This window comes from Ornithodoros turicata, chromosome 1 (assembly GCF_037126465.1).
Source record: "Ornithodoros turicata isolate Travis chromosome 1, ASM3712646v1, whole genome shotgun sequence".
In the NCBI taxonomy this organism is placed as follows: domain Eukaryota; kingdom Metazoa; phylum Arthropoda; class Arachnida; order Ixodida; family Argasidae; genus Ornithodoros; species Ornithodoros turicata.
In genome coordinates, this window is record NC_088201.1 from 64,869,425 (window position 1) to 64,991,320 (window position 121,896).

At 46.3% G+C, this 121,896-nt stretch overlaps 1 long non-coding RNA gene across 1 annotated transcript; it reads right to left on the bottom strand.

Annotated features, from left to right (window-relative positions):
- Positions 1-11,292: 11,292 nt before the first annotated feature.
- On the bottom strand, positions 11,293-114,699 carry LOC135399829 (uncharacterized). Its single transcript, XR_010424424.1, has 3 exons — positions 114,625-114,699; positions 97,728-97,783; positions 11,293-11,930 (listed from the first exon to the last, which is right to left on the bottom strand). It is a non-coding gene; the product is annotated as an uncharacterized LOC135399829 (long non-coding RNA).
- Positions 114,700-121,896: the final 7,197 nt, after the last annotated feature.

Consider the following 121,896-nt stretch of genomic DNA (forward strand, 5'->3'; position numbering starts at 1 on the left):
GTAAGGCCCAATGGCTCTATATCCCCCCCCCCTAACCATGACTGTCAATCGCTACAGATCAGTTCAGCCGACAAGTTAACTAACGGTAATTATCCATTGGGTCCTTGGGTCCAATGTGCCGAAGAACACTGGTTATAGGATGACTGGGAAAAAATGCGAATCCGTGGTCGTCGAAAATATAAGATTACTGAAAAGTGCAGCTTTCATAACGGATTGTATATCTGAATACGTAGAAATTGAAAAGTAGCTGCACACCTATAGGATTTGACAACGGGAGTCTCACAAATTTTACATTCATGAAAGAACTGCTAAGCAGTAGGAAATTCGAAACAAGGAAGGTATCTGATAATCGGATTCTTAGGTGACATGGTCCGCCTACCTCCGCTGTTCTCTGCACATGTCTCAAGGTCTCTTTTTGTGACGTGAAAATGTGAGGAACGCACCCCGTGCACCCGCCCTCCACGAGAAGTATGTATTATCCTATAACACCGAAATGAAGCGCGAAGGATGTCGGTTTCCTGCCGAATCCAAACTTCTTTCTTCGAGGGAGAGGGCGATCGAACGCTGGATTAATGAAAAAAAAAAAAATCGCATTTGCTTTTACCGTTTTGTGCGACCCTACTGTCACCGAGAAAATTTTTGAGTCGTCCGTTTCCTCGAAGGATGCATCGTGCATTGTTCCCCAAAGCGCTGCACGTCAACCGTAACGATGTTATCATTATTATCACCACAGGCACTTGCTATATCGTCATCATACGAACCTCATTTTTTACAAACTGAACACCCGGCAACAAACGTCAGATTCTCACACTCAGGCGCTTGCGCGTTGCCTGCAGGGTCTATGGGTATACCGGTTGTACGATGCCGATAAACAACCGTGGCACACTTTCGTTTCAGCGTGTCTATTCTTCCTGTGGCCAGTGGCGTCACGCATCTTTCCTCAGCAACACACGGAAAGCTTTAGCGGGTGGCTCCAATAATCCGATCCCCAAAGAGGTCGGTCGGACAGAGGTCCGTGAGCCAGCGTGAAAGCTCATTTCCAAGCACATCATCCACCTATATTTTCCGAGTGAACCACGTATACCTCGCGGACATGAGCGTGTTTCCACGGCGAAGGACGAAAAGAGCTCGGCAAACCGGTCGTCGGCCGGATGATGGCACGAGCCATAAATCAGGATTGCGAATTCACCGGAGGGTCCGTCCGAAATTGCTCCGGCCTGGACCGCCATTAGAGGGGCTCCTGGGGCAGATAAACAACGGCCGCTGCGTGGCTAATTGCCACCGCTATTACGGCGCACATTATACACGTAATAGACACCGTCGTCGCCCTGTCCACGTGTAGACACCATTTATTGGCGGTATTGTGATGTTGCTCCGGGCTTGTCTTTATTTTCACGAAAGTCACACCAATGTCCGCGATATCTCTAGGGCTCCTATAAATATTCGGCAAATGTTCATGAGGAAGCGCATAGTTTTGGTGCGTCCATTACATATGCATGCCCTCGTGTCGCTGGTTGCTGAAATTGACGCAACGATTAAATCTGAAGCATGGCCGTGCCGTTGCATCTCAATGCAGGGGCGCACGATGCACGCTCGAGAGTCCCGCATAAAATGGGAGAGAAGTAAAGTATGAAGAACAAGTGGCAGCCAATTACTATGAGAGCAGGTCCGTGTCAGGGTCAAGTATATCATGAGAAAGAGAACGACCTCCTATGACGTCGACTGTTCCATGACTCGACCTCAACAAACCTCGTTCGGATACTTGTCAACAAACCTTTTTAGGTTCCGAGACTGGGAATACGTTTTCAGAAACGTAGTGGGTAGCCATATGGCTTCGTTCTTCCTTGTAACCCCCTCCCATTTTTCAGTTTTTTTTTCTTCTTCTTTCCTTCCTTGTTTTCATTCTTCTTCATTTTTGGAATAGCAAGCCAACCTCTGTCTGGTTGACCCTTTCCTTTTTTAAAAATAAATCTTCATATCCCCCCCCCCCCCCTCTCTATCATGCGCTGTGTTGTCATGTCAACATTAGTGGGGCCGTGTTCTTTCAGGTATGAGCGCTGGAGGCTAACGGCTGTATTATACCTCGTTATCGTATGTTTTAAGGATACTACAAGCCAACATTTGAGGACTCGAGCAGGGCAAAATGGCAATTCCGAAAATGGAAAACAGGTGTGCAAAAACATTCACAGAAAATAGAAAGAGAAAAAAAAAAAGAAGAAGAAAACTCTAGTCGTTGAAATCTGAAGTCCTTGAGGAGGTTTTCGAGGGTAATTCTACAGGGAATTGTTTATTTATTTATTTTTTTAATCCTTGACTGATCTTTTAATAAAAGATATATGAGAGCGGAATTGATATCGTATTTGCAGCTGAGCTATACGGCCAGGCGGACATCCTCTCGTGGAGAATATGTAACTACAGTATCACTAATTACCTGCTATTCATTAATTATCTCTCATTAGGGAATTTCTGGCAAAAGCGAGGTAGCAGAATGAGAGACAATATCCTCGTTGAAAGTGATTCCATTTTTTAAAAATTCTGAAATGCGCACGCGCGTTGAATTACCATCCATCGCCGAATTTCACTATGCAAATAAGCCGGCACTGAAGCCGCGCCGACCAGGAGCGCAGGGAGGCGGGAGCACTGCGCTCATTCCACGTCATAGGGAAACATGCTATGGGGCGATGGAGATGATTGGAGTATAGGTGCTGGATCTGCTGGCCAGATCAACCGCTTTGTGGCCCAGATAAGGCTCCGTCGGTGAAGGTGATTCGCTCCAGAGGCGCGCTGTTTTGGTTTCGGCTCGTTCGCATAGCGAAATTAAGCGACGGATATTTCATGGCACACGCTCGTTCCAGGATTTAAAAAAATAAACAAATAATAAACATGAGAGATTTCAACGAGGATTGTCTCTCATTCTGCTATCTCGCTTTTGCCCGGAACTCCCTAGTTAAAAAGTTAATTAATGAATTGTAGGTAATTAGTCATCTTGTTACGTCCTCTTTTCGAGATGCCCGCCTGGCCGTATAACTCAACTGCAAAAACGACATGTACGCTGCCCTCATAGCATTTTTATAAGAATTCTGCAAATGATTAAAAAAAACGTATAATTCGAACTTTACCTTTCCTTCAAACGATGCAATTAAACTTAGGGACGAAAAACGCGCTTAGGATGCCCGTCCACGTGAGTGAAGAAGTGGCCGAGCTGGATTAAGTAGCTTGTTCACGATTAGATTTGTAGATTGCTGGAAGAAAAAGGCTGGGAGTGTCGTTTGGTTTGGGAATATCCTTTGCGGTTTGGATGTATCTGGTGATAATCGACATGCGGAGTTTCTTCTTGCGTGGATCTAGCTTAGTATTTCTACACGAGTTGCGTATCTTTGAGGAAGTCACACTTCACGTCCTTTGGAGAACTTCTTGCACTGCGTGATGACATGGTGAGAGGGGAGTCTGCTTTGCCCTGCTTGAAAAGGACCGAGTCGCTTGCCAGGGCTCCGAGACGTATGCGGTGAATCAATGTGGTGTATGCTCCTTTCATGTTGCAAGGTATGCCATACTTGAGCTCAGGATCAATGCGTTTGATGTAATCTTCTGAGCGCAATGTTTTCAGCCAGAGTCGACCTTGCGCGCGTTTTGACTGACCTTTCCTTTTCTTCTTCTCCACCTCCTTCTTCTTGTTTCCCTTCGAATAAACATATATTTTCCCCCTCCCGTTAACTTCCCCGAATAATTCTAACAGCAACTCCAAACAACGATTATGATGGTGATCAAAAAAGAAAAAATAGAGAGAGGAAACAATAAAACAAACGCCTAGTTTTTTTCTTCTCATTCTTGGAGCTTTGAAGTTTTGGAACACTTCGAAATACTGTTCATCTTACTTCCCTTTATACCATTTAAGACTATTTGATTAGTTCAATTTCGTGGCCGTGGTGAATGTTGCCTCACATGACTTGAGCCACATGGCAGGTATGAATGCAACAGATGCTATTAGTGGTAACAGCAGCACGATGCACGCTCCGTGGATCCCCTCTCATGTCTAATGGGATGATCTGTGTAGTAATCGCCCTGAAAACAAAAAGAAGAAAAAGAACGAAGCAAGAAAGAAAGAAAGAAGAAGGAGTACGGCAGGCAGATGAAGCCTGTGTTTCGTAATACAGACACCGGTCGCGCATGGGCGGCCTACATATGGCGGTGGCCCGTCTTGGGATAGGCACTGTGCGAGGAATGCTAAAGAGGTTGTTCAACGGATGGCAAGCGTCTTGCCAAGGGGATGGGAAAAAATTGAGGAGATATTAAACGCGATAAGGGGTGCGATGCCGTGGGACTGAGAGTCCTTGCTTTTCTCATCCTGTCCGTAACGTTGGATTCTTGACCACTTCTTGGTGTCTTTATGCCCCTTGTTTCCTGTTCCTGGTGTCTCGTATGGTGACAGTTACCTGCTGTGATCCTGAATATATTGCCAGAAGCTTTAGAGTTGTACGTTCAGGACAAAAGCAAAGACGCAGAATATACCTATAGATATAGCGTGGCTCTTTGTTATCCACCAGCTTCGCGAATAGATTGCGCGGGTGGTGTAACTGTGCTATACCGACCTATCCTTTTGCCTAACGGCTTTATTCGGCTTCTGGGCAGACGTGACACTGTAGACATCTTTGTACATCCTTTAACTCCACGCTGGAGGCCTCTCGGATACTCACTCCATTCGACCCTTCCGTTTCCGCCGAGATGATTGACGCTGAACTCTTTCATCTCGGCAAGCCTCCCCCCCCCCCCCTTCTGACTCTTCCCCTTCTAGAGACAACGTCCGTACCGTGCATCTGCATCCAACCGCGCTACAATCTTTACGTGCGAGTTCTCAGTTATTCTGTGTGTGATCTGTCCCATCCGCGTTTTTTCCTGCTGCTTTACTCTGATGGCACAACCATCGACGAGGAAGTTCCCCACATGTTGTCGCAGGGAATAATCCAGCAGACCTCGAACCCTCACCTGTTGAGAACCGTCACACTATTACTCAGAAACAAGATTACCCGTAAAGACGTCCACCCCATGCCCGGAATAGACGATGCCCTCGTTGCCCTGAGAAACGTCACTTCGCAGCTTGTTGCCGTTTTAATAGCCAAACGCTAAAGATGATTCATTCTGAGCAGGCGATTTGCGTATTGCGCATTAGGGTTTCATTTAAATCACGCTCTTCAAATAACTTAACGCAGATAAACTTACTCTGTCCTCTAGGTTCACTGTCGTTGGTTTGGCCCCGTTGAACATACACACGAAGAATAAAATCCACGACGGAATATACGAACGACTTTCATCACAACTCCCGATTCATCCAACCGATTTTCCCATCAAACTTCAAGAAGACGTCAGCGACTCTGTGAACCTGGAAAATTGTTGCGCCCCACAATTGAAAGAGAGGCTAGCATGCTTTGGAGCGATTTCATCGGCCGGAATGACTGTCATTTGGAGTAGAAAATGAGCATGTTTCAAGAATTTGACGTGGTTATTGCCTGCTCGGATAATAATGCCGTGACCTTTCACTATGCGGTTCGTAAATGGGACGCACCTGCTAATAGATACAGTTGTTAGTGAATTCCTCCCGTTTGCACGGAAATCGCGTATCGCCGATAATGTCCTCCGTCGTTTGTTGGTGGTGACGCTTAAACGCAAAGTACTGCAGATTTACCAGGGCGGTGCCTCCGCTTGAAGACCTTTGCGAGGAACCCTTATGAAAATGGATTTTTTCTTTCTGCGGACTTCTTGTGGACTTCTTGTTTCCTGTCTTGACAGTGTGTTTACTTTAACTTCTTGTTGATCAAGTCAACAGGAATTGCTATTGACATCATTTTTACAATCTCTTGAACTACGTTATGTGTACCTTCTGTGGACAAGGTATATAGATGTCGCTGTTGAGAGTTTGTGGACTTTGTATGCGCCTATGTAGCAAGTACTTATTTCAACCGTTTTTTTTTTTTACATAGATGAATTCCGTATTATTAATTACTGCATTATCGGACAGTAATGTTCACAGAGGTCGACCTCAAAGGGGCACCGAGCATCCCATAGGGAGGGGGGGGGGGGTATATGTATATAGAGGCATACTGCTCTATTCATTGGGAGACAAGCTGGGTAATATCAGCAATTTCTGGGTGTGTTGTGAAAAACCATGTAGGGTGTACACCACTCCTGGGAGGTGGAGAGGTCCGTGTTATCGGCTCTCTAAACAAAACGGTATTTGGGTCTGACCTTATACTTAAATGTAGCAGCTTGAACGCAACTTTGCCACCTTTTAACTACATATCAAAAACACAAAATACATTTTCGATGTCTTTGAAAAGACGGTTCCTCGTATTACTTTACTTCAGTTCACTACACAATATATTTCCAACTTATACGACCACATGAGGATCATGCGCATGCGACAGGTTTGCTGCACATTTTGATTCTGCGCCTCAGTGCCTCGCCCTCGCCTCATCACGAAGGAGTCATCGCCATTAGCATCATCGGAATGTCGTTGGGACGGTTGCAACATGTTTCAATTGTCTCAGGCTTTCAGCGTTCGCTCGTCAATTACAGAACAAAGGAGGATATGATTTGCGTCGTAAGAGGTAAGCTGTGTGATAGAAGTGTGTGATCAAGCATCACTTGTATTCATACCATGACTGTTGTGCTGTAGGGTTTTGTATGTTTCGAGCGGCGGCAGCAGTTTCCCGTCCCGTCAGGTAAGTGTACAAGTATCAGTTCGTGGCCGGTGTTGATTGTGAACCAAATTTGTTGTTGCTATGACCATTCTACTCGGTTTTACTCACTTGTGTTTGAACATTACTAATTTGCGATTGAACGCCCTATTCAGACACATTTCTCTCCAGCGCTTCAGAGACATCGCTTTCGCCGAAATTCAGTGAATTTTGAAGTCCACCGTTATCGTGGGTCACCAGAAGAACTCAGACCGCAACCCGTCATTGACTGTCTATTGTGCCACGCGACATTGTGTGGCACAAAGCATGTGTACGTGTGGAATACTTCGCTACTGTGTGCGCGGGATGTTTTGTATGATTGTGTCGACACTGGATACCACTTTCAAGGTATGTATTTTCGGAATAAAATAGATACACATATAGTTTTGCAGTACTTCATTTCGTGTGCCAGTTGCGATTGAGTGAACAATAGAACGGAGAAATTCAACTTCGCTCAAGTCACAGAAAGTCCACAAAAAGTCTTCACATCATCCGGGGATGGCGTTAATCTTGCTTCAGTAAATCATGTATCTTCCTCGATTAAGAAGAATATACCGAGTGCCTCACGGGTAACGGTCGCCAAGCCTTTTAAAAAAGAACGAAGGTATAGTTTCGTGGGTGACGCCGACTCATTGATAGCTGAGTCACAACAAAGTCAACAGAGAAATTGAGATCACATATAACAAGACTTACACATGAAGGTCACACGAAATTTGTGTAAAGTGTATGGAGAGTCTACAGAAAGACCTGTTACCTTCCTGTGTAATTGTCAACAAGACTTAAAGTTCCATAAGTCAACATAAAATCAATATCTCAGGTAAACACAAGGCTAATAGAAAATCTACTGAATGTCTGTGCTTTCTGTTGACTAAGTTCTGTAGAATGGAAACAAATGGTCAACAGCCATTTTTGTAAGGGAAGGGCCCTGGAAAGAACAATTTTCGGCAGCGTCGCACATCAACTGCTAGCCATGTTGCAGCCGACAGTACGTTACATATTGTTTTTAATTCCGTGCTAGCGCCGCGAAGCAACTGTGGCTATGAGCGGCGTACAAATGGGGACAGGTGGAGAAAGGACAGCAGGAAGAAGTGGAGGGACAAGGGGGTTAGTGTGCGTCCTGGGCCGACTTCAGGGGGAACTGTGCTGACATTCGTCTGAAAAGTCTGCCGGAAAACCCAGGGAAAACCTCAGACAGCACAGTCGTGATAGGATTCGAACCGAGCACCTCTTAGGCTATCACCAACGAGCGGATGCTTTAACCCGCTCGGCCATGCCGCGGGTATGATGATGATGATGATGGTAGGATAAAAAAATATGGAGATGTGAGCCGGCTCACCGCTAGTAGTTACATAATAGGCCACGGTGGTTACTGGTCAGTGTAACAGTCGAAAGCAATCCCAGGTGGACGGCACAGCAAAAACGCCATAGTAGATAGTAGAGTATAGTACAGAGTGTCCTCTACGTACCTAAAGGATAGCGTTGGTGGTTCTATGCGCACTGCACGAAGCTGTCTTTCTGTTATGGGCGTGCGCAGAACCATCAACGCTATCCCTTACGTAAGTAAAGACGATAGCGCACGATGTACTAAAACTCTCTAGTGTCGTTACATCAACGTGTGAGTTTAAGGCAAGGTTTTTCTGGTTCTGGCTGGTGGTAAACCGGTAAACCGGTGATAAAAAATCAATAAGTAACAAGAAAGCCACATTGAGCTATAGCATTTAATATCTGAAGAGTTTTATGTAATTTCTTACACGTTATTAGTTGCACGACCTCGTTCTGCTGCAGTATGGTCTTTTCGCACGCTTTTTTTTGCATATGGCTACCAAGCTTTTCCATGTTCATGAAACTCAGGAGACCGCGTTTCTCTCAGAATACACGTGGTCTTTGTTCATAAAGCTAACGCGAATTAGGTAATACTAATAATCCTAATAAATCACATTCAGCATGGCATTACGACAGAGTTTCGAGACAATGCACCCCTTACGTCACAGCTTTCTTCTGTTTCATTTTTTTTTTTTTCCGCGGTGAACTGGGAACAACATGCGCATGCTCGTGAAGACACCAAGGCGACTAAAACGTCAACTCCTTTGTGTTTACCATCATTATGGAGTAGCAACCCGTGATCCGTGAAGAACATTCGGCTTCTGTCCTACCCTGCGGCACGTGCTGCTTGTCGCCACACACAAGTAGGCTGACTCACCTTACGTCTAAATCTGCTCTCAATTTGAATTTGAAATTGGGCTTGGTGAAATGAGGACGTTCTCCGCGCGCGTTGTTTCGGTTTCAATATGTCTTACAACGTCATGATTACGTCACGATTACGTTTCTTGTTCTGGTCTATACTGAAAGAGTGCGAAAACGAAAGGAAATCATATTAGCTGTTTCAAATTTTATGTCATGATTCGTGTACATCTAAAACGTTTCTCCATCCATACATGACCTCTTTTTCGAGCAGCCAGTTCCGGTGTAGAGAAATGAAATTAACCATCTCTTTTTGATGTATTCATTCTGTCCACACAGTGTTTAAAAAAGAATCCGCGGATTTTTCCGAATGTTTTCAAAATGGATCACAGGAATTGTCGTGACTTATCGGTGGTAAGCTATGGTTCTTTCATTTATACATTTATATTTTTAACAACAACAGCTAGATGATGACGATGACGAGTATTTAGAAAGACATGGCTCTCACGAACCTTTAAATTACATAATTACTAAGTGTATGGCCTTCCGCTGTACCACATGCAAGCCCCAGTAAATGTCACATATATCTGTTACACCTGCCAATAGCAGCGTAGCCAGAAAAAAAAATATTTTGGGAGGGGTTACATGGAGAGGAGGATTGCACCTTCGTTTTCCCTTTCACAAATGCGCTACCAAAGGTATGAGCGGGGAGGGGGGGGGGAGGCTTGAACCCCCTGGCTATGCCGGTTCGCAATCCGTGAAGCACGCATTCTCCGATATGGAGAAAAAAAGCCACTCCATACTGTGACCGACAGTGAAGTTGTAGCTTGCACTTCCTCGACCGTCTTGTTGGGTGTTGACTCTGGATGTGGGAAGAACAGCCACGGTCCCATTAATTGCAGGGATGCTGCAAAAGGGCATGATCACTCGCGTTTCCTTGAACTTGGCCTCGAGGGGCGATAAAATTGGACGTCGATGAACCCATTCATTTTGACCACTCCCGTCCGAGAGCAGGACGAGGAAAGAACAGTGCGAAGGGGGAAAATCGTTCGACCGGATTGCGATTGATTAGGTGGCGCAGATAACCTGTGGCTCCAGGCTGAGCAGTTCCTCCGCATACCATGGTTATCGCTACGCATCCATTCATTATGCGTGGCATATAGGAAGTGTTTACTGCAGTGAGTTCTTCTTCTTCAACAGCAAAGCCGTGATTTTGAAAATCCACTCCTATCGCTGATGTCGCTGAAAAGTTACAGCGTGGAATTCGTGCGTCGTGTGCATGCTGTTTTGATGTAATAAATATAGAGAATTCGTGGTTCTAACGTCGCCAGACAAAAAACTTTGGTCATGAGCGAGGCCACAGTGGTCGGTCTGTGGATTAATTTTGCCCAGGTTTCTGTGCGCTGAAATCTCAGCACACGGCACACTGTATTTCACGTCCCTCGCGGCAGACGGCGTGTCTAAGCAACTTGTACCCTGCCACCAAGCTGTTGACGTCCTCGTCCGAATCGAACCCGCGTCCTTGGAATGAGTAAGCGAATACGCATCATCTGATCCCACCAAGTTCGGTCATAATAAAAAAATAAAATAAAATAAATAAAATGACAGAGTGTGGTGCTCAGGAAGAGGGTCGCTACTCCAGCTCTCCGAATTGGAAGAGGAAAGAAAAGAAGTGAGAGAATGAGGGGAAAAGCGGGTGGAAACAAAGGGACCTCACAAATATCACATTAAGGGTCACAGTAAACCACCAACTTCATGTCTGCAAAAAAAGAAAAAGAAAAAACGAAAACCGGTAGAAAGGCCCTTAGGACAGTGGCCAGTTTCAAGAGTCTCTGAGAGTAACTTTCCGGTCAAGATCTAAGCAATTAGATCTCGAGTTAAGGAGCCTTTCCTCGGCTAAGACGGTTGTGTAGGAGGCTGCAAGCAACCTGGCGTAGACCATGCGACTGCAACGTTTCATTGACTCCTATGGAACGGAGCCAACTAAGCTGCAGGAGAGATTTAAATCAGACAATGTCACAGTGGGTTTTTGTTCGGGATCGTTTTCAAGCCGTTCTGCATCGTTTGTCTTGTGTGTTTGCCTCAATGCTACTTTTCTTCCTTTTTTTGCGTCACCAAAGCTCCGCACCGAACTGACGCTTGTTGTACGAGTAGTAAACACGCACAGTTTCCCCCAAGATGGTCGTTGTCGTATTGAATGGAAATTTTCCATACACTGACCGGTAAATTCATCTCGTAATCAAGCAATAAACGTGTTGAAAGATTTCTGATCAGGATATTTAATATGACCAAGTAAACTTGTGCAGTACAAGTTAGATACAATTCAATACAGTTTCAATATAATGTAGCACAACTAAATACACAAAATGCTTACACTACACAAGTCACACTCTACCAGCCAAACACGCTAGAACACGCGTAATATTCTCAAAGAAACCCACCAAAGAACGCCAATTCAAGGAGGCACGGCCGCGGCGGACACTAATGTACCGAGTCGGCCCCCTTCGAATTTCTATTCTCAACTTGAACTTTCCAGCATCTCCACGCAATTAAAAAAAGCACGGGGACATCTCGTGCATTCTACATCAGACAACAAGCGAAGTATTTTAACAGTCAGACTGGAACGATGGAAGAGAGTGGATTGATGCCTGTCTATACCTGTCGTGCATTATTGCGACACGGCTGATCTCATCAATAACCGTACCAAGTGACGTTTCACCGTTTCTGAACTACGCTCGCAAGGAGACGACATACTGGGGCACACCCGTTCGCCTTAACGTTTGTCTTCTTCCTCATTTATCGTACGGCGTTAACCCCCGATCCATCAGACAGCCATCACTTCCAATGGGTTTGTTTCTGCAGCTGTCTCCCCCATTGATGCACAGTAGCAGCAACCACCACGTAGCTCTTCTCTCGCGGAAAGCGAGAGCTCCCTCGCCCGTAACGTGGCCTTGGGTGGGTTCACTGGCCCTCCGCAGCATCACCACCGTACTGCAGCACCGTTGAATAAAAGTACACCTGAGAAGAAACAAAAAAGACTCTCAAGGCTGCCCTCCAGTTCCTTCTGCTTATGAGACGGAAAGAAAGAGAGAATGTCGTATCGGTGATGTTTAATTTTCCGCTGAGAAGCCTCGTGGCATATCACTGGTAATTGACTCTGAGCGGGGGATCAACCCCAAGAAAGAAGACAAAAAACACTCCAGTATGGATGAATCAACAATACGACGGCTAGGACCGTGAAGCGTTGCACCCAACGAACTCTGAACTGTACTCCGAAATATGCGTTCACTGTATAATGGACGTCAAAGGAGGATCATGAGGAATGTGGGATTGTACTACCAAATGAGGGAAAAATAACGAGGATGAAAATGGCAACATTTCCTCGAGTTTTGAGGGGACACGGGAAAGCACAGTGGTTTTGAGTCTGTCCGGTCCACTTCTGTCTCTGCCCTCGCGTGTTTCCAAAGCTGAAGGAAATGTTGCCGTTTTCGGGCAAGTGCAACACCCAGCTGTCATTTCCTACTTTGTTCGAATAAGAATGAATTCGCTAGACTTTGTTTTCACGTCGTTGTGAAACAATGGCCATTCGCGGTCCTCTCATGTCCATTGATGCTGACGTGCTTGAAACTTACAAGAAGCTGCTGGGCCACTGCATAGTATTACAGTGGGTACCTGGTCATGTCGGCATACCCGGCAATGAAGAGGCTGACTGGGCTGCCCTACGGGGTCATCAGATACTTGCAGCCCACTCTATCATCTTGCCCAAAAGGTGATCGTCAGGCCCTCGTCCGTGCTATCTCTGCAGACAAGACAAGATCACAGTGGCTGCATGACATTACACCCTTCTCTCCGCTCCACGCAGTGGATCCGTCTCTCTCACTGTCGCTTCCTCATCGCCTTCCGCGACACTACGCATCCCTTCTTCACCGCATGCGGCTGAATGTTGCATTTACACCAGTGATGAGGCAGCGTCTTGGCCGTGCGCCATCGGACCTTTGTGCATCATGCAATGTGCGCGCTGACCTCCACCACCTATTTATGGACTGCCCTGACTACCAGCGGGAGTGCGAGATCTTGCAGCACGGACTGCATGCAATCGATCACCGCCCATTTACCATAGGCAAGGTGCTGGGCCCATGGTCCAGTACCGTCCATATGCACCAAGGTCTCCATCACCTTTGGGATTTCCTGTCATCAACAGGCCTCTCCACCCTGCTTTGATTAACGGAATCTTAATGTCCATCATCATCTCTCATTAATTACAAATTATGGCACTGGGGCAGCGCCCAGCCTGCTGGCCGGCTTCAGCCCCATCGCATCGCATCGCATCTCATCTCATCTTTATGTGTGTGTGTGTCGTATGGTCAGCCAAACATTGGTCACAAACATCTCCTCTGTTCAGTCATCCACACTTCTACCACAACGGGCAGTTTGCTCTTCCCCAGAAGTATATTTAGTTTTAGTAACACAGCACGTTGATATTTGTGGTTAATGACGTCATGTACACAGTGCACCGCGCGTCAGAATAGACGACCCTCTGTTTACAAACATGTGACGTCACGAGAAGACCGGTTCGAGGTTATATTTTGCTGTGGTGGGCAAAACCAGGGTGAAACGCGTCGGCTGATAGGCTGATAAAGCTGATAGCGCCCAACACCACGCTTTGCGCGGCGGCGTTACGTAATCAATGACGTAGGGGCTCAGGTCGTCTATAATGGTCATTGTTGCTGACGTGGCTTACAAGACTTCGACACTCAAGCACACTGTGACTGCGAGCAACGACGTCACGGGAGCAGGAGCTTCGGTCGTTCTTATTGGTTCCCAGAATTACATGACTCCTCCCAATGCAGCTGTCTGTATTTAAGCCGGCAGCATCACTGATTTGTTGAAAATGGGAGGAGGCGCCTATCTGGGACACATTATCTTGTCCCAGATAGGCGCCTCCCCCCCCTGTTTTGAACAAATCAGGACACAGAATGATATTATTCGGAATGATGGTTGGCTAGGAGCATGCTATGTGGTGAAGTTCTGTTTTAACAGTGTACCAAGAGCATACGGAAGAATTCAAGTACACTCTAAAAACAGAGCTTCACCGCATAGCGCGCTGTGCGCCAACCATTGCCACGAATGACAGGGTTATCGCTTCGGATTTGAGGAGAGCAGGGGGCATACGCCTTTTTGTGGCAATTTGGGTATATGGTAATTGCCACAAAAAGGCGTACGCCTCCCTCTCTCCCCGAATCAAAAGCGGTAACCGTATCATTCGCGGCAATGATTGGCTCACTACCTGCTATGCCGTGAAGTGGTTAGCGTGCTGGCCATGTCACGTCGAGACTGGGAGGTACCCGGGTTCGAATCCCGGTGACGGCTGTGCTGTCTGGGGATTTTGCTGGGTTTCCCTCAGACGCTTTCAGACATATATCGGTACAGTTCCCTTAGAAGTCGGCCCAGGACGCACATTCCCCCAGGACGTTAGTCGTGACGTTGCCCACCTCTGTGAGGCCGACAACGGCGAGCCCTTTCACCACCACCATCTGTTTTTAGAGTGTACAACGAGAGTGAAAAGAGGACGTCAATAGAACAGTACACAGTAGAAACACAAAAAAAGTATAAATAATACTACACTCTTAGAAATGAACTTCACCGCATAGCACGCTCCTAGCCACCATCATCTCGAATGATATCGTTATCTGCCCTGATTTGTTGAAAACGGGAGGCGTACGCCTTTTTTGTGACACTTATGCTGTTCATAATGGTCACAAAACTTGAGTGCGGCCAACAACAGCAAGTTACCTCGACACCCCCCCCCCCCTCATTTCTCAGAGTGATAGTAAACGGTGAAAGGTCGAATATTTTCGAAGTCTAATACCCTAGTCAAACTGCAAACCTAAGGCCGTCAGCGGAACGGCGTTTACTTCACCTGTTGTCCAACCATCATTTCGAATGACATCGTTCTCTGCCGTGATTTGTTGGAAACAGGAGGCGTACGCCTTTTTTGTGCCAATTATGAACTGCATAATTGTCACAAAAAAGGTGTACGCCTCCCATTTTCAACACATGAGGGCACAGAACGATGTCATTCGAAATGATGGTTGGATTGCAGGTGAAGTAACCGCCGTTCCACTAACGGCCTTAGGTTTGCCGTCTGACTAGGGTATTAGTAAGCGCTGGGTGCAATTACCTTTGGCGTGCGGTACTTACTAGTGGTGGTTGACACGACAGTGGTACCTTCTGGAAGACAAGGCGGTGACCCCTGTAGCGCAACTTATAAGTTTCCATGTACGATCCACCCGAGTAGCATGCAGGTAGATCGCTCGGCAATAGCGCACCACCAAAAATCCATGTCTATGGCTACTGGGAGCCCCGCGGTTACTTGTATAAGCCAGACACCAAAGAGTAGATATAGAGCTTATGTAGAAGAACAATGAATCACGGAATAACGCAGAGTGACTGGACGAAGCTGCCTTAGGTGGATGAGCAATCCATAAGTACTGACGCGTACTTCGCGTAGTGTCCAGTCGTCATGGTGAGTGGTCATTGAGGCGCCCTTCTTTCTCTTGTCCCAAGGCATATGAAAATACGGAAAGCACCGCAATTGCCAGTTCCACGCAACCCATCCTGTGCTGCGGTGGCCATACTTGGTCCACCGCCGCGGCTGGAAAACGATTGCAGTATACTTACCGGGTTCCCGCGGCTTGACGAGCACTTAAGGTTAGAGTGCCCCCTTCCCGCAGTCGCCTACGTCAAATAATGTGGAGTAGTGCGTGGACGCACATATGTTGTTTTAACTATACTGTTCGGGCGATTACTCGGTTAAAGGCATGATGTATACTCGAAATACTGTGAGGAAAGTTAAATGACGCGGATGACAACAAGGGTGAAACATTTATGCGAAAGCCAGGAGACCACAAAGGGCGTTTACAGGAAAAGAAACAATTAGTTTTATTCGCACTACGTGCGGAGGAAATCAATCCAGGTTTCCGCAGGAATCTCTGCCTTTAACAGGACTAATGAGTGGTGAGATGAAGATGTACGTTTTAAGTGTGGGGTAATAATGTATATGCCGTACACAGTTCCCCCCGCCTATGGTCCGTAGAGGCGTGTTATTAATATGGCCCCAAGGCCGTGGTACACGCAGCGCCGCCAAGTAAGCGGAGCCAGCTCGCTTGTTAGACACAGTAGACTTCTTCCCGAGAAACGTCATCATGACGTTGGTAGACAGACTGAAATCGAAACAAATCGGATGGGGAGGGCTGGGTTCCACGAATGGCACTTGTACGCTGACTCTTATTGAAAGAAAAGTAGGACCGAAGGTTGCGCCCCCTTCAGGGACCATCGTAATCCCCTCAAGAACGTGGCTTTCGGGCGCGACCTTGTTCGCCCCTAGCTTCGAGTGAGGTAGCTTCTCTACCGAATTGGTGGCGCTGTCGAACACTATGACGTCATTTGTTTACAAACAGGGAAAGGTCTATTCACGGCAAATTTTCGGTAACAGAAACAAAAAAACGATAAAGTGTTGCAGCATGTCCACGGTCTATGTAAAAGAGTAGTGCATAACCATGGGCACGACGGAAGAAAACGGGATACCGGTAGGCTCTTAGTCCACATAAAAGTGACATAAAAATGGGGGACAAATGATAGTGGCCCCCCGCCCAGAAAAAAGTTGCTAGGGCAGCCCCGTACGCAACAGATCGGGCAAATCGAATTAAAATTGGCTCATACCACTAGTATAGGCATTGTCTCAATTCTTGAGGCATGATCCCTGGGGTTGATTGGGGCATGGCCTATGGTATCATCACGCAGTGTAGCGACCACATCATTCGCTCCGTCTAGAAGGCACTTCACTTTATTTTCAGAAATGTGGTGAAAAAAGCATATCGAAATCTTCCAGATAGCCTGCCCAGGGAGGTAGCCTGTCCTATAACGCAAATAAGACCTCCCCCTCCCCCAGCGGAGTAGGTTCATTTCTCATCGTCATGATGGAATCTTAGAGTACAAAGGCGACAGGCGAACCTTCACCAACGATGTGGTGAGGCCTGTCGCACATGCGCAATGGTCCCGTGACGTTCCATCAAGAGCTGTGATGCGAAGTGGGACCTGACCCTTGCTTCGCCATGCCCTCGTGTGCCTCGCCATTTTGCATCACTGATGCATAGGCTACGTCTCTGGGTTGCGTTCACCCCCATTTCAAGCATCTGATCGGCCGCTCCGGCTCCATGCTCTGCTCTCGCTCTGCTGTTTTGCCTGATACCAAGCATGTGCTTCTCGACTGCCTGCCTTCCTCGGAGGGTGCATCTGTCTATATATGCTGATGATATCTGTGTCTGGACGGTTGGCAAGTCCCACCCCGCAATTCAGCATCGGCTCCAGAGTTCACTTGACGCCATACATGCCTACTTCCTGAAAGCAGGGATGGATATCTCCACTGAGAAAAGCGCTACCCTTCCGTTTACCCGGAAAGAGATGCGCCGGTTCCAATTACACATCGGGGGATCCCCCCTAAGGCAGGTCAGGCACCACAGATTCCTCGGTGTTGTGTTGGACCGCAACCTGTCGTGGGCAAGACACATTGACTATTTCATTTCAAAGGCGCAACGTTGGGGAAATGTGATACGTCACTTTGCCGGCTTGCGCTGGGGATGTACTAAGCGGATCCTTCTTGCACTCCACAAAGCGCTTGTTCGGTGCTCAGTAGTATACAGCCTTCCTACGTTGCACGGACTATCACGTACGTCCGAACACAAGCTCCGCTATGTCTTGGCTCGCAGCTTGCGGACCTGTCTGGGCGTTCCGCGTTGCGCCGAGACGAGGATGGTTAGCCGAAGCGAGGGAACTCCCGATTGGCGTCCTCCGTCAGAGAGAAACTTTCCGCCACTATTTGGGATTGGGCACAGCAAAATCGCGCTTTGTGCGCAAGAAGTAACGGGCCACATACCTGCCTTCACTGTTGCCCCAACCGCTTGTTCAGTAGCACCATGGACATTGCCGAAACCATCCATCTCTACTCACATCCCGGGGGTCAAGGGCCCGAAGAGCAAATCCCTGCTCCAGTCCTCAAGCAGGCTACTCTGGAGTTGATGGACGCTGCATACGGAAACCAAACCGCCGTATATACGGACGGTTCTTCCATACTGGCGGCTCATCTGCTGCCTTTGTAATTCCAGAGGAGTCAATTTCACGTGGGTTCCGCCTATCACACCGCACCTCGGCCACCTCTGCGGAGTTGCATGCCATCCTGTTATCCCTCAAATCACTATTGGATCACCACCCCCGCCTCTGGGTGGTTTACGCAGATTCGCGGGCAGCGCTGCAGTGCATAGACAACATGGACATCCGCGGCTCCTTGGCTCCGGTGCTAATGAACATCTTGACAACGCTCAAGGTTTTAGAAGACAGGGACCACCGGCTGACCCTCCACTAGGTCCCTAGCCACATTGGAATAAGAGGCAATGAGGTAGCAGATGCCCACCATAGCCGCTCAGCAGTCTCCATCATACTTTCGAACGGGGATAGACGCTCCCTTTTGTCCGCGTTGACGTCGCCCTGGGCCCATCAGGAATGATATCATGATATCACCCGGTGGTCGCTTCTGTATGCTGTTGGCCCAACTTTATTATTTGAAATGCCAGGTGGTTTTTCTCGCCTCTTTACGTCTCTTGTGCGTCGTTTACGACTTAGCGTTGCATTCACCCCTGCACTCCGGTATAGGCTGGGCCACATCAACACGGCGCTGTGTACAACTTGTGGTTTCCCGGCAACAATCCGACGCATTATAGAAGACTGTAGCCAGTACGCATGCGAGCGACGGGCCTTTAAATGTCAACTTGAACTGCAGGATCAGAGGCCATTCAACATCTGCAAAGTTCTCGGCCCATGGAGTAACCCTGCACATCAGTGTCGTGCACTTCGCGCTTTTCTTTGCTTTCTGAGGGCCACCGGCCTCCTTCAAGAACTGTAGGAGTTTCTTTTGTTTTCCTTCCCTCTTCATCCTTTCATGTGAATCTTTTTGGAGTGGGGTAGGGTCCTGCACTCAACGCAGGGAAACATCCCACATCATTATAATCATCCATCTATCTATGTTGTTGTTGTTCTCGACTGCCATCTTTACAACTCCCAAAGAGCAGCTCTGCAGTGTCGCCTGCACCATGCATTCACATTGACAACCATCCTCGAACCTTGGTCTAACCCGATCGAACATCGTCAAGCTCCGAAATATTTCCTGATTTTTCTCCATGACACCGGTCTCCTCTATATCCTATGATGTGCCTGCTTACTTGTGTGCTGTGTGTGTGATTTTGTGTGGTGTGTTTTTGCATAGCCTTCTGTTGATGTTCTCGCCACCCCTAATGCTGTCTCACTGACTCCACTGACAGCAACCCCTTTTCAGCGTCGTTCATCGTCTCATCATACACCTCATGTGGCGAGTTTCCCCATTCATCATCATTAATTTGTTGTGTCGTTGTTGTTGTTAGAGTACAGGGTACCGAAGCGTTTCGGGGCCCCAAGGGCTACTCTAAACTCCAGCATAGTGTTAAAATGGTCACACGTCGAACATGGTGTGTGTTATTTTGGAAAATAAATTTCACAATGCATGTTCAGATTGGGCATGAGATGACTGGGTACACTGTGCATGATGGGCACACTGAGCACGGCTTCTTTAGAAGCGCAGCACCTGTCCTTCGTTGCAGGTTGAGTAGCGCTTGAGCTTTGGCTTACTTTTGATCTTTCACATTTGCCCTTCAACGGTGACGATGCCAATGCACCAACCACGACGAAGACGAAACGAGTCCGCGTGCTGTCTCTTGCAGAGTTGCTTGCATTGGTGTATATGTGTTGAATGTGGTCCGAATCCGGGCGCCGGATTTTCAGTGTCATATTTTCAGTGTCACGTGACCAAATGTGACCTCACTGCACAAGCCTCATTGCACGTATACTAAAACAACTCACTAAACTACTACTATACTAAAACAACTCACGGCATGCCCTCCTACTGTGACTCCGGAGCGGCAATATATTTTACAATGTCACGTGACCAAATGTGACTTCACTGCGCAAGCCTCATTATTTGTCGTAAAGAAACTTGGACCCAGATGCCCCGTGTATCCTATTTAGAAAAAAAGCCCCGAAATTTACGGAGGATGGCAGACAGAGTGGCGCGGTTGTAATAACGACAAATGCCCTTTCTATATCTCTACCAAACGGTCGAGGAGGAGGACGGGAAGCAACACGTCATTAAAAGGGCGGCTTTTCTCGGTAGTGGCTTCTGCCATCTTATTTGCAGAAAAAGAAAATTGAGCAAAACCATTAGAAAGCTGTCATTGCGCTGTCGTCCGCTAAATGCCGAGATAAATGGTTGCCTCCTACATGTGACTTTGCTTTCGTCTTATCGGTCTGCTGTCAAGTTGGAATTATCGCACGCCGAGATTAGCCACCGAGAGATGACAATTATTCGAGGAACATATATACGCAAAAGGTTGGATTTGCGAATGCTGCGACAATAATTAATTGTGGAAAGTTTTGTAGGCTGGGCATTTACTAAGCTCCCTCTTTTTGATAACGTTACTCCAGTAGCGTTCTGTAGCACATTTGGTGTCCTAGTTCTAACAGACCGTTTTTGGACCAACAAAAATTAATCTAGTACTCGCCGGGAGATGTATAGACATCTGTTCATTTGATGATTGCCCTACGAATGTTCCAAGGATGATCTACCATTTGATTATTTTTTAATATCTAATGGTCTAATCTGAGTGGAGTGCCATGAAATGAAATTTTCTTTTTCATATTAACGCTAGAGCAGAAGTTAGAATGTGCTAAGGAGGGAAAAGCTCTCGCGGCGCACCACGCAACTTTCGCAGCAGCCACACTTCACGGAATGCCACGTCACTGGACTGTGTGCCTCGAATAACGGGATAACATGTCGAAAAATAGCAGCCTGCTGGTGTTTAGTATTGTCCGGACAGGCGTTCACTTCCCAACGTTTACCGAAAGTGTCTGGGAAGAAACCTACCTTTTGTTAGTTATTTCTGCGTCGGTTTGTGGGAAGTACTCCAGCTGCTCAATTGGTGCAGAAGGCAGGTCAGCACCGTTTTAGGACGGACGCAAGAGAAACATCGCGCTTCGTGACTCTCTCCTCGTCTGGCACGTGTTGGGTTTCTCATCGAATGCTAGCAACCTGACGTTATCAAATCAACGAACATTGTCTGGAGATACCGAATGGCTGTCGATACTTTGCAAACAATTAAGTGAAAATTCCGACGAAGTGTCGAACTGATATAAGATATATGGTAAATTTCGACCTCATGGCGAAGTGCGTAGACATGACTGAGTGAACAGCAGGTACGCACAACGTGATAGACCCCAACTCAACTTGACTGTCTCCCCTCCAGGATGATAGAGTCCTTAGAACCCGCGCAATCCACCGTCTACACGTTATCGTTCCTCTACCAAAAGCTGCCCAAAAACAACGTATGAGTCACTAGTGCGCCTAATTTCTAGACTTGTGGTATGTGCAAGAGAACGGGGAGCACCACTGGTATCACGACAACACACAGTTCGCCGTAGAGAGGGTTCTAGAGGACTCGCTAAGTCCGCAAAGACAACCCGCGCTTTAGAACCTAATACGGCTCCTGAAAACGAAAGGGGCAGGGGGATATGTTTATTGTCATCTCCAACTCTCATCTGACAGCCGTCATCTCCTTCACTAGAAAGCAGCATCCATGTCATTATACTTACTCCCTCGACTGTGTTCATATTAGACGTGAATCGTCCATTAAAGACTTGGGCCCTTCATCTTGACAGCTCTTTAACTTTTCACACGCATGTAACTCAGCTGTGCACCTCTGCGATGCGTAAACTTGGCATCATCTCGCGGATCACTAAAAACTTTCGGGATCCATCTTGTTTCTTTCGCTTATTCTTCTCCTCTGTACTCCCTCTTCTTGAATTTGCATCAGTGGCCTGGAACTGCCTAAATATCACTCAGACCGCTAAAATACTAAACGTTCAGCGACACTTCATCTCTGTTTTTCATCTTCGTCATCTTGGTTGCAGCACATACTACAACTACTACAATATTCTGAACAAACTTGCTATCCCCACATTGTCTCATCTCAGAACAGTTCGTGACTGTCATTTCTTATATAAGCATACATTCTGTCATTGACTGTCCCGAATTACTATCGAGCATGAACTTCCAAGTGCCCTCACGTTCTCTGAGGTCTCATCTTGTTTTTTATCCTCACTCTTTTGCAAAGCATCATCCAATCAACCGTTTACAACTAATATTGAACTCCGCGTCTACACCGCGTAATCTAACTCCGCGTCACAACATTATGACATTGACATTTTCGCTCCTTCTCATGAGTTTCTTACAAGTATTAGTGCCATTGTTTCTGTTCAACTTCGTGTTTCTCTGTTAACCTTGTTGCCTTATTGTATACTTGAATGCCTTTGTTTTTCAAATATAACTTTTGTGGTGCACCAATAAGAAGACCCTAGTGGTTGTTTTGGGGCACCTGAACAAAAAATAAAGTTATTAAAGTTATTGTGGTATGAAAGGAAATGTTAACCAGACCACGGACAAAAGAGGGGAAAAAGTACAGTGGCTGTGGTCATCTTTGAAGACAAACATGGCGCAGAAAATCTCCAGAAAGTAATTAGTATTTTGTCTTGATAACAAGCTTTCCGAGCCGCACCAGTGCAAACTTATGTCTCCGTTTTGTTCTTTCTATTTCTCTATCCGCGCAATGATACTTCTAAATTAAGTCACACTTGTACAGATTGCCATGTACTGGCATGGAAGTAGTGGAATTGAGTTATAGTTTCCAGTACATAGCACCAGTAGAATGGGGTATAGCCCCAGTAGAATTATTGCGACACATCGTACCTGCTTGCTGCTCATCATAGGTGAGTCTTTGGCGGGTCTTTGAATAAGTCAAAGGCCCGGTCTTATTGCGCCGCGAGTCACAATGCCTCCCACGTTACCCGTAGGTCATACGTAATTCACCCTACACGCATGACCTAAGTCATGCACTCTCATCAAGTTACCTGCCCCAACAGAGCTCGTGTCCTGGACGCATAAGGCGAAGTTAAATTACTCGATGCCGTCGGAAAGGTTATCAGAGAGCAGAGAAAAGGCGGAAAGGTTATCGGACACCTGCCGCGGCACTCCGTCCCCGACCTGCTCTACTCATGATGTCGCGTGCGCCTCGCTTGCAGAACTGGACAACATGACCAAGAGCCTCAGTAATACCCAGAGCGTTCCAGTATATGGAGCGGGTTTCGTGATATCGCTATTGGAACGTTACCCCGTATAGTTACGTTGAAGATACGATTGTCATAAAGCATGACCTAGAGCAGTCTTACTTGCAGTCTTACTTGCAGTCTTAATGAGGGCTCGTCAATGACTCTGACACTCAGCACATCCTTGGACGTTTCGATATGAAGTGTCTAACATTCGATGCGTTTGCTACACCTGGAACCCCTCAACCTGTGACCACGAGATAGACAGTTCAGAATCATCATCCGGGAGTTCGCAGTAGCGGAACGACGTCGACATAATGGCAATACATACATGCATGTTCTGAATATCTTCTTTAGATTTATTTGGGTTCAACATCAGTGCAGAAAATGCCATTCATGATACCAGACAAAAAGCACTTTATTGGATTGGAAAATGTCTACGATCCCTTCGTAGCGAACAAGGCAACACTTTCTAGGACATAGCATCGTTTACTCGACAAAGGTTCCAAAACGATATGGACAGATCTACACGTGCAAGCTTTCGAATTATGGATGAAAAAGGCATTGAGTTCTGAACCTCTGCCTGTGCCACTACAACCCGTCAAAGGACCTGGTACAATGCGATGCATCACCCCATGGAGTAGGTGCAACCTTGTCACATGTCGGCAACACAAGGCAAGAGGAAACTATCGCTTTAACCTCTCCCTAATATTTTTTTCGCCAACACACACACCCACTATCGCTTCTGCTTCACAAGCACTTCAAGCAAGTGAGCGGTACTGTGTGCAGATTGGCATAAAAGTGTTCCCAATCATTTTTCTCACACTGCACAGGGCACAAGCCGTCACTCGGAAAAGTGCACCCACATCGGCAGGAGCCCAAAGTACTCTCACCGCATATACATCGCTGGACACTGACGTTGGAGCGAACAGTTTGTGGCGGCCCGTGGACGACGACGACATGGCCTTGCCGCCACGCGCTACTGCGCTGGCTCGCCAGTTCTATCGGCAACGTCCTAGTGATTCCACGAGATGAGAACTTGAGAACCACCAAGGGGGAGGGGGGAGGGGGGCACGTCCGGCCCTCCGGGACATTCCATCATCGCGTAGAGGAAGAGCATCTCCTCTACCAGCCAACATGGTCAACGCGACCCCCCCTCCCCCCAATCCCTGGGAAGTATTTTTGAAGAACTCAAACAAGTGGCGGTTCACTTCTGCGGAGTCACAGTATTCGGAGTTTCGGCATCTAGCTTGTTGGAGTCGTCACGCCGCAGGAATGATGCCAAGCCATACTAGATACTTCGATCATATACATCTTACGATTTTTGGCAGTTTGCCGATGGGGCTCTTCTTGTGCATCCAAGCTTGGCCTTCGTACTGCTTTGGTAGGATTGTAATGACTTGAGCCTGCATAAGGGAAGGCGTGCTCACAGTGCCTGCATTATGAGAGGACGACATGATTATCAGTGTTTCGTGGCTTAGAGTCAGCTTGAGACGTCAGTACGGAGCAGAAAAGGCTTTAAGTAAGTGGTGTGACGTGAGCGCCAGTTTGGGATGGCGCTAGGGGGTCAAGTCAGACGCCTCAAGGCCAGGTATGTGAACCAAGTCCGGGACTGCGTGCACGGAGCCAGGGTACACGGAGCCAAGGACTGCTGTCGTAGAAGAATTCCGGGGCAGCGCACCGGGAATCGGGAGCGGCTGTCGATGAGACATTGCACGAGCCCAGGCGTCAGGAAGAAGCCCCTGTGAAAAGTCTGCAATGTGGTAGTGGTGATGATGGAACTGCTTGCCGTAGTCGGCCACGCTTAAACTAGCCGCAAGGATCGATGCCGTTTCGTCGTGAGCCATCCAGGCCACAATCTCTGTCGAACCCCACCAGCCTCTTCCTTCTCGCGCTTCGGTTCGGCACCCGTGCCTCTTTTTCTCTCTCACTCTCCTTGACGATGACACTAACTCTACACGTCAGAAGACATTCTCGCTGATCCAGACACTCGCTTTGGGGGGGGAGGGGGTTCTTTGTCGAAGCGCGTAATTGGGGAGGGGGAAATAATGTTTAACCCAATGTTTTGGGTCGATCGAGCGTACTGCTGGGGTTCTGGAACGTCTGCGGCAGTGCAGGAGCCATAGCGTGCAGGAACTGTCCAGGCAAGGTCCCTTAAACCAGTTCGGCAGAGGAGCAGTATAGGTCGGTTTCGAGGACTGAACGAATGCAAAGGGGTACAACAGGAATAACTTCTTTCCAACGATTGGTATCGTGTGGGTGCGGACAGAAGTCTTCAGCTGGCGATGGAATCGCTCTAACTAAGCAGTTGGCTAAAGAGTGGCAAGCCGTCGTGCGGATCCGCGTCGTGCCAAGAAGAAAATTAATCAGATCGGAAAAGAGTCGAGATTCGAACTGATGACCGCGATCCATTGTGATGATGGACGGCACGCCGAAACGCGGAATCCATCCAGTGACGAGAGCTTGGGCAACGGTGGACGCAGTGATGTTTGCTGTCGGGATCGTTTCAGGCCAGCGTGTGAATCTGTCGACGGACGTAAGGAGGTAGGTGGACGCGTTGAATGGGGGTAATGGACCCACGAGGTAAATGTGGACGTGGTCGAAAAGACGGGACGGAAGCGGGATGCCGGACACAGGGGTGATGGTATGCCGATGAACTTTGCTTCTCTGGCAGTGTATGCATGACCAGGTCCAGGTAAGAATATCGGTGTTCACCTTGGGCCAGACAAACCTTGTGGTGATGAGCTTTTCACTAATCCCAACGCCAGGGTGGGAAAGCCCGTGGAGAGCGTCGAAAACTTGGCGATGGACGCTGAATGGGACGTATGGTCGAGGAGAACCTGTGGAGACACCGCGGGGGGGGGGGGGGAGAGAAACTTGACTCGGTATACGGGACGGAATGATTTTACAAGCGCGACGAAGATGACGAGCGCAATTCCGCTAGCTCATTGCCTTGCTTTTGTTGGACCATGGCGGCGGAATCAATCTTCAAAAGGCCAGGCACTTGTAATGCCGTAATGTGAACTCGCGATAGCGCGTCGGCGATGACATTGTCTTTGTCGTGGATGTGGTGGATATCCGTCGTGAGCTCTTCGATGAACGCGAGTTGACTGAGTTCGCGAGGTGTATGTCCGGCACTGTTACTTGAACGTGTGAAGGTCAGCGGCTTGTGGTCAGTAAGCATGAAAAACGTGCGACCTTCAATAAAGCACTGGAAGTGTTCGATGGTAAAGTACATGGGAAGAAGTTCCCGCCCGAATGTGCTATAGTGAGCTCCTGGTGGAGATAGCAGTTTTGAGAAGACCTCGAGCGGTGCCTACTGGCCGTCAACGTGCTGCTGGAGAACCGCGCCAACTGTGATGTTCGAAGCATCTACCATGATGCTAGTGAGAAAATCTGGCTTCGGGTGTACAAGAATCTTTGCGCGGGACAGCCTGTTCTTGACCTCCGTGAAAGCAGCGGCGGCTGAGAGCGTGAACTTCGTCGGAGACATAAAAGCTCGTTGAGAGGTTGCCAAACTTCAGCACATCCGGGGATAAAACGACGGTAAAAATTTACGAGACATAGAAATTCCCGGAGCTGTCGAATGTTTCTTGGGCAAGGGAAGTTCTGGATGCTTGGAATCAACCTTGTTCTTGAGTGGCCGGATGCCGTGTTTGTCGACATGATGCCCCAGGAAGTGGAGCTTTTCGAAACTCGCACTTCGCGGCGTTGATGACAACGCCGTGTTGCATCAAGGCATTCACAGAGAAGGCGGAGGTGGTGTTCTTGTTCCGTTTCTGAAGAGCATGCGACGAGGATGTCGTCCAGATATGTAAAGCAGAAGTCTAGTCCTCTGAGCACCTGGTCTACGATGCGCTGAAAGGATTGGGCTGCATTACGTAGACCGAAGGGCATATGGATGAACTCGTATAGACCAAACGGTGTGATAATCACCGTTTTCGGAATATCATCGGGAGCAATCGGGATTTGATGGTATGCCCGAACTAGGTATATCTTCGAGAAGCTCCTGACCCCGTGAAGGTTGGCCTGCGAAGTCCCGGAGACTGGGCAGCGGATAGCGGTAGGGAGTGGTGGCCTTGTTCAGCGCACGGTAGGCACCGCATGAGCGCCAATCACCAGTCTTCTTCGGGACAAGATGGGGCGGGTCTGCTTCATTCGAAAGCGCTATACAGGCGCGGTAGCGACGTGGCGATAATGTCCGAAGAACGAGTCACCAAATATTGAGGGGCATCCGGTCCGCACAACGACTCTCGTCGTCGTCGCTACACTACCATCGAGAAAGAGGCGTAAGCCTTAGTAGGGGCCATCCGTGAATTTCATTGGTATTTGTTTGGACATACTTTCATGGTACAAACAGGCCACCAACCATTGGAACACGTACAGAAAAGTAAGTGTCTACACTTCCGATGTTTTGCGATATAACCTGTCTCTACAAGAGTATTTTCAAGATACAATATATTAAGGGATCCGAGAATGTCGATCGGTCCTGATTTTATGGATTGGATTGGATTGGAGTTAAAAATAATAAAGAAATTGTATGGGGTGGCGACTCCAGCTCACATGTAACGCGAACAAGCGGTTAATAGCATTGGCCACTAGGGGTTGGTGCAGACGATGATGCGTATGGCATCATAAAGAATGAACAACTAAAAAAAGATTATGAAATGAGTAAAGTAGCTCATGGGCATGCAAGATATCTTTGGGACACCACTAACGGTCTCCTGTTTTGTCCTGACGCTATGCGCCAAAACCCTTTTCAGCTTCAATGTCGCGGAAATATTTTACCACAACGCTGAACGCCTGATGCCTGACTGGGGTGGGTGAGTGCCATGGCACGAGAACTTTAAAAACACTAAAAGGTCACTAAGCAAATCAGCAAGAAAAAGTATTTTTACAACGAAAGCGATTTCGATATTCGAAGTTTCTCGAAGACTTCATCCTTTAGGCATCTTATGTTCGGCCGAGTGTATGTAGAGCGCGAATTTTCATGCAGATGCATGTGTTTTTTTTTTTTTTTTTTTTTAAGTGGTTTTGTATCTAGACGATGAAAAACACTTTTGGTCTTGGTTTGCGACCAATCAGAAGGGTTCTATGGTGCATAGATATAAATGCATGTTTTGCACGTTGTGGCATATTTCGAATGAAAGTGCGTGAAAAGTGCATATTTTGCCCTATTTTCAGGTGCGAGAGCTTACTTCTTTTCTTTCATGGATAGCTTTGTTCGTTTCGGGACGGCACTGGGTCGTCTTTCGTAAAAATTCTGGTCGGAATCGAGTATTTTGCATGTTTCCGTGGGGTGAGGTGCGGTGTTCCGCCCGTGCCCTCGCTGCTCCATCCTCGGTGCTGCCGTGCATGGCCGATGGGTCGTACTTCACCTTCGCCACATTACGGTTACGAAGACGGGCGGCGTTCGCATTTTAATCGGTATAATGCAGTGCCGAACGCAAAGCCATGACGAAACAAGCCTTAGCATAGGCAACACGAAAAACACATAAGTGTATGTTCGTGTTTTCCATGTTGCCCATGCATTGGCTTGTTTCGTCATGGGCTCCGTCCACCAGCTAGCCTGAGTTTACGCTATTTGATCAATCACGAACGCAAATCCTCCAACTCCATGATTGATATCTCTGGCGCAAGTATTCTTTGTTGTGTGCTGCAGACCGAAGGCGGCTTTATTTAGAGGGTTATCCCTCATAAAATACGCGCCTTTTTTTTAATAGGCCTTTGGTGCATTGCTTTCGTACCAAGAACAATTGAAAATATTGTATATACTATTGAGGATTTTTACTACATATTTCTAATATTTTCAGTTCGTAATTGTACAGCCAACTGAAGGATGGGACAGGCACATCACGTTTGAAGTTTCACGTCCCACTTGTCTATCACTTGCCCACATCGCGTTTCATCAGGTTGCATGCATATTTAGGGAGTTTTTAGTGCACATTTATCCGCACTCTAGCCATGAGTATTGTTTCCACGTTAGACGACACGGTAAAGAGAAAATAAATCACCGGCAGATCTGATTATGAACTATACTGTTCTGCAGAGGATATTAGCTAGCGGAGAGGAGGACCATGAAGAGAAGCGCAGATCTCGAGCGAGAGGCAATGCATTCATTTAGAATTCCAACCGTCGCAGCAAGCGGGTGCCTGCTGCAGTGCTGCATGCCGAAGGCAGTTACATCTGCACGATAAGACAGGCGGATGGCGAGCTACAAAGAGCTCATTTAGTACTATGAGGTCTTTAATTACTTCATAAGATGCGCTGACGCCAGGCAACCGCAACAAGGACCAATTTACGACGACGATTTCGAACGATGATTGGTTGCCACTATACCGGCACCGATCGAGGAGTCACTGGACAAGCCTACGGACGCAGCTTCCAGGTGCTGTCAGAGCTTGGCCTGCTGTGCTCCATCGAAGAGAGTACGAAAAAGACAAGAGCTTTGTAGAGTAGTGACTTCTTAGGGGCGAAGAAGTGTGATGCGTGGGTTTAAGCGTGGGCGCTTAACAGTGCGTGTGAGGTACGATTCGTAATTCAATCTACCGGTCACACATATCGTTGCGCGACTTGCGTAATAATTTAAGTAAACCCGGGCTGACCTCGGTTACTTCACGTATTTACCAATAGCTACCTGGTGCTTGCGTGCCGTAGTACAAAAACGCAGCGAGTAACTTTGCAATCCCGTATGGTGAATACACCATGCATTGAGTGCAGTTTGTTGGTACACCGAGCACGATTTTATACTCGATTTCAAATAATTTCGCAGGCAATTAGCACACTCTGACTTGCTAGTATGGTACAATCTTTGACCCCTGCACGAAGTAGGGGCACACCCCTGATGGTGTTCACAGAGCAGCAACGTCCTCGCCATATTCCTCCGGCAGGGCAACACAAGCCAAAAATTGCCGCCTGTGCTTCCTTCTATCTCTTCTTTTTCTCATCACCCAGAATTGGCCATCAATCATGGTGGTTGAAAGGGCTGATGAAACGCAGGTGTACTAGAAACACAATCGCTGCATGTTTATTTTGCATTGCGAGTTAGCTTGGTGTATTGGCAAGTTAATTATCCCTCTTTGTGTTTCGCAAGTATGTATGCATAGAGCAGCCTCAGCTGCCTCTCATCAAATCACACGTGTACGCTGTTATTTAGAGTCTGCAGGGCCCTGTGTCAGACGTTCTAATGAAACTGTGTGGCCGTTCAACCACCTACACATGGTTTTATGTTTTCTAACGTTGCGAATGAAAACGTTCATGTCGAGGCTGGTATTATCCAGACGGCAGCAAATGGCACGCAAGGGCAATTATAATGGATGGTAGCGCACGTTAAAACCCTCAGGTGGGTAAAATTAATCCACAGACCGACCATTGTGACGTTGTTCATGCTCATTGTTGTCTCGCGACATAAAGCCGCCAATTATCATTATTTCATTGACAGCAGTGTTTTATGCAGTGACGCATTTGTTCTTAATTTACTAATGCTATAGTTCTGTGGTATCTTCCGTGCATGTGCCGAGAGAGTAAGGGACATCGGGGAGAGTTGACCCACTCGCACAGAACTCATTTTTAACACCCTGTTTGCTTCCTATAAAACTGTTAAGTAGGCCACTAAGATGCGCCATGCGAAGTAATTCACACCACAGAGTCATAATTATCGCAGAAATTGAATTTAAAGTACGCCGCAAAAAGGACCGTGCGGAGCGGCGATGGAGAACATCACCAGCCTGTGATCGGCCTGGGACCTCGCGCTGACGCGACAAGGATCACGCTTACTGATTGGTCCAGAGAAATGTTGTCTGCTACTCGGCTGTTCGGGGTTCTGAAAAAGCGTTGCTCCTGGCTCGGTCATGATCCTGCCGCTCCTTCTATCCCCAATCCTCCAGGAGAACTGGCAAAACTGGTTTACAGCGGCAAAGGGACAAGGCCCTGACCCCCACTGACCGGAGAACCAGAAGGAGTTCTCCTTCCAACGTCATCGGTGACGTGGCATCATACCTCCTCATCCTCGTTATACCAGGAGTAGCGAGTTAAGGGTGAACGCGCGGAGCCATGGTTATGTGAGTTTTTTTTCTGCGAAACAAATTGCACACATCAAAACCTTTCGCGCTATTCAGTAAAATGACGCACACACTTTCATCAGACATCTTAATCTGAAAATTTTTTGGGTGGCTCTCCGTACTCCTTTAAAGGAAACGAAGCCGAGCAGCTGAGCCGTTTTCCCGCTGTTTGTTAGTGGAACGAGCAACCACGAACTGAAGAAAGTTTCATTGTCACGGAAAGCATGACAATGTGCACACAGCACGAGACTTGTTTCACTCACGAGTAAGTAAGATCTTCTGTTCTTGCAATTTTCAAATTTTGCACGACCCACACTAAAGCTCTAAAGATGCACGGGTTCGCAATGTTTATTCAACTTTCGGGAATCTTTTCACGGATTTTCGGCGCAATACGCTCTACAGTTAAGTCCACTGCAGAGGTAAAGTGTAGTTAGTAGTGTAAATAGTTTCTTCTCAGCTCACTTAGTATGTTTTTCATATGCACTTCCAATTGTATTTCATTCGGCACACTTCTGCGATAAAGATTACGAGAAAATGCACCTGAGACAACCTGCCCCGTTACTGAGGCGCATACGTCACACTTGACGACCTCCGCGCAAATGTCATTTATAAACTGTTTTTGAAAGCCAACTTTAGTTTAATATGTGCGTTGTGTAGCCAAAAGATCGCACTAACCTACGTTGGTTTCATCAGCCTAACGAACCTATTTTCGTCACTGCAAAGTCAGAAGTAAAAACTGTGACAACTCTCCCCGGTCTCCCCTGCACCAGGGATACTTCTGAGTATATGGCTATGTCACGACCATGCATTGCTCTCAGTGCACACTAAGAGCTACTTTCTTGTTGGCCTGAGTATTCACCGTATGAACCCATCAACCTGCGAATTCAACAACTGCATTATTGTATAAAAGTTCCTCGTTGCTCGTTCTTTTACTTCGCATTAAACATATCCCCCCCCCCCCCAATCCCTCGTTGCTTGACACGCCATGGGATTTTAATTTGGGTGACAAACACAACAAATTTATTTCATATTGTGAACACAACACCGAGTTGCATATTGTCAACACCGACTTGCATATTGTGCGTATCGTTTTGCATGTCCGAGTAACTTGAGCAAAACCGCGCGCCTGCGGACCTCTCTATCCAGGAATATAAACAGAGCGATGCCCGCGAGCCGCACTCACTGCTTTTACTTCGCAACCCCGATGATCCCCAGACCGTGTGCTTAATAATTCAGCTCTTGACAGGTCACGTGGGAGACACGTGCCGTGGTTCCGGTGGACCGTTGTGCTACTGCAGCAACACTTTCCGAATACGCTGATGTATTGCCCTACGTGTGTACTACTCCTTGAACCTGGATCTGGGGATTCAAATAATGCGGAGGGTTGCCTAGTACATCTGAAGCTCAGGGTAGGACACGTACCTGTCATATAAAAGTCGTCCATACAGAACCACAGATGGTTCGGAATCCCGCCCGTTTTTGCCATCCTGGGATGCCGGAGCTCCTAAATGTGGATCCCGGGACCCCAGGACGGGATCGGGATTTTTGTGCGACTGTCCCCGTGATGTCGTATAGGACAGTATCCGCTTGCGCATCCACGCTATCGCAAACAGCAATACAGTGCGCGTTTCCTGCTTATTGATGCGTTTTGCTCTTCTCTCTTCTTATTCCTCCAGAGGAACTATTCTGGAGTAGCTGGAGTAACTAGTCTGGAGTACCCGAGTCGAGTATTCCCGGAAAGGCCGTCTCAATTTTTTCTTTCCACTTTCAAATCAACGTACGTATTTGAAATTGGAAATAAAAAAATTGAGACGCGCCTGAGCAACTCGAGCCCCTTACCACCAGGTTGCTGGCGGTCCTCGATTCTAGTACGTCGACCGGGATCGAACCCGCAACCTTCGGGTCGAAAAGCTGGCGCCAAGCCCTTTTTCGTACAGCAAATGGTCTTCATCTCAAATAGAAACGCAGAATACATTTTGCATTACGCTAGTATTTACTCACCCCTTTTCGAATTTGATTTCACAGCGTCCGTATGGATTCCGGATGAATTCAGATTGAATATCAATAACATTAAAGGGAATGGCCGCATCCAGAAACCCATGTATGAAACAGTGTTCGACATCGGCCCAAAACCTACTTGGCTAATCTTTTTGTCCGAAAAGTCGCACAGAAACAACAAACGCGATATTTACGAACGGTTTGGCCGCTGATCACGGGCGCGGCCATCTTTAAAGGAGTGCAGAGGGCCAGACAAAATATTTTCAGATTATTTTTTTTTTGATTGCGTGTTAGCGCCGCGAAGCAACGCTGGCTATGAGCGGCGTAGAGATGTGGACAGACGGAGAGAGGACAGCAGGAGGGTGTGGGGGATAGGGGGATTAGTGTGCGTCCTGGGCCGACTTCAGGGGGAACTGTGCCGACATTCGTCTGGGAAGTTTTAGGAAAACCCAGGGAAAACCTCAGACAGCACAGCCGGCGGTAGGATTCGAACCCACCACCTCCCAGTCTACAGCACGACCTTGGTTACCACCAATGAGCGGACGCCTTAGCCCACTCGGCCATGCCGCTGGCGTTTTCAGATTAAGACGTCTGATGAGAGTGTGCGTGTCATTTTACCGAATAGCGCGAAAGGTTTTGATGTGTGCAATTTGTTTCCCAGAAAAAAAAATTCACATAAACATGGCTCCGCGCGTTCATCTTTAACTCGTCACTCCGGGTATAACGAGGAGGAGAAGGTATGATGGCACGTCACCGAAGACGTTACAGGGGGAACTCGTTCTGGTTTGCCGGTCAGTGGGGGTCAGCGCCCTGTCCCTTTGCTGCCGTAAACCAGTTTTGCCAGTTCTCCTGGAGAATTGGGGATAGAAGGAGCGGCCGAATCACGACCGAGCCAGGAGCAAGGCTTTTTCAGAACCCCGAGCAGCCGAGTAGCAGACGACAGCGGCGTAACAGACAGCATTTCTCTAGACCAATCAGCGAGCGTACACCCCGTAGCGTCAGCGCGAGGTACCAGGCAGCTCACAGGCTGGTACTGCTCTCCACCGCCGCTGCGCACGGTCGCTTTTCGCGGCGTACTTTAAATTCAATTTCTGCGATAATTATGACTCTGTGGTGTGAATTACTTCACATAGTGCATCTTACTGGCCTACTTAATAGCTTTATAGGAAGAAAACAGGTTGTTAAAAATGACTTATGGGCTACTTTAAGGTCACGTGTGCGTTGACGTTTGCTGTGACGTGTGACCAGGACCTGTCCAGGATGCATTGCGTTCGACTAGCGCGCTTTCGTCTATGGAGCAACACATTGCATGCCTCCCCTGTGACTGCCAGCAGTTGTACACTCTCAGAAAAAAGGGTGGAGCAGTTACACCGTTTAGGGGGTAATAGTTGTCGCATATGTTGTGCCTAAAAGGTTGCAAAGTTCTACCTGCTACCTATGAATTATAGGGTTACCGTTTCTGATTCGGTGAGCGAGGGGGGCGTACGCCTTTTTGTAGCAATTTGGATATATGACAATTGTTTTTACCACCTTTTTACACCCTTTATCAGACGCTGCGTTGACCTAGGTGATAACTATAGAAGTTACCACCTTTTCACGCCCTTTTTTCTTATGTAGATACCACTAAATTCGGCATCGGCCGACAATCTACCCGGCTAATATCTTTCGTCCGAAAAGTGTTCATGTAGCACAGAAGACATTTTTAACACCCTGTTTTTTTATTATACAAAACGGTAGTAGGCCAGTAAAAGGCACTATGAGAAATAATTCTTCCCACAGGGCCATAATTATAGCAGAAATTGAATTTAAAGTACGCCGCAAAAAGCGACCGTGCGCAATGGGCCCAAGCAGCACAACATATTGGTCCAATCTTGGTCCAATATTGGGCCTAGATGTTGTGCTGCTTGGGGTGGTGGAGAGCAGAACCAGCCTGTGACCTTGCGTTGACGCAACAGGGTCCGGGCTTCCTGATTGGTTCAGTGTATCGTCTGCTACTCAGGTGTTCAGGGCTCTGAAGAAGCATTGCCCACAGGGAAACGCCCGCGCAACAATGAAATCCTCCATGCCCATGGTCACCTTTTCAATTCCTAATCCCCCCCCCCCCCCCCCGAGGGAGCCCAGGTTTACCGACTATAAAAGAAGAAAGCCCTCACGCACAAAAAGAAAAAGACAGGCGCTGACCTCGACTGACTGCGCAGAACTTATGACGTCATAAGTCGTCCCCCTCCTCCTTGTGGCACCCCGGGTGGTGAGTCGAGAGTGAACGAGCGCTACTGGGTTTGTGTACGTTTTTTTCTGGTAAAAAAACTACATGCATCGAAACCTTTTGTGCTGTTCGGCAAATTTGCGCATATACTACTCATCAGATGTCTTAAACTGAAAATATTTTGGATGACCCTCTGTACTCCTTTAAGACACTGGTTCCCAAACTGTGGGTCGCGACCCTCAGTTGCTTCATTGACCCGTTGGCTGCTTCATTCCGCTAAACTTGACGTGCTCGTTTTCCTAAGTTCATCACTTTCTATCTATATTCGGCGTACTATGTGGGTATCTCATACGTATTTGTTAAACAAATAAGCAGTGAACATTTTGCTACTACATCACTTGCTTGTGTGCTGTCGTTCATTCGTCACTTTATTATCACGAAACTCGACAGACCAGAGCATGGAATGGCGGGTGGTTTCGTTTTTGCCATTTCCGGTTCCCGTTGGTTCGCAGAGCAGCATGAAGATGACGGTTTACTGTGTGTATTCATCTTTGGATTATTGTTGTCTTCGGAAATACATGCCTACATTTGTTACGATGGGTAACGATGATTTCGCTCGCAAAGCATACAAACGCCACTCAACACTTAATAGGCGGTAAGCATGTTCATCTGTGTTGGTGGAAAGCAAAGAGTTGGCGGTGTCGCAGGTAATCTCATAGATAAAATATGATTCACGTTTGATATGGCAACGTTCACCTTGTGATTCCGATAGCACTACTCAACTGTGCACGTATGCCGAAGGTTCGTACGTACTCAACGCAATTACACGGTTTAGGGCCAGTTCTCACTTGGCGACGCCCGACGCGGCGTCGTGAGCGGGCGGCGGAAATAGACGCGCATTTCCGGAGTCGGGAGAGGAGAGACGGCGAGCCAAAAAAAAACGTAAAAAAACTGCCATGCCGAACTTGTTTCACGACGTCGGCGAGAGCTGTCGAGAACGACAGCTGGCGACCAATTAGGTGACACAGAAAGGCCACGCCCCCTGATTTTTCGTCTGCTTTGGACGACGCAAGGCCACTGTGGTGGGAACATGAAAATTGTGCGCGCTGACGAGGCGGCGGAAATGCGCCTCTACTTCCGCCGCCCGCTCACGACGCCGCGTCGGGCGTCGCCAAGTGAGAACTGGCCATTACCTCGCCTCCTACGCTGGACGTCGTTCCCTCCATCGGCTCGTTTCCCCGTTTGTTATCCCACGTGACTGCACAGGGTTGGCAACAAACGGAGCAACTCCGCTGTAGTTAGGGGGCAGAAATTCGTCCACTAACCCTGTCCATGACCAACGGATGGCTGCGCCCGGGCGGTCACGCTCGGGGATAGGAGAATCCCATTGACGGCGCGCCAAGTACGTTCTCTAGAGTCTTCCTATATTAACTATGCCCGTAACTCTATGAGACGCCCGCACGGCCGTGGCATTCCTTTTCTCATGAGACGCCCGCACGGCCGTGGCATTCCTTTTCTCAAGGTCGCGCCCTCATTGGTTCTGAGGGAGTGACGTTTTCTCGTCTTTCCAGAGAGGGAATTCCGGAATACTCTCAACATCCGGTGTCTGCTCTTGTCATGTATCCCGTCGAATAGCAGTCAAACTACGCCACTTTTTTGCGTGGGATTTTCTATATCGTGGCCAGTGGTCCACGTGGCATAAGATGACCAGGGCCGGCGATAGAGGGGGGGGGAGTAAGGCGACCGCCTTAGGCCCCGCGCACGAAGCCCTCAATCAGGGATTACTTTTTTTTAAATATCAAGTATGCACTTAATCGTGTGAAACAGGCCCCACGATGTGCCTTTGGCTCAGGCCCCGCGCACCTCTAGCACCGGCCCTGAAGATGACACTGTAGTTTCGAAATCGACTCGGAACGGATGCGATCATGTCGTTTGACATCAAGAGCAAGCTTGGTCGTCACAAAAGTAAAAACATTTTACTACATGTAGACTTTCGACGGTGAATTATTTTTGCACTATTAAAGAACACTACATCATAAGGGAGTTGTTTACAAGCAATACTTTTCTGAACCCATTTTGCCCTGGCAAGTTGGCCATCATCAACGAATCGCATCGAATACGTCTTTGCCTTTCAAGTAGCTGCCTCCTCAATTATTCTCCCATCTGTCTAGACTTTGAAATGGAACAATGCTCCCTTACTTTTGCTGCTAGAGAATGAGTGATCGGTAGGATAGTATGAGAGATCGAAATGAGCGTCCGGTATCCTCTTTATTTCTTCTTCGTACACCGATGCATGGAAGGTGCCAACAATGCTAGCGAGTTTTAGTATAGCTGTCGGAGGCAGGCGAAGAAAACGATACGGTAAAGGAAGCTGCAAAACCTAGGCTCAAGTAGTGCCGTCAGCCACATCAAAAGACAACAAGAACAACAATGCCAAGAAGGCAAGGGTGGAGTGCAATCCATCGGAGTTCAATAGATATCCTAACAGGATACAAACAAAAGTCTAGAATGAAACGCTACATTTTGCTTCCCTTTAACCGGCTCACAGAGCACGCAGTTCTATGATAAAATCTCGAATCGCGTACAGAGGGGGAAGGGAGGTTAATTGAGCTAGAAGGAATACTGGCCAAACAATCAAACGTGTATACCGGGCCAGGTAAAGACATATTCCTTTCAGCTTCGTCCTTATAGTGGATGCTATCCTCATCGATTGAAATCGTCGGGAGAAGAGAGGAAATGTACGGCTCGCGTCAAAGTTAACTTGAACAGCCTGCGAAGTGAAAAGACAGACACCCTGGCAGCGCCTAGCAGAAAACAGCGCCTTCCTAACGAGAGTTACCCCTCTAACTGTAAATAGATTACCAAAACACCCTCCGCCATTATTTCTACTAAGCGCCACAGGGTCCGGAGGCCGGCATGGCGTTCAAGTTAACTCTGATTCGAGCTGTACGTGTATAGGCACAACTCAGCTTCACTATTTGTTTCTTGAACCCCGTCTGTGCCGCGATTTGTCGCTCAATGTTCGTTTCAATGTACGGAGCCAAAATTGTAACCGCGACGAAATTTCAACGCTTCGAATTTTAGTCACCTGCATACGTAGTCGACGTTGTATAGACCGAGCACACCATAGTGCACCACATACTCGGTTTCATATCACCGTGTCCGTTGCAATTCTATAGTTTAGTTCCTCCTATAAAGCCAACTGGTGCTCAGACAACGAAAACTCAGATGTAAGAGGGTTGGGGGGGGGGGGGGGGGGGGGAGACGTTCAATAATTAAAAAAAAAAGAAGTGAGGTCTGCCTGCTCAGTCAAGACGGCAAGTTTCACCCACTCGTATGCGCCAATCGACAGCATCATGCAGGAGGAAGGTGCAATTGTAACTATAACATAAAAACTGTTAGCGCCTCCATAGGGGATATAACACTGCGGTTTCTCAGTATGAAATATTGTATAATACTTGTTGTTAGCGACCGTGCGTGTATCAATCCTTGCTGGCCAATACTGTCTAGTTTGGTCTGGTTTGGTGTAATGAAAATAAAATGAAGAATGTGATGCTTCCTGAAAGGAGTCGGCTATCCAGTTCAATTAAATATCCAGTGAAGTAAAGAAAATGATAGTTAGCGGGTGCAAATGGAAGGAAGCGGAATGGAAGAAAACAGCGGTCGCGTGTCACGTACGTGCCAATACCGTCTCTTACAGAAAATTCCATTTGCCATTTCTGCCCCGTATACAAGGTCATCACGTCTTACAACTCCTGCGCTTCGGCTGGCCACGACGTGATATTGCAGTGGGTACCAGGTCACCATGGAATTCAAGGAAATGACGCAGCTGACGTTGCGGCGTGTCTGCACACCAGCTTGTGTCTACGCGGAAGGTGTTATTTTCGCGATCGGACGCGAAATGTATGCTTCATTCCCTTCGAGAGCGGCTCAGTAGGAACCTGTGGTTTTCTGGCAGTGCACGGTCCTCTGTGCTGTTTACCGTCGACCCTGAGTTAAGTTTCCGCGCCCCTCAGTCTCTTCCGCCTTCCATGGAGTGCCTTATCCACCGGCTCCGGCTGAATGTTCGATACTGCTCGGCTGCTTCACAAGATAGGGAAGGCGGACTCGCCCAACTGCCCTGACTGTGGTGTCCTCGAGGATTCAGAGCATATACTGGTGTTGTGCACGCGATACTCTGATGCCCGGTCGAACCTTCAGCGCTTGCTCGTGGCCCTAGACAGTCGCTCTCTTGGGTTATCTACGGGTTTGGGTGCCCGACCCCCCCATGAAAGTCTGTTTGCGCTGCGTGCCTTGGTCTCGTTCCTGAATGATCTTGGTGCCGACGATAAGTTTTGACTTTTGTGCCTTTGTTTCCATTTCCGTTCTTCTTTTAATTTTTCATTTTATTTTTTATATTTTGACTTTTCTGACTTGTGACAATTCGTATCTGAGTCTAGTGTATGTTTTCTGGGTTGTCTACGTGGTATGGAGTAGCTGGATTCCACGTTGGTGGTGCGAATTTTCTCATTTTTTTATAATCAATCAATCGATTATTTGTAAACAATTCGACGCCAGCCTTTGTATACTCTAGTGCCGCCTGCCAACTAAACCCTGCTAGGCTAACAAAGAGGAACACTTCCAAACCGTGTGTCTGCGAAGGACGGTGTATATCTAAAATGCAGCATAACGCCCGGCAAGAGTACATTCTTAGACAAAATAGAGTATACCCAACTCTTGTGCAGTGTAAAATAAGATAACTGTTTTTTAGCGTAATGTCCACTCCTTTTTTCGAAAGCGTGTTACACTGTCGCCCAGGAGTGTAATTTAACCATGCAAGGGAGCAAAAATTACTATGCGTGGATGCGGGGTAAAATTATGTTACTGTCCTTCATCACTTTACTTTGTATTTTGTTTATTGATGAAGAGTGCCCCTTTAACATTCATTTCCTGTGCCTGACGCCACCCTGAGTGTATACTCACTGAGAGGGGTTATATGGACGGGCGTACTGACGCTGAGGCTTGGACTGACTAACACGCACATACTTTGGTGATCACTCACAAGCCGCGATTTTAGAGTACAGGTACTCAACGTCCTAGAACCTGCGTACTCAGCGTGGTATGGCAACAGTCGTCATAGCAGGGTAAGGAGAGTATCGGAAGAGTAAGGAGGGGTGATCAGAGGAAAGATGGGCAGAAAAGAGTATAGAAAGAGTGTAAAAGTCATAGTTACACACCATTTACTCTTTTTTTTTTTCCCCTTAGAGTGTAGGACACCGCTTTCTAGATAGAAAACAGTATGACAATGACATGCATGCAAGGGAAACGCTCAAAGGACTCCAGAGTAAAAGCATAGTCGTCGTCCGTAATGAAGTCGCCATTAATATCGTCATAAAAACCTTCATTGTATGGCATACATTCCTCAATATATTCACCTGCAACAAAACTTCAACAGGAAAACTTGACGGCCTATAGATCAATTTTATAAAACAAACTAAATCGTGTTGGTAATGGCAAAAGTTACGCAAAAGGATCCTCGACAAAGCGTCATAAGATTATGCCAACAGAACATATTGAGTACAAGTGAACATACAGAGAACGCAATGGTTAACTGAATCGCGTTCCAAGAGTTCATCACCTCGCCTGTTATTTTTAACAGAATGTTTATTTATTTTATGTGCAAAGAGGGATTGAACCCCCGTCGATACAGAGACACACTACTTTTTCTTTAAACGCTATAAGAGAAAAAACAGAACATAAAACACAGTCAAACAAAACACCACAGAAACCTCTCAGCATGCTCGTGCCCTATAGCAGGACACAAAATAAAACAGAATGCAGAGGCAGGCTCTTCAACTTTTTTTTTTTTTTTTGCATTTGCCGATATTTTATTGTCAGAGAGCCTATATATTAAAAGCATATCAAACTAATCCCAAATCGTGCGTCAAATTGTCAACAGTCGAATCGTTTTGGACGTTCCCAAGCAGCAAAATGTACTGAAAGTCGAATGCAATAGGGGTGGACGGGTAGGTGGAAGGCCTTGAACAGACTGATGAAACTAAAGAACATTGATAAGACACATACCGTCCACCCCTATTGCACTCGACTTTCAGTACATTGTGCTGCTTGGGATTGCTGCTCTCTACGACTACCCTAGTAATCAATCTTTGTCGTCGTCGCCCACAGCCAAAGCGACATGACAAGGTGACGCATCTTAAACCAAGCCAGCCATGACTGGAAATGTGAGGCCTCGGGGGGAAAAAAATGGGAAAATTTGCAATAAAAAAAACTGTTTCTTCCCGCTTTTTCCTCGACGTCGGAAAAACTGCCCAAAATTTCCGATCCCGAAAATGAAAAATATAAAGTTCTGACGAAATATAATACCGAAACGAGGTCAGTATTGCCTGTTTAGTCGTTCTAGTCAACTATTGCACTTGTTCTTTTAACTTGTGCTAGTGGTTACGTTAAACGAATAAGATCTATATTTATGAGGTTGCGGTTTATAACTTATAGTACACTATGATTTGTTCTCTGATGTTGGCTAATCAATCTAAGTCGTGCTAGAACGAAAATTTCCATGTTTAAAAAAATATTTTTTGTTTCATCAGTACAAAATTGCTGGGAATTTTTTACTTCTATAGCCATGACACAGTTTCTTCTACGGGTTTTCCCGTCCATTTTAGTCCAAGTGCCATCTGAAATAATCCATGCGCTATTCAATTTAATCCGAGCGCCATCTGAAAAAATCCAGATGCTATTCAATTTAATCCGGGTGCCATCTGAATTAATCCATGGTGTTTTTAAGCACTATAACTGTGTACTCACACGAGGGACATCCCCGCAGAATATTCTACAGACATCTAGTAGAAGCTCAAGTAAAAAGCTGCTGACAGGACTTAAGTTCTGTTGCGTCTTATGTTGAGCATTCGTACGACACCAGTGCTGTCGTCTGCTTCTGACTGAGCTGCAGGACATTCCACGTGGTTAGAAGAGCACGAAATGTAGCACGAAAATTCTGTAGCAGACGACAGCACCAGTGGTTCGTCTGCTATGTGAGTCATGCCTTTTCGCGCTCTTCTAACTGCGCAGAATATCCAGCAGTTCAGTCAGAAGATAATCTGTAGCAGACGACAGCACCAGTGGTGTCGTCTGCTATGGGAGCCATGCCTTTTCGTGCTCTTCTAACCGTGTGGAATATCCTGCAGCTCAGTCAGAAGATATTCCGTGGCAGACGACAGCACCAGTGGCGTCGTTTGGTACACTTCCGCTCCAACTCCCAATATATCAGCGTCGTGCGAATGTTCCACATAAGACACCGCACAACTTCAGTCCCATCAGCAGCTTTTTTTTTTTTTACTTTTCCTTTCACTAGAATTCTCTACAGGGATGTCCCTCGTGTGAACACACGGTTACAGTGCTTAAAAACACCATGGATTAATTCAGATGGCGCCCGGATTAAATTGAATGGCGCTTGGATTATTTCAGATGGCACCTGGACTAATTCAGATGTCACTTGGACTAAAATGGACAGGAAAACCTGTGGAGGACTCGCACACAAAGGCTTCTCAGAGCTCTTCGTCGAGACATCGGCATATTTAAGCAATGGCTCAAGCAATGGTTCGATAATGTTTCAAGAAACGCAGTACAAAGAACAATTGTTCTCGAGGAGAAATATGTAAATGGAAAACAAGCAAGAAAAAATATAAGAAGGGCTTCAAGCCTGTCTCCAGGCGCACCTATGTCTCCACGCCAAGGAACACTACCTGCAGATAAAAACAAAGCCAACATTCGTAACAACACATAAAGTGAAAGATACTCCATGAGGTGGTGGTAGCGGTACTTATCTTTCCCACACGCTGCTCTTTCATCTACAAGGGTGAGGAGTAGCAGATGAGGCAAAGGGCGCAGTCAAAATGTACCTGCCCAACCACTAAAGTTTTTTGTGTGTTTGTTAGCGCCGCGAGGCACCTGTAGTTATGAGCGGCGTACAGACATGGAGAGATGGAGAGGAGCAGGAAGGAGTGGGAGATATGGGGTTAGTATGGGGGCCGACTTCAGGGGGAACTGTGCCGACATTCGTCTGAAAAGTCTGTGCGAAAACCAAGGGAAAACCTCAGACACCACAGGATTCGAACCCACTACCCCCAGTCTTCAGCGCGACCTTGGCTAGCACCAATGAGCGAATGGCCAATAATTAGCGCATGTTTGCGTGAAAAGGGTGTGAGCAAAATAGAGCAAGGCACACATTTCATTAGCGAATGTGACTAGTTACAACAAGAAAGTCAACCACGTTTTTAACAAACGTACAAATACTCCCAGACGATTTACGCGACTAATAGTGCGAGCATACAACAACAACAATAGATGCTGACGATGAGATGTGGTGCGAACGTAAGCTAGACCTAACCATAATGGAAATTGTAATCGAAGCTGGGTACAGAAGCTACTGCTTGCTTTTGTCGTAACACCTATTATGTACAATACGAACTGAAGCACGACGTTCTTCAGTTGAAGCAAGAAACAAAGAAGAAAAGCAGTCCCTTCGTCAAAGACCAACTGCGTCTGCAATTATGGGTACAGCTTGGGACAAAAGTTTACGGAACACGGCACCTGTGTATTTCTTCATCGGAACTGTCCCCTGCTAGATATCAGAAAGAGATCGAATAAGAAACGGGTGGTCCGCAATTCCATCCATCTCTCAGCATGCGTGTCCACTCTTGTTTGCTGATAGGTTGTCGTTCCATTCGAGAAATGCGACACCCCAATGTTCCGTAAACTTTTGTCCCAAGCTGTACCATTGCTCTGTGACGAACGAAATGCGGGCCAATATGTATCGCGTTCTCCTTTCACTCAAACATTGAGGCAGGGGCACTACGGCAAATCCATTGTCAGTGATTTATTCAGACCCCCCCTACACCCCCTAACTCTCTTACCTGTGCACCCCCTACAAGGGGGGGGGGGGCTTGCTATTTCAGCTGTCGGTAATGACATGCTGAGCTGTTATGGCGTAACTGTAGCAATGACTTCCCATAATTTTTTGCAACACCCCCCGTGCTTGGGATTCTGGATAAACCACTGCCCGTTGTCCTATTGTCCTGCTATTTTGCTGTGTTATTGTACATGCTTTTCATAATCTTTGCAAAGAGCATGGCTTCCATATTTAGGCTTTGTCTTTATCAGTCCCTGACACGCAATCGTGCCGTACACTACTGGTTGAAGCAGGTTTTTGACTGACCCATTTGTCTTCGAGAAACTTCCCCTGCAGCTGTACCTCGGACTTTCATGCTGGCGGGTGTAGGAAAGGTGTAGGGTGCAAGGGAAACGTCACCTGATGGAGTGTATCTTTCACTTGGTGTTTTTTGTTAGACAACATTGGCTACTCCTTTCCCTCTTTCTGCAAGTGTTGTTGGTGCGGAGACACAGCTGCGCCTGGAGACAGTGCTCAGCGAATTTTCCTTTCTTGCTTTCCATCGCTACGAAATTAGTGCTTTTCGTCATTCTGTTCTTCGTAGTTTACTTCTTATCCCTTTCATACGGGCACTTTTCAATGATCATTGAAATCAATGGCCACTGAAAATGCACGTAGCGCCACCCAGCGTGTAACTTGTCAACTTCTCAAAGAGCACTGGAACCAATACTCCTTGACAGGCTTTGGTGGCACTACGCTACATGTTTAATGGTCATTGGTTTCAATCCCCATTGAGAGTATTACAGTGCCACTGCCAACGAAATGTCGTGTCTTCCGAATCCTATACGGAATTTGTGCCGTGCGTTCCACGTGTTTCGCCATGTATTCTCCCAAGGTATTGTTTATCTACGTGTACGCTGAAGTACTATTTTTAAATTTATTTCTAGTATTTAGAAGTATGACGTCATAGGGTGAGCAGGCTGCCATGCGTCTGGCAACATTGCTCCCAAGGTCGATTTCCGTCTCCTCACCGCAGCTGTACTGGCAGTCTTCCAACGTGGGGCGGAGAGCGGGGAGCTGGAAGGTACGCGCGCTGTTGCTAGGAGACAGGCACCAGTGCTCGCGGTGACGTCACCTACTCTTGGAAAATCCGAAACGATATGAAGTTTCGCGCGCTCTTTCAAAAATTCGTGGAAGCGCGTAGTGTTCGCTGATGGCATTTCTATTCTGTGCGTTCAGTCCCTCAGCGAGGTTGATTCAGAGTTGTGCCTAACTCGTTACAAGTAATTCGTTACTTGGTAACGGTTACTTTTTTTTGGTAACGAAGTAACGATTCAGTTACTTTTTAAACAATTGTAATAGTAACGGAATCAGTTACAAAAATTGGTAACTCGTTACTGACGTTACTCGTTCCTTTTCTTGAGCACTGGGAGCACATTTCGGCATTCCGTGTGGCGCAATGCCTGCAGATTTGACCTGCGTGACATGTGACTCAAAGTATTATTGCAGTCCCTCACTGGATGTGTTGTTGTCCTTTCTCTTGTTTCCGTAATCTCCGACCATCACTCCTTCCCATAAATGGCCACCAATTGTGCTATGGCTACAAAAAACGCGTTTCGACTTTTCTTATCTTTGCTAAGCTTCTGAGCGCTCTAAATTATGACGCAGCCCCTTGTCTGTTTTGAGGAACCATTGGTGATCTGTGGCAAGAAAACCAGTGTTTTTGTCTTGTGTTTTCGTAATCTCCGATCACCCCCACTTCGGAAACAAGGGAGAAGGTCCAGGCAAACTGATATAGATTCAAGGTAACGGGCCGAGAGACACGGAACACGAAGGACGGACGACAAATTTCGAGTATCAGCTCCTCCTGAAGTGCAATTCCTCATTAATAAAGAGCTGAAGGCAAGTGACGGCGTGTTTGTTGGCTCGTTTAACAATGCTGCGGTAACGTAAAAGTAACTCGTTACCTGTGAGTAACGAGAACTCGTTACTTTTGTATGTTGGTAACGAGTAACGTATTTAGTTACTTTTTTCTGAAGTAACGGGTAACGGTATTTAGTTACTTTTTTTCGGTAACGGGCACAAGTCTGGGTTGATTCATAATACGGAATGAAAGAAATCTCATCTTTTTAGTTAGTAGTGGCACCTTAATGAAGCCAACATGGCAATATCTTGACAAAGAGCTCTGAAAACACTTGAGGTAGAAGACCTTATAGCCTTTATAGGTAATGGCGGGCTTGGTTTGAGATACGCCACCCTCTCATTTCACTTTCACAGGCGGTGCATGAGGACATATGGGTTGGTATACGTAACTAGGTTCGTCGTAAGGAGCAACGAATCGGCTATTGAACATGTGGCGCTCTACCCAAATTGTTCGATCACCATAGAAAATAAGAGCGGGGTTGATAATTAATGGACGGACTGACAACAGACTGATCACTCGTGATCATAGTTCCTCATAATCATAGTTGTGTCGCACCGTAAAGCCACGAAAAAAGCCACCTGAAACCTCGTTGTTATTAAATCGGCCACGGTTTTTGAAGGCTACTTGCAACGTTACGTTCTATTGCCTTCGCCTTATGACAATCTTGCCGAGGATTTGGTTTCTATTTTACAAAATCACCGCGTACACGGGTCACAGATTACTTCACGGTTTTATGGTTGGTGATTTAATCACTAGTTACCGTGCTTACCTCACAGCAATGTTTAATAGGCGGACACAATTTTAGCGGTAAATGAAAGCATCGCCGAGATAATGCGTGTTTTAGAGAATTAGCGAGATTAAGGCAACAGATTTGTCTCTCAGGACCGAATTTTGTCGTTGCAAAGAAGATTATTTGTGCAACTAGAATTTCAATAAAGCTGAGGAAAAAAAGCGAAGAAGGACACTTACAAATGTAAATTGCCCTAACACCCAGTGCTTTAATTTTAATGATTGTTGCATCTGAAAAATGGTCGTTGAAGTCAATGGAGCGACGCCGCAAGTACTTGAGGGACTTTGAAACGAATCCAATGGCGAGTCAAACGATGACTTGAAGGGCCTGTTAATGAACTCACAAATTGCAGAATTTGAAGACCACAATCAAACCGAAGTATACGCATACTCATGTCAGTTTGGAAAGAGAGATAGATAGAGAGATAAAAGGAAAAAATGGCGATGTCGGGCGTACCGCTGCAGCCAACGTTGGGTGCAGTCAGCTGCACAGGACACTTGGTGCGTGTGTTGCAGACGAAGAGTCGAGGACGCTAATCACTTTATTGTAATATAGGAGGAGGTATGCGTCCTTGTCGTATTCCGCTTCCTAAATTCAACGATTAACTACAGTTATCTGAATACCTTCTTTGGGATACGGATTTTCAATACCTTATGGGATCGTAAAAATAAATATTTGCGAGAATTGTACAGGATGTTGTAGGACAGAAGAAGCATGGATGTCGCTTAGCAGGATGTGCATAAACGTCGTAGGGTTAAATTTAGAGTTTCCGAAAAGCAGGAAAGAATATTTTACACTTTGACCAGTTTGAACATGTTTATTTTACCTTCCACAAACTTACAATTGGACTTGATACAGAGTCGGATCTCGACCGTTCAAACAATGTGAAAAGTGCCGTTCAAAAGTATGTCATGAATTGATCGATTGATTGGTTGAGAAAAAAAAATGGAGATGCGAAACCCGATAAAGTCAGGTGAGGCACTCCAGAACTCGTGTATAGTAAAGAAACTAGAGTCATGAGTTCCCTCTGTTGCGTTCTTATTAGAACTTACGATGCGATGATACTTGCACCGGAAAAATATTTAGGCACTGATGCACTGGAAGGACACCGCATACACGCGAAAGAAAACGGTTATCACTTATCAGTGTGCGTTCAACGCAGGCTGTATTTTCGTCAGTGAATTCGCCAAAGAAACTCCTTTTTGTTACGAGGGGCTTCACAAAAAAATTTCTTGCTGCCTACAAGAATACAAATCGAAGAAAATGTGCAATTCCTATGACCCGCATCACGAAGCGACAGCCATAGCAATATGCGGCAAGGCGATGCTGCGTTTAAAGGAGTACTGAAATGAAATTTAGAATGACTAAAAACCATCATTTATTGATCAAGCGGTCTATCAGGGGCATGCAAAATATTTTCGCTTATTATTACACAATTCAATTGCAAAAAAGCCATAAAAATTACTCATATGGAGCAACGTCACCTTGGTGGCGCGGCCCGCAATCTGCTGTCATGACGTAAGGAGCCCAATGTGACTCGTATATATTTTTCATATAGGAGATGGGATATGGGAGCGGGCCACGCAATTGGACCTTCTATCGGTAGATCGGTGCACGATCTGTAGATGTTTCATTAACAGCTTGGACGGTGTAAGCAAAGGAAAACCACGTCGCCTGAAAAAACAAAACAAAAAAAAACAAAAAAAACACTCCTAATGTCCATGAAGAGAAGGGAGTTTTAGGAAATCGTAAGCGCCTTCCGATTCCGTATCCCTGTCAGTCAATCAGATATCAGCAACGTGATATCACCCACTCCAAAGGAGTCCGGTAATTAGCTTATCATGTTTTCAGAAGCGTTATCGTGAAACCTCTATGTTTCCCTAAAGCTCTCTAGTGATACAACTGGGTCGAAAGAAATAATTTCTTGCCTCCATCGTAACACTGACGAACTGTGGGTGCATGTTATATATGTGTGCCTTTAGTGAAGCACTGCGTCTGTAGGTGAAGTACGTCCCTGGTACATTTAATGTTTAATGTGTCTGTCAGGCTTGCACAAAATGCTCAAAAAATTTATCTAAGTTAAGTTACTGAGTAGCAGGCAAAAAAATAACTGAATTGAGTAATAGATATTCAACCTTGAAATCGATTTGAATGGAATACTAAATACTCACGAAAGTAATTCGTTATACTTTCAAGGTGCCATCAAGTTCCAATTTGTGAAATTCACCGTCAAACAAACGAGAGCAAAATTAAGATATAAAAGGATAATCATTCGAATGCTCTTTTTGTTCCTGCGATATCTTCTTCGTGGATGTTCTCCTCCTCGCTCTATGTATGCATATGTAAGTGTCATAGCGCCCAACAAGAACGCACGAACCTCTTCATCCTCTCGTGCATTCTGCACGTCTCCCCAGAAAAAAAAAAAAAAAAAAACAAAAAAAAAACAAGTGAAAGGAAGTATCTTAGAAGTAACTTACGAGGTGAGTGCATGTTACTCCGAAATATTTAAGGTAGAGTAACTTGAGTAGAGTGTCTGAGTTACGTACAAGACTGGTGCGCACGGTTCATGAGTGGGTGCGGGGAACGCACACCGTGCACCGTATTTGGTATGCAAGTCCCTACCTTATATCCGCAGTAGTGCATCGACGACGCGCGTGCAGTAAAAAGCGTGATCGCAACTGATCTCCTATATATGTAGACGTTATATAGGCTCATCACTTGACCGATGATTTATTAGACGCGGGGCAGTTCGTATAATCGGCCGAAAAGCTCCCGCTTTATAGAGCGCACGCAATCGAGTGGCTGATACTTTCTTCACCATCCCACGAAGATCGATAATGCCTTTCTTGGGTCCGTTTCTTGCGAGCATTTGCCCGTGGCCGGCATACGAAATTAGGTGGACGGATCTATCATTCGAAAAATATATACGAGCCAGATATCGTCATGATAGCTGGTCGTTTGCGAGCGCGCGTTTCTTTTCCGATTTCGTCGAAGCCGATCTGAAACTCGTCGCGCTGTGTAGGGAGCACTTCTGAACTGCAGTATTTCTTATCATACTGCTCTTTTTAGGTTTGATATGTATATGGACAGAATGTTTTAGGGTTCGTTGTGTGTCAGTCCGAATTCAAATGCTGGGCACGAAAGTGTGTTCGTCGTCCTATGCTGCAAGAGAGAGAGATACATGATGACGATGATATGGGGATGACTTCCGCTCACTGAGCAGAATGCTACCCCATTGCTATTGGAGAAAAATGAGAGGATGGTGATGAGGATGATGCTGACGACGCTGACGGCGCTGCAAGCCAACGTTGGCGCATACGTAAGACAGACTTTGATTTGATAAAAATTCGCTTCTAAGGTAACGATGGTGTGCGTGTGGCTACAGATAGTCACTAAATAGGGGTACAGAGTATCGCATTCCTTTTCCGCGCCGGAGCCGACGTTTGGTGTCCTTCATTGGGCCGACCGTGTCACGTGGTTTCTCCTTCCAAGAACGCGCCGTTCATGTTGAGTCCTCTCCATCCAAAACCGGTTTCTTCGGTTGCGTGCGAGCTGGCTCGACTGCGCGCAGTTCTCCTGCGGCGAAGGTGGGGTTGGCATCCCATTGTTAGGCGACGCAGCCGCGCAGGACCCAAGATGGCGGTCTCGCTCGCCGGCGTGGCTCAGTGTCGCTACTCTGCTCCGTATTTAGTGACTCTAGCTACACACACACACAATGTGGCAATGATGTGGCCCACAGACAAACAGTTCTAAATAAGAGAACCATGGTCGCTGCATGGATTAATTCTAATTCAACCTAACCAAACCTAACAAAGGTATCTAACCTGACTGTCCTGACGTCACGTTCCCCTTTCCACGAAATTCTTGCCCCCTCTTGTAGTTTAACGAGAAAAATTGTGATTTTCACGGTGCGTCGTTTCTTACGTCATAATATAGTGAAGCGAAGTAAAAACTGCAAGTTCGAGCTTAAGACGCGAGGTGGTAAAATTACTTTGAACTTCTTTAAAAGCTTACTTGGTAGTAGAAATAAGACTTAGCCTGGGAGAGGTGTCTATACGCAGTGCCCGGTTTGGTCACCCCGTATACCAGGGGTGCCGAACTCATTCGTGTCCGCGGGCCGCATGCCACGGCTTTGGGGTTGCCTGTTTCTGATATGGATGACACAACACAGTACGACGTAAAACGCATATATTTTGCTTACTTAGCGTTGCTGAATCACAGGGTCAGCAATGCTTTTTATTTGTTGTGTCATGAGGAATCTTGGCACATCTTGTTTGTAGCTATTACCTCAACATCGAGTGAAAGTGATTGCTGAATTGCAATCTTGCGCTGAGGTGCTCGCTTGTTTGCTGTGAGCGTAACTTTACCTTATTCAGGTTTATCACAGAAAACGCTTGCTCGCAGACGTATGTTGACAAAGTTGTCCCGCGACGTAAAGTCCAGAATTATTATTATTGAGACAGATGTTGTACCGAACATGGACAGATTTGTCCGCGACCACATACGTATATTCAGATAATTTCGTTCAGCGTAAGAATAGAACGAAGCCTCACCAACTTCAGCGAACTTCACAAGTGGAAATTGCCGGCTGTCGACCATCGGCAACTGGTCGGTTTTTGGTCGTCAAGCGACTTAGTCGCCCGCTGCACCTTCGACCAACGTTGGTCTAATGTCGCTCACAGTGCTGGTTGGCGAACGACTGGGCCGAGAACGTTGTGCGACGTGTTGCGGGCGTGCTATTTAGACTTCGGCACAATAAACGCGGGCGAATGTCGGCCCTGCACTGAAAAACAAACTCGAAAGCAACGCAGCTGCTACTCGAAAAAAAAAAAAAAAAGAAAGAAAAGACGCGATATCTTTGTAGTTCTCCTAATTCAACGTATCTGGAGTATACCCCTCTATCCCTCACTCCTTCCTGCTGTCCTCTCTCCATCTGTCCACATCTGTACGCTGCTCATTGCAAATTTCTTCCTCTTGCAAAATTATATCTAGCCGAGATGATCGCCTCGGTCTTACGAACCGGTCCCGTAGATTACTAATTTTGTCATATCGGTTAGTCCTGCTGATGTCTTTATGCTCCCACCTCTTATGAGCGTACGCTGCGCCTTTGTGCGCATTTTAATGTTATGTAACCTTGTGCATGCGAGGTTTTGTGTTTGTGAAGTTTTTGGCCTTTGGGTTTTTGTGAAGTTTGCTTTTGTCTCTCATTTCGTCGCCGTATTATGTTAGTGCGGCAGCTTTCAGTGAGATGTACTGTTGTGGACACGGTTAGATAAAATCGCCTGTCAGATCGCCTGTCGCTTGGCCGTCTCGTATTACCTCTGTTGCGCATGAAAGTGGTATGCCAATATTGTATTTGAAGGTGGACAGTGTGCAGCACGTGTTTATTACTCGAAAGAAATAGTCTCGCAACTGCTGGAGATTTGAGATGCGATAAACCACGGAGTGCTGATTTTAGACAGCCGTGTTCCCTACAGCAGCGTTTCCCAAACTTTTGGCGGTGACGGACTCCCGGAAGCGATGAGAACCAATTCGCGGACCCCCCCACACCACACACAAATATACCGGGATACGCGCTGTGTACACTGCATTGCAGACCGCGTTTAACATGCGCGACAGGGTATATTACAGGGTATACAGGGTACGCAATTGCACGTTTGTCTGCTCCGTTTCGAGCCCAGATAACACACTGCTACGCCATTCCGTACTTTTTCTTCGATGGTGCACTGCTCTCTCAAGATTGATAATACCAAACAGAGGTATCATCTGTAGTGCCACCATCGCTGCAAGAGGTCCGCAGGCTGCCAAATATAAAATGCGCTAAACACAGGAACACTCTCAGTCAGTTCGAACTCGAAGCAAAACGATATGACGCACTGTATTTCCCTTGCTAGCCAGTGCATAACCACCAACCTCGTCAGCTGCTGCGTGCTTTCGATACAGCTTCAGAAACGATTCCGGACTGGTTTCTTCTTCTTGTTTGTATGTGTATGGGACGCGGACAAACCTGCATTGCAGGACTTTTCTATCAGAAATTAGAAGCTAGCCGTTGAAGCATGCTTGTAGCAATTTTGGAAGTTCTGGGTGTTTGGAAATCGGGCAGCATGTACGAGCGCGTGTTTGTGGGGACGAAATTCCTCACTGAAATGTGAGAGACGGTCGCCGACCCCCACGGACACTCTCGCGGACCCCCAGGGGTCCGCGGACCACACTTTGGGAAACACTGCCCTACAGTACATAACGTAAATATGCATCACTGTATTATTCTTCGTGTCACTCTTGTACGTAGCACCATGAACCATAATAAAAGTTTGAAATATATGTATATAAAAAAAACGCCAGCGGCAGCTCAGTCGGTAGCGTGCTGCCTTGCTGAGCTCATGATCGCGGGTTCGACCCCGGTTGGGGACAGTAACACTATATGGACCTTCAAGTACCCTCCGTGTGTGGTTTCGTTTGCACACTAAAGAACGTCAGGTGGTAGAGCTTACCTGCAGTCCTACCCTCTGGCGCTTGCCGCATCTATACACAGGTGTCGTCTAACCCGGCTTACTTGTGAATCTACTTCCAGTGATTAGCAATTGTGACTCAGTTTTGTGGCAGCTAAAAGTTTTTTTTTTTTTTTTGTCTTCTTCTCGTGTAGCGATTGCATGCGTCTGATTGACACTGAGGGACTGCAATAGCATGCGATCACAAGCTGCACGGTACCGCACTATAGTATCAGGGTACTGCTACTGCATGGGCCGTGCGTGGTCCATAGTTGGCCCATCGATGATGTTAATCGGTGGACCGCCTTGCCGACAAAGGGTCGGCTACTGCCCAGACTTGGTTTTACACTGACCATGTGTTCGCCCCATGTCTTAGGTTGGTCTCCTACATTGGCCCAAGGTTGGCAGTATACGAAGTCGAACCGAGCAAGGCCAATGTCAATCCCCACTCTCTTAACTCGGTATCCTTTATGGTGACTTTTAGCAATGTGTAACCTTTATATAGACGTAGATTTCCAGGTATCGTAGAGGTTACACGTCCGATACCTCTATTTAGAGGTTAAACACAACTTGTAACGCGATACTTGAGGAGCAGTAGAGGTTACTTCAGTGTTCAACGGAAATCTAATCGTCGTAACTTATAAATGTACCCTTTATGGGAACGTTGTAACTTCTAAACGAATTCCGCGTTTTAATTTCCTTCGCTTGTTTTTCTTGTTTCTTTCCAGGGTAACCTATATAAAAGGTACTTCTCAAAAGTCACTGCGTTCCCGTTCAAGCCGCACATTCAATCATTCAGTACGAGAGTGTCGGATCAGTGTGCGTTACGTTATTGTGTGTCTGCGTCTGTACGAACTGCGGATCGTGTTCAGAATTGTGAAGAATGCACAAGGGTCAAGTGACGGAACTTTATCAGGGTATTTCTACGGTATCTTCACTACAAAGTTTACGTGGTTACGTTTTTGCTGGACAGTCTAGGAAGACTAATCACAGCACAGTCGTCTCTCTAATACGGTTCACCGGTTCAACACAGTGTGTACGTGTGTGTCTTACGTCCGTTATTTCCTTAGTCCTTTGTCATCCTTGTGTACTTCTTCGTGTGCTTCTGATTAACCATAGCCGTGTCGCTGATGTGTCATTCTGACATATCAGAAAGGAATAGAAATGTTTTCGGCGTACTGGAGAGGAAGTTGCAACAACGTGGGACTGCAAAGAGTATACCTCCTTGAAACTGAATGTCGTTCATCACAGCTGAAGTGTTGGTATTGTGACGTCCTCGTGCTCTTGCCTCAGTTGTAGTTCCAGGTTTGCCAATTAAATAATACATATGCTCCAGTTGCAATTATTTCTTTCTTTCATTTGTTGTGCATGTGAATCTGTACATGTAGTGATCACTCACTTTTCGCCACTGGATGCCTTTAGATGAATTACGTATATTATAGCTAAATGTTCCGAATGACAGTATGCGTTCTGCACTGATCAGAGCTCATTTTGAGCACCATTTGTTCTGTAGCGTCTGTGAAGAGGCGAACGTCTTAGAGACAGCCATGCCTGGCAAAACTAACTTTTACGTTGGTGTGGCGGTTACGAAACAGTAACCTTTATTTATAAGTGATCTGTGTAACGTTTATAGAGGGTATTGCCCATAGGTTACAAGGTAATTTCTGAAATAGAGGGTAAAAAATTTTGAAATTTTTACCCTTTGCTAGAAGGTACCAGGTTTAGAGTGCAATCTTGGGCCAACCTTTTTTGCAAGCGCGGCCCAACGACTTTTTGGTCGGAAGCGCACGTCGGCCCGGCATTTTGCCGACGTTGTTTGTCCCTCTGGGTTGTTCTTATCAGTACTGCAGGTAAATCAGTTCCATTTGTTCATCATCAGGAACGTTGTCAACAACTACGGAAAACGGCGAACAAAAGCTCCGTTTCAAGTCTCGTGCACAGGAAGAATCTTTGCTCGAATTCGCTCGGGAGATCACCAAGCCTGCACCCAGTTAAGAGAAGAAGAAGAAGCCTGCGGCTGAACCTGTTCATTTCTGGTGGCACTGAAGGTAGCAATATAACAAATCGTCCATGTAGGGTTTGTTCAGAAATTTTGGTAAGAATGTACTAGTAATAGTAATCAAGTGAGACTCAGATGTAGGGACAGGTTTAGAGACTCATCAGCGAAGACTGCGGAAGCAACGCAGACTGACAGGGAACGTCCCACTTAAAACCTTTTATCATATTAAAAGGTTGATTATGATTAAAGGTTGAAAGTTCGATGTTCCCATACTCTCTTCGTGTTACTTTGGTCGTCATCGCTGTTGTCATGTGCCAATCGGCCCGTTCGTCTCTTAGTTACACAGCAATTAATTTTACACCTTTTTTGAGTAAATTGCTTATCCTATAACTGACTCCTTTTTTCACACCACAGTGGCCAGTGTATTTTAATACACCCTTTGATAAAGGATATTTTATAGGAAGCATACAATAGGTGCTTTAAAGAACAACACTTTTATTAGGGGCGTAATCCACTGAAAACACCATTTGGGAAAAGGGTGTCCTGTAGAGAATGTCGCCAATCTTATCGCGTATAGTATTGGCTCCTGCAGCAGCTGCAGGCTCACACCACACAAAAAAGAAATGCGGTAATTCATGTACTCTGTTGCTTGCCTGTGTATCATGTATATTACAGTGCAACTGTGAACAGTGAGTATACCTGTGCATTTATTGGCAAAGTTGATCAGGTGCTGAAGTTTCGGCGGATTGTTGGCAGCAGCATCGTAATGCCGTCCGCGTGCTCGTGCAACGAGCGCCGTTCCGATGCCGCGATCTCCAAGCGATGCCAGCAATGCGCCCGGGCACCCTCGTGTATTGCCAACTGTAGGATGGGACAAGCGAAAGCTTGCCCACATCACATCAACATCACATTGTCATCAACAGCCTATATTAGCGTACTGTATAGACCATATACTGAAACACAATTTGTTGTTGTTGTTGGTGGTGGTGGTGGTGGTTGTATTGACGTTTGTTAGGAAAAAGAAATGTGGTCTGTCTGCAATTTGTTGGGGCATGTTCGTTAAGTGTAGTAGAGCGCAAAACACGTCTGTAATGATGACGGGAATTCGTCTTTGCAATTTACACATACGCCTGCAAAGAGTCAAAGATATCATCTAAATTCCCTACATCCTTCCCAGTCAAATACTGTGTTTTTACCTCAAGTTATCGTTTATAATGTGATTAATTGCTGAGTGGTGCTGTAAAACCAGTGCATTTTTTCTTTCGCGAATTAAAACACCATTTTCAACACCATATTCCCAGTTCAAATGGGGTGTAAAAAGGTGTATAGGACCTAAACACCTCTTTCAACTCCTCACTTTACATCGACATGGGATAAAATCAGACTTGTACGTATTTGAGTATTGTATTTAAGATCCTGTATTTTAAATACTATTTGTGGTATCTTGGTATCTTACTCAATACTTTTTCGGGGGAGTATTTGTACTCTATTTCAAATACATTTTGTGGCATCTTCTACTCGATACTCTACTACTACTACTTTTTGGATCGCCTCTCAGTTTTCCATTTTCTCTTTTTCTTTTCATTGGCATGCTCGCTCTGCGGGAATTTCCATTCCGACCCCGTACGTTGACCTGAATGTTTTTTTTTTTTTTTTCTGGAAAATAAGAATTCAAGAGCAAGGGTTTTATAATGAAGTGCCCTGTAGCTGCAGCAGAGTTCTGACCTAAATATCCCCACTGACTCTGTTCTAGCCTTCTAGGACACCCCTGCTTGACAAGCTTCTACTTTGTCAATTTGTAAGGTATATATGTAATGTTTGTATGTAGTAGGTTGTGTGTATGACAGATCGGTCAGTGACCACCGCAAACCCTGTTGGGGCTTTTGTATTTATGGACATGAAAAAGTCATTCTGCACGAGTTGTCAGTTCGCAGAATGAAGCCAACGAAAGAGGCGCGTTCACTCCCATAGCCAAACCTTCGGACGATTTTCGAATATGTTTCGGAGACCGATAATAATATTTCAGTCAAATGCAAGCTTTGCTTACAACAAGAACATGCTTTCGAGCAGGAAGACACCAAACTCACGTGTTTCAAACTCAAACGTGTCTTATACTCACGTTTACGACGCCTACCGAAGTATCTTAAGTGTATCTTAAATACTTTCGGAAGTATTTGCTACTTTAACTTAATTACTTTCATTTTGAAGTATTTATACTCTACCTTAATTACAATTTTTCGGCAGTATTTACTATCTTATTTTAAATACTTTTTGAGGTATCTTGTACATGTGTGGATAAAATGTGGTGTATGTCGATATTGCACCTTTAGTAATGCTCTTCTTACACCATTTGCTGCAGTTTGCGGGATACAAAATGGCTTTTCTATAAGAATACACCTGTTTTGAGTGAATAAATGTGTAAAATCATTTACTTTGACAGAGAGTCATCGGCTCGTTACAGGTTAGTGGCAACAGTTTTCTATCACTAAGGAACGCAAGATGAGCTGCACGAGTATAGAGCCCAATGATAACGCCACGACCGCTCATGAAGCTTGGGCCGAATATTTTTTATTGTTATTATTTATTGCTCGGTGGCCACGAGGGCAGCATGGTAACCCCAGGCGGGCCGCCACATCGGTACCCGTGCCGTATGCTGCATACCGCTTGAAGTGTTCGCCTACTGATCCCAAGACGCCGTGTAGAAAGCGAGAGCATTTAATGCGCACATATGTTGTTGAAGGAAGCATCATCGGCCGTGTGCCCGGTACTCGCGACTTGGGTGTTTTTATATATTCCCTCTCTCGTTCACATATCACGTGCGCTTGTGTATTGTGCCGTCATGCGATTACTGGGAGTCAGTTGTGTGAAATGCTATGAAAGACAGATTGAGAATGTCCAAAGGCACCTTGTTCGAATTGTCTACGATAGGTATTTTGGTCGCAGATGATACAATGACAAAGTGCAGATTTTATCGAAGATCGCAATGAGGGCGCTTTATAGCTGCAGGCAGATATATGTCGGCGTAGTTCCCCACGAAGTCGGCCCGGGACGCATACTAACCCCCCCCCCCATGTCCCGCACTCCTTCCTGCTGTCCTCTCTCCATCTGTCCACATCTGTACGCAGCTCATAGCCATATTTGCTCCGCGGCGCTGACACGAAATTAAAAAGACAAAGGAAAAAAAACCTAGCGCTAAAATAAGTCTACGTCAATACGTCTAAGCAGCTGGAACAACACCAGGTTGGAAGAGATTACTGACCACAGAATGTCTGTGCATGTGCAATTTTCTACCATAGACGCGCGCCTATCTTTCTCTGAATAGGGTGTATTCACCTACGTCACATTGTGACGGTGCAGTGACGTGGCATGCGCGTAAGCTCCTCCCGCTGGTGGTCACTTTTCGTGGTAGCGGCATTGGAAGATGACGAACTGCGCGATTTTTCCATGCGGCAACCATAGTTTTCGTAAAAGAAAACGTGAGAACAACAATGACGAAGTGTCTTGGGGAAAAAAGAAGGGGATGGACGCCGACCGGATTTCAAAACACCGTTCTAGGCTTCGTTTTCGAGCAAACGCTAGATAATCTCGGCAGCTGCGCCGAAAAAGTGACCACCACCATGGCGGCCAAAGGCGTTCGTTTGACGTCATGTGAATACAACCTATATGCTTGGCCTTTGGTCAGAGTACGCAACGTCTTTTCTTTTTTCTTTTTTTATAAATAAAGCCAGAGGCTTCCGCTGTATACCACCCATATATTTTATCAAAGAGTCTTCTCTCCCATCTTTCATGCTCATCGTCTGTCGACAAAAGCGCGGATGTCAATGAGACCTCCGCCCTCCTTATGATCGCGAGAAGAAAAAAAAAAGGAGGGGGAAGCAAACACATGTGGCAGCATCCCGCATTCAAGCTCAAACAACGATCTCAACAGAACGTAATTGACAACGTAAACGCAACATTGCCAGAAGAGAAAGAAAGAAAGAAAAAAAAGCGACCTTGCATTTATGGTTGTTTTTGCTTAGGCCTAACCCCTTTGGCGTCTCCTTGGGTTACCTCATAGACAGATGAAGCAAAGGTTGTTGAGAATAGGCTCGCGCTGGGGAGACGCGCATTGTGGCTTCGAAGTCGGGAACAAAAAAGCTCGAATTTGCATAGCCGCCTAAGGTATTGTGCCTTAAGCCGCGCAGGTCTTCGCCGTACCCTTTGAGCACCAGCGTTGAATAATGAGAGAATAGAGGTTCATGCTGGCGGGTCGTTGACCGGAGGATTACGTGGCGGAGAATCGCATTTCAGTTGCATTCATTGATCTTGACTTGATCTTAGGGTGCAAACGATGCCGCGCGAAGCGGCTAGTTTGTAATTCCGTCGTTAGCTCGTTACACACGTCAAGGCTATCAAGTATTGCTAACCTTTGCAGTTGGAAGGAATACTGACAACGAAGCGCTCTAGTTCCGTGTTGGCCGCTTTCCCTCTTCTTTTCTAGAGAGCTTGGCATTGTTGTGATCCTACAGGCGCAGGAGCGAGAGATTTGCAGCCAACTTCGTTGGAGAAAGGTCAGTAAGGACGTAAATAAACGGATCATTTTGCTATACTGTTCGCTAAAACGCGATATTCAGCCTATTGGTGACGTCTCAGCACCAAGATTTTGATTTCATTCTATGTTAGCGTCGCGTGTTGTCTCTCTCTCTCTCTCCTTTAATCTCTCTTATTCCTTTGTTACGTCATGGTCCAAGAGGCATCCAGCACTTGTGTGTATGGGCCCCTGCCTTTTGGATGTCTCTGGCTCTTTGGTATGGCCCGTTTTGTTATCGTTATTGTTGAGCCCCAATAAAGTTTCATTAATTCATTCATTACTATGGCTATGAGCGGCGTACGAACGTGGACGGATGGAGAGAGGACAGTAGGAAGGACAGGGGGCCCGAGATTAGTATACGTCCTACCGTCGACCTACTAGGTGTTGTCCACCGGATACGGTTCGCATGATCATGAACACTTCGAGCACAGCACTAGTAAAAGTCGTGGCTGAGTGATATGGCGGATACGGTGCTGGAGGTCTCCAAGCCTATATCATCACTGCCACCGCAAGTGCTCAGAATACGACCTGCAGCAGATACGCTCATCGATTTTTCATTCGAAATCGCAGGTGTACGCGCAGAAGTGGCTAGACTGTCCCCGCTCATCGTACTTCAAAGCAGCACTCAACATACAGACAGAAAAGAACACGAGCGATACAGACAACCGCTTACTTACAAGTTACAACTGAGAACTGGCGAATTACACTTGGAACTGGTTCCATACAGGGGAAACAATCAGGCATGTGGAGCGGAGTGTGCGGACGGGACATTGCTATCATTCTCTCAGATAAGGTACCTTAGCTGATAATATGTTGATGGGCGAACTTATGCAATCTTGTTGGGTATTCTGAATGAGATATGACTCATGAAGTTCCCTGCAAACTTGGTGTTTGTTAGGAAGCAACGGCCTCTGTGTTATTGAAGATTGGGGAGCAGTAATACTGCATGCTTGGTGTCTTATTCGTAGTGGTGCGGGCGTGTTTTCTTAGCCGCGCATTCAGGCACCTGCCTGTTTGGCCTATGTACGACTTACCACAAGAAAGCGGAATTTAATATACGACTTTTTGAGTGCAGTCTACGTACTTGTTCCCAGAGTTCGAGGTAACTCGTTGCTGTAACTAAGTTCCTTTTTTTGATAACTTGTAACTTAACTCGGTACTTTTGCGCCCTGGTAACTTTCAGAGGAACTCGTTCCTTTTTCAGGTAACTTTGCCAAGGTAACTTAGTTAAGTTCCAAGTTACTTTTAACTCGCTTTTCACTCACGTCCACATATTTTCTTGCTTTCTCTCCGGTTTCTTCATGACATTCTTTGCCATGAAACGTGATATTCAATCAGTGACAGTACTTTATTCAGGAAGTAAGTGGGGCTGCCATTGAAATGAAACTGAACCATTGTGCGCCCACAGGGAGTAAGTTGCAAAGCGTTCGAATATACCTCTACCAGAGAAACATCATCATGACATTGGTAGACAGACTGAAACCGAAACAAATGGGATGGAGAGGGCTGGGTTCAACGAACGGGCACTTGTTCGCTGCCTCCCATTGAAAGAAAAGCAGAACCGAGGGTCGCGTCCCTTTCAGGGACCACATCGTTAGACCGTGGCTTTCGGGCGCGACCTTGTTCACCTCTAGCTTCGAGCGTAGTTCAATTCTACCCCATTTGTGGGGCTGTCGAACACTATGACGTCATTTCTTTACAAGCAGAGAGAGGTCTATTGTTGGACATAAGTGAAAACGATCTAAGCGTGTTGCACTCCTCCGCAGGTAACTTCATTCTAACCATTCTGTCCAATCCATACCGTCCTCCGCCACCAAATACCGAATTTGATGCCACTGTCGATCAATTTTCAATACTGACTCGCCCGTGCAACAGCGAATTTTCCGGTAGATCGCAACCTGGTTCCGTGTCTGGGCAACGTCCATCCTTACACAAACGGGTTAGTGGAACGTTTTCATCGACCAATGAAAGCGTCCATGGGTCCCCACCAACCCCCCGCTTAGATGCGCACACTATCAATCGATCCCTGCACACCTGCCAGTTCCTCTAATTGCGATCTTGCGCAGATAAGACATATAGCGTCGATATGACTAGCCGTGTCGCCGTATTTCCTCTGGATCATCTCCAACCGGCCCCGAGAAATCCCCGAGCCTCATGCCCCATCGTCTATATAGCCGGTGCCCCTACACTCTGCTGAACACGAAGCCGTACTATTTGTATCGGGGCCCGTTTTCCGAGTGTCATGCGACTACTTATTATGTGGAAACCTTTTATGAATAAACTCTTGGAAGGAGCGCTTCGTACCCTCGTCGTCTCTCTTCTGTTCTGTGTCGTTCTGTGCGCTCACTGCTACCTTGTATCGGGGACGACGGGGATATTTCTCGTGGCTGTAGTGACATTTGTGATATCTCTCGCTGGAGACTAGAGATGCACATGCTCGAAAAAAAATCGAAAGTTATTTCCGATTATGAAATCTTTCCTGCAGCTAAAAAAAAAAAATTCCGGACGGAATTTTTATTACAGTATCCTCTCGGTTGAGCACTCTTGGTGTCGTTTCAGAAGGTAATAACGCGTACCCCCGTACGCAAAGGTGATGGAAAGTATCGGAAATTTTATATTTTTTAGAGGAGACCGGCCACATGGTGCCTTCCCATAAGTCAGATGGCACCACTAGAACATCGTCTTATCCTGCTGCTACGAATAAATGTTTCTATACCATCAGAATAATGCTTTTGCCAACGTCCAGTCCATCTAACTGAATACGAGTTGTCTCGCGACGCAAGGCCAGGAATTGTTCGAATATGAGGATCAAGGCAAACGTAACGGGTGGACAGAAAGTAGTCTGAAAACCATCGAAATGTTTAATTCAGAGACTCGTCCTTCGGGCAGAGGTGGGTTACACGAGAAAGTCGACTGAAGGTTGGCCGTTCAAGTAAGGAATGCTGGAAATGGGCCTCGATCGCTTCTGAGATAAAATGGAGACGTACGCGAGAAATCAGTGGTAAAATTGGGACAGCAAGATACGTTTTGTTTGCTTTCAAGTAAGTACAAGGCGTGTCGTAAGTTTATCAGAATCTATGTTTTCATATACGTCCTGACAGAGCAGTGTATATATGCGGCAAGCGTACTCCAATAAATAATTTAGTTTTGTTTCATCGTCTCTCTCTCTCTCTGTCTGTGTGTGTGTGTGTGTGTTTTGTTTCGTTTATGCATTGTTTTGTGCGTATTAACACCATATGAAAGGACAATTTAACATTTTAATACAACGCAAAGCTCTGTCACAGCTCCAGGTTTAGTGAAGCTATACACTTTAAACATTAGCGTTCGTTTCCTTTTCACCAGGAATATCGAAAAAAAATTGCGGCCCCGACATTTTGACAAAATCCTCTTACACGGAAAAGTTGGGTGAATTTTGAAAGAACGACAATGTATTAATAATATGTTCATCAAAAGGGAATCTTCTTGCTGTGGTCTTCCTGAGCCGCATTGTCGTTGCGCCCGGTGGTGATGGTGCTGAGTAAAAGGCTGGCCCCCAGACAGAACACCATCTCCTACGGACGTCCGAAATAGATCCCAATGTCCATATCCGAAAACTGACCTCCGTGGGACTCTCCTCGGATATTTATGGAGGGATATCCGTGGCCGTATGTCCGCAGGAGGTCCTGTTGCGGCTGTTTCACGGATTGTTCGAATCAGCTCCGTGATGGGATGCTGTACGGACCATGTATTTGAAGAGAGAGAGAAACGCGGGGAGATGTAGCACTGCAGAAATTCGGCTTTCCATGAACCAACTCCCTTTCTCAAACTACATGAGTAAGAAACAGAGACATTACCTCCACGCCGACTTAATACACCAAACAATTTCTCATTTCACGGTTGTTTGTGCACGCAATTGAATTAAACTTGGACAGCTCACCCTCCATTTCGACTGCCAGGCGAATGAGGCTCTCGAATGTGCAGAAGCTCGTGAGAACACCAATTCACAGTGTCTGTTCCCTGTTTGGAAGTGAATGCAATCTCATTTCCAAAGCATTTCGGCTGAGTGGCCCAATCTCTGGTTGCTGTTTCTTCTTCTTTTCTTCATTTTTTTTTTTTTTTTTTTTGGAACGTCGCGCTGATTTTCCTTCATGGGAAGCAAAGCAGAGCAACAGAAAGTGAAACGAGCGGCGACGGTGGCAGATGTTAAGAAAAATGGCGGAAACACGCTTTATATTTTACTACAAAGCGTATACTGACTTCTGAACAATAAAAAAGTAACACACGCTCCAGATACACGCTACATCCCAGAGAGCTCCTGTTTATGTCCGTATCTCCTGGTTATGTCCGCAAAGTGGATGTTCGTAGGAAGTTCGAAGACCGGCCAAGTGGATCTCCGTAGTATCTCCGCTGGAGGAATTTCATTATTCTGCGGATATCCGTATCTCCGTGAAAGTATATCCGATGGACATCCGTAGGACAGAATTTTCTGACTGGGCCTTGGCGTCGACCACTTGGCCACTCCACGCGGACGGGCCTCCAATGAGCGCTTTGCGTTCCCAGGCTTTGTTGTTTCGCTTAACGGAATAATGAGGTGACATATGACATGGCTCGAAACCCTCTCATCTGTCCATCAGTCAGTCATCATGCAAAATATTTTCGCTGTGCGTTGTATTGTCAATGCGCATTGTATTGTGCATTGCATTGTTCTGCATGGTGCATTGCATTGTGCGCTGCATTGTATTGTGCAGTGATGGCCAGTAGTTAACTACATGTAGTTAAACTACCTGATTGTATTTAAAAAGTAGTTATCAACTACTTGCAGAAATGTAGTGGCAACTACTAGTTAAATTACTATTTCGAGTAATTAACTACAGTAGTTAGGTTACTGCAGGCGCCAACTACTTCCGATTTTGCCGCAAGCTTTACGGCACGATTGTGCTTCCGACTTTTACCTTGAGCTACTTGTTTGATGGGAACGGAGGTGCAGAGCAATTGTGCCGTGCATGTGTACTAAATCTTCACTTTTATCACTGCTTGTGATTCCTATTTCGGTGTCCAAGAACACTATAGAATGGGATTGGTGTTGATGGACAACGTTAAGTAGTTATAGATGTAGTTAAAATACATTGCAGTAGTTAAAGAAGTAGTTTTAACTACCTCCCCTGAAAAGTAGTTGAACTACTAGTTAAACTACTCCATCGCGAAGTAGTTAGTAGTTATAGTTAAACTACTGTAGAAGTAGTTAATGGCCATCACTGGTATTGTGCATTGCATTGTATTGTCACTGCGCAATTCAATTTACAAAACAAATTTAAAAACTTACAAAAACAGTCAACCAGCGGCATCCGCTCGTTGGTGGTAAGGTAGCCAAGGTCGTGCTGAAGACTGAGAGGTGGTGGGTTCGAATCCTACAACCGGTTGTACTCTCTGAGGTTTTCCCTGGGTTTTCAGGCAGACTCTCCGGGCGAATGTCGGCACAGTTCCCCTTGAAGTCGGCCCAAGACGCATACTAACCCCCCCTTTCTTCGACTCCTTCCTGCCGTACTCTGTACATCTGCCCACGACTGTACGCCGCTCATTGCCACACTTGCCTCGCGGCGCTAACGTGGCATTACAAAGAAAAGTCGAAGAAAGTGCCCGCCACGGCCGACACGATAGTCGCGTGACGTGAAAAAGTCTCCGTCCCTTTCTTCTCTTTTTGTTTCTTCTCACCTCGCGCGCGCTGCTAAAACAGCTGCGCCTGTGTACGCCACGAGTCACGTGCTAAGGGGAATAGGTTACGTCACGACGTTCCCTCATTCTCTGACACGCTCTTTCCAAGAGCGGAGGATTTTTGAAAGATGTCAAGAACAGACGCCTCGCGCGCGTGCCGTAGATCACCTGCGCCCGTCGTTCTCTCGCACGAGCTCAGTTTATTCCTCGCAGAACATGCCGCAGCCAAAAAAATAAAAAATTGGGAGTCACCTCAATACTCCCTTGGAGGAGGAGCGCAAGATTCAACTTATAAAGTGGTAGATATCTAACTTCATAACGAGAAATAGATTCGCTGTAACACGCGGCTTCAAATGTTAGCCTCCAGTCTTAACTGGAATAAACACGATTGATGCTCACATCACCGGCATAAGGACTAGGGCACAGGTGAGCCCGAACATGGCGGCTGGAAGGGTAGCCCGAGACAAGGAACAGAAGGAACACACAATGACATGTTCTCGAACACAGCAGACCTTTTAATGGCAAAAACCTAACTGAAAAGAACTAAGGAAAAACCTAACCAAAAGGAACTAAAAGGAGAAGTCTAACTAAAAGGAAACACCAAACGAAAAGGAATAAACAACGACACGTTCTCGAACGCAGCAGGCCCTTTAGTAACAAACACTTAACTTCCCAACAACTTCTTGATAGATGGCAAGGGAGAAACCGACGGGACATTAAAACTATTCCCCTCTGGAGGTTACCTCCTTGAGCAGGTGAGCTGGTGGGCGAAATCTGCATACTGAGGCTTCCAAAGCTCAGGCTTCCTCAGTATGATGAGAAACAAGGCCTGAATTTCCCGAGAGGGAAAGAACATTCCTTTTGTGCTCAAGGAACCACATGGTCACATCTCGGCGCATGAGCTATGATGATGAAAAGTGTAGGCATGATGTCGCTCACGATGGTTACGCCAGTAACGTTTAATGAAAGAGGCGTGACTGTCACGTGGCCTAGAAAAGGGTTTTCTGGTCTGAGAGTTTTCTGAAGAAAGAGTAGGACTCGAAGTGTGTGTCGTCTGGGAGAGGATGTGGCAGTGTTACGCGCGGACGTTACGGGACATGAAAGAAGAAAGTCACTGAAAAGGTTCACCAGCTGTAGGTTTGTCTTTTATTCTGTGTTCCAACCTCAGAACATTAATTACCATCGTGTGCTAAGGAACATGTTCCACAGAGTACCCTTCCCCCACTCATTTCGCGCCGAGAACAACAAAAAATGTTCCTGTTCTTCCGTTTAAAGAATGACGCAGCGCGGGCCGTCGTATCACAAAATCACCGTATATGACAACGGTTGCGAATTGTTGCTCTTCTGAACCAGCACAGGCATATGATAAGAGACCATGAATGCAGATTAGCTGGTGGAGAAACCTCATGCTACAAGGCCTGAAAGTGAGCACGCGGAAAATACTACACAACGCAGGTGACTCAAAAATATTTTGCTGGTTTCGAGTCGTCTACGTTGTGTCGTGTTCTCCGCGTGGCAAAGATGAGTTCTTTTTTTTTTTTTTTAGAACGCAGCAAAAGCATACACCTTCTAGTGTGCAAAATGAAACTAAAGAGAGAGCCACTGCCATTGTGCAGGTAAGGTGCTGTAGTTAATGCGCTTTTTCAATTTTTTAATGGTGAGGGGCAGCGAGTCGTGTCAAGACGGCTCTGCCTCTCACCGCTCTTTCGCTACGCACGGGCAGACGATGCAATGCCTTAGGCGATTTTAAGACAATTTAAATACTACACCACTAGTATGCCCGTGAACCCACGGACGCTCTCGAGAGGGGAACCATTTGATTTCGTCGAAGAAAACAAGGCTGTCCAGCACACAACCGTTTTGGTCTTCTGGGAAGGGAAGAAAACGTATGGGCGGTTTGCTTGCGTGCTACACCGAAGAGGCGCTCGCGTCTGATGCCTGGTCCGGCACACGCCGATCAATATTTGCGCTTGTCGGAGGAAACAACAACACTTGTGCCAGACACGCCTTCTTCCCGCTCGCTTGCTTGCGGTATACATGCCGCCATGTTTGCTCCCGCCAACGGGAGATTTCGGCTAGCTCTGCGTCGGTCTGTAGCCACAGGTCACAAAACTCGCCACGGTGCAAGTAATAAACACGTTGCTAATAAGTTTTTTTTTTTTTTTTCTGGTGCAGGTTCTGATCAAAGAACAGAGGCGAATGTTATGCATGCTGTTCCTCGAGGATGCCTCCTCATTCCTACTTTGTGATCAGTACAGGTCCACGGTGTCCACTATAGCGCCCTAGGCCACCTCGTCACACCCCCTGACGAGAAATTCTGGAGAACACTAATCTGCTTTCTTGAACAAAAAACGGACGTTTCATTGATTCGGTGACAGCCGGCCATAGGCGCCGACTGCGGGGGGGCTTGGGGGCCTGAGCCCCCCCGGAACTTTCCCAGGGGAGGAGGGGGCTAGGCCCCCTCCGGGAAGTCTACCCAGCCGACACTCAAGATGAAAGTTTCGAGGGATATCCTGAGAATTGCGTGGTTCGTGCGAGTGATCATGGCAATCCTGTAAAACTTTGCCTCACAACCAGTGATTTCCCCAGAAATTCACTGCTGAGGGGTGCCGAGCTTTTAAGGGCAGAGGGGGGGGGGGGGGTATGCTTTGTGAAGGTTCCACTTACGGAATTTTTCTTAGACACGGAAAGAATCGTGGCACAATGGTGACATATCTGCACAGCTTTCCCGTTTTATTTGTACATGTTATTACGTTAGAACACAGTACATTAGAATACAGATTCATTATGAATGGCATTTCAGCATTAGGGTACATAATCACACGACCGACAAAAAGACTAGTACCTGGTCTCACGAAGCTCTGTGAATACCTAGCAACCAACGTTGAGAACCTTAGACGAAAAAAGCAGAATAACTTGCTTGATTGAGTTGGGCGCAAATGGTTCTTGATGATCCACATTCAGTTTGCGTACCCGCACGCATTTTTGCTCGTATATGCGCGCAGTATATGCGCGCAATATATGCACTGAACAGTCACTTTCAAATGATTTTGGACAAATGCATGGTACGATAATCTGCATGACTGTGGTCCTACAGCCCAAGTATGAGAGTGCAGGATTTAATTCGCTGCGCCGGACTCACTACCAGAACGCGTTGGTGGCCGAGCTGGTTGGGGTCACCTGAGAAATTTCAGGGGGGGGGGGGGAGGGGGTATTGCAAAAATGCAGGAAGGGTGTAGGGAAAAAATTTGAACCCGAGAAAGGGACAGAGGACGGACGACACGACACGTTCTCGATCCTCCTCTGTCCCTTTCTCGGGTTCCAATTTTTTCACCATGTACCAGCTGGCCTGCACCCTTGCCCTTTTGCCAGGGTGTAGGGAAATCCCTGCTCACAACGTCGCAAGACGGAATTCCCGCCACCCTGACCGACCTCTGTGGATGAAGGCGGGGGGACGCTGTGCCCCGGCCTCCCCCGGCAGATTGAAAACTCTCCGCCTATGCAGCCGGCTTTTTTTTTTTTTTTTCGTTGAGAGCATTCAATTTGTTACAAATCAGTCGATTTGTAAAACTTCCCTGATAAAAACTTTTACTAAACCGATCCTTGTTTGCTAATAAAACTACAAAACTGTCAAATGAAAAAGAAGCCGAAGCTCTTTCGCTACACGCAAAGTGTGAGTTTTTAACTCAAACGTCGCCATACCAGCACTATAGACAGCTGTAGGCATCATTTGGGTGGGTGGCGTCAGAAGGTCACGTTGAACGTCTCCCGTCAGGGTGGGAGCCTCACCAAATGAAAGCAAGCTCTGTGCAAAGCCAGTGAAGTATCTAGGGAAGAAAAGAAGCCAAAACTCTGTGCAGCCAAAGCACTTCGGCTTGTTTTGGTGTCAGGATACCGGCATCTGTCATTCCGCGACGAGAAATGTTTGCACTTTACCTACTTTACTTGGCACTCTTCCATCGCCAATGATTGGCGAAACAGAACAAAAAACTGACTTCCCCAACCGTTACAATTTTTGCTGGCTAAATGCTTCAGCTAATATGCAGAGATGTCTGGCACTGAGAAACCTGCACGCATCACCTTCAAAATGAACCGAGAAATATCAATTTCGTCGCTGTACTTTCTTCACGTCCTTCAGTGCCAGCAACACTGCGAAAACAAAGGCGGTGGTGAAGTGAAAGGGCTCGCCGTTGTCGGCCTCACAGAGGTGGGCAACGTGACGACTGACACCCTGGGGATTGTGCGTCCTGGGCCGACTTCTAAGGGAACGGTGCCGACATATGTCTGAAAGCAAAGAAAGGTGGTGATGGTGACAGGGCTCGCCGTTGTCGCGGCCTCACAGAGGCGGACAACGTCACAACTGACGCCCTGGGGAATGTGTGGGGAAAGCAAACAAAGAAATCACGGATACAGCGTCTCCAGCGAATCAAATTTTCCCGTCCATTTTGAACAGGCAACGCAAACGGTGCAGATGAGACCGTGCGATGTAGCATTTCGAAGCTTTTTTTAAAGTTTCGCTACAGCATTACGCTACATTTTTTTATACGCCACTCTGCACCTCTCCAACATATCATGCGTTTCAAAGTGCATAATAGTTCCTGACACGCCGTTGCTGCGAAACGGTATAGCTGGCGTAGCCATCCTCACGTAGAGTTGGGTCATCGTCTCCATTATACTTTCCTTGCTTTGGAACCAACCAAGCAAGCAAGCGACACAATCAGCCCTTTCCTTCTCTGTGTGGCAGTTGTTGACTAAGCAAAACCTCATCGTCCAGCTATATAGGCAACCTGCACGTTGCTAGTGATTCGTACACTTTTCTGCGACTTTTGCCGCGATTTTCCCCTACTTATGAGAGTGTCCACCCAGAGGACGTGCAGGAAGAAAGCAGCGGAGACCATTTGTATTACGTGATGCGTGTCCAGAGGCGCCTTTCTCTGTTCTCCAACATTAATCTCTCCGTTGAGGAATGCGAAAAAATAAATAAAACGATTATGCGCCGCCGCATCAAGGTCTTCGGAAAGGTCGCACTGAAGGAGTCCGCACGCGTTCAGCATTCGCAAAAGTCAATGCAAGGACACACCAAGGTCCATCGCGACCTGCCTAGCGTACGGTGTACATTTTAATATCCCTGCTGCGTGAACGAGTTACGTAATATACGAGCTGGCGTATATATTATCCATGGATCAGTCGCGTGTTTTCTAGTCCATTTGTGATCTTTTTAATCTCCTGGTTAGCTATATCACCAGTTGACAACCCCTGCTCGTAATGGTATAGTGACGTAGAGATGTTGAGCCGGGGTCATGTAGATGTGTCCATACTAACGTCTGAAAAAAACGGGGTAATTGGTATTGATTCATGTGATAGGTGCTTACCACGTGTCTCCATACGTTTATATGTAGGGTTTCTGGTTTCGGCATGTGCCGAAAAATGCCAAAAAACGACACCCCGCGAATGCCTTTCAGCAAGACTGGCGTTCTCCGAAAAAAAAAAAAGAAAACAAACGTAATCTACCCCCAAAAGTTGCGAACAGTTCTGAATCAGTATATTGCAAGCTCATGGAAAGTGTCTGGGAGACATTTCCTTCCTGGTCTACAAGGGCAGAAAAGGGAAATCCCAGTTTTGCACAAAGAAATACTTTCAGTTCTGATGCGCGACGACTGCTTAACGGTGAAAAAAAAAAAAAAAAGTCTTCCATACTTTTCCAGAGAATGCGGTTATCACCACGCTGTTTTGAGCCTCCCATTCTCGAATGTGGCCCTACATCAAATCGTCAAAATGTATCCTACCTAAGCATATTAACCATATGCTAACCATATAAGCTTCCTCGACATACCAGTGCCTGGTGTAAATGCAGAGAGGGCATTCTCGAGACTGTGCTCTGAACTGGAAGGAGCGTGCTGCCGTGTCGTATGACAGCATATGACGATTCATACTTATCTGTTCTTCAAGTTCTACGCGTTTGTGACTTGAAGCTTGGCATTTTCCCAACAGTGTTTACGAACTGCGTGAATTGGTGAATTCGTAGCGATTTTTGTAATTAATAGTATATGCTCGGACACAATTTTTATACGCGTTTATATTTATACGTATTTAAAATTGATCTTTGATATCGTGGCAACATTATTTATATGTCGCGTAATTGACGCTTAACGTGTATTTTAGCTTGCATTCGTCACCTGCCAAGCAGCAAGAACTGTCAGCTTGCATGTTCTCTTTCCCACATATGGGGCCGGTTAGGTACATGTGTAAGGATAGGATAACGGCTGGAAACAAGAAGACAAACTGTCACTGTGTCACTGCGGCTGTCACTGTGTTTGTCTTCTTGTTTCCCGTCGCCATCCTATCCTCATACTTTTTTCCCTTAGTTTGGAGAATAGGTGTGTGTTTGTGTGTGTGTGATATGAAAGAAGCCAGTGTCTCCTTGACGCTGCAGGTAAAGTCCTTCGGAGCAGACTTGTACGTATCTTGGGTACCCAGCACTTTTTCCTAAAGGTATTTGCACTGTATACTCTCATTACTTTTCGTTTGTCTGTTCGTCTTCATACCGTGTGGAGATTCCCAGCAAGGTACCCTTGTTTCCATGGTCTTTTCCTTCTTTACAGTGCATTGCGGCAAAGACAGCAACTTATTGACCAACTGGATTATTTTTCAAAGAGAGAGAGGAGGGTAGACTGACGAACAACGGTCAAATACAAATAGTACACTGAGCCAGTAATGTCTATGCTTAAATACAGAAACAGTGATCATTTTCCTGACCAATAGTCAAGTATACTACTATATCTTCAATACTTTTTAAATATTTACTCTTCTACTCCAATTGCTTTCTTTTCCAAGTATTTATACTGTATCTTAAGCATGCGTTCCCCCTCTTGTATCGTATTTTTTAAATACATTTTAATAGTACGTTGCACATGTCTGCTTCGGATTCGATAGTATTGTTACAAGGTACACTTTCTTCGGAACAGGGCTTCTAACGTGTGCCCTTCACCCTTCCTTTATTTTCTGCTTTATTCTGGGTATACGCTGCGTTGGTATGTATAGGAGTTAGTGTTTTCTGCAGCTGGAGAGTCCGACTTTTGGGCATATGTCACTACAAAATTACAACTGCCCTCGAAATTACGGGGAATTCTGAGCTGGCTTCTCTTTTTTTTTTTTTTTTTTTCGCACGCGCGCACAGACTCACATGTGTTTATGGGATGATAACGCTCTCTCTCTCTCCCTCTTTTTCAGACACATATGTAAGATGGTTACAACAGTAAAAACAAGCTGCTTTCACGACTGACCAGAGAAAACGAGCAGAAACGAGCCTTATCACAGGTGTTGAAGAACAACGTGCATGTCCAGAAAGTCCTGTAACATCTAGGCGTCAGTCCTGGAGTCTTTCTCGGGTTTCAGAGCCAAAGGCCTATATGGTACTGAGTGCGGTATTGGTAGAAATAAGTGACGTTGATGTCATTCCATTGCTGACACAAGTGCAGTATCCACGTATGCCTGAAAGAAACTTCTAAAAGTGTTCTAGTGTTCCAAACGAGGTGAATATAACCTCTAGCCTCTAAGCAAGGCCTCAGTCACGACAATACATGCAGCTGTGAAATTTGGAATTGGTGAGGATTGGAAATTTGGTTTTGTGGTATTTACATCTATTTACAAAGTATGTAAGCAACTAAATACTCGAAAACACTATTTAAATGTAATTATAAATATATTTTTCTACACTGTATTTAACTGCAAGATATACAAACATGTATTTATATTTTAAGTCATACTTTAAATACAAAGCATTTAAATACTGCCCATCCCTGATTCAGTGTAACGGAAACTATTTACTGCAGTGGTACGCGGTATAGCGGTTACCGACTATGCAATTGCTACAGCAGGTGGAATAATTATTACCTAAAAACACGCACATATTAACTCCGCATAAATGACAGGATTGTGCAATACCGTATTCTACTTATGAGCCAGAAGCCGCATATACTAATGAGCCATATATGAAGCGTTCGCACGCGTATGTGCTGAACAGGGGGCGTGCAGCACTACGCCGAGGAAGAAAATATGGTTTCATTCCTATTCTTCATGAAATCTTTCGAGAGGGCAGCTTTCTTCTGTAAGGAGGGGGGGGGGGGGGGGGGGGGGGGGGTCAAGGGCCCTAGGACCACTGAATAGCAGTTTGCGGGCCGCGTAAGTGTCCGAGACCAGGCCTGCTCTAAAAAGGATGCACACCGCCAGCACACGTTCATAATATTCATGCATACTGGTGAAGTAATGACACTTTGGGGGTTGTCGGGGTAAGTTGTCACGTACTTGAACTGACAGAGCTACTGACACCGCAAATTATATACGCAAGATAACTGCTTAAGTGTTTATCTCTCTCTCTTTTTTTTCTCTCTTTCTCTCTTCTTCATGGCATATCTTAGGGTTCGTGTAATATTTTCGTCCCGCTTTTTACATGTATATATACAATGCCAGCCCACAACAACAACAACAACAGAAACAGCTAGCTTGCAGTGCACCCAAGAAACCTGTACAGCGATAGCACAGTCCTGTACGTTGTGCAGCGTAAGATAGCGGGTTATTTTCTTCTCGTTTACTTTGTTTTTGTTGTTGTTGTTGTTGGTTGGTTGGTTTTTCATATGCGATACTAACAGGCTTTCTATTAGATACATATCCACAATAAACATTACGAGAGAATGCAGATGAGATGACCTTCCTCAGCCCGTGTGACAACCTGCCCCACTACTGGGGTCTATTGTCACACTTTGACAACCTCCTCGCGGAGTGTGTTTTTATATACTATTTTTGAAGCCAGATTTAGTTCAGTATGTGCGTTGTGTAGGCTAAAGATCGCACTAAAATCCAGCACTTGCTTCGTCATCCTGACGAACGAATACGTACTTACGTCAAAGCAAAATCAGAAGATAGGAATATGATAACGCTGAAGCCCCGTGGAGGTACAGTAAAAGTTTAGAGTAATATAATATAATATAATAGGTGTAGTAAAAGTCTTAAAAGAGTACAAGACAGTAAGAGCAACAAATCGATAGGGCCTATCTTACTTCTACAAAGTGGCAATCGGTCCACGTTTGCGAATGAAGCTTGAATGTCTAGATGGTTGGGCGATCAGGACCCCAAGTTCCGGCAGAGCCGCATGTCTCTGAATGCTATCGGAGGATGATGTCTGTGCATGCGAAAGAGAGATACTGTCATTATTTCTTCCCGTTTGATACCTGAAGAGAGGAGTCCCTCGCCTTCTTCCGGTTAGACGAGAAGTATTTTATCTTCCAAGAAAAGATTACTGTTTTCTGCGTCGTAGATTATATTAGATTAGAGCAGAAAAGAAAAATGGGGAGTCGTTATATAGCCCGGACGGGGTCAGGACTGGCTACTTCGATTCAACTGATTTTCCAGTTTTTTCGTATAGGCCTGTTGAGCTGGAGTTTTTCGCCAGCTAGCGACAGCCATGCAAACTAGTCCCTAGTTCAGCGGCCTCCCATGTGTACATTTTTGCGTAATTTTCCTGCGAATGGGAAGAAGCGCACGACAGCGAAAACGTCGCAATATTAAAATTTAGTTGTTATTCTTGTTAGGTTGCAGCCACAGCTACAGAAATTCAGAAGATAAACGTGTCTGTACCGCCTTACAAACAAACCTTGCGAAAGGTGTCGCAGCCACCGTTGGATTAGTGCTGTTCGCCGTGTGATATCAATGTTTACAAGATTCTCAATGGAATGACTCCAGCTAACTTTATCTAGGACTCAAACAAGACGTTTCACATGTCATTTGGCACACAGCAGGTGCCATTAAGTTCGGCAACAAATGCGTGAAAGAACGTGAAGCTTTGGAATAACAGACGACGGAAACAAGTTTTCACGTTTTACTATGACACATACGTTGTGAATCTTTGAACAGACAAAAAGCTCAGCAGCTTATTAAGATGATTGAACCAAGGGACCTCGTACTGGTTGATAAAGGGCTTTTTGGAATTCAAGGCCGTAGTGAGAACAAAGATCCAATTCTGCTGATGCCTCCAGTTTCATGTGTAGTGCGCAGTCTTGAGAGTAGCAGATGTAGCAGTAGCATGTCGAACGTGCCATTCAGTGCGTAAAAGTTTACGTTCTCCGGAACGGAAAAATATCTGTACCTTTAATCTCTCGTGTGAATAGGACACATAATTGCTGTCGTGTTCTAGCTAACTTACACTTCACATCATCAAACAAATGTCTGTTGACTAACATATGATTTATTTTGCACAGTGCTGCACATCAGTAAAAATGGCAGAAAGGTCCTACACGGAGAAGTCACATCAGGCCAGAGTTGTACACGTTACTCGAAAAAAGTAATTGATTACAATTACTGTTACTACTGCGCGAAAGTAATTCTTTACCGTTACAAATTACTTCATCAAAAATGTAATACGTTACCGATTAGAAATGTAACGCGTTACTTTTCCCGTTACTTTTAAATTGTCTCGCCTCCTGTCCCAGATGAGGACGACCGTATAGGCGTCGAAACATCCGCTTCGTTTTGTTACTATTGTTACTGTTGCTCCAGTAGGTCGCGGTTCTAAGGAATTACCGTATTACTGTGGTCTGCATGGAACACGTGAGGACTAGAGACGGCCGTCACAGTGACCTCTGCGTCACTGCTTCAGTCGAAGATTGTGCTTGCTGAAAAGTGTTGCCATTGTTGACAGAAGGTTAAAAAAGTAATCGATTACTCAGTAATTGATTACCGAAAATTGTAATCAAATTACTTGGAAAATTACTTGCTCATAAAATTAATTACGTTAAAATTTACTGAAAAAGTAATTGATTACTAGTAACGCAATTACTAGTAACGCAATTACTAGTAACGCGTTACGTACAACTCTGCATGATCAGGCCCAGCACGACCGACCGCCGGAGAACTAGGAAGCTATTCGTGTCTGGGCGCCCGTGGCGCATGTGTCGGGAAATCGCAGCGCCGCCATGGTTAGTGCAACATAGGCCTATAGACAGTGTGAATACACATGTGTATGAAGTTAAGCGTCAGAGCCATGGGGGCTTACTGTATTTCTGTTGCAAAAATATTCCCGTATAAGTTGTTTTCTTTATTTTATTTGCTTATTTATTTTTTCTGGGTTTTCCTCGGGCGCTCTATGAGGCAAATGTCGACAAATTTCCTGAGAAGTCGCCCCAAAAGACTCCTCTCCGAACAACGTGCCGCGGATCGCTAGAGCCAATAAAACGCGACAACCAACCAAGCTATTCCGTTAGCGAATGTTTAATTCTGCGCAGCAAATTGAGTTAATGAACGCTAAAATCGAGTTTAGACCGCGTCGTTAGTGTGGCAACCCTACAATCCATACCGTAATGAAATCGCAGAGCACGCAGTTACCGCATTATGTCTTTTTATAACGTTCTCGAGCACTCAATCGCTATATCGCAACAAAAACTTGGGTACGGCCTATATCGCGTGACGGATTTCTATGGACATTGTGTAATGGTCACTGGGGAGCGATAATAGAATGCGCATAGCGATGAGGCGATAGCAATCTCGTCAGCCCGCAGTTCCCTCAACAAAGCTTACGAAAGCGCGACAATCTTCATTCATATACTCATTAGTCGCATGAAGCCTCTTTTTTATATATCCTTTCCTTTATGTAGCCGTGGGTGGCGGTGTTTTTCACGCTGCCTCTTTCTGCTGGTAGCTTATTGCGTTAATTTTTGTTATACCAGTCGGCCAAGCATCGTATACACACACAGAGAGACCGTGAGCAACAAAATGCGTTGGAACTTTTCTATTTAGTTTTTTTACTTTCTCTATACTGACTGATCAATATTGTCTTCACAAGATGAATTTCGCACCGACCAATCATACTGTACGCATGAAGTCGTCCATGGACGTCTACGAGGAACCGCCTGCAGGCAGCGGATGGCTGCATAAATGGTAGCGCAAACATTTTATCGCCACAAGCGAATCGAAGAAATCGCTAGGAATCAGTGCAATACAGGTGTTATGCACGTGAGAATTTTTTTCCTTTGTCATCATATATGTTTTTATAATGGTATGGTATGGAGTATATGATATGATGAGAGATACGACGTGCATACGTATACGTATGATATTATACGTATACTACGTATCATACATATACGTAGTATATTACGTGCATTTCATTACGCAATATGTTTTACAGAATATAACAGAGTGACACATAGGAATTATTATTATTAGGGACCCATATTATTATCATCCAACATGCCAAAATTACAAGTATCACGTTAGCAAGGTCAACTGCTGCACATGTTGCAAAATTAGTTAATTTCGCGGATAACTTGCGGAGAACTTGCTGCTATATTCCGAAAAAGGGGAGAGCACAAAAAACCAGCAGACGACACGGACAAGCTCAAGTGTCGTCTGCTATGTTTTTGTATTCTCCCTTTTTATTGAATATAGAGCCATACCAACACGCCCGTCTTTCAACTCTCGGTATATACTATTTGCTGCTGTTGCATCACGCAGCTCTCCTGAAAGCTGACCTTCGCGGCAGTGTGATAAAGCCAGCCTGCTGGTTCAAGCAGGGGGGCCCATATACGCAGTAACGCAGAATTTCGAGCTCGAGATAGTGACTTACGTGCCGGGTTCGCGAAAGCAGCCGTCTCCGGTGCCACCGTGCAGGAAGGGAACACTTTTAACGTGGGAGGCTCAAGTGATGAGCGCAATACGTGGAACCGACGTTTATCCGTTTTATATATGTTAGCAGATGTGTTTAAAAAGTTATAAGGCTCCAATAAATTGGATGCGTCGAGACATCCCGAATTCGGGAATCTTATTTGTTGCACATTGCAATGTCTGTATTTGTCTGTCATCGATACCAATATTTGGCGGGAATTTAATTTGTCAGTCAACCTACGGATCTACATTGTGGCGGCAAACCTGCTAGCGACAGTGGCGCTCTCCTGCGGATGACGTCATGCGAATAAACCCTTATAAAGTATACATGCGCGTGATGTTGCAATGAACGGGTGTCGAATTTTTCAGACTAAGGGCGCGTAACTCGTTGAACTCGATCCACAGCAGAGAGGACGCAAACACGGTTCGAAGTCACCCTCTCTTCCTCGCTCCCAGTGACCTGCGAAGAAGACAAATTGATGAGCACGCACAATACGCAGCGTTCAGTCGGAACCAGTGCCCACTCGTGTCTATTTGCTCGGCACTGTACACATCGCACTTTTTGTGTGCGTGTGTGTTTGCTCGGTTTCCTCAAAGAGAAACGTAGCTCGTAGCCTCGTACACAGGGAAGTTGACAACTCATCCATCTCTCGGAGTTTGCATCAGTCGACCACCAGGTGCGTTCGCGCACGCGCACTCCCTCGCTCCCAATAAATTTCGTCCCCCCCGACCTACTCCGCCACATGGCTTGTGTATCCAAAATGATCGCCAATGCATCAGAAGGTGATCACTCGCGAGCCGTGAGAAAGCCTTGTATCCGTGGAAACAAAAATCGCTTTTTTTCCCGACGCACCATAAATTAAGGTAGCGACAAAGCGGAAAGCGAGCTCCCCCTTGTGGCAGGCAGCCCATGCTTCGAGTGGTCATCGTCTGCCACGCAACGCGGCTCTTTCCTTCTTCTTTTTTCTTTTTTTCTTCTCTCTCGCTCATTTTTGTTGCTAAAAAAAGAAACGTACCACCCCTTTCAGCGTGGGAGACTCCGCCTCTGACATCTGTCCGCCAATGCGGCGAAGAGAAGCGTAAGGGAGGGGCTTGATTTGAATTTTTTTCCCGCACGCGCGTGCATTTTTGCATTTATTTTTTGATGCACAACTGTTTGGTTCAGTCTCTCTCTCAACGGCATTCCCCTCGCTCGCATTCGTGAGTCACGTGCGCTCGTGCGTTCGACAACGTCGTCCTCGTCTGCTGTTTGTGTTGGAAAAGAGTTATCGATCGTAGCATTTTCACCGGAGGAATGGCGTCCACAAAAACAACGAGGCAGCAAGAAAATGCCTTACGCAAGGACGCATCTCGTTTTACAGCTCGAATGCGTCGAAGCTTCCTCCTGCAGCGGATGCACTCTTCGACAGGGGTATATTTTTCGCAACTTGGATTATCTCGTTAGGAAACATTATGTGCCAGTCTCTTTTTGAGTCACATTGTTTCCTCTAATAAGAAAGCGCCTCGAAGGCGGTGTACTTTGTCCATAGTCGTACGGTACGCTGCCCTGTGCTTTTGTTGGTTTTCGTTCGCAGTCAGTTGTCGTCGTGATATGAATGTAGATATGGGCACGGGACAGTTTCTGCTTGAAAGCTTGTGGTGGTGCTGAGATGGCCACGACAAACTTTTCGAGTAGTTTCGTGCTCTTTGTTTGTTTGCTAGTATTGCCGAATAAATGCGAAGATATGAAAGTGTGGACGTCACTCTCTTTTGAGAAATGTCCGTTTCAGAGTCTGACAGAGGACAAGGGGGGCTCGTAGAAAAACATCTACGAGTATGAAGTGTGCAGTGATAACGTGACAAAATTTTCTTCCTTACTTCTTTTTTTCCTTTGAAAGAAATTGTTGAGCAAAACTTCAAATGAGGTCCCAACGTTTAAAAAAAAAAGCGGATAAAAAGCTTGGTCTCAGAAACTAATGAGTACGTTGCGTTGCAGTGCACTCGAGTTCGAACGCCAGTGAAATATCGTCCCTGAGCTCACGCACATTGGCTGCTTCCCAAAGACACAAATACGCTAAAGCTATATGGCAAGAGCACGAGAGTCGTGGTGTGGTTTGAGTTCTTCTGGAGTGCATTCAAATGCCTTAAAGGTGCATGGTTGCTTTTGGTGCACATAGCGGTCTTGGGGACGTGGGACGCCAACCAGAGAGACGCCGCATTCAAGGCTCGCGTAGGCTTCATCTCAAGTTGTTCTCTTGATGTTCAGTACTAGTTCATCTGTACGTGACGCCCTGGTTCCTGTGTGGCGCGATCCTCTGACGGCCATGTGGCCGTGAACACTGCGCCGTACAAGCCTAGCATAGTCATCTCTCTTTTTTTTTTTTTTTTGCTTTTTTTTTTCCCGGAGTAGCAGAACTTGTCAGGTGACAAGTTCAACCTCTCCGTATTATTTTTAGTCCGTCCAACTCCAACTCCAGCACATAGTGCGCGTGCGACATGGGCTTGTTTGAGTTAGCGAACCGGATCAGTCATAATACGATTAGACGTGCTTCGCGCGATGAGACTAAAATATTCTGCTTGAAAGTAGGAATTGAGAAGTTAGGAACATTGTTGTGGTTTTAACGTTCAGTTTCATTGCGAATTGGGATACGTCTGACTTTTTTTTTAAAGGCGTGGTCTCTTTCCAAACAAGACAGGTATGCTGGACGTTCTAGTTTATATGCTCTCGATGGTCACCAATACAACCAAAATAGAGCTGAATGCCTCTTCTCGAAGTACAGGCTTACCCTGATGGCCCCCACTAGTCCAATAAGAGTACAAACGTTCGTGAATAGAAACCTAACACCACATTGTCTAACAACGGATTTGCATTCAATATTCGCCATTGGCAAACTCCAGTGGGACAGAATCTACTTTTTTGTGTGTGTCTATGTGTGAATTCTTCGTTGAGAAGTATACAGCCTGAAGACTCAAAAACCAGGCGCTTTATATTCCTCATCATCCGCTTGTATCTTTTATAGGCTATAGTCCACCTGAGTGACCAAGTGTCGTACATACCCGCGTGTCCATGAAGGAAAGTATAGGCAAAATACCTTTTCTTGGCGAGCGTTTCTCTATTGGAAATTGCAGAAATCTGGCCGGGGTAATTAACTATACGAGACATAGGTTGGCTTCGTTTTTAATTACACGAGCATCAGAAAAGTGACGACGAGTTGGTATACAAGCCGCGTCACATTATATCTGTCTTCGATTCGCCAAAAAAGTGCATGGGGCAGTGGAAATGAAAGCAAAGGAAGTGCACAACGGGTGCTGCCCTCGTGCAGGTGAATAGGAAAGCCTCAGATCCCTCGTCACAGACGTGTGCACTGCATCGCAACTTTTTGAGCGACTGTTGACTCGATGAGTATACCGGCCTATCTTAACAAAAATCACCAGACCGGTGATAACGACATCAGATACCATATGTCTATCAGATACCAAGTTACCAACTACTGTAAGCGTATTTTTATTCGCGATGTATTAATTTTCGCGAATGGCGCTTTCAGTCATTTCCAAGGTTATTCGCGAGTATTTTATTTCGCGATTCCAGGGCTATTTCCTTTCGCGGGATAAACGTCAAGCTGTGTTCGCGAGTACAATTCCTCGCGAGTTTGTAATATAAATAAATTAATACATCGTGAATAAAAATACGTTTACAGTACCCCATTTCAACACAGTATATAAAGACATCGCCAACAACCAACACTTAAATCACGTCGTCTGCTCCTCCATGGTTTCACTAAACGTTGCATGGACGTCGGATGAGGTGCAGCATTTTCGTGAACTCGTGCTCCACTCCCGCGGCAGTTTTTCCAGCAATCGAATGGCCAAGTGTAGAGACCTCCGTTGAATCGCATTCGGGCACTTACACTGTTTGCACTGGTTCACAAAGTCAAAGACAACAGCATTCGCACAACTATATGTTCACGACAGAATGCGGTCTGCACGTGTACCTGACCTATATACTTTGTTTTCCTCAAACCCGTTTTTCACCAACAAAACCGACCCGAATTTTCTTTCTTTTTACAACTGTATAGCTGTTAACGGGAAGGTATCGGGAAATCGCTGTTCGGGAAAGTAGTTCGAAAATCGGGAAAAGCAGTTGTGACATATACAGTCATGTCTCGATTATCCGGACACCTCGGGAGTCGTCCCTTTTCGTCCGGATAACGAATTTCCGGATAACTGGACCAAGCAAACTTCCGGGGAAACCCAAAAAAGCGGTCTTCCAAATATAGCTTTATATATATTATATTTCCAAATATAGCAAATATAGCTTCCGCTTTATAGCGGTCTTCTCCAGAAAAGAAAACAAGGAAAATATCGTTACTTGACAAATTCATGCCAAGTCAGCTGCTTGAAATTAGTAGGCACGCGTGTGACATAATTTTGGTCATAGCCACGGCACCTTCTGCGTCACCCTGCTGTTCAAAGAAGGGTAATGTCTCAGAAAGTTGGTCCCGCGCACATGTTTTCGTCTTTTTGCAAATGCCTTTGGCATATTCCAAAAGACAGGCGATGCTCTCAGACGGCCTGGGCATTGACGTTCACATGTGGATTTCTTGCGCCCGGTGGGTACGGGGCACCTCTTCCGCTTATCGTCTACCCTCTCTACCGTGTGCCCGCACACACCAAAAGGGAGTGGTATCTGAAGAAAGGGGAGTCAAATAGTACAGAATGTCCCCGTGAGATGTGACCTTTTTCCGTAATAATGAGAACACAGCACATGCCAGGGACAGAGGAGTTGTCCGGATAAGCGAATCAGAATGACCTAGGTCCTGGAAGATTGTTCGCCGTACTTGCTGTCCGGATACGGATAACAAATTCCGGATAACCGAGACAAAATCCAATGGTAGTAGGTTCGTTCCCGGTAATGTAGTCCGGATAACGAGTTTTTCGGATAACTGAACTCCGGATGAGCGAGACATGACTGTATACTCAGGGATATAGGTACGTTGTCCCGAAAAGTTTCCAGATTTTTCAGCGTTTCCTGTCCCGCTGTTGCCCCGATTTTAGTAATATTTTTGTCCCGCTGATCCCAGCTCTACACATCACCACTCACTTCACAGACAGCACATATCAGTGTCATATACAGTGTGTTTGGTCTAAAGTGTCCAGAAATGTTATTTAAAGCGAGCGATAAAAGAGAAGCGAGCTATACTTTTCAGCTACTTGACTAAGAAACAGGTGCTACTAGTGAAGCCGTACCTGTTTTTTACTCAAGTAGCAATTTCTGGAGACGTTGGAGCAAACACCCTGTATAAACGTGTCAACATCCACACATCCGCTGCCGCTGAAATTCGCATTACACAATCGTAACCGTCCTGTGATTTTTTTTTCTTTTTTCGTTTCATTTCATGTATTTGTACGCTAAGGATCACATATATGAGGTATTACATAACGGAGTGGACTCGTAATCTTTAACGATTTTCTTTATATACTTCTTTTGACAAACGAGAAGGGAAAGCATGTCCCAGAAGATACTGGCAAGTTATATATAAGCCAACAAACGAAAAATAGTTTCGCCAAAAAAAATGTTAAATAACGTACGTGCAATAATGGCAAATAATAGCCTAACACAGAGTATTGCCAGTGCAGTAATACTTTACGCATAATGTACTAATAGAACAAGCTGGGGTAGTTGGTGTGCATACTTAGGTAATATTTGCAGCAGACGAGACGACGACAACGAGGTGGTTAGGACAAGCAAGGGAGCGACGAGGACGACAGCGAATGCAGTCCTAACCACCTTGTTGCCGTCGTCTCGTCTGCTGCTAATATTATACTTATTTGCGCATAATATCAGGATAGCTAAGTCCATATTGCAGAGTACAATGCTGTGGGAAAGGTAATCTAAAGCGTTGCGATATATTCCAGAAGGTATATCGGTCAGAATTAGGGATGTGCGAACCGAATCCGCGAATCTTCGAATCCTAGGCAGGGATTCGAGATTCCCGAATTCGAATCTCAGTGCCCAAAACAACGAATCCACCAACCACGTTCGTTTGTTTCTTTTTCAAATTGGCACCTCCGGAGTCCGCCGAAAGACTCGTTGGCCGAGAGGCGTTTTCTTGTTTGTTTTTTGTTTGTTTGTTTACATTGGGACTGAAAGAGTTCAGGCAGGAACAGTTACATTACAAGTTTAAAAGTAACATGTTTTTGTTTTTGATTGTTGCTTAGTTTTATGGAAGTAATTCATACTCGATAATTTATGCATTTCTTGTAGTCGACGAACAACATGTTAAATAAATTACGTTTAAGAAGAACTATATTGGTATTTTTTTCCTGAAACTCAAGCATGATTTAATTTGTTTTTTCATTAAACAGAGGTATCACATTCTGCTTCAAAACATTTTTCACTAGAAGTGTTTTCTTTTTTCTTTCTTTTTTTTCTGGCTTTTTAAACTCTTTTAAAAGAAAGGATTCGAAACATTCGAGATTCGTGAGATTCATGGATTCGTAGAACCTTAATTGGATTCGGATTCGGATTCGGATTCGAAAAATTTTGGATTCGTCCCATCTCTAGTCAGAATATATTCCGTGAAGGAAAAAGGGGGTGGGGGAGGTAAACGCTAATTATACGCCATTTCTTCTTTGTTTATACGGGTATAAGTATAAACAAGGAAGATGTCGTAATTAGAGTAGAAACTCCGTAATTTCTATATAAAATAAATAACTTTTTGTAGCCAGTGCCATGGCACGATACCTTCATTTAACATTTATTTACCGCATCGTGTAGCCCGCTAAATTGTGAATACAAAGTTGCGCGTAACATCTTCAGCCGATTGACGACATGTACAATTTTGCCCGGACAACAACGTTGACGATGAAAGATGGAAGTCACTGAAAAAGTTAGCCAGCTGTAGGGCTCGAACCCACATCTTCTGGATTACCAGCCTCAGAACATCAGTTCTCTCATGTTCAACAACGCTTGCTTTTCGTTTCTTCGTGCATATCACTTACGTACCATTTCTTACGAGAAACATCAATTTCTCTAAATGGAGTTCCCTCATCTTCATGTGTCGACATCGCTATCACCGCTGGATTGTGTTACGTACGTCTTCTTTCCTTCCTATTTGCTTTCTTTTGTCAGTACGTGCGGCGGGTTTCGCAAACTTTCTCGTCTCTCCTATTCACCGGTACATTTCACCGGTGTCCGTTTCAAAGGCTGATGCAACGTAGTCAGAAAAGTGGAAAAAAATAATAATAATAATAATTGGTCTCTATACGGAAAATCTAACGCGAAGGAAAATTGGTGTCCCACGTGCAGCTTCATTTTCACTTGCATGGACGAAACCACCGATCAGACGTGATCATATGAATGGGGTATATACTGACGGATTAACGTGATTATAAGCCACCTGAAAAGTCTGGCAATATTTCTAAGAAATCGTGTCCGATACGGGAAAAGCCGATTTTTACCTCGTTCGGAGTGACCAGACGAATGTCAAGGTGTCTCGCTGTTGAACATGAAAGAACTGATGTTCTGAGGCTGGAACAACATAGAAGGGACAAATACATACAAAGCCTTCATCATTCAAAGCGTTTCATCTTTCGTCTCGCTGTTGTTTGCGTAAATTTTGTTGTTTGCGGATTTTATTTTATTTTATACGTGCAACGCAGATATGCAGAATTTAGATATTGCGGGTGAATCGTTAATGGGCCGCCGTTAAGACGTGTACTTCGTTTATATATGAAAAAAATATGATTTACATGTGGTTGAGGTGTGTTCTCTGGAGCCTGGGCCATCATCAGAGCGACGTTCAGGCCGAAACTATACGTAATGTAAGATTAAAGTAAAGCCTTACATTTATGTTAACCTTATTGTACATAGCTTCCTGTACTAAGGCTACCTGGGGCGTTCCTATTCTAATATGCTCTATGAATATACGGCCACACTATATACTGTATATACTGTAAACGTATTTTTATTCGCGACGTATTAACTTTCGCGAATCGCGCATTCAGTCATTTGCGAGGTTATTCGCGAGTATTTAATTTCGAAATTCCAGGGCTGTTTCCTTTCGCGGGATAAACGTCAAGCTGTGTTAGCGAGTACAATATTTCGCGATTTTTTTGCGGTCGTGAAATTCGCGAAAATTAATACATCGCGAATAAAAATACGTTTACTGTATATAGTTTTCCTCATGCTGACAAGTATGTGGATGTGTATCTTACGGTTAAGTATATCTTATGGTTTATATACATGCAAGAGGAGAATTCGCTCGCAAAACAAAGAAACTGATTAATTTAGAGTATATAGTGCCGACGTGTTTTTGTCTAAAAAACATTCTTCAGCAACGCTGCTTTCTCTCGGTCACTTTCGATTGACGCGCAGAGCGATATGTTTTTTGGGAGCTTTTTGTGCACTTGCTTCTATAGGTTCTAACTTTTGTGGAAACGAAGCTTTACTCATTCTTGGTAAACATGTTAAAAAGTTTTTGCATATTGTGCTGTCTATCATATCACATCAGGTGATCACACGACAAATTGGTGAGCGAATTTGTGGCCCTGTATACTCCTCGCCCAATGTTTCTTTAGATAACAAATTATTATTAAAAAGAAATAACATTGGACGAGGAGCAGAGGGTCACCAATCCGCTCACCAATTTGTCGTGTCAGCACTTTTTTTTTTCTTTCTATAATTTCCCTTACATTGTGCTCAACGTGGAATGTAACTCTGCCTATTCCCCTTTACCGACGTTGGGCTCGACTACAGCTTATATAGTGACTGTAGGCTCGACGAGACGTTATTTGGCGTAACATAACACGAACCGAGCACCTCATGCAGGTACCTCGACGCGTAACGAATGTCAGAAGATGCAACCGAGAGTGTATAAAGGTACACGCTGAACGTGTGTGAATATCGGCACTGCCCAAATGACACCGAACAAACTTCGAACACAAGCTGAATCGCAACTGCACTCCCGCGGCAGAGCAGCCGACGAAGCTTGGAAGCCCGCATACTCACTTAATAATGAGACGCATGCGGGACGCATAAGAATACCTGCCACCCGAACGGAGAACCTTACCTAGATTATCACGAGGATTAGCGCTATGACGGAATAATAAACCGTCACTTTTTCAAGCGTCCTTCCTCGCTTCAGGTAACGCAAAAAAGGAAGAAGAAGAACGATCCCTCCCTCGAAATTAGCTAGTCATTTCTTTTTAAGAAGCAAAACTACCTCTGGTGAGTCTCGTTGAAAACGATCTCAGAGAAGCAGATGACAGCCGGCCGCTAAATGGCGTCGTCTGCTTTCGAGACGCCTGAGCAGACCCAGAGATTTCGGGACCCACCCCTCGACGAAACTTTTTACTTTTGCTCCCTTCTTTTTATGCCCCGTGCGGTGGATCTTTTTGCTTGAGGCCGGCCGCAGGAAGGATGAAAGGGGCAGCCATAAATCGAGCCAGTAACAGAGCAAAGCGCATTTATTTGCTGCCGATTATCGCCTTCTGATTTACGGGCAGGTGCGAGTACAACGTACAACGCCCGCGGAACGCACATGAGCCTTTCTGCTATGCGACCTTGGCAGGTTAGGAAGTGCGAGCGGGGAATTCGGCCAGGCGACGCTTCAACTCGTGGAAAAATCTTTTATCGATATGCGCGCAAAGAAATGGAAGAATTTGTTGATGCAACGCTCCAACGTTGAAATCATTTCAAGATGGACGATTTATTTCCGGTTACTCGAGCGTGCATGTGTACAAAAGGTTGAGACTGTGGGAACTGGGAACCGATGAGAGAAAACATTTACCTTTTTTTTTTAAAATCTCGAGCTAGAGGCGCGAAGCAACTGTGGCTATGAGCGGCGTATGGCGTGGACAGATGGAGAGAGAACAGCAGGAAGGACGGGGGTGAAGTATGCGTCCCGGGCCGACTTCATGCGAACCGCTCCGACATTCGTCCGGAAAGTCAGCCGGAAATACCAGAGAAAACCCCAAACAGCACAGTCAGTGTCGGGATTCGAATTCGCGTCACTTTCCAGTCTCAGCGTGGACGCGATCACTATGCTACGCGAGCTGGTGCATTTGTTCGTTCTGCGCTGCGGTATACACAGAGCAAAACCAAGACATTGTCGAAAAGCTGGCTTGTGAGACGCGTTATGAAGAAGTTATATGATCGGGATTCTAGGTAAAAGTAATCTGAATCAAATAAGGAACTTTCAAAAAGATGATTGAGAACGCGGAGGGACAAAGACGACACACACACGGATGCGAGAATGTGTAGCGAGTGTTGGTTGGGACTGAACAGGATTGAGAACGCCCGTTCTCAATCATGTTCAGTCCCAACCAACACGCTCTATACATTCTCACACTTTCAAAAAGGTGTTTTCTTGGCAATTGTATACGTGTCTGGTAAACGTAACAATGCCATCAGAATGCTTCTCTCAACTAGCTCTCTCATCAACCCTTATTTACGGCCCCATTAAGTAGGAAGTTGATCAACGTAGCCCTCCTATCTAATTAGCGGAACTCCTACTGGTTCCCGACGAGGAAACGAAAAAGAGACCACAGCTTCATCGAGGCAGGCCCGGTTTTTGATTCCTCGCTTATACTTTCGTTAATTTCCAGCAGTTGCCGTACATTGTGTATACACGTTCAATCTGTGTCTCCATTTTGTCCTACTTTGTTGGTCCCCTTTGTTCAAGTTCTACTTGACTGAGACTCCGATAGATATTCGCAGAACACTCGGAAGCTGGTAAAACACACTGCAGAAGAAACGCGCACGTCGGCCCGTGTAATAAAACGTCCAGTTTTCTCGTCACCTCGAGAACTCCTCATTCCTCACACAAACCGTAGTGGTAGGGATGGTCTGATTGATTGATTTTAAAAGAAAAAAATGGAGATGGTAGTCATGGTGGATGGGATGGTCTCATCTTGAGTTATAAGTAGGGTTTCGTGTTTTCTGATTTATCCGCAAAATTCCGAAACATATGGGCCGGTAAAATTTCGGAACAGTTTGCATTTATCCCCAAAAACCTCCGCCTTTTAGTATTCCAATAACCGAAAACTCAAAAAATAAAAATAAATAAACAATGCTCTGATGACTTGTTGGTGGCGTTCGTTTCCCTTTTGTGTCGAGATTGGCGTCGCATTTCCCTTGCCTAGAGGCACCTCGATATTGGAGTCACTGAATGGGTGGCTCTTCAGTGACTCTATACGCAGGCCATTTCGGCCATTTCTCGGGTCTATACTTGCGAAAACGTCCAGCGCCTATATAAGGTTCTCCTTTCCGGTTTCTTTGTTAGTTATATATACTTTTTTTCTTTTTTTCTTTTCTTTTTACTCGTATAGTACTTTTCTTCCTCCTCAAACCGGACACAGGAGCACAGCTGACATACCAGTTGTTTTCTTGAAAAAGTTGTTGCAACGCATGAGACAGCAAGGTGGGAAGCGAAACTGCTATATCAAGGAACAATCTGAATTTTGATATGTTCACGTCACCATGCGATGCATGATGTCGTCTGCAAGTTCTGCCTCATCACGCAGCTTCTCATTCTTTCCGTGAGTATGTCGCTTCACAGCCGTCTTTCGTTGTCCATATTTTGGATATTATCTCGGTTGCAAAAAGTAAACTGACGGAAGACTCCGAAGCCTCAGAAAATAATAGACGCCGAGAAACACCATTCCGCATACTGTACAACCCTTTTATTTCGCGAGAGCCTCAATTTCCGCGAATTTCGCGAATCGAGAAAATTCGCGAACTTTAAGGACACGCAAATATTTCAAAACAGACAAGAAGAAGCTCGAGGAGCTCGCGGCGCTGGCGAAATTGAGTCGCCGCGAATATATCCCCGTTACTCGATTCGCGAAAATTTAGGGCCGCGATATTTAAGGGTGTTTATAGTATGCCAAAAAATAAACTTCCAAAACACGGAACTGATTATTGGTGTTTTTTTACGGCGCATGAGCAACTTAGGCCATAATGCGCCACGGAACTCTATAAGCTTATACACAAACGAGTTCTATGTCTAGTGTATGAGAATAACTTAGCGCCATGTAGTGTGTATGAATCTTCACCAGTTGCGTAGCAACGCATCATGGGCGTTATTATTGTTGCATGCACTGTTCACACGGAAAGCCTCGACAGCGGTAAGGGCCGTCGTGGGCACCCTATATACTGGTTTTCGCGAGGCCGCGCGCGGGCTATACTTCCTCTATTCCTGTATGGTATACTGAGGATGATAGCCGTGGATCTGCCATCCCATCTGCTGCACATTCGGGCGCCCCTCCTATTTCCTTAAACGTGTCTTTCAATTTTGCTCGAATCGCCACGTCACGATTTGTTTTCTGCGTTGGGAGCTCGCGGATTTCTTCTTCTTGGTCAGCTCCTTGGCACGCGCCACCTGTCGTGCTCTTTCAACTGGGTCAATGGGTGCAGGCCGGGTGCTCGTATTTGTCGTTTCCCGCGGCCTCTAATCAAAGCCGCGTTTACATGAATGCGACAGAAGCGCGTGGAGTTGAGTGGCAACCGCAATGAAGACGATGTGCCACCGTTTACATGGATGCGCATCGAGTTTGGCTCGAAACTCGCTCCCCGTGTTGTCACCTTGTCGCTTCTTCTTCGTCCATAAAACCATAGGGGTGACACAAACCCGTCATTGTTGTAACTACCCTTTAGCGGGTGCTTTTGACAAAACTGCCATCTTGTCCTGGTCGCACGTCATAGGAAACGTCATTTTGAGGCCATGTGACTTCGTTTACATGTCGTTTTGCCGCTTACCAACATATTTCCGTCGTCATAACGCCAAGAGATGAACGTATTTTGCAGGCGTAAACTATGCGGTGCTTATTCCGCAACATGGTAGCCCATTTCTCCTTAGTTTAAGTACATCGCATCGGCTCAGTGAGTCTTAACGCGCGGTCCTTATCACATCATTGGAAGTCGTCAGCAGTACGAGGCCTCATGTGCAAAACTGCGCGTTTTACTGCGAGATTATCGGAAAAATAATTACCGTGATCGAAAGACATCCAAAACGTTGCGCGCAAACAACAACCGCATTGTTTACAAACGGTTTCGCCGCCGATTACGGGCGCCGCCATTTTTAAGGTCACGTGTGCCTTGACGTTTGCTGTGACGTGCGACCAGGACCTGTCCAGGATGCATTGCGTTCGCCCAGCACGCTTTCGTCTACGGAGCAATACCCCTGTGCATAAAACTACCCCGCAGCCACCTGAACTTCACCTTCGTCCCGGCGCAAATGCCTTTCCATTACCCTCCTTTTGTTTTCGATGCGTATCCTCTGTTTACATGCACTATTTCAATGCGCATCTACCGTCTCGATCCACGTCTGTCTGGCGGATTGAATACGATGCGCTATCCTAGCGAATTGACCCGTTTACATGAGCGCATTCAATGCGCCGAGTCGAGTCGATGCGCTTCTGTCGCATGCGACAGAATCGCATCGAATCAAGTTGTCACACCTCCTCGCACCTATCCCGACCAGTTGATTGGTTGACGTGGCTCCGTCGGAGAGGATTAGTTGCGATAACTCGATACGATATGCTTTTGTCGCATTCATGCAGAGTTGTACGTAACGCGTTACTAGTAATTGCGTTACTAGTAATCAATTACTTTTTTCAGTAATTTTTTAACGTAATCAATTAATTTTGTGAGCAAGTAATTTTCCAAGTAATCCGATTACAATTTACGGTAATCGATTACTGAGTAATTGATTACTTCTTTAACCTTGTGTCAACAATGGCAACCCTTTTCAGCAAGCCAATCTGTTCTTCTGTTCCACCACCAGTTCGACTGAAGCAATGACGCAGAGGTCACTGTGACGGCCGTCTCTAGTCCACACGTGTTATACACACGCGTTATTACCACAGTAATATGATACAACCGCGATAATATGATGATATGATAATATTACAACCGCGACCTACTAGAGCAACAGTAAAATATGTTACTGTATTGATAAATTGTGGGGGCTGAACATAACAACAGTAGCAAAACGAAGCCGAAGTTTCGATGTTGTTTTAAATGTATGTATAAATCTGTCATAAACGCGTGTATGTGTTTTGTATGTTGCTTTCAAATGTATTTGTGAATTTCACTTATCATGTATGTTGGTGTCTCATATTAGAATTTGCAACAAGAGCTGCATGGTTGCATTCACTGCAGGCTTGCTGGCTTTGCTATGGCCCACAATTTAAAAGTAACGGGAAAAGTAACGCGTTGCAGTTTTAATCGGTAACGTATTACATTTTTGATGAAGTAATTTGTAACGGTAAAGAATTACTTTTCGTGCAGCAGTAACTGTAACTGTAATCAATTACTTTTTTCGAGTAACGTGTACAACTCTGCATTCATGTAAACGCGGCTAATGTAGCAAGAACCAACACCACCTAGACAGTTGCATAGCCACAAAAATATTTTGAGAGGAGCTCTGCGGGAACTTTACTTGGGGGAGAGGGTTTCACCCTCGCTCTCCCTCTTCCAAATGCACTACCAAAGGTACGATTTCGGAGGGTTCGAACCCCCCATTGGCTACGCCGCTGTACCTAGATAAAGAAAGACATCTTAATGCCTCAGTGGTGGTGGTGGTGGTGATGGAACTGCTTGCCGTACAAGTCGGCCACGCTTAGACGGGCAAGGTCACGACTATCGCAGGCGGGGCTCCTGCGTCCTGGGCCGACTTCACGGGGAACTGTGCCGACATTTGTCGGTTCATATCTAATGCACAAATAGTTGTCCTCCATATTTATGTCGCATAACTTGGGATGGAGTGTCGAAACCCCTTTAAAATGTGATTGACAACTGAATTTCTTTCGTGAGGACGCAACTTCTTAAACTAAAGGTAGCGGTCACATCTTGGTGATTACTGCGATGATTAATTAGAAGCAAGAGCAAGCAACGCCGTACAATGAACAAACAACCTCACGTCTGTCGTTGCTTCTATATTGTGCAAACTATTTCACGTTGCGACTGTTTGCGTAGCACCTCGAGTTACATTCTGTTTCTTTCTTTCCTTTTTTTCCCTCGATATTGAATGTTACGAGGTCAATGGAGCATTGAAGGGCTCTAAAATATATGTCAGGAGGAGTAGAGATTAGGGTTACAAGCCCTATGGGATACATATTCGCACAAAATTTACGAGTGCAGCGCGCAATCCTGGTACACAAGAGAGCTTGTGCACTCTGTGACGTCACGTCATACGCCCAATAGTGAGGCGCGCGCCTTCTTTTTTCCTCGGTTTTATTTGGCGCCTCCCCGTTTGACGAAGAGCAGTCGGCCAGTCGCCTTATTCCCGCGCTGTAGCAAACGATTCTCGGCAGGCAGCTAATAATAGTGATCGGATGAGCTGACGTCACAACACGCTAGAAGGAGCTGGGTGAGTTCGCGGCCTCTGCGCATTCTTGTGAACTGATTTCCTCAGGAAATATTTTGCGTAACTGTACCTGAAGGTAGTATGGTCCTATGACGCGGTAAAAAAAAGTGTTCGAGTCTGTCTTTCATGGCTCATCTTTTCTCACAAAAAAAAGTGTCTTTCATGCCTAGTGTGTGCTGAAAGAAACGAAACATGACGGCAGCAATGGTGCGCCGTTAAAGGGAGACTTCGCAAGGATTCAAAAAAAAAAAAAAAAGATTTGTATGATACCGAACACGAACCACCCCCTCGACACCGAATACAACATCCGCGTTCATTTTGCGAGAGTCATTAATTCGTAAATGATGACAACAGCAAACCGTAACCGAAATGCGAAGAGCAGAAACCCCACGGCGGTTCGTCCGGAGGAGGATACCGTGACGTCATCCAGCGTTGTCGTCTGCTTCGAAACCTGTATTCTCCCGTGTCGGATGCCGGATGATGTCAGCAGTGTGTTGCTTTCAGTGCCCTCTCGCTTCACAGATGCGAAGCGCTACTTCGTAATACTAAATTCGTTCGAATAAAATCTGCGCAGTTTTGGAACGAGATATTTCGTACACATCTTTCTGACATCCGAAAGGTTACGGTTCTACCACAACCTTCGTGGTGATTTTGTTGCGGGGTACCACTTTAACGTAATTAAGAAGGGAAAAAATGTGCGAAAGGAAGTGCAAGATATCACTGGATCACGCCGAGAAATCCACATCAGATAAGCAAATACGACATCCACTGAAACAAATGCTTTCCATCTACGTACCATATTTCCATCTTGGCGACACAGCAGTGGCATAGCCAGAAAAATATTTCAGGAGGGGTTCCATGGGGACTTTACATGGGGGAGGAGTACTCCTCCTTTCTCCCTCTCCCAAATGAACTACTACATGTAAGATTTCGGGGGGGGTTGACCCCCCCCCCCCCCTCCCTCTGGCTACGACACTGCTACACAGTAAGGAAGGCAAAGCAAAAATCAAAAGCAGAATCTGCATATATCTAATCTTACCGGTGAGAGTTTATTTAAAGGATCATTTCAAACCATTCCTAATTATTCTGCGATGATTCCGTGTCATTCCATCCAACGTGGCTCACGGGAGGGAGTGGCCTGGTACCTTCAGCGATGCAGCAACGTTTCCGTGTCAGATGGTCTCGGAGGCCGATTGACGCTGTCCTCAGATCTTGCTCCCAAGCAGCACAATGAACTGAAAGTCGAGTGCAATAGGGGTGGACGGGTAGGTGGAAGGCCTTGAGCAGACTCGTTAAACTAAAGAATATTGATAAGAAACATACCATCCACCCCTATTGCACTTGACTTTCAGTACATTTTGCTGCTTGGACTGGTGTTTTTAGAAGCGATTGCCTCAATGTATCAATTGGAAGGCGGCGACTGCGTCGATTACTGATAATAAAGTTGACGATTAGTATCAGGAATTTATGCTAGATGACGCAATAAGGAAAGAGCGGCAACCACGAAACCCGCACACTCATATATGAACTCCCATACGGGGTTATAGGCTTAGCAGCAGTGTAACGCTAAAAAATAAAGCAGTTGACGAAAAATATTCGCATCACCAGAGCTCAAACCTGGATCTCCGAGCAAATAAAAATACTATTATTGTTTGTTTGTTTCTATTTCTTTTTTGCTTTTTTTCCCCCGTAAGAATAAAAGTATCCGGACCGGAAACGGAAAAGGGCCCCGCTCTGGGAGCACGAGTGTGTGTCGCCCCGAGGTGCAATTATTCTCGCCTCTGTCTTGGACAGCAGAAAGTCGACTGGTAGGAAAATGGATCGGTCTGATATACTAATACGTTTCCGCTCCCTTGACGCGGATTTGCTCCGCCACCTGAGCTGATTCGTGTGGCGTGTCTCGCTTCATACTTGTGTTGTGCCACTTCCAAATGGATGTTCATGGACACGCAACCGTAATATTATTTATACTGCAACAGATGGCTGCGTCTCGTATGCACTGCGAGCTGTGTACGATGGGAAAGTTCAGTCGGAGGATCGGACGCGTGCGTTCTAAGGGAAGCGTTTCTTCACATTACTTTTGTGTGCCGTTCCGTTTCTGTGTCTGGTTACATTCGAGAGGGGTGCGGCGTAACAAAATGAGCAAATCGGCTACCTCGATGATTAGCACTGGTGTCGATGCTTCATCTGGAAGCTTGATGCCAGGGACGCCAGAAGCCCATCAACACAAGGTTGGGTTGGAGGGGGGAGCGGAAGTTCGCAGGACAGGTAAGAACTTTCTGTGCACAGAAAGATGGCGTCATAGCACGGCTGCTCCGCGCAGTGCAGAATGACTCCACATACGTGGTTTCCCCTTACGGTTTTCGGATAGTTATGGAATAGCTAGTCTATCCCTATGCGAATAACGGATATTGACATATGTGTTTTGTGTCAGAGAGATACGTACAGCTCCGGTCAACCTTAATAATAACACTGAAAAAAAATCGGTCTCATTTCCCAGCACGATAACAGCCACCCTTGGAGCAATGGGGGAACATTAAGTGAACAAAGTCCTTGTGTTAAACTAACATAATAATTTTGTCCAACTAAGATTTCCTCATGACCCCAAGGATTGCTGCAATCGCGCTCAGGAGCGAGGCCACAATTTTTTCAGTGTTATTATTAAGGGTTGACCGGAGCTGTACCAGTGAGTACGTCTACGTGAAGTAACAGGTTACAACAACAACAAAAAATGTTACCTGCAAATTTTGTAATAACGCCTATGAAAATCTCAGACACCCAGCTCGATGTCCGTGCATGAAAAGGAGGGAGGACCCGTCAGCCTTAGGTCGGCCAGATTGGGTGGGGGTTGGCGGGGGTGGCAGTTGCCCCTTTGCCCCCACCTTCCGACGCCCCTGCTTGATGCGGGGTAAGTTGGCAATCAATACACAAAAATATTCGTTCCTGGCACTGCTGAGACGGTACAGAACAACAGGACATAGAACCACAAGTGTAGACAAAACCCCCGTGTTTCTTTGCGTAGCTTGGTGTGTTGAAGAAATGGTATACGTAGCAAGCATGATGTTATTGGTAGCATCTCTGTCCGGCTATCAGAGGGTGTGGGTTCGAATCCCACTGCTGGTGCTTTTTCTTCAACTTCCATCATTCAATTGAAGTATGTAAATGAGCGTTGCGAGGCTCGTGTTGTGTTTGTCCTTCTGTGTTTAATTGCCTCGTCCGCTACAACGTCACACAGGGCGATTCGTCTTCTCTGTTTTGTCCATAGAGCCCTGCGTGTTTTGTCCATCCCCCTTGTTATACGTCCCATATATCTGTACCGTTTCAGCAGCGCGCCGCCACGTACGAAGACTTTCGTGTTCATCTGGAAGACTTAACGTAGCATCTGGCGGCTGCATGACGTGTGGTCGGCCTCCCGCTCCCTTTGTAGAGGCCGCTGCTTTCATCTACTACATTGTTAGGGTGCCTTGATACTCACACCCTACTACAGTATGAAGTCTAATGACTTAACTAGTAGTGCAGCGCACAAAGAGAGCTTCGTCGACTCTCGTGGTCTGCATTTTTTAACACACTTCGTACTATAAGAGCAAGGTCGATTAACGGAGTTTCACTAATTCCGCTTCAGTTAATAGTGAGTTTTAGTATATATAGTACGCAAAGGCGACAGCGTACGATATACAAAAACACACTATTTTCAGTTGCGTAAGGCGTAAAAATCCGCTAGGTGACGATCCATAGCTCTATAAGCATTCCTTACCATGCGATTATGTCTAGTGCCACGTACGTCTGCACGAAAAGCACAAGCGAGGTCAAGGTCTAGCGCTGGTATTCCTCAACGTTGTTTCGGGCGTGTCGTCCCGGCGTCGAGTTCTATCAAGTTCTAGAGCCATACAGGATGAATCGTGTGACACCTCCCATTGTTCGAGAGCGCATTGCGTAACAAATATAATATGCACGTACCTTACACGCTGCACAGATGAAAGAGAAGCGCGATGGTTAATTGGTACGGCGCCAATCTGAAAGGAGATAATCTCATTCAAAAATTGATAATTGGTGGCTCGACGACATGTGATCATTCGTCGATCTGCGGATTATTTTTGTCCACCGGAGGGTTCGCGCAAATCTCAGCACACGGCGCACCTCCGTACGCCCCTCCCGGACGTGCCTCGTACTATATGGTACCAAGTTGCTATTGCGACCCTGGGATCAGTAAGCGGGCAAGTTACCAACTGAGACCGTTGCTGCCATCTGCAGTCTCTGTGATTGAACGGTCCCAGTATATGCACATTTTGTTTACTTTTTGTTGTGTGTGTGTGTCGGATCTTCAGCATAGTTTCCTTCACGTACAATAGCACTGCGCAGAGCCCTTCCAGCCTTCCCCGACACCATGCAGGTATGCCCTCCATGAATTTTCGACGGGATCGCAAGCTGGCTTTAGCCAGTAGGCGCAGACAAGCAAGAGGAGAGCCGTATCGGACACGCATCATTATGAAAGGAATAGCGGAACGAGCTCATCTTCAATTCACGAGCCCATTGCCTCGTTATGCCGCGCAATTTGAAACAGAGAAACGTCTAAGTGGGAGATGCTTATCGAAAGCACAATAAGTGCTGCCGGCAGGTGAGTGCATTTTCAAATCCCGTTGTCTCCCCTCGACAATAAGACCTATCGCGTCTATTGTAATTTATATTTCTCCGGAGAATTCTTTTTGCCTTTCTAATTGGCCACCTGCGGGGTCGTTTTCCTCGCGACGAGCAGAATTTCGAATGAGCCGTCATCGCAGCTCTCACGGGATCAACTTTTACCATACTCGGAGAAGGCGGCTTCCGCATTTGCGCCGCTTAACTGACCGCACGTAGACTGGTGCTCAAAAGAGATTACAAGTTTTAGCGTACTTTGTGGATACGTTCAGTATAGCATCCACTGACACAGTATTGAGGCAAATCGTAAAGGTGGAAGCACCGCTGCGCCTAAAAATAAATGAATAAGTGTTTATTTCTGCCTCATCCCGACACTCGCAGGTGGTGCAGACAATCTTCGGTGAGCTGTGGGGTCCCCGGCATTCCGAAACAGGCGCTGTACGGCATGCCAGCGACCAGATTATCCAGCGTCTCCTGGGGTAGTCGAACACCCTTGCAGGCGGCTGATGATGATGTGCCACGCGCAGTGGTGGCGAGTCACCCTCATCTGCCCTCGTGAGGATGCCTTCACCCTCACATCACCCTCATCTCACGCACATTGAGGCGAGGTGAAGTGAGGAAAAAATTTCCAAAAGAGAGATTGAGGTGAGTGGGGGGGAGGAAAATGTTTCAAGAGGGAGGTTGAGGTGAGATGAGGAAAATTTTCGAGAAGGAGGTCGAGGTGAGGTGAGAAACATTTTCGAGAAAAACGTTGAGGTGAGGATAAATTTTCGAGAAGGAGGTTGAGGTGGAGGAGATGTGGAGCGGCTATTTTCAATTGACCTCTTCCAGTTGGACGTGCGACGCATGCGCGAGCTGCGCCGCGCCGCCGCCATTCTTGTACCGCTGAAAGAGCACACACCCTACCCATTCTGTGTACGGAAACCCTAGAGATGTTTAATGTGTCTGGTACGACTGCTGCCTTGTAAAAGTATACTAGGCCCTCATGGACCTTGTTCCACGTTTCTTTGCCGTTATCTGAAGGAACATCCGCCGTGTGTAATCCACTTGCCCATAAACACATTCCTCATGCTAACCCACTTTTTCACGTCCAAAAAGCGGTCCAAGAGCCTGGGTTGTTCACCCTAGCCCGTTCGACCACTTGATAGGTTTTTCTGCTCTGACACATAGTGACTAAACATGCCATATATGATTTTCCCCGATAATCCCCAACACTTTGTCAAATATTAATTGATATCAAATAATAAACATTTTTATAAATAAATCAAATAATTCTATGACATTTTTCGATGATTTATTCGCATCGAATGTGGACAAATTTTAGCAACGTATTATTAATGATTGCATTTAACTGACCATTGTATAGGAGAAAGAAGAGTTTTGGTTTATTTACTTTGTGCCTATGTTCAAGTGAACCTAAATTTCCTCTTCCAACATACATGTTAGTGAAGAAGTCCTTCTTAACCTAGACAATATAAGCCGGGGAACAGATCCTTGTACTGTCTTTTCTTTTCTTCTTTTTTGATAGCGTGCATGTGTAGGGACCCACAGTGCAGACTCTACACAAGGCATACTCTACACAAGGTTACACAGTGCATACTCTAAACAAGGTTGAACGAAGGTTTTATATGCCTGACAATTCAATATCTTTCGTTGAACCATGGCGAAATTTCCCTCTGAGCATCCACAGACTTTAAGTGGCTTTCGCGCATATATGGCTATCCCCTTCCAGATCGTTCCCTTTAAATATGCCGCCAGCAATGAGAAGGGTGCCCAGAGGAAGCACGGATTATTGGCTGTGCTCAACATGAGGCCATTTTCTTCAAGATGTGTCCTACTGGTACGCCGGATTGTTCCACACTGTTCTATTCAACTGTGCTGTTCGTGAAAGATAAAGATATGCAAATAACCCGTGGTCTCCCCTCTTCAACGGAAAAAGCAAAGTAAAAAAGAAAGAAAGCAGATGATACTGGTTGCCTGCTCCGTACGCTCAGGGAGTATATACCGTCAAAAGTTACAGAAAAATAGGTGTGAACAACACACTGAACTCCCTTCGAACAAAAGTATTTCGACCAAACGGAGTTCGATCAGATGTCTCCAACCACACGGCGTTCGACCAAATGTGCAGACACCGCGCGTCGCGCGAGCCACCAACCGTGTTTCCGACTCCTCCTGCTAGAGGCGCTTTTCCGCTCTGGAAAAGGTAGCAGAAATGTTTTTGTGCTGTGCGCACACATCCTCTGCAGTAAAATGAGTCCGTTGTGATCCCGTTAGCTTCGGACTTTCAGTTGAGTCAGAAACATGATTGGTGTGTCAGGTCAGATACATGTACAAGTGAATATAGCTTATGTGTGCTTTATGTATTTAGTTTAGATTTGAATACAGTCAAACTAGTCAGTTGAGTCACATACATGATGTGTCAGATACATGAACAAGTTAATATAGTTTGTGTGCTTTATGTGTTTAGATTTCAACAAAGCCAAACTAGTCCGTCTGTAAGCAAATGTGTTTCACATATTATTTGGAACGATAGTGCATGACAAACAATCACTTTACCAGCGACTGATGTAAGAAGTGGAGGCAACAACAGTGCAGTAGTAGCTTTTAGTGCAGTAAGCGCACATACTGACATATATTCCGTATTGCCACAAGTTGAACCATTGAGCTTTTAGTAGCCAGTTAGCAGAAATGTAGTTAGGTGAAAAGGCAGATAGGGTTTATGTCTTCATAAAGTAATTTTATTAGTAAGGCAAGATATAAGTCACTAGTAATCTGTGCAGCTCGCCTACCTGAGGCAAGGCTTCAAAACAAGAGTGTTGAAGACAAGGTCCCCGAATTCTGGCTACAAATTGATACATCCGCTATTTAAATAATATTGATCGATAATATAAAGTCATAACAGACAAAAAATCAACATCTACAAGTAAATTAGAAGTATACCTGCACACCATCCCGAAGACGGCCTTCGCAGCTCCATTATCATTCTCGCTTGAGAGATACTCGATAAAAGCAATTCCTGTTTTACCAGTATGAAAAACAGAAACAACGTAAAATTGCTCGGTTTGTGCAGAGGGGGGGGGGGGGGGATTTATTGGCAGAAAAAAATGAAAATGAAAGGGGAAAGGTCAGCCATGCAGCACGCCGGCTTGCTATTCCCTAAACAAAAAAAACATAAATAAGAGAGAAAAAAGAAACAACAAAAACACAAATAAATAAATAAATAACAAGAAACTCGACTCACAGGGAGCCCAAGAGGCCCGTATCACGCATAAAGCGGAGCGCCGCTTTTGTGACACTCCACTGACTAGCTCGCTGCACGGGGTCAAGGAGTGTTGCGAGAGAAACGTCTGTCCGTCCGTCCGTGCACCCAATCTCTGAGAGGTGTTGCCAGAGCACGGCTCGATGATAGGGGCGACGCTGACAGTGGAGGAGCTGATGGGAGATATCGTCTTCTACTGCGCAGCAGGGACAAGTGGGAGATGGGACGCGGCCCATTTTGAATAGGAGTGAACGGGTAAGGGCAACGTTCAGCCGAAGACGATGTAGAAGGGACTCCTCCTCGCGGGTACAGCGGCAGCCGATGACAAACTCCAGTGAGGGGTCGATGGACTGCAGGAATGCATGAGGTCGGATAGCGTGTACAAGAAACTGGCGGATGCCGTCGCCGCAGAGACGCCGTATTAGCAGGCGACACACCGGGAGCGGCAGTAGGGGCACCGGCGTGGCCGCATCAAGCGCGGCACGTCTCGCAGCCGCGTCAGCACAGGTGTTTCCGTGTAGCCCTGTATGCCCGGGTACCCACTGAAGGCAGATGCGGTGACCGACCGAGGAGAGGTGGGCGTACTCCTGAAGTACCATGGTACGCTGATCACTCAGGACGCTCGGGAGGTATGCTGACAGGTGTGCCAAAGACGCCTTGATGTCTGTGAGGACGACCCACGCATCAGGCACAGATTCAGCGATATGCCGCAGAGCGGCAAGCAGTCCGAGCAGCTCCGCATCCGTGGAGGACACTGTGTAGGGAAGTCGGAGGGCGAGGTCATGGTTTCCCTGCGAGATGTAGAAGGCCGCTGCTAATGACTCATTCGGTACCGACCCATCGGTATAGATGGCGCGGCTCTGCGGATAGGCCGAACTGAGATGCTCGAGCGCGAGCTAGCGGGCTATTGTCACAGGCACATCGTTCTTCCTCTGGAGGCCGGGGATACTGGCACAAACCTCGGGTCTTGCAAGCGTCCACATCGCCGGGGCGTGCAAGGGCAGGGAGAACTATGCAGGGACGGACCCTTTGAGGCGAACGAGAGCGCGACCGAAGTCAGAGGCCGGGCAGTCTTCGTCGACGTGGCGAAGGTAGTGAAGAGGGTGCCGAGTAAGGTACCGTGCGGGAACGCGGAGGGCTGCGCCGTTCCGCAGGACATCGATCGGCGGTTTGCGTGCCTCGGCTAGGACAGAGTATGTCTCGGTGGTCGAAGGGACTCCCAAGCAGACGCGGAGGCTCTTGGCTTGGCTAAAGAGGAGATCTAGATTTCTGCTTCGGCTGATACCATGCAAGATGGGAAGGCTATATCGGAGAGAACCCAGCACGAGGGATTGGTGGACACGGCGGAGGTCAGAGAAGGACGGACCCCATCGCAAACCAGCGAGGCAACGAAGGACCGCCACGTAGCTGTTGATCTTGGTGGTGAGAGTCTTAATGTGGCGAGACCAGGAAAAGTCACGGTCGGAGTACCCCGCCCAGGTACTTGCAGTATGGGACAAATGGCAGTGGTGAACCTTCAATGACGAGCGGGAACCTCGTGAACGATCGACGAGTGAACACCATGGCCACAGTCTTGCTGGGTGAAACGGAGAGACCGCGGTCGGCGAGATACGCGACGATAATATCTAAACCTCCCTGCAGTCGATGCTGAATGGTGTCGCGGCGAGCGGAGATGTCCATAAGCAGATGTCGTCGGCATATAGCGTCAGGCGCGTGTGGTGGGGCAGCAGTGCAGGAAGAGAGGCCATGATGACATTGAAGAGCAGGGGGATGATAACACTTCCTTGAGGAACGCCACGGCTAACAGGGTGGGGGTCAGTGTCCCCCTCAGTGGTCCGAACAAACAAGAAGCCGGTCGCTGTGCAACTTCTCTGCCCAAGTACCCTACGTCTAATTTTTACTGTTTAGACATATAGTGGTTGATGAAAGAAGGATGAACCAAGCAAGGTAATGAATCTTAATAGTGGGTATACCTGTAACTTTTTGTCAGGAATCAACCAACGAAACAGTAAAAAGCCAACTGCGACACCTACCCACTCCTAATACTTTTTTTGGTTCCGTGTTAGCGCCGGGAAGCAACTGTGGCTATGAGCGGCGCCACTCCTAATAGAAAGAGCAATTGTGAAGTGAAAACGGTTTACAGGAACAGGTTAAGGTGAGACGAGGCAAAAAATTATGACAAGTAGGTTGAGGTAAGATGAGGTGAATATATTTTAGAAAGACGGTGGAGGTGAGGTGAGGTGAGGAAGATACTTTAGAAAGTAGGTTGAGGTGAGGTGAGGAAAATACTTCAGAAAGAAGGTTAGGGTGAGGTGAGGTGAGGAAAATTTTTCAGGAAAAAATGAGGTGAGGTGAGAAAAAAGTATTCTAGAAAACATTGAGGTGAGGTGAAGAAATTTTTCAGGAATATGGTGAGGTGAGGTGAGGAAAACATCTTGGACGAAAATTGAGGTGAGGGCAAAGATCGTGAGGGCATTTGCCCACCTCCTAACGTGCGGGTCGACCCATTACGACGGATATCCTCATACGCAATGTACTGCTTCACGATCCAGTCCGTGTGTATGCACACGTTGCTGAAGGATGCTGTCAGGGTACAGCTTATAGTCTGTTACCGTAGATGGATCGAAGACGTGGACGGGAGTACGCGAACCTAACATGACGCCGGCTCACACCATTACGATCTGCCTTCATTTTCCGATGGCGTCCTGGGCTAGGGAACAGCATGGACCTCCGTTCGTGCAAGACCATGTTCGTGCAAACGTCAGTATACACTATACAGGGTGTGCGTCGGTATACGTATATCCCGGTGGTCGCTGCCAGGTCCCTGGACATGTTCTCCGACGCGTTCGTTTTGTTCTGCCTGGCGTTGAGTTCGGGGAGTCAGTTTTCCCGAGACGTGGGTGCTCGATGGACGTTCATGTTGAAAGCGTTGACATACACCAGAAGCGCGACTATAACGAGCCGATGAAGCACCGATGACACAACGACTTTTGCTTCGCTCTAACGCTGTTGTGTTAGGCTTTACTTCCCGCTTACAGTGATTATTTCACGTTGCCATTCCTGGCCCTACTGTACTCTGCCAAGATCCCCGCTGTACTTCAACGGGAGGACAATTTTCACTCTTCTTTGACATTTCGCGTGTAGCCTCTACAGTGGGTTCGAACGTTGACTATCTACGACGTACTCTTCCGTGATTACACTTTCAAGATGTCGGAATAGTCTCCGCGTAACGCCCTTCACGGTGATTGAATGTAGCTGCGAGCGTAATCCTTCCAGTAGAAAATAGAGGCCGATGTTACATTTCATATAGCCAGCTTTTGCACGACAGCGTGTTTTCCTCTTTCCAATATCCCACTAAGTTGGGTGTTATTATGAATGGAGGACTCCTCTAACTCATACAGCTCGCACACTAGTGTCCTTCGAGCATTGCGTAGGGCACTGGTTACCGCTGACCACCGCCTTCGTCGTTATGTGTATTTCGCGAACGTATAGTTGCGGCAGCGTTATACTATAACTATATTCAGCATTCTTCCAAAGTATCAAGGGAAACAGGCAAAAGATAGCACGTACAAAAGATGAAGCATAACTTTACTGTTTGCGACTGAGTAATTTATACGCCCTTAAACAGCCAAGTTACACTACTGAAAGCAGTGTAACTTCCTAAACTTCAGAAAAGAAGATTGCTGTTACACTATGTATTAGACTGATTTGAGTCACAAAAAGTTTACACCTGAACTAGTGTAGTAGGTAGATCTTCTCTTTTTTCATTTTCTTAAAATGTGTTGTGGGATGGAACGTGCTGATATGGTCTTTTCTTCCTCGCTTTGTCGGTGTTCGAGTTAGCGAAGTCCCTTGCCTTCAGGTGCTCTGTTTCCGTTTCTTTCTTTCTTTTTTTTTTCTCTCTTTTTTTTCAGTAAAGAATGCGGAACACTACTCTTGCTCTGAATTTATCGCGGCGATACGTATCGCGTTGTGTCCACCCCTCCAAGACGCGCTGTAGCTGGGACTTTCACTAATCTGCATATGGTGGCTTCGTCGGCCATCCATGTCCTGGTCTTTGAATCGCCTGGGCGGGGTTGACTCCTGGACGACCGCCTGGGAAAGTTGAGCGCAATGCAAATGAGAAAGCACCCCGGAGGAGGAAGCAATTAAAAAAAGACTGCCTTCAAATTGCCCGTAATCGTGGAACAGGTGCTTCTTGAACGTGCCGTCCGCACCTGCCTCCACCCGCGACCGTAAATCGTCTGATTGGGTTGCTCTAATCGTTCAACTGGACAGGTGTCTCACATTGTCACGCCCAATGCTGTTACCTTCCTAAGTATCTCTCGCATAGAATATTTTAGCGATCGTATTTCGTGAATAGTAGTAGGCCTTGCGACACCGAAGGGAGCAATGATGGAGCGCAACTTCGGAAAATCTTCGAATTCGGACTCTGTGCTGACCAACATGCTTGAAGACCTTCCAAGCGCAAGTCTTAGTCGTCCAATCTTGTCTTCCTTGAGTCCTCCTTGAGTCTCGTCTTGTCCGGTTCGTCCTCTGGGGCCGTCAAGTTTTCTCTTCACAAACTTAAAGTGCCACTCCGGACTCAGAAAACAGCGTTTATTTTATGTAGTCCATGAAAAGAAGGTGCCTCGAGGATTCTATACGCGAAACTTCAATCCTGTTTACGAACGCTGTGCATTTCTGTCCATTTTTGAAGATCTTCTGAGCCTCCACAAGTTTCGATGACACAACGAGCGAGTGACGCAATCATAAGTCCACAAATTGCAATGATGTCATGTTCTCGAGAGGGCACTCTCTCCTGGCAACGACGCCGGCGTCCGGGAGGGTCACGTGGTGGAGAAATCACGTGACATTGATCGAAACAGAGGGAAATGAGAGAGATGGCTTCTCCCTCCTTTGTGTTTTCTCGAAGATCGGAGCGGTTGGATGATGTGTCACATGGGGCTCCGCTCACAGAGTGCAAAAAGTGAGCCGCACGGAAGACGCGAAGAGCAACAACGTTGCCAAGTGAGAGCCGGGCGCTCCGTCGGAGCATAACATGACGTCACAGTTCTTAAAAATAAAAAATAATTTTCTTTAGCTTTCGCATCCCGTAGAGCCAAAATAATTTGCAGGAATGTAAAGTGAGACAAGAAGATTTCAGTAACATAACTTCGGTAGGATTCTGAAGACACGAGATTCAGTCCGTAGTGGCACTTTAAGTGTAGCCCAAGTACGTCAAACCCCAGGTCGCGCTATAACGTGGCACTGATAGTACAGCTATGGTGACTAGAAGGAAATATACCCGGACACGGAACGCAAAGCTACAACTTTCTCAATTGCCCAGGTGAAATTCGGACAGGTGGCAACCCTGCATGACAAAGACAATGAAACGACGCAAAACAACGTTTATTAAGGCGATGGTAAAGTATACCATATACCGTAGCGGCTGGTGGTACAGACCCGTGCATCCACGCCCCTATCGGCCATCACCGGCGTAAGGCTCGCTCCCTTGTCGGGAGAGCTGTACCAGCTTCCCACACCAGGTTCCTTCCAGCTGCTATAGCTTAGCGTATTGCAGGACCGGTGCTCTTGGGTGATTTCGGGAAAAGCTCTTCACGGTAATCTGCAGGATCCCTGAAGAGCACAACTGTAGTGGGGTTTGAGGGTCACGGATTCTGATTGGCTTGGACTTGTTATCAAGGCCCGCGTAATGTACGTAGGATGAGGAAGAGCTTATAAGAGTGTGCATGACGTCACGAGTTGGAGTCATAGTTGAGAGTCGGAGGAGACGAAGCAGTAGATGAGCGAGAGTATGCGACTGGGAGCCCGTATGAAGGCCTGGGGGGGGGGGGGGGGGGGGGAGTCGACAACGGCGGTACCCGAACACCTGCTATTCAGCTTCAACCGATAGGTTCGTTGTCGAGGTTGCTGTCCACATGCATGGACTTCTGAACAATCGAAGCACACGGATACTGCGGTTGACTGCGACATGGGACAACCGACAACAGGGGCTAACAGAACGGACTGACGAGGACAGCATTCGAACTCCTGGAATCGAGTCTCCAAGCGGGATTGTAGGCCCAATACGCCAGAGCAGGGCTGGGCAGGAATACTCAAAATTTGTATTATAATACAAATACATAATACTTGCTAAAAAATTGTATTATAATACTAATACACAATACATTTTATTTTCAAGTATTATAATACATAATACTATTACTTCCCTGTATTACTTAAGTAATACTAGTAATACTTTTGTGCTGTGGAAGACAGTTATTAGAAAAGGAATCCCAGACATATTTCTGAAGCCACCGGTCCGGTCACCGAAGTGACTACCTGACAGCTCTCAGGGCATTCTCTCGCGGGACGCAGGTGTGTGTGTCTATAATCCACTTTTTTTGTGCATTACTTTCTGACGCACCGACCCTGGCTCCATTGTATGATATGACCCCCTAAGGGCTCCGGGTTGTTCACCCAGAGTGGAGAAGTTTCTCAGAAGTTTGAGTCAGCCAGCTCCTGTAGTCGTCCCTTTGTTGCACGTTGAAGTGTGATCCTCTGTTGGCAGAACTAGGTCGTGTTCGTAGGACTGGATTGTGTGGAATGGTACCGAAAGCATACACGTGTAAGACCCATCACCTCAGGCAGGACAGGTCATAAGTATTACGAGTTTTGCAGTAATACAATGCAAGTAATACTCGAATTTTTTTGTATTATAATACGTAATACAAATACTCTAAAGTATTACAGTAACGGTATTATAATACAATGTATTTGTAATACTGCCCAGCCCTGCGCCAGAGTCGCCGCCTTCGCTACCGCTGGACTCCGGTCGTAGACAAGGGAGCCGCAACCGGTGCGAGGGAAGATAGACTGAAATAGCAACCGAAAGCCAGGGCCAGGAGAGCTGAAATGCAGGTAGGTCAACACTGAAGTAATCTCCCGAGTCCGCCGTCCACACTTAGTCTGAGGTCTGAGGAAGCACATCGGCGCCGCCGGTCGGGTCCTCTGGTCGAGTTACCAGCGGCATAGCCGAGCGGGTTAAGGCGTCCCACTCGTTGATGGTAGCCAAGGTGGTGCTGAAGACTGAGAGGTGGTGGGTTCGAATCCTACCACCGGCTGTGCTGTCTGAGGTTTTCCCTGGGTTTTCCAAAGACTTTCCAAACGAATGCCGGCACAGTTTCCCCTGAAGTCCTCCCAGGACGCATACTAACCCCCCTGTCGCCCGCTCCTGCCTGCTGCCCATTTGTCCATAGTCACAGTTGCTTCGCGGCGCTAACACGGAATAAAAAAAAACATTCTTGTCGGGCTTGGATCAGTGTGATGAGGGATACTGGACACGTTCGGACATAGGATTGTGTCCATCACTAGACGGGTAGAAATCCAGCGACCCGGTAAGGAAGTATGAAGCGAATTGCCTCAGGACGAGAGCCGCCGATATTTCCAACAGAGTTCAGTCTTATAGTTTTGGTGTGTTTCGATCAAAGTTACCTTTAGGCCGCCCGTAAGCGAAATTGTGTTCGTTAATATATTAACCAAATGTGTGGTGCCATTCCTTAATGGTGCTGGGAATCCCGGGGCATTTTTCTAGTTCCAGGATTTCGGGAATTTGCCGACGGGATTCCGGGATTGAAATGAAACAAAGACATCGCGTATGCACAGCATTTGAGTAGTAACTCTCGCGTTGAATTCCTGGCTGCAGTTTTGTGTGTCTCCTCGACAATCCAAACAATCATCGTAACTTAAAGCTTTGCATTATGTCTTAATATGAGACACTTTTTATAGAAAACCTGATACGGCCTTTATAGATTCTCCTCAAATAAGATGCAGTCGTCATGTGTGGCGCCCATCGATTCATTTCATACTGGAACCAGTGACGACACCAAACATAGAAATTTCTATGCCTCATTTGTGTGCATAGGGAGTCATTGCCTAGAAACGATCGACAAAGAAAGGCACGGACCCCACGATTGCACTGAAAGCATGCAGTGATGATCTTTCATTCAAGCGATCCTTGGAATCTGGATTCCTCCTGCGTGAACTAGAACACTAGTTCATAACTATGTAGGCCTGTATGTTGCTCTTATCAGCGTGCTCAAAGACACTGGAATACATTATACATTATACTGTACACTGTATAAACCTCTAAAACTAAATAATCATCTTTCCAACGCTCAGCATGACGCTCAACATGGTTTTTCGCCAAGATGATTCCGCACTACACAGCTAATCTAGTTCAGCCAGTTGTCTTCAACATTGTAGACAGGAAACACACAGCGCGAAAACAACAACCACGGGAGGAAACATAAGACACACACGGGCGCTAATGTTTCCTCCCGTGGTTGTTGTTTTCGCGCTGTGTGTTTCCTGTCTACAATGAATTACCAACTAGCCCAACAAAGCATTTTGTTGTCTTCAACAATCACCGTCCAAGCTGATTGTAGTTTCTTGCGCTCCAAAAAGCTTTTGACGCTATCCCACACTCAATATTATTAAACTATCCTCCTCCCCCCCCCCACCCCACCTACATCCTACAATTATCTAACTCCTAGAACGCAAGCGCCTTTTTTTATATATAAATAATGCATCCCGCAGAAGTGAGGTAACCGACTGGATTTCCCCGGGGTTCCGACAAGGGCTGGCAACCCGCAAGCCAGAATTTCCTTCTCAGGTCTCTAGAATTCCGTTATCTTTATTGAAATCACCTACACTAGCACAGAATGATGATAAAATAAGAGTACGTCGTTGTCTTCGTTGCCACTGACATTTGTTTTTTTGCAAATATATCGTGTATATAGCTATTATAGAGTCGTGCGCTCCTCGAAAACTGAGTTGGCTGATTCGAAGCCTCGCTGCCAACACACACATATAAAGAAATGTTGATGAGATGGGGCTGATCACACACACGCGCACACACACACACTGGATGATGATGAGGTGGTTGATTCACCGCGGGCTGTGGCGGTACACTGCTCTATTGCACATTGGGAACGGATGATGCCAAAGCCAAGATTTGCCAGGTAAAAATAGAGGATTTCATTCAGAGGTGAGAATTGATTTTCACTCAAGTTGCTGCGTAATTGATTACTAAAGAGACGACAACAACAAATAAATCGTGACTATGACATGGGGTGATTCACCACTGGAGAATATAATTAAGATAAGTAGTTGCAACGAAGTTCACGTACCGGGAGAGAAGATTCCCGATAAATGGCATCAAAGTCGGAAGCATGCTCTACCGTACGAATATACGAGTAGACAACATAATTTTTCTTAAAGTTATTTGAACGAATACGAGCATCAGCACTCAGCATCACACAGAAAGTATAAAAATAGAATGGAATTAAAATAAACATCATCAAATTGCCCTCAAAACGGAAACAATTGTTCCTTAATTGTTCCCACATGGCTCTAAGCAGACAACAACAGCTTAATTTTGGTGATGATGATAGAGGTGTTTCATCGGCACATGGACGTAAAAATTCCCCTAATCCTGAAATTTCTCTGGTTCCAACACAACTAACCAAGCATAGTCTCAGATAAGATATTTGCTGATAACTGCAATTCGTAGCACAGGGTTCGCCAATATAAACTTCGGGGTTTGTAACGAAGATAAAACAAATAGAAACAGTGTTGGGAGGCTAAAGTAGATGTTAGAGTACGTATTATGCCCCCAAATTTTATGTCAATATTGCCACTTGGTCCGTTTCTCTGCGGCTATAAATCGTGAAAATTAAAAAACCGCTGCTTCCGAACATTTCCAATCGGCTATACCGGCTATACCTGTGTCTCAGCTCCTTCCGTCAGATGGCGGAACGGTCGAACGCGGTGTTGCAGACGACATCGAAACCAAGGCTGCGTTCTAATATGTACCTCGCGCCCGCGAAGCCACCTGACTAGGCAGCTGAGTAGACCCCTTTGCTTGTCACTATTGGAACAGGCTTGCCTAGCCGAGGCGCCTGTGGCGCCATCTCGTCGCTCACGCAAGAAATGCGTACTGCGCAAGCGCAGCAGGACTCTAATGCGCTAAGTTTGTAGGACATCGTGCATAAACTGTCACCTTCACAACTAATCTGTGTTGCAACTCTCTATGCAGTTTTAAAAAACACACCGCTATGTGCAACTTTTAAAGCCAGCAGAAACAGCATGCACGCTGGTACCGTCAACGCGCATCTCCATCCCGGCTGCCAGATGGTCAGGCGTATAACTAGACTCCATCAATGCGCACTAGGCGGTAGCCGACTGAATCGCGGACTTGGCGAGATTTGGAACCAGACTTAACATGGCGGCACTTCCGGTTAGACCGCTAGGCAGTCGACTAACCGGGGTATTGGAACGCAGCCTGAATGCAGAGTCGTATTCTGCAACGTCGCGTTCGACCGTGTCGCCATCTAACGGAAAGGAGCTGAAGCACGGGTATAGCCGGTTGGAAATGCTAGGCAGCAGCGATTTTTTAATTTCCACGATTTATCCGCAGAGAAGAGGACTAAGCGGCAATATCGACATAAAATTTTGGGGCATAATACGTCCTTTGACATCTACTTTAGCTTCCCGACACTGTTTCTATTTGTTTTATCTTCGTTACAAACCCCGAGGTTTATCTTGGCGAACCCTGTATAGAAATTAATCTTACAACGAGATCTAGGTATGATGTCCCAGTCAGAGAGAGAGAGAGTTTTTATTTGCACTTTTTGTTTAGCTGTTTACAATTAGGTTTGTTTGATTCCGTGTTGGGACCGCGAAGCATCTGTGTTTACAATTAGGAGTGCTAGGTGATCCTGCAATGCGCCCCGTCATAGTCATGTAGCTTAGAACGTATTTAAAGAGTGTCCAGAAGGGGGGGGGGGCAAAATATGCAGTTCGTTCAAAATGCAGTACAAACCATTTGTTGCCACGTGATGAGTACTCAGGTGTCCAAGCCCGCACCAAGAAAGAATTCGTGTAGCTTAAACCGTTGGAACTTGCCCCAGCGGAGAGTATCGTCCCTGACGATTTTTTTTTCAATTGCATGCTAGTGCCGCGAAGCAACTGTGGCTATGAGTGGCATACAGACGTGGACAGATAGAGAGAGGACAGCAGGAAGGAGTGGGGGACAGAGTGGTTAGTATACGCCCAGGGCCGACTTCAGGGGGAACTGTGCAAACATTCGTCTGGAAAGTCTTCGAGAAACCCATGGAAAACCCCAGACAACACAGCCGGTGGTAGGATTTGAACCCACCACCTCCCAGTCTTCAGCATGACCTTGGCTACCACCAACGTGCGGGACGTCTTAACCCGCTCGTCCATGACACTGGTGCCCCCCCTGGCGATGAAGCTCCCCACTCATCACAACTGAAATAAAGTTGTCGTTGTTGTTTTAATCCCAAAGTCAGAGATAGTGTGTGTTGAGTAATTAGACCTGAAGAGGAAGACAAAACGTAAATTCATCCCTTCTGCATATGTTGAAAAACATTGTTTTGATATGCCTGTCAGTGACATCTAGTGCATCGTTCAATAATTTGTGGATGATTAGACATATTTTGAATTTTACGAGCGTGCAAATGTGGATACGTTCATTAACCCGTATGTTTCAGTCGCATGAGTTATATGAGAAGCGATTAGCGCGCGGTAAACTGTTATCAGAGTTTGAATGGGGAAGAGTCATCAGCACCATGTTTAATAAAGCCAACAAGCAATTTATTTTTTCGAAGAAGCCTAGAAACTGACTGTGTGAAATCAAACGATGCGTTTATCTAAGATGTGCAAGGCCAGTATTAGAATATGCCTCAACCGGTTGGGATACCCCTACATGCCACCACTTTGTAAATGTTATTTTCTTCTCCCCCCCCCTCCCCCCTGGTACTGTGCTTACAAGACAAGGCATAAACTGCCTGCCCAAATTGCCACCATATTTGACCATAAAGGCTTTACTGACAGCCTCATCTCATTTTGCCTAAAAAAGAAAAAAAAAATGGAAAGGTAATTTAAACGAAACATGAAACACTGCCCCGACGCTCCAATATCGCCTGGATAATTCCCCGAGATTTCCTGTTTTTGCCTTCTGGTATTGCTGCTTCAAACGTCTGTCGTACTCATGTTGTTTCTGTACTTATCGCAACCAGCAATGCTGTCGCCGTGACTCTTTCTGACCAATGGCTATACCCGTTTGTGCATGTACCCACCTTCCACCCACCTGTTTGCTTCCTCTCCTCAAGCAGCGGCTTGCATTAGGATACGCCTTTTTCCGTAAAATTATTCATGGTTGTGCACATATACATTTAACTTCATGGAAAGCTCGAGTGCGCGAGCTAGAAATTATCATTTGGCATGCACCAACGGCAATGCGTGCGTGGCTGCCTCAGGTGACCTGCCCTTCCGTTTCAGGCACGATTAAAATCCTTGATGGTTAGCATTTTGACTTCTGCTCTTAAGCGCTATTAATGGCCGAAGGCTGATTCACATTACAGCGTTTACGGCTGCGTACGGCGTCTTATGTGTACCTTCGTTCCATCCTGAAGGATGTTCCGTTGCAATGATTCGCTGTCAGTCGACGTAACACGCAAGCGCAACCGTAAACGCAGCAATGTGAGTCAGGCTTTAGAAACATTTGCGTGGTCTCGAACAGCGCTCTTGTTCGCTTCCTTGTCCCCTCCGCATTCACGTTTGCATGCTTGACATGTGCTTTGTGCATACATGAAGACTAAGACTGTGGTAGCTTGCCACTATCCTTCCGGCAACACAAGAATAGGGAACCTTGCTTTTGCATGCATTGCATTCAAATGGGAACCACAATCTAAGGGGGAAAGGAGTGCTTTTAGTTCTTTTGGGAAGTACAGGGTTCGCCAAGATAAACTTGGGGTTTGTAACAGAGATAAAACAAATAAAAACAGTGTGGGGAAGCTAAAGTAGATGTTAGAGCACAAAATTGTATATCGATACTGCCACTTGGCCCGTTTCTCTGCGGATAAATAGTGGAAATTAAAAAACTGGCAATACCTGTATTTCCAGTCGGCTATACCTGTGTTTCATCTCCTTCCGTCATATATGGCAACACGGTCGAACGCGGCGTTGCAGGCGATATCGAAACCAAGCGAAAATGGAACTGAACTTCTCATATCGCGTTAATATGGGTTCGATATCGTCTGCGGCGCCGCGTTCGACGGTATCGCCATCTGACGGAAGGAACTGAAACACAGGTATAGTCGATTGGAAATGTTAAGGCAGCGGCGTTTTTCTTTTTTTTTTTTTTATTTACACGATTTATCCGCACAGAAACCTGCCAAGTGGAAGCATCAGTATAAAATTTTGGTGCATATTACGTCCTCTAACATCTACTTTAGATTCCCGACACTGTTTTTATTTGTTTTATCTCCATTACAAACCCCAAAGTTTATCTTTACGAATGCTGCAGATGCATTGGAAGTCTAGGGATTATTTGCGGTGACGGGGAGTAAATTTCATGGCCATGAGACTAGGGCAATCTAGGGAACTAAGATTTATAATCACTCCCCAATTTGCACTTCTTTTTCTTTTTCTTTTCTCTCGTAGAGTGTAACGGTAACAACGGCGGTCCCTGCCTCCCCCCCCCCCCCATGAAGGCTCTCCCCCAATATTCTTTATTTTAAACGTTACAGCGATCTAGTATAGCACGATAGGTTTGTCGAACCTTTATCCTCAATGAACTTTTTGTCTCCCAAAATTGCGGTAAACCGACGCGTAACTTATGATGACCGGTGCAGTACGATGCTACTGATAGCGAAAGAAATATGTCATCCTTCTTCTACAAATACATTATTCAACAGCATACCAGTCATTTCTCGAAACGTGTCTCGCTGACGCAGCTGTTCCGTTGATCAGCGCCTTCTATAAAGGCTTAGGAAACGCTTCGTGTTAGTTTTGACATCGCTTTCACATTCACAGCAAGTAGCTGCGTTTATTTTGGCAGTCGTACAAGACGCATTATGTGTGTTCATTTTTCATTTCGTTTCCCCCAGTGGGGGGGGGGGGGGGGGGCTCTGCACTTTTTTTATATACATGTAGCAGCAACTCCCTCCAAGACGAAGCGACTAGTTGACGGATGCCGCCGAAGGGTTCGGCTTTTTTTTCTTTCTCCATCGAGATGGTTCCCACGAAATCAACCTACTCGCCGTGGAAGACTAATCGAAAGGAATACTCTTCACCCAAACCTCCGCTTTCGCGCAAGCCAGCGGGGAGGGAGAATCAACCTACAAGCGCATGAAATCTGAAAACTGACAAATAATATAAGGTGAGCTGACCTTGACCCTATACGTGGCTCCATCTGCCATGCGGAGCAATAACTTTTACGTGTCGAGCAAAGTTTCCGTCGCCTGCGACGTGGAGCATCACCATCAATAACGTATCATGAATGGTGCTGCAGTATGGTGGCTATAGCTGCAGTACGTGGGTGAACAAGGGGGTTCAAGGGGGTTTCAATCCTCCTTTCTTCTCCCATGTACATATGCACATCCAGATATGCAAGGTGTTCCATGGGAAGTAAGTCAAAGCGGTGGATAAGTGTGACACTCTAAGGTTTGACTTCGCGGCGCTAACACGGAATAAAGAAGAAGAAAAAAAATCGACGTTTGGACACAGTGTATGTGCGCAAATAAGTATGACACAAGGATGAAGGATGAAAATATGGAGTTTTAGGAAATCATAGGCGCCCACAGATTCCATATCGCTGGCTGTCAGTCTATCAGATATGAGCAACGTGATACGTCACACGCTCCAAAGGAATCAGGCAATTGGCAGTTTTCGGAGACGTTATGAAATTTCTACGTTTTCCTAAAGCTCTTTCCGATACAGTTGTAGGCCTTGTCACGTGCCGTGTACAACAGGTAATGTTATGTGCGGAGTGAGCTTCAGAATATAGAACAACAGTGTAGGGAACCCAAGCGCTTTGGGGCCGCAAATAAATAGCGTTGTCGTCACTGCGAATACTCAAAACCCAAACCGAGCTTTGGGTGCGCACGGTTTCTTTGGACTCCAAAACCGGCTTGCGTCACTCTAGCAGCCAGCAAGAATTGGCGTGAGCTAGCTAATAACATAAAATACCAATTATTTTTACAATAAACGCCGCAATATGCTTACAAACACACACAAAAGGAGGTTATTTTTTAATGTTCATTTCTTATGTTTTGTAAATCTTGGTTGGAAGCTGTAGCTACCGCAGGAGCGCACCGCTCTGCGTTATAAAAACCCCGTTAAAAAATAAAATAAAAACATATATGGCGACATGACGCACCGAGCTCACGGACCGGCTACCGGGTGATGCAAACGGTGATGGCACCACTGGTGTCGCCTATGACAGCAAGCCCTGCAATATGGGCTTCTGTGTAAAACAACTGGCACGGGAAGTTAACGCGTCGATTACGCACATGCCGAGTGTTACATGTAACACAACCTACCGTAAGCGACAGAAAGGTGCGCCGCCGCATTGTGACAGTTCGCCAGGTGGCGCGATGTGGAAAAGCCAGAAGGGCCAGAAGAGCATGCAGGAGAGAGATGGAGAGCGATGGCTTGAGTATTGACAGCACCGTTGGCGCCATCTTTGAGCTACGTTTCGAAACTTTCCAGACGGACAGCTTGACAGCACAGCAGACGGCTTGGTTACTCCGCAAATCCTGAAGTAAGCATTAGCAAATGACTTTGAGACTGTTGCCATATTTACACTGGTTGAACATTAAAATTTTTTTTTCTCCTTGAGTTTTCTCCTTGAGTTTCATATATTTTGCCTTGAGTTTCATCGCACGAAAGCGTGTTCGTGTGCCGCCGGAAGTTCATACGTTACGCAGGGAACGCGCCATGAGCGAAAATATGGGGCTACTTTATCTGCACCCACCCCCTGTATTATGTCTAAAACCTCCAAAGTCGGACACCTCCCTACCTCGGACAACTCCCCATGTTGGACAAGATTTCATTGCACCGGCAGACTCCCATTTGCAGGCAATTTGAGGTTTTGTTTGTATCTGTCCCTTCTCTGTTTGTTCCAGCCTCAGAACATCAGTTTCTCTCTTGTTCAACAGGTGCCGCTTGCGTCGATTTCCGTCGTATGAATGTGTGTATGAGTGAGCAAAAAATGTAAGAGTGAAAGGAGGGTGAGTGAGAGTGAGTGGCTGGTTTGTCGTCCCTTCAGATGACGCACCCCGAAAGTCGCTGGAGAGACGTGTTAGCTTAGCTCAATTGGTAGATCCCTGGACCTGTAATCCAGAAGATGTGGGTTCGATCCCTACAGCTGGCTAACCTTTTCAGTGACTTTCATCTTTCATCCCATTTAAAGTAGCACAGAAGTCATTTTTAACACCCAGTTTTCTTCCTATAAAACTGTTAAGTAGGCCAGTAAGATGCACCATGCGAAGTAATTTACACCACAGAGTCATAACTATCGCAGAAATTGAATTTAAAATACGCCGCAAAAAGCGACCGTGCGCAACGGTGGTGAAGAGCAGTACCAGCCTGTGATCTGCCTGGAACGTAAAGAGCAGAGCGCAGGGAGGAAAAGGACGCAGCTGATTGGTGGAGAGTGAGGAGGTAGACGCGAACGGAGCGGCTGGGTTTTCCTCAGACGCTTTCAGACATATGTCGGCACAGTTCCCTTGGAAGTCGGCCCAGGACGCACATTCCCCAGGGCGTCAGTCGTGACGTTGTCCACATCTGTGAGGCCGACAACGGCGAGCCCTTTCACCATCACCACCCACCACCACCACCGGAGCGGCTGTGTTTCTCTGACGGCTTGTGCCGCTGTGCGGGCGCCGCCGGCCGCCTTGTACGCATGCTTGCTTGCTTGCTTGGGAAGGCAGCGCAGTGCGTATCTGTTTGGCGCGGTGGTGCTCGTTCTCCAACGAAGAGTACGCTGCGGTTGTGCGCTGAGATGTTGAAAACTGAATGGAACTGTGTTTCAAAGCGGAGTCGACAGACATCGGTGTGCGACAGAAAGAAGACGCCGATGAAATGAATGATGTGATGCGGCGCATTGAGATAAGCAAGCTCTCCCGCTGGTGAATGGCATTCGCGAGCCCCATCAAGGCGAAATTAATTACTCTGTGGCCTGTGGAGTGTGTATAGGAGCAGTATGCAAACGCCCATATGGTTTTACGTGCCGAATCGGTAGCGAATGGAATACACAGCAGTGAGGAAATGACATGTCGTCGTGTACAGCGCAGAGAGCCTTTGTTTACTTTTGTCGCCGTCGGTGAAGATCCATCATCAAAGAACCTCGATAACTCTCAGAATATCACCAGCATCTGGTATTGATACAGGTACACAGGGTTCATGACCAAAAGCTACCTTCGAGATATCACGAAATTTTACGGCAAAGCATGCACCTCTTAACGTGACTTAACGCAAGGGAAACTGACTGCCGTATTCTTGAACGAGCCTCGACTCGAAACTCAACTCGAGCTGCTCCTCGAGGCCGGTTTTGCGCTTCATAAATCGACCTTGACTCGAAACGCTCCTCGAGTGGAGGAATTCCTCCGTGCATTCCTCGAAAATCTCGAGGTAGCATCGGTGCTACCTTGAGAACGCTCCTCAACTCGAGTTTGGCTGGTGTCATGGCGGAAGACAGGTCGGTTCGCTGCGTCCATCGACTGCGTTTTGTGTCACGATGTCCTTGAACTGGGTGCTGACAACATTACCACTGAGCGACAACGTTCAATAAGGGGCCATCAAACTCTTTTTGACCATTTTGATGATCACAAGTTCCTCATATGGTATACGGTACCGCTTCATGAAGAAAACCGTACGAAGCAATTTGGATACATTGCCAGTGGGGGAAAAGTGTGCAATCGTGGCTGCCTCTACCTCCTGTGCTACAGCTGCCCGTCGACATGTGATTTTATGGCGTTAGGACTTTTCGAACTGCCACGGGAGACATTGTGAATGTGTCAGAAACGACGGTGTGCCGCGTTGTGGAAAAAATCCCACACCTTCTCGCAAGCACACTTTTCAAGACAAGGTGTAGTAAATGTTCCTTCTGTCGCGCTATTTAACACAAAGAAGATTGTATTGTATTGTATTGTATTGTAGTAGTAGTAGTAGTAGTAGTAGTGTGTAATTAATAATAGTATTAGTACTCGTAGTGTGCTCTATAGTATGAGTCGTATAATAAATTTTCTCAAACAAGAAGATGTGTTTGAAGGATGTTTTCACGCAAAAAGTGGTGCAAAAAAACAAAAAGTGCATTGACTGGACATCTAAAAAAAATAAACATCTGATCTGCCTCCTCAATGTTTTTCTGTAATCTTCATACTGTATCAAGCTGGCCCAACCCCTGCTCCAGCTATCACCGAAACTGCTCAACAAATCCTCCATTCATGTTTTTTTTTCTCGTTTTCTTTTTTTTTTTTTTTTTTTTTGCAGTTGTTCTTCCAATAGTACGAATTCCGTTTGTTGGGTGGGATAACAGGCTCCACCGTTTAGGCCGAGCGCGATTGAGGGCCATAAAAGTTCGTACGACATGCTCGCGGCGACTCCTCAAGAATGGTCTCCCCGATTCTTTGCTCGGGATGTTGTTGTAAAATCTGTTATGTTTGTTTGATTGTTTATAGCTACCCTCAAGGCGTTGGGTAAACGTACCCATCCGCTAACAAACAGTCATTCGCGCCACATATTGTAACATAATAGAAGAGTGACAAGCAGTGACATCATCTTTCATATTATTTGATACGAGGTGACCATGCCGTAAAATTTCGTGATATCTCGAAGCTAGCTTTTGGTCATGAACTCTGCTCTGTACCTGTATCAATACCAGATGCTGGTGATATTCTGAGAGTTATCGAGGTTCTTTGATGATGAATCTTCACCGACGGCGACAGAAGTAAACAAAGGCTCGCTGCGCTGTACACGACGACATGTCATTTCCTCACTGTTGTGTATTCCATTCGCTACCGATTCGGCACGTAAAACCATACGGGCGACTGCATACTGCTCCTATACACACTCCACAGGCCCCAGCGTAATTAATTTCGCCTTGATGGGGCTCGCGAATGACATTCACCAGCGGGAGAGCTTGCTTATCTCAATGCGCCGCATCACATCATTCATTTCATCGATGTCTTCTTTCTATCGCACACCGATGTCTGTCGACTCCGCCTTCGAGACACCTTTCATTCAGTTTTCAACATCTCAGCGCACAACCGCTGCGTACTCTTCGTTGGAGAATGAGCACCACCGCGCCAAACAGATACGCACTGCGCTGCCTTCCCAAGCAAGCAAGGAAGCAAGCAAGCAAGCCTGCGTAGCGTACAAGGCGGCCGCACCCGCACAGCGGCACATGCCGGCAGAGAAACACAGCCGCTCCGTTCGCGTCTACCTCTTCACTCTCCACCAATGAGCTGCGTCTTTTTCCTCCCTGCGCTCTGCTCTTTAGCAGATCTAAATACGCCAGCCCGGTAGTGCGGACCGTCTCGCGTCTCGCTCCGCTCAGACAGCGCGGCAGCGGAGCGGAAGCCCCGCTCCGCTCATCCGCTAACGGTCAAATATTGCGCGCACGCGCAGTTGCGTGCTCGCTCGCCGGCTGAGCGGAGCGGGGACTCGGTAACGGTCAGCTAGAACTTTCTGCTGACTGTTACCGCTTACCGTACCTTTACCTTAACCCGCTCGACCATACCATTGGTCCCAAAGAAAGAGGGTGATTTGTTTTCGGAACTGTTAACGTGAACACCTTCCGATGTACGGGGGTGTTCAAGTGAAACCGGGACTTTCTTTCTCCTGAGTGTACAAGTGGCTCGCGCTACTTCTTTTTTGTCATTTTCACACGCGACAGGCCTCCGCGTTCACCACGTGGTGACCCAAAGTTTGTGCAAAACAGAAGACACGTGCTGCACAAGATGGCCGACAACGAAGTGAGCGCGCACATCGAACAGCGAATTGTCATGAAGTTTCTCGTGAATGAAGGCGTAAAGTCATCTGAAATTCACAGAAGACTTCAGGCTCAGTATGGGCACGATACACTTAGCCGCAGCAAAGCGTTTGAGTGGTGCAAACGGTTCCGAGACGGCCGTACATCAGTGCCGGACGATCCCGGCCGGGGCGGCTCAGAGCCCAGTGTCAGAGTTCCTGAGGACATCCAACTTGTGGAGCGCCTGATCCTCAAGGACCGACGGATAACATGTCTCGAACTGGCTCGAAAGACGGACCTTTCTGTGGGAACGTTGCACACTATAATTCATGAACACCTGCAGTTTCGGAAAGTTAGTGCCCGTTGTGTCCCGAGGCAGCTCTCCGTGTTTGACCGGCAGAGAAGAC